Source organism: Pipistrellus kuhlii, unplaced genomic scaffold, assembly GCF_014108245.1.
Source record: "Pipistrellus kuhlii isolate mPipKuh1 unplaced genomic scaffold, mPipKuh1.p scaffold_m20_p_1, whole genome shotgun sequence".
Taxonomy (NCBI): domain Eukaryota; kingdom Metazoa; phylum Chordata; class Mammalia; order Chiroptera; family Vespertilionidae; genus Pipistrellus; species Pipistrellus kuhlii.
In genome coordinates this window covers 39,753,384-39,897,562 of record NW_023425404.1, presented here as the reverse complement: position 1 = coordinate 39,897,562, position 144,179 = coordinate 39,753,384, and positions in this window count along the sequence as shown.

Genomic DNA, 144,179 nt, shown 5'->3' with positions numbered 1-144,179 from the left:
GGTGCCACCAAAGCTTTGCACCAAAGTTTGGCCCTCCCCTTTGGTCCTGACCAAAATGTTATGACAGGTTGTACCTTTCATAGATACTTTCTTTAATTTGATAAGAGACAACAGAGGGAAACTGAAGGCAAAAGCATGAAAACAGCCCAAGTTACAACCCTTCTCTAGCTGGCTCCCTTCAGGGCTGAAAGCACTCAGGCCCCAGCCTGACCAGCAGCTCAGATCACCACGTACTCCAAGGTAACATTGATTAAGTTACCCCACGCTCCAAGCCTCCTCATCGGAAAAGTGGGAACAAGAGTAGTCTCCCATCCCAGGCTTGTGGGGATGAGGTGGTCCCAAGTTTGACAACTGCCAGCTGCCATTCTTCCTGCTTCCTCCTGGCTCCCTGAGGAGGGTTCCATTCAGGACCTGCCTGCCCTGCACCCTCGGAATCACTGGTAGAAGGGAACGGAAGGGTCGGATTGCCCACTGCAGCCCTTCCATGGGCATGGCTTTGCCCTTCAGCCCCAGAGGGACCTAACTTTCCGTCACAGAAATAGAAGCATTCAGAGTGAGAACCGTACCCTCCTTTAGGAATGGGGCCTGTTCTGTCACATTGCGATGCCTAAGTTGAGGAGCCAGGGTGGGAAGGATTGGGTTATAAAAAGCAGTCAGGTTTAAGATGTGACAACATATGCATTAGGTTTGGACTTGGACCTGTGGGGCCCTGCAGGAGATCTTGCAGGCATGTGGACTGGGCCGCTGGAAAGGCAAGCCTGACCCTTGGGAGGAGGTGGTTGAAGCCCCTGGGTTAGATGCCCTGGGAGAACAGTGCAGGAAGAGAAAGGACCGGGTCAGAACCATTGGAAGTATAAGAGGGCATGGCAGGTGCAGGCCTGACATGCAGCAGTCTCACACTGGATCCAGACCTGATAGAGCTGCCACATGCATAATGCATTCTCATTTAAAGTGGACAGAGTGAGGTGATTGAGACCACGGACCTCATTCCCAGGCATAGAGGCAAGGAAGACTCCACGAAGGAGTGCATTTGAACGAGGCTTTGAATTTTGAGGGGGATGTGGACTGGCAGGATTGGGAGATGATTGGACACAGCATCAGCAAAGGCAAGGAGGCAAGAAGACTCGGGACTCCTGGTTAATATCTGGCCAGAGGTTCTCATAGAGTAATGTAGAATTTGATTTGAATTCAAAAGCATTTAAAAAAAAAATATATATATATCTATTAGGGAGAGTTCCTCAAAGAAACACCTGTGGAACGGAAGAGGAGGAGGCAGGATCAGGCCTCACTGAAGACCTCATAGGGAGCTCAGGAGCTTGGATGGCCCTGCAGAGCGGTTTCCTCATGGGAGGTCCCGTGGGTTGGTCAGTGGCCCCCAAAAGATGTGTCTGAGCCATAATGCTTAGTACCTGTGAATAGGACCTTATTTGCAAATGTAATTAAGTTAAAGATCTTGAGATGAGATCATCCTGCACTTAGGGTGAGCCAATGACCAGTGTCCTTCTGAGAGAGAGGGGGATGTGACCCTCAGGCACACAGGGAGGAAGCCATGCGAAGACAGAGGTGGAGACTGGAGTGATGCATCCACAAGCTAAGGAATGCCAAGGATGGCCTGCAGCACCAGGAACTAAGGCTGGAATGAAATCTCTCTCAGGAACCAACCTGCTGCTCTCAGGCTTCCCACCTGCAGAACTGTGAGAGAATGAATTTCTGTTGCTGTAAGCTTTTTGTTAATTTGTGGTGATCAGTTATGGCAGCCCTAGAAACGAATACAGGAGGCCAGGCATTTTCACCACGTGCGATCAGTCATGGGATGTGGACTGTCCCTGAAGGGAAGCGCGGCCTTGGGTGAGCTAATCTGCAGAGGCCTGACAGCTGAGGGCCCTTGTCTGGCAGCCCTCCCAGCAGCCTGGGGAGTGTGTTCTTCATTTCTAAAGGGGATCTGGACAATGCGTCACAGTAGTCACTTCTCTGCCCTCAGTTTCCCCACCTTCAGAATAGGAATAATAATAAGACCCCATCTCATAAGTTTGCTAAGGAGACAAAACTAGATGATAATAACAATAGCTAGCATTTATTGAGCGCTTACTGTATATAAGCCAGGCAGGCTAGTACATGAGTTCATACTTGTGTGTAAGCACCCAGTAAACAGTAGCTATTTCCATGCAGAGTGTACCCAAGCCGCCACACAGCCGCCAGAGACGGGATCAGAACCCAGATTTCCTCTCAGACAAAAGGCCCCTGGTCTGTAATAGGTCCCTTCTCTGCATGTGCCCAATCGGGTCTTTGCATGACACTGATAGTATTTTTATGCATGAAATGAAATGTGTGCTTGCCAAAAGAAATGTTACTTTGCCTTGTTATTTGAAGGGAAGAGCTTTGAGCTGTCTGAAATCCAGTCACACACTCTCACGCTGACTCTGTGTGACCAAAGACATTAATTTGCCAGACAGGCTGGGGCAGGAGGGGCCGCTGGGGCTGGGCACAGGTCCCTGCTGCCTACAGCTAATTGGCTCCGCGGGCCTCACATCCCAGCATCTGCTGACATGGCATTCCTGAGACGCGGGGAGAGGCCAGACACTATCGTTTTAAAGAGGACAAAGTGAAGGACAGCGAGATTAGCCGATTTGCCCTCTTAATTATGTGGTGAGCTAGAGATGGAGCCAAGAATTGAATCCAGATTTCTCAAGTCCCAGATGGGTTTTTTCATCAGGAGGTCTTGCCACATTCCTTGCCTTGGAACTGCCCCCTCTCTGGATCCCAGAAACATACCTGGGTTGAGTTCAGGGGTGTGTGTCTCAGTTACTGGTCCCCTCACATTACTCTGATTCTTGGGGGGAGGAGGGGGCGGGGGATGCTCTTACCCTTAAAAAAGGTCATTTAGTTGAGAATAGCAGAGATGATGTACAGATTTCTTAAATGCTCTTAACCACATCTATTTTTCAGGAATGTTGGCTCTGCACATTCAACGCCCAAGCAGAAGGGCGTTGGCCCATGCATGTCTTTCCAGAAGAATCTGCATACAGAAGCATTGCACACATAATTAATGTTAAAGGAAGTTTTCTCCTCCATTAAAAAATAAATCTGATAAAATTCATGTTGCTACAACCAGAGACTAGGAAGAGAAAGTGGCTATCCAGAAATTGCTATATGCACCCTCCCCACCTAGAGATCACTTTAAGACCACTAGGTGGCTGGATCTGAAGTGTACTCTTAAAAATGTTGTTGGAGTATAGCCAGTACCCATGTCCAGATTTTCAGGCAAAGTTAGTTTTCCAACAAGGTAATTTGCCACAAATGACAGTTACCATTGACTTTAGATTCATTATTCGTATCCCTGTTATATGCCCCTCCCCCAACTAAAGTCCATATTTTGAAAGTATGGACAAAATAAGAATCAAAACCAGCTTGCTAATTTTGATCTAACTGGCTCTGGGGACTCTTGTGAAATCACCAGGGTGAGTGCCATCCTGTGAAGCCGCTTGACGATCATTCTGCCTGGATTCTGTCAGTTCCTCTGTCCCAGGCTGATCTTCCTTGGAAACAGACACAGTTTCCTCTTTCAGTCTTCTTGTTCTGGTGAGTAGAGGGGTGTTCAGTCATTCTTTCCTTCAAAGAGCTATGATGTTCTTTAAGTCAATAAACAGCTGGACAGCTTGTTCCATTGGCCGTTCATTTATTCAGCTGATGTTTACTAACACCTATTGCATAACAGGCACTGAGAGACTGTAGGGCTGACAGTCCAGTGGAGAATACGAGTAATGACAAATGTGGGAAGTGTAATGGAAGGATATTTGTGGGAATAAACCTGAATTCTAATCACCCACCCCCGAGTGTTAGCTGCTCCCTTAACTCTCTTCCACTCAAAGGAGACCACATCTTCCTAAAATTATTACAGAGCATCACCAGGTAATGCTACATTATCTCAAGTATTGGGCTTAAAAGGTCATTCCCTTTGGGCTTCACTGGGAGCAAAAATAAAAGTATTAGTAAAAGAGCAATAAAGGCGCCCTGAAGAAGGGATGGGGAAGGCGGGGAGAGTGGAAGAGTAGAGAGTTTCTGCTTTGCTAGTAACACATTTGAGTGCGTGGCCAAGTCACTTAACTTCGGGGGATTTAAATAGTCTGTTTCCTAAAACGGCGTTGGACCTGGTCAGCATTTTCCCAAATGTGTGTCTTAAAACAGAAATCCTGAGAAAAAATGGAATTTGGAGGTAAAACAAGTTGGGGATATGTGGCATAATCTCTGCTCCCCTTCACTCTTTGTCCCATGGGAATTCAAAATCACTTTAGTATATTAAAGGTTTTGATGGTCCCTAGAGTAAAAAGCCCGTTTAACTTTATTTAGCCTCAGCATTTCCCAGATGTATTTGCCTCGAGATCCAATTTTATGTACTACCTATTAATATAGAAATGCTAGACTAGATGTTCATTGAAAAGCCAATAAACATTTATTGAGCCCCTACTTTGTGCTAGGAAGTTACCTCTTGGGCTGTATTACGTCAGTTTATGAATCCTATGATCTAATCAAATGAACAGTGGAGATGGAGATTTTTTCTGCAGATAACATCTTCTAATTAACCTGTTCCCCATTCCCAGGAGTGCCTTCCTTCCACAGGGCACTGTTTAGGATCATTAGTGGTTTTTCACCATTAGTGCCCATCTCTCCCCTCACGTTGTATTGGAGTTCAAATCAGATTTCATCCTTTTCAATTAATACAGTGAACAGCAGAGGGTAAGTAGTGTTAAGCTGGTGCTGGTCTTAACCGCCCTTCGGATCCCAGCCCAGGGGACTGGACCGGCCATCAGATGCACAAGACTTTAGGGAATGTTCACACACACTTCATTTACTTCTGCCTCCTTCCTTTGGAGCTTTAATAACTTGGGCAAAAACTCGGTTAGTTTTGGAAGGAAGGAACTTTTAGTACAGGTTTCGTTTGTACAGCTGATTCTCAATAAAATCCTCATCTGGCTGGCTCAGATATTTACTCCTTTTGTCTATCGGCACCTTCACACCGGGGAGAGGGCAGGAGCTGTCTTTAAAATGCTCTCCCTGCTGTCTTGTTCTGCAGAAACTTTAGGAAGTGAGTTTTGACAGAGAGCCTGGTTTCCTTTATTTTAAAGCCATCTTACTTTAGATTTTGGGGAGGAGGGCTAGGGAGGGGAAATGAGAGTGAGAGAGAGGAAGGAGTGAACTGGGCTCATAGTGAGAAATTCCATTACTTGTTCTAACTTGGCCTTATCTAACAGAAAAAAAGAATAGGCAGGAAGTTAGAATCTGCAAGTTAGGCATTCTGAAATCTGGATTCTGTGTTCTTTTTTTTTTTAAATTCTCTGAAATTGATTCTGTGCTGCTGATTGCAATGCCTAAGTGATAGCTGCTGATAAATATTATCTTTGTGGAGAGGTAGGGCATCATCATATGTCAAGTCTGCAGACTAATTTTTAATGCAAGCCCAGCAGATTTTTGTGGATATGGGCCAGGAATTTTAATGAAAGAAAACATCAAAGATGCAGAAGAAATGAGAATATTAGTCAAGGAAGATACACAGAGATGCTCTCTGATAACCCCTGTTATTGACATTAGAACTCTGTGGGAGCAACTTAAATAAACATCTGGACACCGAGTTTAGACATTTTCAGTGACAAACCCCAGACAGATCTTTTCGACTTGCAATAATAAATATTTCAGAGGCTATATGAATCAACCGAAAATCCTGTTTTCAATTATTCTCGTTTTATAAATAGAGCATAGTTAATTATTCAAGTATAGAATTTCTTTTGAAGATTAGGTGAATTTTATATTTCCTTTGTCCATGTTATACTTCAGTTTTATTATTCATATCAAATTTATGTCTGTGTGTTCAAAAATAATATAGTTGGCTTGCCAGATACTATTAAATCAGAATCCAGCTGAGCTTGATTTTTTTATTGTTTTATTTTCAGCAAAGACTCTTTTACAGCCCCCAGCACTGCTGTACCCCGAGCTTGTTCAGCATGATCAGCCCCAGTGAAGGACACCAGTGGTAATAAAAGGGGAAGACGGACTCCTAGGTCTTCTTACCAAATTTATTTGATTGTTTGGAGTCATGTGCCCCTTGGTTAGTCAGGAAGGAACCAGAAGGACAGCACGCTGCTCTCACGAAAAGAGCCAGACTTTTTAAAAACTTGACTGAAGTAAAACTAGCTGTGGAGTTGGGTGCAAAACTCCTCCGATGGTCCTGTTGCTTGCTCTTGTACGTTTTATGATAAAAATACAAGTTTTCCCCTAAAAGTTGAAAACAAAAAAGAGAGATGTGATGAATTGCATCTATGACCTCCAGAGAGCCTACACTCTCATGCATTAAAAGTTAGCATGACTATGACCCTCAATGACTATGACTCCCTCTTGGGGGTTGTCTTGGTTAGCAGTTGGCTTAATACCTACTGGGAGCCTGTTACATGGTGCTGTGTGTCTTTTGTGAAATAGTCGGTACAGATTTGTTCCTCCTCACCCTGACCAGACTGCAAACTCATGGACTGGGACTAGCCAGCTCACCAGAGGGTTGGGCACAGAAGATGTCCTTTTAAAATGCTTAGATTAAGAGATCCTAGTTTTCTTCCAGTGATTTTGGAAGGAGGAAACTTTATGCAAACTGCAATGTCTCCATTTGTCCAGTTTTAGACCTAGAATATGATTATTGTAGTCAACATTCATTGAGCTCTTTGTATTCAATACAAAGTGCTGTATCAGGAGCTACATTTAAGAAATACAGCTGAAACCAGTTTGGCTTAGTGGATAGAGCATCAGCCTGTGGACTGAAAGATCCCAGGTTCAATTCTGGTCAAGGGCATGTACCTTGGTTGCATGCACATCCCCAGTAGGGGGTGTACAGGAGGCAGCTGATCAATGTTTCTAACTCTCTATCTCTCTCCCTTCCTCTTTATAAAAAAATCAATAAAATATTTTTTTTAAAAAAGAGAAAGAAATACATGTACATAACATAAAAAGTCGCATAGTACTAAAAGGTTTATAATGAAAAACAGCTATTTCCTCCCCAATCCCACCCTATCTCTAAAGCAGTTACTTTAGTTGTTTCTCAGTTATTTACCTCTAGATTTCTGAATAACATGCTTAGGGTGCATTTGTTCAGTTTTCCAAATAGACATTATCTACTGATTGAGGTGTGAGGTTTAGCCTCAGTCCACACCACCCACCTCTCCCATTTCTGCCCCTCTCAGGCTCCCAATTTTTTATTAATATTCAGTGTCTATATTACAATGACTATAAACAATATTTCCTATTATTTTACATGCCCTTCTCTATATGACTTCAGTTTGCTTTGGGATTTATAATCACATTTGTGCCCAGAAAAGGGAGTCTCAGGTTTTCTGACAGAAGCTTAAAACTCCTCTCCACATTGCTAAACAAATCAAGTAAGCATCAGTTCTCCTTTACCCGGAGTCTTCCTTGCTAGAGGCCTTGCCTGCTCCACTGCTCCCTGGACTCTTGGTCTGACACACACTGTTTTCCCTGAGACTTCCCTTCACTCTCATTCTGGAATTCCTTTTACCTCACGTTTGCATATAATATGTTTGCTGGTTCCTGCAAGTTTTTCTTGATTTCCTCTCAAGTTTCAATTGCACACATCATCCATTAATTATGGAAGTCGCAAAGAGGCAGCATAGAAAATAAATTTTGGGGCCTTTGTCTATCTGATGGTTTTATTTTTACCCCTTCTCTCTCTCTTTTTTTTTCTATTTTAATTTACTTTATTGATTTTTTACAGAGAGGAAGGGAGAGGGATAGAGAGTTAGAAACATCGATGAGAGACATTGATCAGCTGCCTCCTGCACACCCCTTACTGGGGATGTGCTTGCAACCCAGGTACATGCCCTTGATCAGAATTGAACCCGGGACCTTTTAGTCCGCAGGCCAATGCTCTATCCACTGAGCCAAACCGGTTTTGGCATTTACCCCTTCTCTTGATTCATCGTTTGGCTGGGTATAGAATTCTAAATGGGAAATCACTTTCTCTTAGGATTTGAAGGCATTAATGACTCTATCTTTTACCGCTGAGAAATTTAATGGCATTCTGATCCAAAATCCTTTGTGTGTGATCTCTCCCTCTCTCTCTCTCTCTCTCTCTCTCTCTCTCTCTCTCTCTCTCTCTCTCTCTCTTGTCAGCCTTCAGATCTCATTATTATTATTATTATTATTATTATTCATAGGATACTGAAATTTGATGATGATGTATTTTGGTATTTGCCCTTTTATTTGTGTGGAGGTGCAGACTGGGTTGCTGCTGGTTGGATTTGTTCAATCTAGAAAAGTGTTTCTTGATTCCTAGGAAATTTTCTGGTATTAGTTATTTGATAATTTACTCATTTCTGTATTTTTGTATTCTCATGCAGAAACTTTTATTAGTCAGATATTAGATCTTCTGGATGATTATTATTATATAATATATAATTTCTATTCATTATAGTTTTCTTTTAAGTTTTATTCTACTCCTTGAATTATCTGTTTCTTTCAAGTGCCCCCGCCCCCCATTTGCTTTTGGTCTCTTGATCATGTTAGAGGCTTTCTTCTGATCTTTTCTAGCCTTGCTATCTTGTGAGTTACTAAAAAATTGTGGGGAGGATGCATGAGCCTAGAGTGATGGGAACACTCAGCCTTTCTTTGAGAGATCCCCAAATGTCAGCAACTGTCCATCTTTCTCTCATGCTGGCCAGGCTCTTCAGAAAGTCTCCTGCCTTGAGGGTGTGCCCTAGTGTCCGGCACTCAGGGAAGAGTCCCGGGACTTTCCCCACTCAGCCAGCAGTCTTTCACTCCATCCCCTTATTGTTAAGGAATTGCCTCACCCTCACCTTCACTGTGCATCCTTGAGTGTCCTCGCGTCTCTGGTGTCTCTTTGTAGGGAAGCCGTCACCAGATACAGGGGTTGGAGGAGGGTCTGGGGCCTGTCCACTCCCTTTGCACACCACCAGCAAATCCTGCAGTTTTTAGCCCATCTTTTAGGGAAGTCCACTGCCTCCATTTCTGAGCCGTTGTGGGGTTCAGGGTTGTAAACTGGCTCATTCTTTATTGCTTTCTCCCCGCCTGTAGACAGTTACATATCAGCTTTCTCTACTCAAGTACATGGGTTGATATAATTTTTATTCTTCTACTAGGAAGGCTTCAGAACAGGGTAGATTTAAATGCATGCACTCAATCTGCAGTATTTAACTGGAAGTCTCAGGCAATCTCTTCAATGACCTTATAATGTAGGAATTATTATTATCCCGTTTACAGTTGGTGACATAGGCATAGTTTAGGTTACACAGTCAGGGAGTGATAGAGGCTGATCTTAAACCCAGCTCTGCCTGACCCTCTGCCTCAGAGGTCTGGGCTTGGTGGTCTTTAAAGCAGTGGTTCTCAACCCTGTGTGACATGAGAACCACCCAGGGAGCTTTAAAAAATGCTAATACCTAGGCCATGCTGAAACCAATTAAACCAGAGGGTGGACGCAAGCACTTATGGTTTTTAACAGCTCCCACGGGAGATGCTAATGTGCATCCTGGACTGAGAAGCGCTGCTCTGAATCCTCCGTCAGCCCTGGATTCTCTCTCCCACATTCCTTTTAGAGCAGAGGACCACCCTGTCCACCTTGCATCAGTTCCATTCAGGGAGGGTTGCTAGGTTTAGCTAATAAAACTGCAGGACACTCAGTTAAATTGGAATTTCAGATAAACAACAAATACCAATTTTAGCCCAATGTCCCAAATTTATTTGTTGATTCTTTGAAATTCAGATTTAATGGAGTGCCCCACCTTTCATCTGGCAGTTCTATAGTCAGAGCCGCATTTTGCAGAACACTGGGGCTTGCAGAACATTTCATCTGGAAGCAGCCTGCCCCAGGCCCCACATTGCCAACCCCTGTAGTAGAAGCCAGTGGATGGGCAGAACCAAAGCCTCACCTCCCCATGCCACCTTCTCCTCTTATAAATAGCACATTCACACTTCTCAATGCCAGCTTCAATAACATCTCCTCTAAATACATCTTCCTTGTGTTTTTCTCAGTGTCCCTATAGCATTTTGTCTGAGAATAATGAGCAGGTTGGAGTCAATGATTTCATGCAACTGTTGTCAGATGTTGCATGGCTGCCTCCTCGATTTGACTGAAATCCTCTCTAGGGCTGAGACCTTGTCTTGTTTCCCCTCTAGCCCCCTCAGCCTTTGTGTTCAGGGTGTGGGAGTCAGGTCTGGAGGCACTTAGGAACCGGTTGTGGAGAAGTTGTCTTCTTCAAAGTTAGAGACATCCTCCTCTCTTAGGCTGTCCCTTACTTTGGGGATTCCTGGTTTCCCAGGCACTAGATCCTATGATTTAAGGAGGGACTTACTTCCAGTGTCGTGCAAGTACCGACACTGTACTTGTATGACACAGGGAGTTAGGGCTTCCTTAAATTTTACACCCCAGTGCCTCGCTTGCCTCACCCTAGTCTGGCCCTGTCTCCTGGGGAAAGAGCAAAAGAGAACAGGCCTGGAGGGGCTCAAGTCACAGGGTGTGTACCTCACCCCTGTATTTGTTCTGTGTCCCTTGGCCTCAACCAGAGCACGCGGACGCTGAGGTCCCTGCCTATGGTCTGTGGGGCCACCAGCTCTTTGCTACCACATTGAGAGCAGGTGTGTGAAACACACACTCTGTGTACCCAGAAGAGTCTTCTAAACTTCTGAAGTCTGCAGACACATATTTAGGATATATGTAGTAAAAATGAGAGTCAGTTTCTGTCCTCCAGGAGTTTATGGTGTGTGTCTTAAGTTAAAAATATATACCTCTCTGTTAATAAAAATATATTCTACAAAAAAGAAAAAAGAAAAAAAAAAGAATCTCAAAACCTCCTGCATTATCTTTAGCAGAACTAGGATCTTTGATGCCATTAATGGGCTGTGTTATTCTAGAAGTCACTTAACCTCACAGACCTTGGTTTCTTTATTTGTAAGATGATGGGGGATCAGATGAGAAAATCTCTAAGTCCCATCTGTATTTTTAAAAGTTCTCGATTTCTCTTATCTTAGTAAGTCATTGTCTTACTAAACTGGCACTTATCTGCTACCAAGTGACAAAAATATTTCAACTTTGGATAGCTTTCTTGATTTATCCCTTGTTTTAATCTAGTTCCATATCCTGGCATACCGCTTTGTCTAAAACCTGTATTTTAATTTTTTAAATGCAATTTGTCCTTTATAACTCTTTTTCATGTCCCATAAAAATGATGGATAGGGGAAGGTAGATAAAACTACAGATCAATCTTAGATTCTGATAATCTAATAAATGCTTTGAGCACCAATCTTGCAGTTTATGACCTCTTGCCAATTGATTTATGGCCTTGTAGTAAATTTTCTCTCCCACTTATCCAATATTTATTGGAACATCTTGTTCTTAACAGACAAAGTACTGTATAAAACATCTGTCAAAACAAAAGGCAATTCAATTAAATATCTTTTACTTCCAAATCTACTTCTCCGGTTCTCTCCAGCATCCAGATTGCAAAACAACAAGTCATGTTAGGTACAACCGTTGAGCAAGGTTTTAGGAACATAAAATGCACTTGAAAAATAATTAAAACAAAATGTGGAAGCAATGAACAACCCCTATTTTCTCCACATTGATGCTACGTACCCAGGGCCTCCCAGTCTCTTCAGCAGCAATGGCTCTGCTACTCATTCCCTGCAGAGACCCCACAGTTTGAAAGATTTTATTTAAAAACCAGCTTTATGTAAACCTGGTACGAACCAGCTTAGTTATTAACCTGGAGATATATCAACCTCCAACTCCCCTGGTCAGTCTGTGATAACCCACATTCATAGAGTTGATATAATTCCAGCAAAAAAAAAAAAAAAAGGAAATAAATGTATCTATAATTTCTCTAGGCCTTTTGAAAAATTGAAATAATATCAGGGTTTCTCGCTTCTACTCTTTTTTGAATGGCCCACAAAGTAAGTTTAAAATGAGAGATTTTCACTCTGTGGGATCCTCTTTTTCTGCTATTAAGTTTATTGGGTGGGGGTGGGACGGTGAGAGCCTAATTCTCCAAGAATTGCAGTCTGGAGAGGGGACCGGGGCTCTTTGCACAGAGATCCACGCATCTGCACTTGTAGTGTTCCCTCCGTGAAGGACCAGAGGTGCTCTGATCAGTGTTCTGGAGCCTCTTTTGACCTGCCAGGCCCCGAGCTCCACTCTGAGGCCAGTTCCTGGATGGTTTGTGTATGTGGCTTAGTGAGCCCCGAGTAGCAATGTCTCCACCGTTTAAATTTCTCCAGAATTCAAGGTTCCAATTTTGTGGTTGCTGTTGCTAAATGCTCCCCAAATGTAATTGTTGACATATTGAAAGCATATGCATGTTTACCTCGGTATTGTCATTTCCTATAACACCAGGAATCACATGTGAGGTGCAGGGAGGAGGGGTGTGAGTGGCAGGGGATCTGAAGAGCAGCAGCAAAGGCCAAATGCATCCCTGAAGACGACTTCCTAGTGGTTTTGGTGTTAAAGTTGAAACCTGAAATATATTCTCATCTTAAGGGGGGAAAGCATCTGTTGATGTACATCCGTGGTACCTGAGCCATTTCCTTTCCAACCCTAAATCTTAGAAAGTTTTGAAAATGATAGAAACAGTACACTTTCATATCAGCTGTCCTACTACTGGCTGTTTTTCCTTTGTGTTTAACTCTTCAATTATGCGATTCCTATATTCAGAGGAAGGAAGGAAGACTAGACAGAATCACAAACTTGCATCCCAGGTCTCTGACAGAAGGTGCTGACAGTCAAAGGGAAAAGAGGGGGGAGGGGGGCAGGTATGGAAATACAAGTTAAAATAATATAGGAGTGGCCTGGCCACAATGGCTCAGTGGTTGAGTATCGACCTATGAACCAGGAGGTCACGGTTTGATTCCCAGTCAGGGAACATGCCCAATCAATGATTCCCTCTCACCATAGATGCTTCTATATTTCTCTCTTCTTTCCTCTTCCTCTCTGAAATCAATTAAAATATATTAAAAAAAATATAATATAGGAGCAGAATTCTACAAATGGAGGGTTTTTGTCCTCTTTGGCCTGGCTACTCCCAATTCTTTGTGGATAGGATGTATTTTAAGTTCTGCCTTTAAAATTTTGCCACTGAAGGTCAAAAATCGTTGGTTTTTTTCTTTGTTTGTTTGTTTTGTTTTGTTTTATTTTTTAACACTGCAAATTGTCCTTGGGCATCTGACATTTCAAATGTAGCCCAGAGTCTCTCCAGTGCTGAGAACAACTCTAAGAAAATCAGATGGAATTGCAAGTTTTTCTATTTGACCCCTCACAGTTCTTAAACCTTTCTCAGGGGTACCACCTCCAGAGTGGGTTGCCCTGCCTTCTTGGTTAAGCCCAGCTACACCAAAAGCCACCCCCCCCACCCCCGGACTGCCTGTCTGTCTCATCGACCAGAGCCTCTTCCTGACCTGCTCATCGAGGGCCCAGCATCCCTTCCCCAGGAGAGCGTAGACTCCTGAATCAGATGTCCCAGTTCGAATTGCCTGGCTGAATGACCTTGGGCAAGTTACTCAGGGCTTCTGTATCTCAGTCTTCTTACTCATAAAATGGATTTTGTAAAGATCAAATAACATGATGCATGACAAGCATTTAGTACAGTGCTTGACGCTATTAAGGGTGCAGAAAATATTGGTTTTTGTTATTAGTGTGACTAACCGCATTGGAGTGGAAGTGACCATAGAGATTGTAGACATCCTCATGGCTTCATTAGCACCTCTTTGCAGATGAGTGGAAGTGGTAATGCCTCGACACTTTCCCTGCCTTTCCACATCCAATGCCTTAGACCAGAGTCTGGAAGGCCCTGGACCCTGACCTAGTGCGCTGTGTAAGGCTGCTTGAGGCTGGAGTGTGTACAAGTGGAGAACTCACCTGTCCTTAGCAGCCTGAGGCCTCCGGCAGTTTTCTTTCTGTCCCAGGCAGCATGTGCTGCCTTTTCCATGATGCTTGCTCCCTGCCTACCTCCATCCCACTCAACCCCTGAAGTTTGGGCCATTTCTCCCTGGTCTTTTTTGACCCCCCTGCAGGAGGTCCGCACTACACTCAGGTGTCATCTTGAGCACAACTGCTAACTTCCCTAAGCCTGGTTCCCATGCCTGTGGCTGGACAAGCCCGCGTCTGGCCTGTGAAGAGAAGAGACAGCATGTTTGTCCAGCGGATTCTCAGTGAGGGATTTCAGCGTGCAGTCTGCAGGCAGAGCCCAGGGGGGCCGGTCCCCAGCTCTCCCTCTCCCTAATATTCCTACTGACCAGTAGCAGTTTCAGTCATACGGAGAATACTGGGGAATCTTCAGTATGTGAGAAGCATTGTGCTAAACACTGGATAGCCCCTATCTCAGAGTTCTTACGAATCTTTGAAATCAGTGCTATCATTACCCTGGTTTTATAGGCAGGGAACCCAGTGTGCCCAGATTCCAGAGTTTGTCAGTTGCAGAGTTAGGGTCTGAACTGTTCCGTATTGTCTCTTCTCTGTCCCATGATGCTTCTGCGGGGGGCGCAGGAAGCTCTTTCCCAGCTCGAAGCTTGCCATTTCTGATGTCCAGCTTCTATCCCACCCAAAGGCTGTGTCTATCTGACATTCAACATCTTCAACAGCCAGAGACCAGCCAACCCCTGCAGCTACCTCTTAGTCATTGCACACGGCTCTCCACTTCTGCACCACTAGCCAGATGCCCTTGTCTCACTGCAGCCAAAGACCTCTGGAGCCTCCCAAACCGGGGTGAAATAGCACTGCCCCTACCACCGTCTGCAGGGCCTCGGCTCCCCCATTCTCCTGTGACACTTCAAAGGTATCACCTATGTTCACGGCCGGCTCTGCAAGCACTCATCCAGCTCATTGTCCTCCTGTGACTCCCTGTGTTGAGCATTGCTCATCAGAAGGTATTGGGGTGTAGGTGCTTCTTTGTCTCTGGCTGCATTCCCCATCCAGTAGACACGGTGTGAAAGCTTAACCACATGTAAGCTGTTCACCTGGCCACTTTGCACTATTACCACTGGTTTTCTTGAGATTATTGTTGCCATGTTGCCTAGTCAGTAAACAATAAGAAATGGCTGGGAAACTGTGGCATGCTGCCCCTTTGTCTGCTTTGTTGCTTGTCTTACCTCTTCCTATTGTGCCTCCCAGGGACCTGTCTCTCATCCTTGGACACTGTGGCTGGCAGAGCACTCCTTCACCCGAGGCTCAGAGCTCTTCCTGGGAGCTGTGGCCTGTTTTAACTGGAACCAAAATCTTACACTAAAGGAAAGAAGGTTCCATAGAGATTGTAGGCATCCTCAGGCAAAGAAGAGCTTGCTTAGCCTCCTGAAATTCCCACCTAAACTACCCGAGTTCGCTCTTGTTGGACATTTTTGTTCTTCTTTAAGGGATATATATATCCCCCCTCTTTTTTTTTCTTCTTTTTTTTTTTTCATAAAGATCCCAAGGTGAGAAGGCTGGACCCTGATGTCTCTGCCTGGACCAGCTGATAAGAGTGTCTTTCAGCTCCCAAAGAAAGGGGCCCCCTAACCTGACCTTGCTCTTCTCCTCTTACCTCTCAGGCTGCCCCTGCATGGGCGCCTCTCCTTCCTTTCAATGGGCTTCTTTCAGCCCCTGTCCCTTCCCATGGCCGTGCCCCTCACCCCGCGCCCGTCTATTCTCATGGCTTCATTAGCACCTCTTTGCAGATGACGTGCAAGCCGACCTTTGCAGCCATGACCCTTTCCTGTGCCCCAGACTGCATTTCCACCCGCTGACAGGACATCTCCACTCACGTATCCTGGAGCCCTCAGCCCGAGCGTGCCCACGGCGCTGCTCTCCATCCGCTCACCCCTTCCAGACATGCAGGTGCTTCATCCGGGCGTCCTTTTCAGCCGGGGCTCCGCCGGCGTTCAGGAGTTCCTGGCTGGACTCGTTGGAGTCAGTTATGAAAAGCCTACTGAACACCTCTGGGTGCCAGGCAGCATGCTCCGGCTCAGAGTAGGGGGAGGAATGAAAGCCACCAGGAGACCTCAGGGCGCTCAGCCTAGAGAAGGGGGATGTGGGTAAAGAACGCCAGGCACTCCTAGGGGGAGAGGTGCACAGGGAGCTGTGCGCGCAGCATCCAATAAATGCTGGCGAGGAGGACCCCAGTCTCGCTGGTGTTGACTTTCCTTCCCATCCCTACTGCCATCATCTTGGTTCACTCCTATATCACTCACACCTCCATGACTTCCACTGTCTCCTCCCTGGCTCCTTGATTGTGAATTTCTCTCTGTCACCAGCTAATTTTTCTCATGAATTTACTCTAGTTTTCAAGAAAAAAAAAAATTGCCCTGGTCCCCCATCCTTCCTCTGTAGCCTTATTTCAGCACAGAGATCAGTTCATGGTGTCAGGATCAGCATGCTAAAATTTCAGCCCTGCTGCTCCATTGCTGTGTGACGTTTGGCAAGTTACTCACCATCCCTTTGCCTTAGTTATCTCGTCTGTAAAATGGGGATAACAATAATACCTACCTTATAGAGCTGTAAGGCAGAGTTAATATAGATGACGTTACTGTAAGGGCTGAATAAGTGGTGGCTGTTCTTATGATGTTTCTCTATTGCTTCCAAGTAGTAGTGGGCGCCTTAGCTCCTCTGAGGCCTCTTCACAGACCTTAGACTAGAGACTTCTCTCTGTGTGGCCCACAATGACACCCTTCCTTCAAACACCAGGCTTTTTAGGTTCTGTCCCTCCTGCCCATCCATCAGACCCAGCTCAGATCCCCGAGCCTGCATGGACTGTCCCCAGCTTCCTCGGCTCTTCGTGACCTCTCTTTGTCATCTGGGCTTGAACCACAGATATAATAGAGGCCCTTAAAGAAAGCAGACTTCCCCTAAACACACTGCCCTTCCTTCAGACAGGTAAAGACCCTGTCTGGAAGATTACAACCGTAACACTGAACCAGAAAAACACTATCATCTCCCCCCCAGAGTGTGGGGACCACCTCCTGCCTGCCACTGCACCTTCTCTGCTCAGGGGCTGGCAAATCTGTTCCGCATAGAACCAAACAGTAGATTGTTTAGGTGTTGCAGGCCATATGCCTGTAAGTCAACCCTTAACGGCTCAGCCCTGCGGCCATCCCTGGGAAGTAGCCAGAGCCCGAATGTGGCTGTGCTTCTGTAAAACTTTCTTTACGGAAACAGGTGGTGGCTGCAGCTTGCTGGCCTGCTCTAGCTGGAGCTGGAGCCAGTTTGCTGGAGAAGCCCATCTGCTCAGCCAACCTCCTGGGTGTCCCCACAGTACATTTTTCCTTTTTGTTTGGCTTCAGAGGCCTCAGCAAGCGCTTAAATGGACTGGCGGCAGGTGTGTGTGGGGGGGGGGGGGGGGGGGAGTGCAGAGGTGACTGAGTGGGCTCCTCACCTGACAGCTTTGCTCCTGAGATCAGCCAGAGCAGGGGAGGACCAGCCCAGGGGGCGAGGACTGCTAAGCAAAAGGAAACCAGAGGCTTTTCTCCTCCCCTCTTCCTTCCTAACCCGCACTCCACTGCCCTCCGCCCTATTCCCAGAGGTAAATAAATATACATTTTACAACCACCTCAGACAGACTTTTATTATCAAGAAAGGAAATTAAAAGTCTCTTAAGTGTAGATACTACGGAGCTTGCTAGACAAATTGACAATGGCCAGGAAATTTGAAACCGAGGGTCGCAAGCTCCTTCTCGGAGTGTCTGCGGCCATCCTGCCCCCGGCCGGCTGTCCTCAGGGCAGGGCAGCCTGACCTCGCTGTCAGTGCACCCGCACTTCCTCTGGGGACCGGGCTGCTTTGCCCATTATTCATTTGGCATTTTGGGGATCCCTCTGTCGCAGGCCCCCTTCTTCCCTTTGTTCTCTTAGCGGGTTGGAGGGGAAGGCAGTCGACTTCCCAGAGAAAGTCCCAACTCCCACACCCTAGGTTCCCCGTGTTAGTGGACCTTTCCTGTGAGCGAGACAGACACATCTGCCCAGCGAACATTCCCCATCGCCCCTCCGGTTGTCACCAGGGGAGTGATTATAATTTAAATCGATGGGCACTTGAGAGAAGGTGAACTGCTTGCCCTCCCCTAGCACTTGACATTTTGAACATTGGACAATGAGAGGTGACTTTGTTTATTTATTGAGCTATTACAGCTTCACACTGAAAGGGTCCCTGCCAACAACGGAAAGAAAGAAACCTCCTTTTTGGAATTAAATCTTTGAGTAGAAATTGCTTTGTTACTGGTCAGTATTTGGGGGGAAAGTCCAGTGAAAGCTGTATTCAGTTGATATCACATACTTTTTTTTTTTTTTTTAATCTCTCACTAGGTACAAAAGTAAATGCCTCCTCCAGCATTTCCCACATCTGGTCTTAATATTTGAGAGTCTTTGTTTCATGTACTTTGGTAGACAACTTTTTTTGCGTGTGTGGAGCATTTTGTTATTGGAGTCTATGAAATGTTGATCTGAATCCGAGCTGCCCTGGTCTTCATGGAACACAAGGCCAGTCTGAGACCATCCTTGGGTGCGTCTCTGGGAGAGGGGTTTTGAGGATCATGCCACATATTTTGACATCTTTCCCAGGGCATCTGACTGTTTTGTGAAAACACTGTGTGTGCCTCTCCCCGAGAGGACCCCTGGGCAGGGTCGCTGCTCACTTCAAATCTCCCAGCCCGTGTACTGGGTGCTGTGACCAAGATCTGAGGTTGGCAAACTGCAGCTCTCGAGCCACATGCAGTTCTTTGGCTCCTTGAGTGTGGCTCTTCCACAAAATACCATGGCCTGGGCGAGTCTATTTTGAAGAAGTGGCGTTAGAAAAAGTTTAAGTTTAAAAAATCTGTCTCTCAAAAGAAATTTCAATCATTGTACTGTTGATATTTGGCTCTGTTGACTAATGAGTTTGCGGACCACTGACCAAGATCATTGGCAGGTTAAAGGTCAGAGGTCAGGATTTACCTCTTCCACTCGGTCCCGGGTCCATGGGAATGGAGGGCTTTGTGAGCAGAGGAGTGAATTGTATTTTGAAGGGACCTTCAACCTTTCCTGGATCCGAATGGACTTGAAAACTGAGGCCTGTTTTCTGAGACGCTGTTTTCCATCTCAGAGGACAAGCTGCTCTCGGACTTGGCAGGCCCGTCTGCAAACAGGAAAAATGACATGGTGACATGCGGAGTGATGCTACAGTCGCATCAGCTTCTTTAAGGAAGAAAGATGTGCCGATGGAAGTAAAATTTAGCAGGTTTATGGACGACAAGGTGGTGGTGCCATTTGCATGGAAGACCTCAGACTGAGGAAGTAGGTGAGTTGAAGCAAGGTGACTTGGCAGACACCAGCAGCTCAGACCTGGGGTTAGAGCAGGACTGTGGCATGGGCTGAGTGTCCCGCGTACCAATCACCTGGGGACGGGAATGGGACTCCTCTTTCCTGATTGGAAATGCTGATTTCTGTTTGTACATGTTTCACGTGTTTTTCCTCTCCTTTCCAAAACTACCCGCCCCCCCTCCGGTCTTTCTCCGTAGCTCTTGTCTCACCCCAAGAGAATGCTGGTGCATTCATTTTAAAAGCCATACAAAGTTACTTTGAACTAAACTTCAGAACTGGATTGTTGATTCACGGATATTCTCAGGTTCGCTGCAGAAGATAATTAAGTAGAAATGCACACAACACGATAGCAATTAATCATCCCATCTAATATGTGAAGGTAGAATTAGAAACCCTGGATGAGAAAAATCTCAGAGCATCCCCAGCCAGAGGTTAGTTGTGCTGCTAAAGAGAAAAAGATCTTTTAATCCTGGGATGAATGTTCATTTTGGCGAGTGCTTTGAAAGACTTATAAAGTTACAGGGTGCTCTCAGAGTCCTGGTGGGTGGCCTAACTTGTTTAAATTGTACTTAAGGGCTGAAGGATCTTCAAGATGTATTGTCCAGAGAAAGGAGCGGGGGGGGGGGGGGGGGGGGGGGGGACGGGACGGGGGGAGAATGATGTGCAGAGTACGCTATCATAGGTTAAAAAATTAAGAAGCATTTCTGTGTATTAGAATATCTGGAAGGAGATATAAATGCTAGCAAGGCTGCATCCTGAAGATGGGATGGATGGTGAGGGTCCAGAGCAGAGGGACCGGCTTTGCATTGTATAGTCTTTTAAAATCTAGACCATGGACACACATTACCTATTGTTCCCCAAAATAGCTACTTACGGAGCCCTCTGACTACTCCGTGTAGTCTTTTGGAACCCAACTTTCTAGAAAAAAACCAAATTTCCCAACCAAATGTATAGAAAACAAATATTCTTACACCAGTTCTTCCCTATCCCACTGGCAGACCAACCAACAGGAACCCCAATACCATGGTTTTTAACAAAGAAGTAAACATGTTTAAGCCTTTATATTCTCTGCCCTTTAATTTCAGCAGTCATGGCCCAGAAAAACTGTGACCAGGATGTCAGATGTCAAAAAACGGTGTAGGCTGATGGCTTCTGATGTTTACAAACAGGGGCTTGTGAGTGTGGAAAGGAGGCCCCTTTGATTATTGAAACCCACCTGCAGAGGGACACGTTTATTTACAAAGAAGCTTACCCAGAGAGAGGCGGGCTCTGCCCTGAGTCCAGGGTTAAGGCACATGGTTCATGATAAAATACAAGTGACTTTCCAAAAGGGAGAAGGAAATAGGGTGAAGGGGAAACTGGTCTTTATAAATCCCTTAATATTCCAAATATAATTGCCATCTGACTTGGAACTTTGCAAAGGTTATAGTGCATAGATCATTTTTATTGGCATAGCTTTGTCATTAACAAAATGATAACTTAGAGGGAAAGGTTGTATTGATTTCACTGCAGAGTCTAAATTCCTTGCTTACTGTCTTATTTTCCTCCATGGACCCATAGGGATCCCCTAGGAATGAAGAGAACAAATGTGATTCCCGGGGATGGGAGTTTCAGGCGTGGTGCTGTTGGGGACAGTGAGTGCAAACTGGGCCCGGGGATGGAGCCAGGCTTCTCCGTGTCCGTTCCTGGTCTGCTATTTGCCAGCTGTGTAGCTCCAGGCAGGACATGCCTGACTTTTGAACTTTAGTTTTCACATCTGTACGATGAGGCCAATGATACTAAGCTGGGAGGGCTGCTAGGAGGACCAAGTGTGACATTGGTATGGAGCACCTGCGCGCCTTCTACCCTAGGAAACGCTGGCTCCTTTTCCCTGTAGAGAAGCCAGAGTTAGAAACACCCTCCACTGAGGGCGGCAGCCCCCTTCTTTTTTACAAGCTGCCTGGGTAAGCGTTCCAGGCCCCTGACCTCCCTCTGAAACCGATGAGTGCTAGCTCAAAGGTGCGTGACGTGCTACAGATGGCCTTACCTGTGGGAGACACAGCGCTCTCAGGAGGAGCTTGCGTTTCCTCTTTGTGGAGAAATGCTATTTCACAGTCCCTCAGTAGATGTCAGCAGCACAGCAAACATCTCCCGCCACCACGGAAGCAGGTTGGCTGGAAGACAACTTTCCCAATTAAAGAAGTAAAAAAAAAAATCAAAAAAAAATCACTGCTCCTCTTTGCCATTCTCTTCAGAAATCCCAGAGCCCGAATGATGATGAGATCTACTGGCCTCAGAGAAGATTCCCACAGGATCGCCAAGGGTGCCTTTGCGTCGGAAAGGCAAACCTTCCCTTCCCAGTAATGAAATCATCCCAGGAAGAGTTGGGGATTAAAGTGACCTCTTTAGAATTTTCTGCGAGTTTATCTTGCATTTATCCTCCAGGCACGGGTGAAATAATAGAAGATGTCCAATGTTTTGCTTCTTCCTGTGAAGTAAATCAAAACCGTGGGAATGTTTCCCCTAATTTAATTTAGGGCTGTCTCCTGGAATATATCTTTTATTGTATTCAATTAACCCTCTGATTGAGACCACAGACAACTGCAAGGAGGTCAAAAAATAAGACAAAGTTTTCTTGTCAGAAAAAAAGCAGGGATGAATAGAGTTTGTGGCCAAGTAATATTTGGATGTGGGTCTGGACATAGGGTTTTGCTTCTGGCATTTAATGTATAAACAGACTCTCCCTCCACTCTCTTCCCCACTCTTATCTGCCTCTCCCCCAGGTATCGTAGGAGGTAGGTCAGCACACCATTACTTACATACCCTTTTGTCCCGAATCATGCGTAATTTTGCCGCCAAACTTGACTTCACACTAGGTTGGCTTTTGGATTTACTGTTCAATTTGTTTCTGCTCCTCACACCTTTCCATCAAGGATCCCATAATGGTTTATGCTTTGGTCTGAGGCAAGTAAATAATGTCCCAGGTTTGAGAATCTACAGCTGCTGTCTTTAGGTAGTGAGCTCCCCTTCACTAGAAGTATTTATTCACCAGTGTCTCAAACGTGGCTGCACACTGGGATCATGTGAGAAGCAGACAACAACTAGGGTTACCAATCATGTGCGTTTGCCATGGACTATTTCAGTTTTAGAACTGGCCATCCCTTGTCCTGGGGAAGCCTTTGTTTTGGGCAAACCAACATGCTTGGGCACCTTACTGATGCTTCCCATTCCCAGAGATGCTGGTTTAAACCAGCATTGGGAGCTTTTAATCTTCCCAGGTGATTTCAATATGCAGCCAAGGTTTAGAATCATTAGCCTTGAAGCCAAATAATCGTGATCAGAAATGCTATAGAAGGGGCTCTTGGGTAGGCTGCAGGAAGAGTGGCTTCGTGGGTTTTGTGTAGCTGTCAGAGCTTCGACCTGGGGATATGGCAGAGTAGCCAACACAACAAGCCACTTTACTCTGATGCAGAAAGGACTAGGGCTAGGATTAGGGCACTTGCCTCATGCACAAAACTGAAGGGCCACCAAAAACCACAGTAATTAATGTAGACAAAATATTTTAATACTGTATTTAAAAACAATCAAAATTAATAACAAAAAATGTATGCTGAACAAAATAGCCACATTGGAGCCAGAGGCAAAAGGAAAACTGGGAATACTGATTCTGTCTTTAATTAAAATTTTGATCTTTTATTCATCATGATTTTTTTGGCATTAATTTAGATTTCTTGATGTTGCATTTAATATTATACATTGTAAACATAAATACATAAATATTATACATTGGGATGACTGAGGTTTCTGGTGCCCCTTAGATTCTGCATTTAAGGAGGGCTCCTCACTTGTCTTACCGTAGTCTTGGCCCTGGGAAGGCTGTACCCCTAGGTTCAACCAAATCAGAGAGGGGCCCGATGGGCTTCTCAGAGGCCTGATGGGCCCCCAGGTGGTCAGTCCAGTCCACTGCCTTCAGAAGGATGTAGGCTTCCTAGAAGAAGGGGAGTAGCCATACTCCCTACCATGGTAGGTCTGAGTGCAATTCACAAGGGCCTGTGGTTCTCAGCACACAAGCCCTAGCAAGGCAGGCACAGCCCATTCAGATCACCTTTTCATAAGGCAAAGCAAGGGGACTTGTAAGTTTCAGCTGATTTAAACTCCTACAGCCATTTTGGTTAGAAACCAAAAGCAAACTGTGTTTCTCCATTTCCAGGATTAAAATTAAGCAAAAACAGAAACTTTTTTTTTTTTTTTTGAAGTGGAATTCCATTTGAAGTGGAACAGATAATGCAAAAACCTGCAGGCTTTAGGGGAAGAAGGAGTCTGAGGGCTAATCCTGACCAGAGTTGGCCAGTCACCCTGCTGGCGTGCTCCCTGGGCCTGGGCTGGGGCAGGCAGTGCCAACTACAGGAAAGAAAGGCTTTGTTGGCTCATGGTGTTTGGAGCTTCTTCGGGACAAGAAACCCTGCAGTGAAGGCCGCCTCCTTCCCTCCCACTCTCCTGTGGCTTTGGATCAGGAACAGCAAACATTGTACTTGTTGTCGACTTCTTATTGGAAAGGTAAGAGTGGACCAAACTGTTATTATTTGGGCAACATGGTTTAATAAAAATAGGTCAGATTTGGATTTAGAAGATTCCAGTCCTAGCCCCACCTTAGGCCAGCTGTGGTGTCTTGGACAAGCCACTGAGCCTCCTAAAGACTCATTTCCAACCTGTAAACTAGGCAGACTAGAGCTTAACCGCAGGCCTTGAAATAATCATGCGACTGGGCTGGGTTAAATTCACGAAGGCACAGTGTAAGGTAGAAAGGCTTCACAACAGAAAGTGTGATGGTAGTTATTATTATTCACTGCCGTCTCTCAGTCTATGCTCTTGCTATCTAGCTTGCTTACCTCCTTAATTAGTTATTGCAATATATGTCTTAGAGCCTGTGGGGTGCAGACAATACTGTGAGCGGATGAGGCATTTTCCCACTAGGAAATAGCCAGTGGCTGTTTCCAGGACAAGATAGGACAAACACACAGAAAACTATAAGGTGTGATCGCAAGGGACAGTCTGTGAAAGAGGCAAGCAGGGAAGGAGCTATTTCTCTGGCTGCAGGATCTTAGAAACTCTCACGTGGAAGTAATATTGGGGATGGGCAGCAGGAAGGCTGGGCATTTGCAGAGTGGGCTTGGGGCCCAGGAAGGCATCCAGTCGAAGGACAGCGGCTGCGGATCTGCATGGGGTGTGTATGGGGAAAAGGAGGCATTTCTTTGGCTGGACTGTGAAGTTTATGAAGGGAAGAGTGAGCAAAAGGTTGAAAAGCGGTGCAGTGGCTGGGTTGAGGGGAGTGAAGTTATGATCAAGGGGAACAACACGAACTCTGACACTTGAGCAGCTTTGTCCCTTAGGGTGCCTGAGCAGAGGAGCAGTACTATCTCAGGCGCAGAGTCAATAGACTATAAGTAGAACACAAGCCGGCTGCTGGCTTGTCCAGGCCCTGGTACCATGATTCCCATCCCTTCCCTTATGGGACTCACTGGTGGGTGGATGCTGACAGGTGAGCTCCCAGAGAGCGCAGCCAACCAGCTTCAGGTAAGAAGGCTCTTTATCATGCCTCCTCAGGCCTTGGGGACTCAGGTTTTGAACAATTCAGTGCGTTTATGCTGAGCACACTTTCTGTTCCAGGCATTGGGCCAGGGCTCGGGATCCAACTGTGAACTAGATTTACTTGTTCCTGTCCCCAAGTCTAGTGGGAGGAAGAGTTGGGTGTGGGGCTGCAGGACTGTGGTTATCACAGTGTGGGAGCACGGCTGCCCCCTCACTAGGGCTTGGGGATACAGATGGAGGGGGAAGGGTCAGGAAGGATTTGGAGGAAAAGGATGATTAAGCCAAGAACTACAGGCTGAGTAAGGTTATCCAGGTAAGGTAATGGGGAAGGAAAGGGCAGGGCAGCCAAGTAGAAGGACCAGCAGCATAATCCAGGTGTGAGAGGGCAGGACATCTGGGAACCTGGAAGCCGTTGAGTGGAGATGGAGCTTAGTGCCCAGAGATCGATTCTTCGTCCTGCAGCCAGGCCAAAGAATTCCACTTTCTCCTGAGAGCACGGGGCCTGTTGGTGTGTTTAAGCCCCATGGGAGTGATTGATAGTCTTGCCTTTTGGAAAAAGGGCTTTGGGCAGGTGAGGAGAGCTTGGGTTGGAGGAAGTGGCTGGAACCAGTGGCTATTTCCAGGCCAGACACAGTGGTGGGTAGAGCCAGGGCAGGAATGCTGGAGCTGGAGTCCAGGCAGGACCAGCAAGACTTGGTTTGGGACTGAGAGAGAAGCAGAAGAAAAAGCCAGAGATGGACACCTCTGTGCTAACATGTATTCTTTCAGGGTTTTGGATCAATTTAAAATGAATCCTCTGCTCATGCCAAACCTACTGCATCTTCAGAATGCTACCCATGTGATCTGACCCCAAATTGTGATTTTGCTGCTTTGGACACACTCGCCATTACAATACCAGTGCTGTAGAGAGAGAATACCAACCTCGTTCAGTGTTGTGCAGCTATTACTATAATCCATTTCCAGAACTTTTCACCCAAACAGAAATTCCATGCCCATTAGACAATATGGTAATGGGATTTTTAAAAAGCTGTACAGCCAATTCTCAATGCACTCACCTAGACCACTTGCTCACTGCATTTACCATGTCCTACCAAGGGCTGTGAGCCCTTCTAAGGGGAAGCCTGGCTTTGGACTCTGAAAGATCTTTGTTCAAATATATAGACTCTGTGTCCTTGTCTAGTCAACCTCTCCCTGAATAGGCAATCATATGTCCCCCATGGTGATGTGGTAATGACAATCTGAGAACCAAAGTAAGGCATCCTGTCCAGCACCTGACCTATAAAATTCAATGAAGAATCATGATTATTATGCTACTAGAGGCCTGGTGCACAAAATCATGCACTGGTGGGGTCCAACCGGCCCACCCTTGATGGGGGTCATCCGGGGCAGGCCGGCTGGGGTGGAGGGATGATGGGGGCAGGGTCCACCAGGACAATGGGCCACAGTCTATTTGCATATTACCCTTTTGTTACATAGGATGGTACTTTGAGCACAGGCTTTAGAGTCAGAGAAACCTGAAAAATCCTGACTTCACCATTTATGAATTATGTCACCAGGTCAGGTTATTTTACTGCTTTGAGCCTGTGTGTTATTACCTGTAAAATGGAGGTGATGCTGCCTATCTTATAGGATTATTGTGAGAATTAAATGAGATGACACAGGTTTAGGGACTAACACATAGTAGGGCTCAAGAAATGTGGCAATTATTTCCATATGTGAGATGTATCATTCATTCTATATCACATGCCATCCCACAACAAAGTAATTATAGACTTTTAGCACTGAAATAGTTTTTTAAGATGAGAGAAAAATTAGTAAAATATTGAAACTTTGAAATGCAACAGGGGAAGCAGCTGTGGGCTAGTTATCAGAGCCCCCAGAGTTTAATAATCCTGAACTCTTACTATTATAGCTGTGCATTCTTTAAAAAAAAAAATCGAACTCTCAGGGCCTGAGTTTCTTCACCTGAAACAGAATTTAAAAGGGCTATGTGTGCCTCAATAAATGTGTGAATTTGAGCAGAGAACATTTTCCCTGATCTCACCTCTTTCATGGAATTATCAGAGATTCCTTCATTTCACATGCTATTGTTTTGCTAAATCACCAAGTTGCCAGGGGCTAGAATAAGAGAGCTCCCTTCCTCTGCCCCTCCCTTCTCTGCCCTCCCCAATCCAGGACCTCTTTCCCTGCCTGAAGGACCTGCCCTGTGAGTAACACCACTAGCAATCATGTTCTTGTTCCCACAGATATCCATTCAATAAGAAATTCTTTTCAGCACCCTCTCCATTTACTCTGAACTCTCAACCAAGTGAAGAACTTTCCTATACCAGGATCAATTTTGTTTGGGCTAAGATGATTCTGGTAATATATACATAGCCTGAACCTCCAGGAGGAAATGTCAGCATGTTATTAATCTATTCAAAATACATTCTGTCACATATATTTTCCAGTTCATAATAGCACATGTCAGTTTCTAAAATCGCTGTGTGGCACATGGGATTGTATCTGCACTCCTCATGCATGTTTTTACCGTATTGTAGTCAGAATGAATTATCCTTGACGATATATAGATACTTTTTGTTCTTGATGGTCAAGCTTTGATTTACCATCAAACTAAATTTGGTTACACGATTAACCCAAACGTTATCTTTTTTTTTTTTTCATGGATATTTTGGAATGTATAATGTTGATAAATACCAGTGATTTAAGATGGAGCATCGGGCTAATATTTCTATTTTATAGGTAGATATTTCATTTATAAGGCTTCAGCGAGGCATAAAAGACATGGAGTCACATTACTGAAAATAGTTCAAAATTGCTGAATATAGCATATGTGTGTGGGAAAGTGAATGTGAGGGGGTCCACAGGGATGATGAGGTCCTGAAGGGTCTGAAATTCTAGGCCAAATGTTGGTGCTTTATTTCCTGGGCCAGGGGTCACAAACTGGAGAACCTACTGTGGCGAAGCAGTAATGAATGAAGCTACAGAAATGGAAGAGATCCAGTATAAGAATTGTCAGCTTTGATTTGTATTTTTTTTTTTCATACCTGACACAATTTTCTTATAAAACATGTAGGAAAAAATGTCATGTTATGAAGAACTATGTTTTGTCACATTTTTCTCTAAACGTGACCCTCACATCTCTTTATTAGTTCCACTCTTAAATTTTTAAATTGGATTTATTGGGGTGACATCCTATATAATAAAAGGCTAATATGCAAATAGACTGAATGGCAGAAGAACTGGAACAATAGAATAACTGATCACTATATTGTGCGCTGACCACTAGGGGATGCGCTTGGTGGCAGAGAGCAGAACATGGTAGGAGCCACCCATGGTGGGATGGTTGAGCAGGTGAGCAGGTGAGCCGGGGTGTCAGACCAAGGCGGTGCCAGTTGCTGTCATCAGGGCAAGCCTCTGAAAATTATTTTCTCCTGTGCTGCAGTCCCACCTGACACTTGCACCAGCTTCTGGCACCAGCTCTGCTTGTACCCATTGCAGGTGCTGGAGACACCACTTGAACCCACTGCTGGCACCTAGCACTGGCCCCGATTGCCCTTCAGGGCTTCTCCACCTCCCCTTGCTCCTCAGGGGTGAATAGGGCTGGCAGTTGCCTCTTGCACCCGCTGCTGGCACTGAAGCCTCCCCTTGCATCTACTGCCAGAGTCCTGTGCTGGTCCCAATCAGCATGTTGGCATCATCAGCATGTGAGAGCAGCAGCTGCCAGTTCTGATAGCCCCAGAGGGCTTCTCCACCACCCCATGCTCCTGTGGGGTGATGGAGCAGCAGCCGTGGCTGGCACCCACTGACAGTGCCCGCCCTAATCATTCTGCGTCAATGGGTGTGAGTGGAGCCAGTGCCATCAGTGCATGGGAGCAGCAGTAGCGTGGCAGGAGTGGGGCTGCCAGCAGATGGGGGACTAGGGGCCGCAGTGGGTGCGGAGGATGGGCTGAGACCCGCACCTGTTGCCCACCGCAGCCTCGCAGCCCACAGTTCTTTTCCAGGTGCACTAATTTGTGCACTGGCCCCTAGTTCATTAATAACATTATATAGGTGCTTCCCTGGCTTGTGTGGCTCAGTTGGTTGGAGTGTTGTCCCATACGCCAAAGGTGATGGTTTAATTCCTGAGCACACACCCAGGCTTTGGGTTCTATCCCCGGTTGGGGAGTGTGTGGGAGGCAACCAATCAATGTTTTTTTCTCTCTCCCTTCTTCTCTCTAACAATCAATTTTAAAAAGCTGAAAAAATAATTATATAGGTTTCAAGTGTACAATTCTATAGGTCTAGTAATACTTAATGTCGTTTTAAAACATTCGTTTAAAATCTTGCTTGGCGTTGACGTGTATTGACATAACCTTCAAACACGTGGTATCTACAGAACGTGTGAAGTGCAATTAACAAGTTTTGCTTGAAAAAGTTTGTGTTTGGTTTGGTTTTTGTTGCAAAACTAGGGCTAAGAAGATGGCGGATGAAGAGCATATTCGGCACTGCATGCTTTACGAGTTCCAATTAGGAAGAAAAGCAAGTGAGGCTGCAAAAAACATCTGTAGTGCTCTTGGTCAAGATGCAGTTAGCGCCAGAAAATGCCAGCGTTGGTTTGAGAAATTTCGCGAGGGAAATTTTTCGTTAGATGACAAGAGTGGTCGAGGCCGTGTGTCCAATTTTGATCAAGAAGCTCTTCAAGCTCTTTTGGTGCAAAATCCTCAAATTACCCAACAAGAGCTTGCGACAACTTTAAATTGTTTACAAAAAACAATTTCCAATCAATTGCGTGCACTTGGCAAAGTCCAAAAGTTTGGAAAATGGGTTCCTCATGAGTTGACAGACAACAACCGTAATCAAAGAGTCACAATTTGCAGTTCACTCCTCTCTCGTCAAAACCGTTTGCCGTTTTTAGAGCAAATTGTTACCGGGGATGAAGAATGGGTGCTGTATGTTAATTTGAAAAGGCGGCCTCAATGGTTGGACAAAAATGAGGCTCCGCAGCCCACGCCAAAACCTGACTTGCATGCGAAAAAAGTGATGTTGTGTGTTTGGTGGAATTTTAAAGGAATTCTTCATTATGAACTTTTACCATCTACCCAAACCATTACAAGTGCAGTGTATAGTGCCCAATTGGAAAGGTTAGCCCAAGCTTTAAGAGAAAAAGAACCCGCGCTGATTAATCGGAAGGGCGTAATTCTTCACCACGATAACGCACGACCGCATACTGCAAGAATCACTGCTGAAAAACTGTGCCAGTTGGAATGGGAAGTTCTCCTTCAACCTGCATATTCTCCTGATATTGCCCCTTCCGATTACCATTTGTTTCGTTCTTTGCAAAACTTTCTTCTTGGAAAAAAAATTTAATAATGAAGAATGCCTCAAAAATGCATTGACCGAATTTTTTGCATCAAAATCACAAGAATTTTACAACAGAGGAATTAAAATGCTTCCTGAGCATTGGGCACAAGTAGTAGAAAACAACGGCAACTATATTGTTGATTACATTTTGTTGTATTGTTTAAATAAATTCGATTTAAAAAAGTATTAGAAAACGACATTAATTATTACTAGACCTAATATATCATCTGTCCATTGTATTTCATTCACCATCCAAAGTCAAGTCTCCTTTCACCTTATCTCCCCTTTATCCTCCTTCACCTCCCTCTACCCCCTTTCTCTCTTACAGTCATCATATTATTTTCTGTCTATGAGGTGTTTTTTTGTTTGTTTGTTTAACCTCTTTTCCTTTTTTACCCAGCCCCCAACACTCTTCTCTCTGATAGCTATCAATCTGTTTGCTGTATCTATGAGTCTGTTTCTATTTTGCTTGTTAGTTTATTTTGTTCATTAGATTCCACATATGAGTGAAATCATATGGTACTTGTCTTTCTCTAACTGACTTATTTCATTTAGCATAATCCTCTCCAGGTCCATCCATGCTGTTGCAAAAGGCAAGATTTCTTTCTTTTTTTACAGCTGAGTAGTATACCACTATGTAAATGTATCACAACATAATAAGGCCCATATATAATAAACCATAGCCAACATCATGCTCAATAGGAAAAAAATAAGTGTTTCCCCTTAAGATCAGGAACAAGACAGGGATGACTGCCTTCACCATTTTTACTCAATACTAGAGGTCCAGTGCATTGAAATTTGTGCACGGAGGAGGGTGGGGGGAGTGTTCCCTCAGCCCAGCCTACACCCTCTCCAATCTAAGACTGCTGGCTTCTAACTAGTCACCTGCCTGCCTGCCTGATTGTTCCTAACTACTTCTGCCTGCCAGCTTGATCACCCCTAACTGCTCCCCTGCCCACCTGGTCTTCCCCAACTGCCCTCCCCTGGCAGCCTGATTACCCACAACTGTCCTCTCTTCTTAGCCTGATGGCCCCCAATTGCCCTCCCCTGCTGGGGTATGATTGCCCACAACTGCCCTGGTTGCCCCTAACTGCCCCCCCTCCCCCTTCTGCGACCCACCTTTTCAGCCGGGACTGGCCTACTCCATGCAGAGCAGAGCATTGAGACCCCAAGGCCTCACCACGTGGAGTGGTCGCTGGGCCCCGCCTCCCCTGTGCATGTGGTCATCTTGTGAGACAATGTGAAGGCATGACACCACCTGGGCTATTATTAGTATAGATAATACTGGAAGTCAGCAATCAGACAAGAAGAAGAAATTAAAAAAACAACCAAATTGGAAAGGAAAAAGCAAAATTGTCACTATTTACAGATAACATGATACTGTATATAGAGAACTCTAAAGAGTCCACCAAAAACTTCTAGACTTAATAAGTAAATTTTATAAAGTAGCAAGATACAAAATAAATACTCAGAAATTGGCTGCATTTTCATATACTAATAATGAACTATCAGAAAGGGAAACTAAGAAAACAGTTTCATTTACAATTGCATTAAAAAATTGCAATAAGTTTAACCAAGAATGTGAAAGACCTGTACTTGGAAAATTATTTTGTTCTCCTCATGATAGAGCTAAAGAGAAATAATTCTCTTCTATGAGAAAAACAGTGTACACGGGATCATATATGGCAATTCACTCTCACTTCAGTGTAAGGCAGACTATGAGGAGAGGTGGGGGCTGTGGCTGATGCAATATCATGTCCCTGCCTAAAGGGAATTTGTCTCTGCTTAGCTCCTTTTGACATTATTGTTCTGGGGAATGTAAGGTTCATATGGATAAATCTGAATATTAGAGAAATGTCCAAATTCACTTTCCATGACCTCTTTCATTTTACATGTTGGCCCAATAACAAATGAAAAAAATGCACATGCAAAATACACATGAACATAACACACATACATAGACTGAGTTCCCTCCGGAAACTGCTAGTTTTAGAGCACTGCCAACAACCCAAGAGCTTTAACTATGTAAGTGAAGTGACCAATTACATTTTAAGGAAGATTTATATCCAATTGCATATTAATAGCAAGGGTGTTAATTGGGTAAAGTAGTCTCACTGGCCTCTTTATTTTTTAAACATTTAAAAAATATATTCATATAGTGTTAACTATATCCCAGAAGCTGTTTTAAATGCTGTGCAAGCATTACCCCTCCTAACATATATGGTCTACACTATTACTATCCAGTTTCATAAATAAGAACTGAGGCACAAGGTTACAGAGCTAGAAAGGAATAGAACTGTGTTTAGAACTCAGTCTGGTTCCAGAATGTGGCATTTAACTACTATGCATTTTTCAAGAACAACTAAAACTTGTTAATATGCATTCAGAAGTGTGTGTGTAGTTTTGTGTGTGTGTGTGTGTGTGTGTGTGTGTGTGTGTGTGTGTGTGAGAGAGAGAGAGAGAGAGAGAGAGAGAGAGAGAGAGAGAGAGAGGGAGAGAATGGTGAGTATAACTTCCTGACATATAGTAATCATATTCTGATTGTGGTTGGGGAAAACATGATGAAAAGGAATCTTTGTTGATTACACAGAATTCTTAAGGATGAAAAATTTATCTGTGGAAAATCCAAATTATTTGAAGAAGAAGAAAAAAGAGTAAGTAATAATGCAGTTTGTGAGGACTCTAAAAGGAGGGAGAATGAAAATGCTAGGATTTCCCCAGGCCTGGTACATCCATCGAGCCCTCGATAATGTTTCACGGCTGTGTGGTGTGGGAGTGGGAGACAGAGACCATCCCATGGTTTCTGCAGGGGACAGGGTCCTCAGTGCCCATTGCCTATGTAGCCTCTTCCCTTCAGCACTTACCTTCCCCACTGAGAACAGACTCCTCCCTGCTGATGCCCCTGTGGGCAGGATGTCCACTCTCCTTGGGGCCACAGGCTGAGAAACTGACTCCAAGACACTAAGGAAACAGGATAGCTGAATGTGACCTAGCACTGGGTCCTGGACCAGAAAAGACAGTCCGTGGGACAACTGATGAAAAGTGAATGAGCTGTGCCATATATATTCTAAGGGGTGCGACAATGTTAATATTCTGGTTTGATTCTTGTATTGTGATTAAGATGTTCACTTTTAGGGAATCCAGATGAAGGGTATACATGTAGTCTTTGTAAGCTTTTTGTAAGTTTGAAATTATTTTCAATGAAAATTAAAAAAATAAAATAAAAGAATGTAAAACAATGGACTCTTATGAGGAGCGATTGCACAAGCACCGAGTACTGGGTGGCCGCTGGCTGTGCACAGGTAGCTGGCCCCCGGGAGGTCCAGCTGCAGCTGGGCCCTGAGCCTCATTGGCAGAGGCCCGCCTGCTGTGCCTCTGCTCTGTGCAGTGCCCTGATTTTCCCAAAGGCTTTGATTTACATAAAAGCGATTCAGTGAGCTACTTTTACTCTGATTTAGTTTACATGTTGACGAAGGATGTTAGGGCAGGTTCGCCCTTGGGTCCTGTGGTAAGGCAGGGGAGCACAGACATGGAGCATTCTGGAGCTGGGCATGAAATCTCAGGTGATCTGGGTCCCAATCAAAGTGTATCTGGCTTGGTTGGCTAATAAAGTGCACATTCCACGATTTAATAACTGAGTCACCACAGGCAGATTCCAACTCTGCAAAGACTTCAAATGCAAGGAAATGCACTTAACATTAAACAAGTAAACTAGACACAGTCTAAGCATTCTTTAATGATTCGGAAGGCCTTCAGATTTTGCAGGATCAACATAATAGGCACCAGTGGACATCAATAATCCACAGAAGTCTTGGCTCTCACCCTTCTCTCCAAAGAACAGAGTGTCTCAATTCCGTCTGAGCGTGCTGTTCTTTTTCATGTGAAAATATCTCATGAAGTAAAAATTCCATCTGGGGACTTGTAGTATGCTTCTGTTAAGGACCATAATGAAAATCACAAAAGGGATGGTAATGGTAAAAAGAGCAGTAGCCATCAAACCTTATACAGATGCTCCTCGACTTGTGATGAGGTTATGTCCCAACAAGCCCATCTAAGTTGAAAAGATCATAAGTCAGAAACACATTTAATACACCCCTAACCCAATGAACATAGTTTAGCCTCGCCTACCTTATCCATGCTCAGACCACTTGCCTTCACCTATGCCTACAGTTGGGCAAAATCATCTGGCTGCCACTGCCCAGCATCACACGAGAGTATCGCATGGTAAAATCACTAGCCTAGGAAAAGAACAAAATTCAAAGTCATAGTCTGGTGAATGTGTATTGTTTTTGCTTTTATAAAGTTGTAAAATTGAAAGTCGAACCATCAAAGTTGGGGAATGTTTGTGTTTATTTATTGCTTTTTATAGTTCAGAAGAGTTTGTATACTATATTAAATTTTTACAAATTATTAGGAGCATAGAGTGGAGATCAAAAGGGTAGTAGTAGCACCCTAAGCAGGATAGGAGAACAAGATTAAATGCTTAGACTTCTCCCTGAGCTGGGAAAGATCCTGGTTAACCTCATCTGGGTGCAAGAGAAGGATGAGGAACCTCCCCACTCTGTGCCATGAAACCTGGTCCAGGCATATTTGTCCTTCTCTTGCACAAGAGTCAGGAGATTTGGGGAGAAGGACAGAGAAAGTTCCCTCTCTTGCACAATCTCACAACCCCCAATACATACTTTTGCTTTAAGTCCCCTACCAAATGCCTTCTTCTTTATTTGAAAACTAGAGGTCTGGTGCACAAAATTTGTACATGGTGTGTGTATGTGTGTGTGTGTGTGTGTGTGTGTGTGTGTGTGTGTGTGTGTCCCTCAGCCCAGCCTGCACCCTCTTCAATCTGGGATCCCTTGAGGAATATCCAACTGCCCGTTTAGGCCCGATCCCACTGTGGGATCACAATCCAAGACTGGTGGCTCCCAATTGCTTGCTTGCCTGCTTGCCTGCTTGCCTGCGTGATTGCCCCTAACCGCTTCTGCCTGCCAGCCTGATCAACACCTAACTGCTCCCCTACAGGCCCAATTGCCCCCAACTGCCCTCCCCTACAGGCCTGGTCATCCCTAACTGTCCTTCCATGCAGACCTGGTTCCCCACAACTGCCATCCCCTGCTGGCCATCTTGTGTCCACATGGGGGTGGCCATCTTGTGTGTTAGAGTGACAGTCAATTTGCATGTTACTTCTTTATTATATAGGATGGTTGCTTCTGATAATTTTTTCAAGTTAGAACACAGCTCATAGCTTTGGCAGCTCACAGATCAGCTGTCCTAGTGCTAGGTGGGTTGTGTATCTTTGGTCCTATTGGCTATGCCAGGGGCGCAAGATCACATGCATCCTAATTACTTTAGAAAAGCATACACTGTCTATTTCAGTGGATCTCTTGCCAGGAAAAGTGCTCCCAGCTTCTAGCGTTGGAGCCTTTTCTTCGGAGAATCTCCTCTGGAGAATGGATTTTCTCCTGGTTGTTCATTACAGTCCTTTCAAACTGAATTAAATCATCCTGCCTTTGGAATTTTGTTTGTTCAGGGAACTTCAATTTATTTTACCAAACCATTCTCTGGCATTTACAGGGTATTTTTTTCCTCTGAAGCAAAACTGGGGCACCCTTACAGCACACATGTAACACAACCCCTCTCCCAGGCTTTACCAGTCTGACTGCAAATTAAGTCACATTCATGTCAATAACTCTGAGTTCCTGTTCTGGCTCCCTCGTGTGCTCATAAGAGTCCTCCAGCCTCCTACAAAGCCTCTCCAAATATTTTTGTGGCTTTACACAGAGAAGCCCCCTTGGGGCCACAAACCAGCCGGCATCTGTAGTCACCATGTGGCTCCTGCCCTGGTCCTCCCCCTGCTGCTCCTTGCTCAGTCCCATGCCTGGTGGCAAAGCCAGCCTCTGTGTCAGAGCAGATGCCCCTCCCATAGTCGCCCTCAGGCGGTTGGTGTGCCCAAGTGGAGGGAGAAGATCTCTTTCCCCTGCTTGGTGCTACATTTGTCACATGGACCTCAAGTGGCCCTGCCTTTGTTATGTCTCAGATGGTTCCTCCTGACAGCAGCTTCCTTTCTCTTCTGCGTGACTTCTTTGTCCCTCTGGAGTCCCAAGGGACCTGGTAGGAAATGAGCCTCTTGTGCCAACTCTTTCTTACTCTCACCTCGCTCCTTTGTCTTGGGATAACCTGCAATGAAAAACAAAAACCCCTCCTTCCTGCTTCCTCAGCCCTGAACCAGAACTCTCTGCCCCTATCAAGTCATATACACTCACATTTGAGGTCCTCTGGCTCAGCAAACCGTGAAATTCCTGATTCAATGACTTACAAAACTCTTCTGTATAATCAGTGAAGATCCCCTTAAAGGTAGAGAGATTCTTGAATTGAAGTATGAGAAGCAGTTAGCATTTTTACTGATTTAGAAACTAAAGATCTAATAAAATGAAGATTTTCCTTTCTTTTTGGAACTCTCTAAAAATCCTTTCGATTAATTGCATTCTTTTTATTTTTCTCTCTTTTTTTATTTTGGTAAAAAATACATACATAACACCAAACTTACCATTTTAACCATTCTTAGTGTACAGTTCAGTAACATTAGGTACATTCACATTGTTGTACAACCATCACCACCATCCATCTCCGGAACTTTTTAATATTTCCAAACTGAAACATGATTCCTATTAAACAATAGTTTCTCACTCTTTCCTCCAAGTACCTGGCAACCACCATTCTGCTCTGTCTGGCTACTTCATGTAAGTTAAATTGTATGATACTTGTCCTTTTACTATTGGCCTATTTTACCTAGCATAATGTCTTCAAGTGTCAGGATTTCCTTCCTTTTTAAGGCTGTGTAACATTCCATTGTGTCATTTTGTGTGTGTGTGTGTGTGTGTGTGTGTGTGTTTACATTTATTACATTTTGTTTATCCATTCATGCACTGAGGGACATTTTAATTGCTTCCTTCTTTTGGCTCTTGTGAATCACATTTGTAATGTAAAATTTTCTAGTAACAACTAAGAAAGTAAAAAGAAACAAGTGAAATTATTAAAATTATTAAAATATGTTCTATTTAAGCTAATGCAGCTAAAATTTTATCATTTCAACATATAATCAATGTAAAACATTTACTAATGTGTTAAATTATTTTTATATTTAGTCTCTGATGTCTGCTGTGTATTTTACATTTATAGCACAATTCCATTTAGGTTAGCTAATGTGGCCATTGACTAGGCAGCTCCTACTCACCACTATACTTTCTTTCTGTGTCTTTGGGTTGTCTCAAAGAGACTGGTGTCTCAAATGAATCATTGGCAAGGTATGGATTCCTGTCAGTTCTCAGCTGATTTCTCAGACAGATGCTGGGGTCCTGAATTTTTATTGGTCCAAATAAAAATTGACATTTTTTATTTGACATTTTGAAAATGGAGATTGATGAGCATTCTCCCCAGGTGGAAGGGCATGTGCTATCATTCACATACTTTTAGTACATTACATACTCAACACATTCAAGGCACCAAATAAATTTTATTTATCTATATATGACCCAGCCTACTAATTCTATTTCATATAGGTATGTGTATGCATCTGAAAATAATACTGCACCATAACCACTTGTTCATTTATGAATTCAATGACTATTTTTTTGAGCTTCTTTTGTGGGCCAAACCTATGAGGGGCACTGAGTCCATCCACAAGGAGATGTACACAATCCCAGTTCTCAAGGGCTTTGAGCTGCAGCTCATGGTCCTTACCTATCAGAGTACTTAAAACTGGCTGGCATGGAAAAAGGATGATCACCCTTCTCAGTTTGTGCAAAATTCTGTAGCTCTTTTCTCCCTTCTAACCTGAGAGATAATTCCATTCTCTTAACTGCTAACTATAGTGGAAAAGGTAACAGTTACTCTCTGAAATTTCCTGGGTTATTGTATCATAAGAGATGTGGGAACTTGGGGTTTACATTGATAAATATAAGAGTAAATTTCTCCAAAAATTACTAAAATGTGAAGCCCACTCAATGCCAGCCAGGATGGCCAGGGCAGATGCTCTCCACATCATCCAATTCCCCAAATAGGAGGCCTGGGCTTTACTTCACAATCTTCCATTTGCAGCTGGTGAGGGCTCAAGTGGCATATTCTATGTCATGATAAGTGTGGTTCCCACAGAGAGGTGTAATAATCGGTGGTGTAGTTGATTCTGAGCCTGATTTCTTCCCTTTGTTTATACAAAAAACATGGATACGATGCCTGAAAATACCCTCAGTCCTCTCCTTCACACCCCCCCCCCCCCATTTACACTCACAAGAGTGTTAGGGAGCTTGAATACATGGGCCATTCCTGAGCATGGATTTCATGGTGCCTTCTTTGATTAAAGTTGTGGAGCTGGACCCCACATTTCCTTAGTGAAAATTACTTAAAATCCGTGAATTTCTCTAGACACATCACTGTAAGAGAAATAAATGCTCCCATTCAACTGATTTCTGGAATTGTAGGTGAAAACCACGTGGATTTGGATGGGGATTATTGCCCTTCCCCTCAGGGCATGTTCTGGGGATTGCCCGGGAGAATGTAGTAGAGGTTCCAGCCTCTTGGTTGGTTCCTGTTATATCTAGGAGGACAATTCAGACAGAGCACTGATCTGCGAGGTGGCCTGAGAAAAGTCAAATTCATCTCTGCCTTGGCTTCTTCCTACCGCCATCGGCCAATGCACCTCAAGGAACTGGCCTTTCTTCCTAAGCAGCTCCCTCTGTTGCCCCCACACAAAGTTGTCACCTCTGGGCCTTTCCTGTGCAATTTTCTTTGTTGAGCATATTTTCCTCTTTTTGCAAAGCCAGCTCCAGCGTCACCACCTTCTTGAAGCCTCTTCCCCTCATTCCCTCCCATCACACCATCCCCAGACCCTCAGATTCACTTGTGGAATTTGGCTTGTCAAACTTTTTCTTTCGTTTTAGTCTTTCTGCTAGCACCCTAAAAAATAAGGCAGAAAGATGAGAAAGAGAGATTCTATATTGAAACATGTAACTCTTTATCCTAAGCTATGCTTTTCTATGAGCACTCTCCCCTCCCCAGACCTCTCTTTTTCAGATGTGAACCTAGGTCGTTTCTAACATGCAATTCTAACAGGTTGTCACTGATAAAACAGAACACAGTCCGTGGGCATTGAGGGCCTTTCAAAGCATCTTCCTGTCGTAATAAATGTAACAGTGCTTGCGTTGAAACTTTACAGATGTTACATCAGTTCTCCAAAGGTGTTGTTCTTATTATCAACTGAATTTTATAGGGAAGGATCCTAGCTATGGGATGAAGAGGCTTGCTAATGGCTAAGTAATACACAGTCACTGGAACCAGGGCTGGTGAGAGTCAGTGTAGACGCAGTTCTGCAGCTGGGCCAAGGCTGGATTAGAGAGGAACAGGCCCCCATTGGCTCCTCCACTGGGGCACAAGCATCCGCCGTCCTCTGTTCTCATCCCAGGCTTTGGTCTGGGTCCTGTGCTCTTTCTTATTGCAGCAATGTACCTCCACTACCTAAGAAAATTATAGGAGGGAGAGACATGGGGAAGAGCCATTGTTCTCTATAATTAGGGCCAGGCTTCTAGGTAGGCCACAGAGGCTATTGATTTTTTCATGTGATTTGAGGAAAACAGGAAATCTTCTCTACCTGCTTGCCATCAAGTCTGAGATTTGATTGGGGATCCATTTTGGACTTTGGGTTGTGTGCCTTTCAAGCGTGCAGGTCTCTCCATATTCTAGATTTCAGCTTTCTCAGCTAAGAAATCAAAGGGTTGGGATTAAGTCACTGATTTTTTAAAAATTGAGATATAATTCTTCGCATACTATGAAATCCACCCTTCTTTAAAAAATACACTTCACTAGTTTTTGGTATCTTCACAATGTTGTAGAACTGTCACCACTATCTCATTCTGAAACATTTTCATCACCCCCTATAAGAATCTTGTGCCCATCACTGGTCATTCTCAATTGCCCACTTCTCCCAACCCTTCGTAACCACTGATCTGTGCATTTGCCTATTCTAGACATTTCATGTAAATGGAATTATGTGATAACATGGTCCCTTGTGTCTGATATTTTCAAGGTTCAGTTGGGAAGGCTCTGACTGGATCATCTCTCAAGTGCTTTTTTGGTTCTAAGACTTAGTTTCTCTAAGGGATGTGCTTCAAAAATGCAAATCACACTGCCTGTCATTTCACCTGAATTAGTTCACAGCACCCCTCTCTGAGACAATTCAGAGAGAACAGGACACTGAACAAATGCGAGTCCAGTGGGAGAAAAGCACAAGATGGTTTTGCAGCTTTGACACTACCTGGGAGAGGTGGTGGGAGAAATGGGAGCTCTGGATATGCTGGGAGGGGTGGGTGCTCACATAGAAAGGAAGGGACTAAAGATAGCAAAGGAGGGCGCTTAATAATATTGCTGTGACCTGGCCTCCAGTGATGGGCTTTTCTGAGAAGTCTCCTTTTCTTTGAGGCCAAAAAGGATTGTGTGGTCTGCAGCTGACCGGAGCTCTTCTGTCCCTGGGACATGATTGCCTTTCTGGGCAAGGGAAAAAATCCCTGTAAATCTCTGTCCAAAGTCAATTATGTGAGATCTGGAGGGATGAAGTTTGCCAACGGAAACTGCCGGTTATTTGTATGCGGCCTGGTATGTGGGACACCTCAGACAGCTTTTCTGGCTCATCCCTCTGTCCTCATGGGAGACTTCAGCAGCTGCAGCGGCCTCCCCGGCTGTGATTCACCCCAGAGCTGCCCTGAGGGGGGCAATGTCTTCTGACTCCATCAGCCCTCCATGCTGTGCTGTGAAGTTGGCACGGAGCTCACCTCCTCACTCCAGCATGGTGCCTGAGCCCAGCAGGCTCTGGAGGGTGACAGGAGACCTGATATGCTGACCAAGGAGTTACAGGTTTTAACATAGGCTCTGCCATTTTTTTTTTCCCAGAGAGGAAGGAAGAGGGAGAGAGAGATGGAAACATCAATGCTGAGAGAGAATAACCCATTGGCTGCCTCCTGCACACCCCCTTATCCCTACTGGGAATTGATCCCACAATCCAGACATATGGCCTGACAGAATTGAACCAGGAACTCCTGGTTCATAGGTCGATGCTCAACCACTGAGACATGCTGATTTTGGCTTTTTTTTTTTTTTTTTTTTTTTTTAGCAAGTGATAATATGCAAGTCATGTTGCCTCCATGAGCTTAGTTTCTCATCTGTAAAATGATGAATTGGTTTCCCATCTTGTTCCAAAAATGACTTAAGGCAACAGCTCTGTAAAAGTAGACCAGATGACTTCTAAGTACTTTCTTGGTTCTACAGATTCTAAAGCCTCTTTTGTAAAGTGGGTGCCGATATATGACATAGAGCCCTTTAAATATCCCAACAGTTTCCCAGCATATCCTAGCAGCCACCTTGTCACTTGTCATCTTTCAACCCTAGTCACCCAGTGGGACCAGATTCCTAATGATTAATTTAAATCCTGTTAAAATGCCTTCAAGATGGGGAGACTGTTCTAGATGAAAGGAGAAGGAAGGGATGTGAGCATCCAATACAATGTGTGTTTCTTAATGGAATCTTGGATCAGTAAAACAAAACAAAACAAAACAAAACAAGACAAAACAAAACAACAACCAAAGCCAACAACCTATAATGCGTGTTTTGGGAACAACTGAGGTTTAAGGCCGAGAGTTCTCGGCCTTTCCAGAACACCTTCTGTGCTCTCCTCCTTCCTTCCAACTCCCTCTCACCCTCCAGGGCTTCACTTAAACTTCACTGCACTGTCCTTTTCCAAGTGCTCTGCCTACTGACTCCTCCATCCCCTTTGCTACTGCTCCCCACTTCTACCAAACTCTGCCTTCACACTTGCCTGAGCCATAGCATCCCTAATCATGGGAGTTGCTTTATTTGTGCACATGTGTGTAAATGGAAGCTGGTAGAGGCCAGAGGTCCTGGATTCTGGGCTACCCCAGGCAACACATTCAACAAACAGTTTCGCTATTGAACTTGGAAAGGTATTCACATTCAAATGTTACTGTGTATTTTTTGCCACAGGCAGTGTTTCCTACTCTGGGCCTCTTGCTCTTTATTCAGTGGTGAGAGCCACGTGGGCAAGATCAACCTGGACCCTGACAAAGCCCAGCCTCCCCCAAGCTCATAGCCCCGTGTTTATTTTACAACAATTAGAAGCGAACAGGCTCCTTCCCAGACAGGTTAATATATCAGGCCAACTTGAGCGAAGCCCCTGTTCCAATGTACCTTGTGCAAGGACCTCGAGCGTAGCCTAAAAAATTACCTTGGTAACGGGATGTTGAGAGGTACTTTCCTTATTTCTCTAGAAATGGTCACCAGGGCCCCAATCGGGGTGAGGAGGGGTGAGGAGATATGACCACCTCCCATTGGAAGAAAGCCCTTGAAAGCTGGGGTCAAACCTATCACAACCAACCAGCCCCTCCTCTCCTCACCCCCAGGCACAGACTGGAGGAGAAGGGAGAGAACTCTTTGGAGCCCTAACTCACCAGCTTAGTGGGATGCTGTGGTTTGTTCCCCTTCCCTTGCTCTCCGGGCTCCTTTGAGGGACTGCAAAAAGCCATATCTAAAGACTAGCCCTGACTGCAAGGAGAGTGTAGCATCCTGTTATCCACTTGGATGTCTGTTTGGGCAATAGATTTGTCTGGGAGGCATCATTTGTCAATGTCTGAAGACATTTTGACAGAAGTGAGAAGGTGCTGCTGGCATCTAGTAGACAGAGGCCAAGGATGCCGCTCAACATCCTGCCAAAGAAATGCCTGGTCCAAACTGTCCATAGTGCCACTGCTGAAAGACCCGGTGTGAAATCGCTATTGGTTAGAAGGGAAAGGATGTCATTATTCCTGGGGCCACCCTACCAGCTGCATCAGATCCTCATGTCCTTGGTCGGGGCCCAGCATACCTCCTGCCTTCTCACGCCACATAATTGTGCAGTCTTGTGCAAAATGTTCGGGTTCGGCCCATTTCCCTAGGAACCCCTGTGCTCTGCTGGTTGCCCCCGGTGTTGCAGATTATTCACTGTGTGACTCTATCCAGGCACTTTTGAAAGGGAAGCTGCTCTATTAAAAAAAAGTTTTTTAAATTGCTGCACATTAGAATCACCTGGGAGCTTCCAAAGCTCCCAATATAATAGCTGCATCCATGCCAATTAAATCAGAATCTCTGGGGCTGGAATCCGGGCTGCTGACGTTTTTAACTCTCCTAGTCATTCCAACCTGCAGGCGCACTGGAGATCTGCTGCACTACACAAGCTTTACTGACACTACATTTTGTAAAGTTAAGAGGGACAGTGTTTAACTTTGACACATTTCTATATTGCAATATGATTTCCACTGAAGTAATCTTTATCATATTTCATCATTATACTATATTATTGTCTATATTTATTATACTGTGCATTAGATCTCTAAGATCTTATTTTCTACTCATCACAAGTTTGTATCCTTCAGCTCATCAATATTATCTGCCCACCTTCCATGCCCTGGTAACCACAACCATGTGTGTGTTGTTGTTGTTGTTTGTATGTGTGTGTTTTTTAAATGAGTTTGACTTTTTAAAGATTCCACATACGAGTGATATACAATACTTATCTTCTCTCTCTGACTTATCTCACAACATAATATGCCCAAGTTCCATTCATGCTGTCAAAAATGTCAGGATTTTATCCTTTCTCAAGTCTGAATAATATTTCATTGTGTATTCCTCAGCTGATGGACTTTTGGGTTGTTTCCATAGCTTGGCTATTGTGGCTAATGCTGCAAAAAACATGGGTATGCATATACTAGTATATAGTGTTAAAAATCCTGTTTTTGTTTCCTTTAGTTATATACTCAGAAGTAGAATTGCTGGATCATATGGTCAATCTGTTATTAATTTTTTGAGGACCCTCATACTGTTTTCCATAGTGGGTGGACTAATTTACATTCTCACTAGCAGCATACAAGGGTTCCTTTCCCACCACATCCTCACCAGCACTTGTCTTGTGGCTTCTTGTTGATAGACATTCTGACAGATGGGAGGTGATAGCTCATCACTTCCCTGACGATTAATGATGTTGAACATCCTTTCATGTACCAGTTGACCATTTTGGTATCCTTTTTGGAAAATGTCTATTTAGTTCTCCTCCCCATTTTTAAATCAAATTGTTTGCTTTTTTGTAAAGTTGGTTTAGTTCTTTCTACATTCTGGATATTAAACTCTTATCTGATATGTGGTTTGCAGACATTTTATCCCATTTTGTAAGCTGCTATTTTATTTTGTGATTGCTTCTTTTGCTGTTGTTTGTTGTTGTTTTTTTTTGTCTATGAAGAAATCCTTCTTTAATTCAAATAGTTTAGTTAATAGTATTATACCAATACTATTAATTTCTTAGTTTTGAAATTATGGTTACATAAAATGTTAACCTTAAAGGAAGTCAGGTAAAGACTGTAAAGGAACTCTTTGTACCATTTTTGAAACACCTCTGTAAGTCTAAAATTATTTTAAAACATTTTTTCAAAGTCCATTACTGTCCTAAGGTTATAAAGACATTTTCCTATAATGATTCTAAAAGTTTTGCTTTTCACTAGGACCTTGGTTCACCTGGAATGGATTTTGTGTTTGTTGTGAAGTATAGATTTAATTCCAAGTGTCCCTGTATGGATTGTCGATTGTCCCACCATCATTTTTGAGTAGTGTCTTCTTTCTCTAGTGCTCTGCAATGCCATCTAGGCCATGTGCCCAATACACCCAGGGGAGTGGGTCTTTACAGACCTCCAGCTACATAGAAAGCAGAAAATGACTTGTGTGAAGTGTGCTGCAAAAGACTGTACCATACTCTCCCCAAGCCCACACGCCCTTTTCTCTAGGCTGCTTCCTCTCCAGCAGCAAGCTCAGAGGGACCATGCACTCTTAGTTTGCAGCTCATTGGGACTTTCAGTTGAGCCCTGCTTAACTTCATGTTTTTGACCTTTAGACTTGGTCTTTCCCGTGTCCTGTCTTTTGAATATTGCACTGCTCAAGCTAGGAAGAAACCTGGGATGAAAAATTTCATCCTTTTTTTAGTTTATAGTTGAGAAAACTTGAGTTAAGCAATGTGTCCAAAGTCAGACACTTGGTTGATGGAAGAGCTGAGATTAGACTCAATCTTTCAACTCCCAATTGTAAACTCAGGTTTGCCCTCTCCTCTGTTTCTCATTCTAATTCACAGCATCATCACCTACCCATTTTCTACCAAGCTAGAAATTTGGAGGTGCTCCTGCCTGGTCCTTCCTCTCTTCACTTTCTGTCATGACCACAATCTGGTAATTCTGCCTCTGACATCTTTTAGAAATGTGTATTCCTTCTCATTCATTTCCATATCCACAGCCCTGCTTCGTGCCCTTATCAATGCTCCATTGGATTACAAGAGCCCCCTTACTGGCCTTCCTGTTTCCTGTCCTTCCCCGCTACAGTCCACTCACTTGCTAGACTGCTCTTAAAATTCTAAATTTGAAAACACATATCTGGTTGCTTAACTGTCCTGCTGCTTTGCTTAAAGACCTCTGTACCTCCTTGCCGAGGGATGAAGTTATAACTTCCATAATTTGTTCCTAATTTACCTTCTCAGGCTCATCTTTTATCACCTGTCTCCTCCCCTGAAAGTAGCAGTGCTTGTATCCACACTGAACTATTGAATACTCCTAAGAGATGTCACATATATTTGGGCCTCTGATACTTAGCACTACTCTCTCTGCCTGCAGCATCTTTGCACCTTTCTCCACCTATTCAACTTTATTCCCTCTTCAGCATTCAGAAAAAGCTATCTTCTCCATAAGCCCTCCTGAATGCTTAGTTGCAGCTAATCACCCTCACAGCACTTTGTATGACCCTGTAAAAAACCCTGTTATAACAATAGGATTATTTATGCTCTTAAAAAAATTTTTTTTTCTACCATTCTGTGAGCCTTTGAGGTCTGTAACCACATTTTAATCATCTTTGTATCTCAACTATCTGTCCCAGTGTAGACACATAATATGTTATTGTCTATCTATCTATCTATCTATCTATCTATCTATCTACCTACCTACCTACCTATCATCTATCTATCTCTATCTGGAAAATATTTCTGAACATTATTATTTTCTTATTGTGTAAACTCATTCTTGTTGGTATCACTTGTGTATTAGTCAGGATTCTTGTGGTGGCAAGTGCAGAAATTCTGTTTGCATAAACTTAAGTCAAATAGTGTTGGTTCACATTATCTGCTGTAGAAAGGGCAGGGCAAGAGCTGGCTTTCTGGACAGCTGACAGCAGGGATTCAAAGGTGTTCAGCGCCCTCTACTCCAGGTTTGGGTCTTTGGGTTTCTTTGCATAATGGCTCTATTCTCTCCCCGGGAGAAACTCTGGACTCATGGTAATAGCAACATGGCAGAGAGATGATAGTTTCTCTCCTAAGCCCAGAATGAAGCATCGTGGAGAACTCTAATTGGCCCAATTTGGGTCCAGTATCTGCCCCTAAGTATCTTCATCTGGGGAAGTCAAGTCAGCTACAGGGATGAACAAACACCTAAAACATGGTAGAAGCAGCAGCAGATCCCCCCAAAGATGAAAGGAGTAACACCAACAGCTTATGACCAGACAACCAGACAATCTCTCCCCTTAAATTTGTGTTCATGAGAGGCTAGGAGACAGAAAGGATCGTTTTGTTCAGTTACAGAGCTTGGACAAGAAAAGAGAACAGTATTTGCACACTCAGCTAAAAACCTTGATAAAGTGAATATGTCTCCCCAAAATGAAGTTATTCCATCTTTTGGGCAATGTCTTCATGTTTGACAAGTACCAGGGACTTTAATTGAAAATTACTTTGGGAATCTTGCCAGACATTACAAATTAAAAATATGAAAACCCTTCTCCTGGGTCAGGAGTGTTACAAACCCCATGTCAAATGTCATTACCCCACGTGCAGTCTAGGACTGTGCAGGTGGGAAGCTAAGTGTTGATTGCATATTTTAGCCCAAGAATAATTTCCTGAATGGCAATTTGCTCCTTTATTTGATGAAACTGAGGTTTTCAACAGCAGTAAAATGCAATCTTTCCAGAGCGTATTTCCGTGGGTTATGAAGATTGATTATGCTGCTTAGTGAGAGATTCATTATTTGGTTATTTAGACCATGATTTATTAAAAAAAAGTAATAAGCTAATGATTTCCAGTTAGGAAGGTTTGCCCCGTGAACAGTGGTATTTAGCTCAGTGGTATTTGCTTCTAATTGATAGTGTTGGGGTGGGGGTGGGCGGGTAGAGGGGAGCCTGGAGACAAAGCCTGTTTTAAACCAAGCCATTGGCACTTTCTGGGACCAGAAAAGGGGCCCCCTAATTTCTCTGGATCTCAGGACTGCAATCTTCCCCAACCCCCTACTCCACCCCATTGCCCCAAGCTTGATGGAATTGGAATTTTGATTGTGCCCTAGAACAAGGAATGGGGGGGAAGGCAGGGAAAAGGCAAGGCTGGAGGCAAAACTGAACCTCAGAGAGAACATAGAGCCTAAGAAAGACCCAGGGGATGTCAAAGGGGAAAGAGCTATGAGGAAGAAAAGTGGGTAAAGGCTAAGTGAGAAAATAAAGTGTGAGTGAGTGAGTGAGAGGAAGAGGAAGATGGAAAATCATAGGAAAGAGTTCAGACCCAGGTGGAAGCCTGTGAGAAGCTGGGAAAAAGCAGAGATCAAAGAGAGGATCAGGTCCCCTCATCTTTGGAGTGGGCCCCAGTTCTTGTGTGTCTGTGCTCAGCTCCCGTGCCCCAGGCTTCCTGGTAGGGAGAGGGCGGTCCCTGTCCTGGCACTGACTCCTTAGCAGAATGTCCCAGCTCTGCAACTCTAAAGACTGTCTTTTCAGAAAAACAAACAAGCCAACATGTTCTCAGTTCTAAGAAAAAGAGAGAACTCTTGGGGGGAAGGAGGTAGATGGGGAGGGATATGTTCAGATCAGGGAGAAAGGAGAAAGGCATAGGAAGAGCAGACAAATGAATCCCCTGGTTACTCTTCTGTGTCCATAGTGGGTCACTGTGCCTGGTTCATAATCCAGACCCGGCTTTCCAGAAGCCTCCTCTTGGGAGAAACCACAGTGGTGAGAACAAAGTGGGAGACAGGAAGTCCTTTTTTATGTCAGGAACTTGTCCTTGATCCTATAAAAATTATCAGAAAAAAAAATCCCAGAGCAAGAGCTGAGATGATGAGAACCCTAACTACTCATGTTGACCCCGAAGTGGCTGGCACCTAACATCAGGATCACCTTCAAACCTTGTGAGAACTCCACATGGCAGGTGTTGTTACTGCTACTCTTTGTGTTTTAAAGAGAGATGTCAACATTATTCTTCTACTGAGGAGGAGACTTAGGCTCCAGAGAGCTGGCTGTCTTGTCTAAGGACTCTACTCTGGGAGGTGATGAGCAGGTTGGCTCTAAAGCCCCAGCTCTTTTCTTCACACCTCACTGCCCCCAGGCAGCCATGGGCCAATAGGAGCCAGAGACCAACCACTTTGGTGCACGTGTAACACGGCCCTCTACAGAAGAGTGTAGACTTCGTAACCACTTACCAAGAGTATTTGCATCCATCACTTTGATTCACTTCGTGGCCACAAGAGAAGCAGCAGATGAATAGGAGTGACATTGGGTAGAAAGGGCTGGAAACACCTTCTAACTGGGTTTTCTTAAGTTTGGAAACTCAGACCTCTTTGTCTCATGAGAGTTAACCTTTAGTTTAGGGCTTAATCCTGTGCTTCTTCCTTCCCCTGTCCCAGGTCAAACAGCAGGGTGCCATTGAGGAGGGATGTCTTTCTTACCAGACTTTAGGGGAACAAATTACCCCATCTTTGTGGTCAGGGAGGGAGGGAAATGGCACATTCAGGGGAGCCTTGCCAAGGACAACTCCCTGTTTGAACCTCAAAGGAATCCAGACCAGGAGAAGCACAGTCATGGGGGGAACAGAACATCCTTTGTTGTTCCTCTGAGATGGTCCCAACCCAGTTTCCACAAAGTCATGCTTTGAATTCCTTCAGCATTCTTACATCTTCTCATTATTGTGTCTCCAGGGAAAATCCTCTCAACACCCAGGGATCTCATTTCCAAAGATACAACTGCAAAGTCTAGTTAGCGGATTCTTTTATAAAAATTCATTTTTGTAAAGTATTGCACTGCAGCGACAAATTTCACATTTAGTTATTTTGCCACATGTTTCATTTAAGATTTGCATTAACTAATTTCAAGTTACAATAATTGAAATGGACAGATTGTTTTCTTGTGCTTTCTCATATCACAGTTTACTGTGGAGGAAAAGAAAATTTGATGAGTTTTTTTTTTTTTTTTTTAATCTAAGATAAGTGCAGCAAATTTTTATGATGCATTTCCAACTAGCAAAGGCAACTGAATACCGAGGAGAGGCTGGGCAGGAGTAATGAGACTTTGCTGTTCATTCAGTCTTGTTGGGTTTCATTGACTGAGCTATAATGGAGAAAGGCAAGTTTAGAAAAATAATCAGAAAAAAGTACAGAATAGAGAGAATGCATTGACTGTGATATCCAAAAATACGTGGCTCAGTTCTTCATGACCTCTGTTAGCTGAGTGATTATCATCTTCTGAAGGTCAAGACTGTGCCATTTTTGGTCCATTGTGTCTACCCCAGACCTAGTGCCAAGGTATTCCCGTGTGATTGTACAAATTGTGTCCTGCACAAAGCTGCCAGCCCAAGGGCAATGTAGCGGGCTCTCAGCTTGCCAAACCAAGAGGCCTGAGCCTGCCTTCTCTGTCCTAATTCATACAGCCTGGCTTAGTGGAAACTCCGCCTGACTTAGAACAGTGTCTGCCATTTCAATTATAAAAAAATAAAAAATGCAACCTGCCGATCTTGTGGAAACCACAAAAACTCTCCCATTCTCAGTTTCTTCATCCATAAAGAGGTACGGATGCTTAGTTAATGGGGCAAAGGTGAGGTTGAGATAAAATAGAAAGCATTTGTAAAGTCCTGCAGGACTACAGGGTGTTATTCTCCTGGGGCTGCAGAGCGCGCCATGCTTCTGTCATAGCAATACCCCCACGTCAATCGTCTCTACATTCTCAGAGTTTGCAGCCCCACTTTTATGTGGCAAAAGTTTTGGTTCTCAATGAAAAAAAAAAAAAGCATCTTTCTGTCTCATTAAACAAGCCCATAGAACATGGGTTATTATTTTCTCTCCTAAGTGGAAATCTTAAGAGCAGGATCTCAGAAATAATTGCCCTTTTGCAATATTAGAAATATTTCAATAGAGACAGCTTGGAAATGCTTTAACTTTTAAATACTTAAACCAAATAATAAATAAGCCCTTGAGATGAATGTTTCCAGAAGGGACGATTAACATTATCCTTACAGCTGTTCATGATATAATATCAAAATGAAAAACATACATGAGAAAAACAGCAAGCCCGTGCTGGCTTCATGTCGCCTTTTTTTTGTTGTTTATTTATTTATTTATTTATTTGCAAATAGCTCTAATGTGAAGACATCCTCGGTAAGACTTAACCAACGATATTTCATCTGATCATCATTTAGCCAAACCACAACGATACTCCCGAGGCCTCTTCAGTTTCACTGACAGCATCTGTCATTTCAGTTCCTGCAAATGTGATCTCTTGCGACGATGCTGGTGGGGTGCTCTGTGGCCTGAAAGGAACACGATTCTCTCTTGTTCAACGTTTTAGTGCTTTCTTTCTGAGGTAGGACTCAACGGCAGCTCAGAAAGAGGTTTGTGGTCGCTTTTGCTGTTGTTTTGTTTGTTTGTTTGTTGGGGGGCTTTAAGAAAAAGAAAACAAAACATGGACCTGGGCAAACACATATGTTTCTGATTTAACTGTGTACCTGAGCTTCTAAATAGCAAGAATTCCTATTTACATCAAAGGTGGTTTAAAGGAACAGGAGGTTGAACTATAACTTAAAAAAAAAATCTATAATCTTACTAGTCAATAATTTATTGGCAGAATTCCACACTAATATAACTTTATGAGAATAATAATAATTACCATATGCGGCAGGGTTGCTACGGGCTAGACGCTGTGCCAGGTAGCCTTAAATACCTTATCTGACTTAGTCTTCATGACAGCCCTCTGAGGAGGGGAGGGTTCTTCTCATTTTGAAGCGGAGGAAACTGAGGCTCAGGTTGGTTTCTAGAGTGGGCAGGGCTGCCTGACTCCCATGGAATTGTTCTTGCCCACCCTGGAAGTTCATAGGATTATTCAATAGGATTGAACAATCCCATAGGATTGTTCATAGGATTGAATAATCCCATGGGATTGTTCTTGCCCACCACTGGTCTGTTTAGGAATTAGTGAGGAGGGGGGCATCCAGAGCTTTTAGGTTGTTAATAAGAATCTCACTTCTGCTCTGGGTGGTTGTTCAGTGGTTAAAGCGCCATCCCCGGACCAATAGGTCCCGGGATTGATTCTGGGTCAAGGGCACATACCTGAGTTGTGGGTTTGATTCTGGCCCTGGTCAGGGTGCATGTGTGGAAGGCAACCAATCCGTGTGTCTCTCTCACCTTGATGTTTCTCTACTCCCCTCCTCTCCCATTTCTATTCTGTCTAAAAATCAATGGGAAAAAATATCCTCAGGTGAGATTAAAAAGAAAAAGAAAAAAGAAAAAAAAGAATTCCAATTCTCAGCCCCCTATGACCCTTTGCTTTCTTTCAAATGGAACTTTGTGTGGTGCTGGTGAGGGAGAGGTGAAAGTGCTCTCTGGAAGGGTTGGCCGTCATGTCCTATCTTTCCAGGTTTAGCAAAATGGCTCCGGTCCTGGATCAACACACCCTTCCCTGGAGCCTGCCTGTTGCCTTCCGCTGACCAGCTAACAAATTCCCGATAATCTGGGCATGCTCCAAGCAGTGTGAATGAGGGCTTTGGTTTTGGACAAGTGCCCCTGAAGGAGGGACTCTGGCTGACACACTTCCTCACTGGGGCTCTGAAGCGAGAGGGGCAGGAAGACTGGAGGGGCCGGCTCTAGGCGAGAAGGGAAGCCTGGCTGTTAGTGCCAGCCGAGGTCTTTGACAGGGCAGAGAAGGCTCCTCTGACCTACCCTTTCAACAAAGGACATGTGGAGCCCCAGGCCCTTCCTCACATCCAGGCAGAACGGCTCATTCGAGGAGTGTGACAGGAAGTGAGCTTGGGTACCACTACCTGAGCTACAAATCTTCTTGTTCCTAGAAGAGATAATGTTCCCATGTTATTCTCTTCCACACGGATCTCAAAGGTGAGGCTGGGCTGAAGTCAACAGGGAGCCGAAATGAAAGCAGTTGTGGTGAAAAGTCCATGAAATACAGCACCCACGGGCAGCTGGGCTCTGCAGGCTGTAATTTACGCTGTTTTCTGCCTCTAGAATTTATCTCAAACTTTCCATTTTAAGGGAGCTTCCATTTGAATTCTGGACCCTTTAAATTCTCTACACTGCATGGCTCAGTCTAACCTGTATTTTGGACTCAGCTTAAACATCATTCCCTCCAGAAAACCTTTCTTGACACCCCCCACCCCCCCAGTGTGAGCTTCTACAGCAACCTGTGCTTACACTTAGACATCTGAATCAAAAATCTGTTTAATCTCTGCTTCCTCACTTGAGAGAAGGCACCAGGTCTTGTTTGCATTAAAAAAAAAAAAAAAAAAAAAAAAAAAAAAAACAACCCAAAAATATGTTTTTATTGATTTTAGAGATAGAGGAAGGGGGGGGGGGGTGAGAAGAGAGATAGAGATAAAGAGAGAGAATCTGTTGTGTCACATATGCACCCTGATCAAGGATCAAAACCACCATCTAGGCATGTGCCGTGGCCAGAATCAAACTTGTAACCTTTTGGTTCATGGAACGATGCTTCACCACCCACCTGAGCCACCCAGCCAGGGCTCTTGTTTGCATTTTTATGGTATCACCACAATGTAGAAATTGATGAGGGTCATAGCAGAGACCCAGAAAACCACTCAGTTGCTCTGAGGAGAGTAGTTCGTGTTAAGGAAAATTCACACAGCCCTCCCCAAGAAACAGATCCTTCTTAAACTGTTTATAGAGTCACAATAGCATGAACTTTGCATTGATGATTGCTGTTCTTTCCTTAAGTTATCAGTTCTACACTTAAAACTGATTGCTGCCGAAACAGGTTTGGCTCAATGGATAGAGCGTCGGCTTGGGGACTGAAAGGTCCCAGGTTCGATTCCAGTCAAGGGCATGTACCTTGGTTGCAGGCATATCCCCAGTAGGGGGTGTGCAAGAGGCAGCTGATCGATGACACTCTCTCTCATCGATGTTTCTAACTCTCTATCTCTTTCCCTTCCTCTCTGTACAAAATCAATAAAATATATTAAAAAAATAAAATAAAATAAAATTATTAAAAAAAAATAAAAATTGATTGCTCTTCTCATAGCATTACCAGCCGAGTCCCCAGCATCTGGCTTGCAGGGCTTGGTTTTGGTGAAATCATACCCTGGGTCTTTTTAAACAAGAAGGTCATTAAAGAACCATGATGAACATACCTACTTATCATACCATGTGGGTTTTTTTTGAAAGTGGTATTATTTGGTGGGATCCTCACTGCGGTCTTGTCAGGTTGAATGGCTTCCATCGGTTGATTATGAATAAGCTGGGTCTGGGGAGGCACACGTCACCAGGCAGGGCGCAGACCTCATGAATCTCCCTAGTCCCAGTCAGGGTTCCTTTCCATATGGGTAACAGAAGGACCCCTTTGCTCCATAATTCACGTGGGGTATTAGTCACCCCAGGGTGTGGATGGCTGCACGGTGACTGTAACAGCTGGGGATAAAGTGGAGTTGGACCAAAGTCAGAGTCTTTTATATTGAAAGTCAAGGACAGGAGGCTGCCACAGTGAGCAGAAGGGTCCCAGGCTGCCGTGAGAGCCCACCATACCACTCCAGCTCACAGAAAATGCAAGAGTTACGTGGTCCCTGCAGGGTCTTCTAGTGCATATGTCCCACAGTGTAAAGGCTGCAAACTCAGTCTTTAAACACAGTGAAAAGAATGAAGCAAGACTTGGAGTTCTGTCATTCAGCTCTTTTGCTGTCACCCTACTAGTGTGACAGATAAAACAGACTCTTGAGAGGACAGGGCCTGTTTTCTCTCTGTATTTTTTAAAATATATTTTTATTTATTTTAGAGAGGAAGGAAGGAGAGATAGAAACATCAATTATAGAGAGAATCATTGATTGGCTGCACCTGCACGCCCCCTACTGGAGATGGAGCCAGCAACCCAGGCATGTGCCCTGACCAGGAATAGAGCCTCCTGGTTCATAGGTCAATGTTCAAGTACTGAGCTACACTGGCTGGGCTCCCTCTGTATTTATTTACGTGTGTACATTGGAGTACGGGACCTCCCAGTCTTTTTTTTCTTTAACCTCATATAAAACATTTCTTTTTACTTCATACATAGCATTACATATTTTTTTCCGTTACAATTCTGAAATACAAATAATATATTTTTATACTTAAGACAATTCACAAATAAATAAAAGAAACAATAAATACATCTATAAGACAACCAGAGGAAGCTATTATTAACTTCTTACATATACATATATGAGTTAATATGTAGTTGTAAAATACTAAACTAAAAATTAATTTCCTTATTATATTTATATGGTTGTAAAATTTGCTTTCACTTAAATGGAGGTCAAATATCTTTTTATTTCAATGAATGCATATCTATTACATACTTCAAACAACTGAATAGCACCATGATTGAATTATCCAGCCATTTATGTCTAAATGTCCATCAATATTTTGCTACAATAAACAACAGTGTAACAAACATTCTCAATAACTCATCTGGAGGCCTCAGCCTCTGGGCACGCAGAAATGGCTGTGGTGGATGAAGGCAGGGGCAGGAAACAGAAGCAGAGAGCTGTGGCATCCTGGTGACCTCAGATGCCCTCTGTGGACCTTGAGGAAATAGTTCTGAGACCAAAGTAGGAGCTTCCATCAGCACTGGAGAGGCCCTGATTGGTGTTGGAACTGCTCTTCTCTTCAGGGATCTTGAAGAGAGGGATGGCCTAGGGCACACTTCCTGGGACCACAGACACTTTCAAACAATAGACTATTCACCCAGAGAACAGAATGACTGAAGTCGCACTTTCATAATCCCTTACATTGTAGCACATTTGTTTGTCAATGTCTGGAGACCTTGGACTTTTTTTTTTTTTTTTCAGTCTCGAGCCCTCAGGGAGTGGGAGGGATGTGGAGGAGAGAAAGCAAGAGCAGGAGACTCCAGAGGCTTGGCCTCTGGAGGCGAAGGTGCTGTTGGGTAGTGCCTGTACAAACTCAGGAAAGTAAATGGGCATCATTGGAATGTTCTGGCAATTGTAGGACCATTTTCTTATTGAATTCACACATCAGCCTTTGGACTCATTCTACTGTTTACAGATGAGGAAGTAGAAGTGAGAGAAACCAGGTCCCTTTTGCAAGGCCAGTTCACATGACAGGGCTGAGATTAATTGGGACCCTTGCCTTTCTGGTGCTTTCTATCAGCCCAGGCCAGGAAGCTGAGGACAGCCCACAAGAACACTGAAGTGAAAACTAATTAATATCAATTTTGAAAGTGATGAGTTATTAACAACATGTGTAAGGAAGCCGAAAGTAATGACAACAGTGGGAGGCACCATGTCCAGCTCTGTTCCATGTGGCTGGACTTTACTTCCAAGCTGCCACTCTGCCCTTAGAACAGGAGCAGTAGTTGTTGCCATAAGAGTGTGGCCAATGAATGTGGTTGGACGCAGATCTGGCTCCCTCTTCTTTGTGCTCAGTATGTCATAGCCACCAGATCTGCTCTGGGCTGAGCCAGGGAATCAGTGGGAGTGTGGAACAGCTAGAACATGCCTCAGGTTCCCACTGGCCCTTCTCCCCGTGGGGCTCAGGGTCCCTGAGGGTTGGGCTGCCCTATCGGCACAGGCCCTCTGCTGATGTGCCTATTCACTTTTCCTTAATTACCCAAGTCCAAACTATTTTTCATAGAAGGCCAGATAGCAAATAATTTAGGCTTTGCAGGTTATATGTCTCTGTCACAATTACTGAACTTTGTTGTTGCAGAGAGGAAGCAGCCATAGACAACATATCACCAAATAAACATGGCTGTGGTCCCCCGAAACTGAACTTAGCTTGGGCTATGCTTTCCCAAACCCTGCCTTAGTCGAACAAGTTTATCAAAGTCTCCACATTTTCTTTTCCTTCCTCAAGATAAAGCTTCGAAACCTAAGTTTTCACCAGTTTGCTGGCCACTGGGCACAAGAGTGTATGCATGAAGGCCACTAGTTTATTGCCCTCTTGTCAGTAACTAAACGATAAATTACATCAAATCACCATGCAAAAGAACAAGGAGCCAGTTTCCCTGCGGTATCCTTCTTCGGCTGCTGTCCATGTCTAGTGTTCACAGGTGTCCTGAAGATTTACCTACAGAAAAACAAGCCCATCACCTGCTCCTGGCACAGTGGTCTGGACAGGGGACTAGCTTACCCCACCTGGAACGAAACCCTCCAGCCCCAATACTTCATTTTATTTCTGATGTGACACACAGCAAAGCACTTACTCCCAGGGTGTCTATTTCCCAGAAGAGTAAAGATGACTTTGGACTAAGACATAGGAGGCTTGTGTTCTAGCCTTGGCTCTGTCTCTATCCAGCTGCTTCATCTCAGGCAGACTTTCTTCCTGTTAGTCGTTCAGTTTTCATTTCTGTCAAAACCCATCCTTTACCACATGCAAGAAAATGAGGATGAATTCTTACCTTAAACCACATATAAGAATTAATTTGAAATAGATAAAAAAGTTAAATCTAAGAGCTAAAACTACAAAACTCTTAAAAGAAAACAAACATAGGAGAAATGCTGCCAAAGGAGATATGATACCAAAAGTGTAAGCAAGGAAAGAAAAAAATAGATGAATTGAATTTCATAAAAACAAAAACAAAAAACTATGTGCATCAAAGAACAATCAACAGAGTGAAGAAACATCAGAGTGAGGATTGGGAGGAAATATTTATAAACCATATATCCGATAAGAGATAAACATCTAGGATATTTAAAGAACTCCTACAACTCAACAACAACCTCCCAAAACACATTTTTAAATGGGCAAAGGACTTGAATAGATATTTCTCCAAAGAAGATGTAAAAATGACAATAAGCACATGAAAAACTGCTCATCATTAATCATTAAGGTAATGGAAATCAAGACTACAATAAGATACCACCACACATCTATTAGAATGGATATTATAAAAATAATTGAAAATAACAAATGATGAGAATGTGGAGAAACTGGAACTCTGGTGCACTGTTGTAGAAATATGAAATGGTATGGTTGCTTTACATGATCTTACATTAGAATTACCATATGATTCAGCAATTCCACTTGGTTCTCTATCCAGAATTGTTGAAAGCAGGATCTCAAAAAGATGTTTGTACACCATATAAATATTGCTGCTTTTGCTCATAGCAGCAATATTTACACTAGCCAAAAAGTGGAAGCAATTCAAATGTCCATCAATGGATGAATAGGTAAACAAAATGTGATTTATACATACCTTATATAATAAAGAGGTAATATGCAAATTGACCCTCATATCGTTGCACAAGATGGCCACTCACATGTGGTCAAAGATAGCTGGCAGGGGAGAGTAGTTGTGAGTGACCAGGCCTGCACGAGAGGGCAATTGGGGGCAACCAGGCCAGCAGAAGAGGACAGTTAGGGGCAATTGGGCTGGCAGGGGAGCAGTTAGGCCTCAATCAGGTTGACAAAGGAGTGGTTAGGAAGTGATTAGGGTGGCAGGTAGGCAAGTGGTTGGGAGCCAGCATTCCCAGATTGTGAGAAGGATGTCTGACTGCCGGGATCCCGCCTAAACCAGCAATCGGACATCTGAGGGGTCCCAAATTGGAGAGGGTGCAGGCTGGGCTGAGAGACAACCCTCCCTCCTCCGTGCACAAATTTTGTGCACCAGGTCTCTAGTAATAGAATATTATTCAACTAAGAAGGAATAAAATTCTGACACATGATACACCATGGATGAATACTGAGCACATTATGCTAAGTGAAATAAGCCAGTCACAAAAGGACCACTATATGATCCCACTTATATATTCATAGAGGCAGCAAGTAGAATGGTGGATGCCAGGGGTTGGGGATAGGATGGAATGGGGAATTATTGTTTAATGGGAACAGAGTTTCAATTTTGCAAGATGAAAAGAGTTTTGGAGGTAGATAGTGGTGATGGCTGCACAACAACATGAATGTCCTTAATACCAAAAATGGTTGTCCTGGCTGGTGTTAGTCAGTGTTAGACCATTGGCCCATGCATTGAAGGGTCTCAGGTTCGATTTCTGGTCAAGGGCATGTACCTGAGTTACAGGTTCAATCCCTGGTCCAGGTTCAGGTGCCTGCAGGAGGCAACCAATTGATGTGTCTCTCTCATATATCCAGGGACAGAAAGAGATGTGTGAGATCAAAGAGGAAATGGGCCAGGCAGGGGCAGTGCCTGCAGGTGACCTGCACACAGAATTTGGGAGAATTTGAGGAGAGAAGGAGGCCAGTGGGGCCAAACACATGAGCAAAGGGTGTGGGCAGAGAAGCAGTGCCCTGCCCAGGGGAGCCTTGAAGACCATGATCCCAAGTTTGGATTTTATTCTGGGAGGATCTGAATTTGCACAGACCATGTGAGGGAGGGTGGTTCCACCACAGAGGCCCCTGGTACCAGAAAACCTCATGGACATAGCTGAGGGCAGCTCCCCTTAGCTGTCCTGCACATCCACACAACCCAGCCTATCACCTTCACAAACTATTCCTCCCACCCATGTGAAAAAAATCTAGACAACATATTTTAGGGGTTATAGGAGGCATACATTTTTCAATGTTCCTTTTAGGGCCATAAACCTTCCGTTTTATGACGACTTAACCATTTGCCTGCCATACGTTTCTATAGACCAACTTTAAAATCATTTTTCGTGAGAATTTTCAACTGAAAATATTCAAGAACACCCAACTTATGAGTACTATATTTACTTTTATGATATTCATTGCAAATTGCTTTTTTAAAATTACATTCAAAATATCATGGCAAGAGGGGATGGTTTCTGTTTTGGACGCATGGCAGTTAACTGGTTAATGTGGATGTTGAGCCTTAAACAGAGCTGGGCCCATTTGATTGGGAAAGTGGCGACTTTATGCCAAACATGCTTAAATCTAATGCCTGGGGCCAGGGGCTGGCTCTCTGTCAGATCCAGCAGCTCCCATGTGCCCTCTGGAGCCCATCTCCTGATATCAGAGACAGACCCCCACTTTACAGTGGCCTTCCCCCCAGGAAGGCACATCACACTGCAGGAAACAGCCCATTGCAGATGCCTTGCAGTGTCCTGAATGGGGGGAAAAAATTGCAAAACTGCCAGCAGTAATCACCACCCCTTCCCCCACCTCCCTAGCTACTCTCCAGGAACCTAATATTACAGGGGCCCGCAACAGGAAGGCCTGCAGTGCAAGGACTGGGGGAGAAAAAAGATAATGAAAAATAACTTCCAGAAGAAATGAACTCATATTTTGAGTAGAAACAGTGTTTAATGAAAAACAAAGCCCAAATCCCAAACATCCCATCCTACAGGAAATCATTAGTGTTAAGAAATTCCAGGGAAAGCACCCAGGGACAGGTGAAAAATTGGCATGTGCACATCAGCTGGGTGGAGGAGGAGCTTAGGGTGGATGGACCAGTTCCCCACACACCTGGGGGTGTTCTCAGTGTCCTGACACTCCCCCCAACTTGCTGGGAGGGCAGAGATGTCAGTACTGGGGGAGAGAAGCCAGGCAAGGTGGACACCTGCCACTTTTGCTGGCAGCGAGTAGATATTAATCATGCACATCCTCGGTGCCAGCACCCTTCTAGGCACTGAGGATACACAGTGAACGGCTTGCGTTTCTGCCCCTGCGGAGGGCACATCCATTGTTTAAGCGTGTTCTGTTTCCTGGTTGGAGTTTCTTGAGACTATTGATCAGAGGGATCTGCCCTCCCCTAGAACAGGGGCAGGAAAGTGACCTCAGCTAGGTCATCGGATGTGCTTTTCCTGAAATTTGCATCATGAGAGGAGGGACGAAAGCACAGGGGGAAACAGAGACTGGCCCCTGTTCTGCTGGACTATCCTGACGTGGCTGCTACCTGGAGACTCGGAGCTCCTTTCTTTGGCCTCTGCTCGATTCTGGGCGCTGCTGCTTAGCCACCAGAGGAGCGCCAGTTCTGCTTAGGTTAACCGGCATTGGTGTCTGTTGATCCTTAACAATTAGAAGGTAACCATGAGGAAGGGGTTGGAGACAAATGATTGCCCTTGCTATTTAGATCAAAACTCAAAACTACTAGGCCTTTATCTCTATTTATTACCAGCAAAACCTTGTTTTCATTCGTCAGATCCTCTTGCCTAAATTTTTGAAACAGCTCTCTTCTGGCCTCTTTACCTCCCATTTCTTCCAATGTCTCCAGTTACTATCACCAGAATGAGCATTCTAAAATGTCTTCCTACTTTTCCCAGAACTATCAGTTGCCTTATCCTGGTAGGCCAGGCCTGCCAAAATCTGATCCCAGAAACTGCCTTTGTAGCACGCTCCCGACATGCTTACATATCCAAGGTCATGCAGGACGGCTAGTCATTCCCCAGCACTCAATACAACGGCCTCTCTCACTGCCTTTGCTCAAGCTCTTCCCTCAACCAGGAATGTGTGTCCAGGTTCCTGTGCTCTTTATAAGTTCTACTTTATCCTGAAAAACTCAATTGAAATGTTCTTTCTGGTATGAAACTATCCCTGAATACCTAGAAGGAATGAATCACATATCCCTCTGTGTTCCTACTATCCCTACGATACAGATCTATAAATATGTAATACCCTCTTTCTTTGACAAACTGGCCTCTGTATTGACTTCACATTCTGCAGTGGAATGAGCTGGTGCAGGCAAAGCTGGCTCTGGACCTGGCTTCCCACCCACTTCTTCTCGCGCGTCTCTCCCCCCCTTCCCCCCCCCCCCCCCCCCCCCCCCCCGCAGCCGGCCTGCTTCATCTGCCTCATCTCTTGAGAGGCTTTGCATATCCCAGCAGTATCCACACAACTCTGCCCTTGGCCTCCCTTGGACTTCAAGGTGCTTGTATTGCTAGCTTTCCCTGGCCTTGGCAGAAAGATGTAGGGATGGGGCCCATCATGGCCTGGTAGTAGACTAAGAAACTTTGGGGTAGGAAATTCTGGTGTCCTGATCACCAGAGCAGAGTTAAGGGAAAGAGGTGTGGGCTCTAGATGGGTAAGTCCGTAAAGCCCGGATATTCCTCACTTCCTAGGGGAAATGGCCAGGGAATGACCAGGGTGAACCCAGAGGAGGGACCATTATGCTTAGGTCTAAGGAAAGTACTGCTCTGAGTTTATTCTTAGAGGAATGAAGTCAGAAAGACTCCTACTCCATAGATGCTGCTACCCTGGGTTAGCCTTGGGGTCTGCAAATGCATTATCAGCCCAGGCGCACCTGGACATGCCATGGGAAAGTGAAGCCTGGTGCACAATGCAAACCCTCTCAAGGTGGGTGGGAATCCCTTTCAGACCACAAAGGTGCTTGGTCATGGAGGTCTAGACCAGTGGTCGGCAAACTCATTAGTCAACAGAGTCAAATATCAACAGTACAACGATTGAAACTTCTTTTGAGAGCCAAATTTTTTAAACTTAAACTTCTTCTAATGCCACATCTTCAAAATAGATTTGCCCAGGCTGTGGTATTTTGTGGAAGAGCCACATTCAAGGGGCCAAAGAGTCGCATGTGGCTGGCAAGCCACAGTTTGCCGACCACGGGTGTAGAAGCTTCTATTCCTGAAAGTGATTTCTGCCATTTAGTAGGGCTGCTTAGACATGCCCTTGGACAGACCCAGGTAGGCAGGGCAGAGGGCAAGGGTGACGGTGACACTGCAGTTCTGAGCTGAGCAAAACCAGTGCCTGGCACTTTAAAGGAAGGAGATTTTCTGTATGAAGCCTTTCAAATGGGCTCCTGCAGACAGCTGTAGCCAAGCTTTTGAAATATTTCTAACCTCTGTTTTCCTGCTGTGAAGTCTTTGGAGAAACAGCTTAGGAGCGATGAGCTGTTTGCTATTCTGGGCAGTGGGTGTGCAGATGAAAGGGCAGATGGGTTGGGGAGGAATAATTCCCCAAGCGCCCATAAAATATTTGATCTTTGGTCCCTGCTGTAAAGTGATTTGGGGAATGCTGATGAGACAGGATAGCTGAGATCTGTGGACCTGGAGCTTCCTGTGACCTCGGTCGGGGCACATGGGACACAGGCTTTGTCATCCAGGGCACTGAGAGGGGGACTCTCCCGGTTCTTGGAAATCAGAAGGATCTCAGGCCAAATGGAGAACTGGGGAGGTAAAATAGGTGGAGCCCTGTCTAGGAAGTTGATTCACAAAAGTAAATAATCCGCCAAGAAAGAAAAAAATATGCCCATGAATGTGTTTTGGCTGATGGTCCCATTTTCTCAGGCTCAGGTGAGTCAAGGCTGTGTGGCTTACTGAGCAGAGCACTTAGCTGAGAGTCAGCAAATTGGAGTTACCCTGGGATTCGTCACCACGTGGGTGGGGAGCTGGCCACTTTAGGTGCTCTCCCTGCCTTAGTGTTTTTCCCAGGCCAAACATTTGACATTACCTTTTTGGAAGTGATGAAGTTCAGGGGCAGCCTTCGGAATGTCTTTTATTTTATTTATTTATTTATTAAAATATATTTTATTGATTTTTTACAGAGAGGAAGAGAGTGGGATAGAGAGTTAGAAACATCGACGAGAGAGAATCATCGATCAGCTGCCTTCTGCACACCCCCTACTGGGGATGTGCCCGCAACCAAGGTACATGCCCTTGACCAGAATTTGAACTCAGGACCTTTCAGTCCACAGGCCGACACTCTATCCACTGAGCCAAACCGGTTTCAGCAGGAATGTCTTTTACGTATTCTTTACATTTAATGGATTTCCATCTTTCTTCAGGTGATAGTAACATTTAATTTGGATTGAGAGTTTGAATTTTAGAATTAGATTAGATCTAAACCCAGTTCCAGTGTAGTCTCAGATAACTATGTAACTTTGGGTGTGTGTTGGTCATCTCTTTGAGTTTCAACTGTAAAATGGGATGATGTCATTTCTTTCCTAGTTGTTGGGAGTATTAAATGAGATAATGGACTGAGATGTTGGCTCAGGCATATAGTTCTCCACATCTGCAGAGCAGCATTGCTTTTGGGGTTGGCAAGTCTGCAGGCTCACCGAGGGCCCCATAGGAGTGAGATAACTGCTTTCTGGCTGGGCCTTGCAGGGGCAAATCCTGAAGTGGTCATAGGCTTTCTTCACACAGAGTGTTATATTTTTCTGGTGGGAACCTATGGTCAGCCCTGCATAAAGGAAAGACACATGGCCTAAACACAAGGTTTTCTGAAACAGGTCCATCCATTGTGATCCAGGTGGAAGCCCTTGGGTCCAGAAGGTGTGGGGTCAGAGGCAGAGTAACAGAGGTTAAAAAGCTTATCCAGGATGGGGGGATGTTTGGTTCAATGGAAGGGGTGCGGGTTTTGGAGTCAATTGATCTAGGACTCTGTTTAATATGACTTTATTCCCTAGTACTTAGTGACATAATTGTCATTCAGCTGGGGCTTGAAAGATGCGCTTAATGATTAGATAAAGGAAGGAGGAAAAGAAGGGAGAAATAGGGAAGAGGGCAGGGATAAAGGAAGGATGGAGGGAAAGAGGGAATGAAGGAAGGAAGGAAGGTCTAAGCTTGGTTTGTTACTCTGTCACATAAAGCCTGAAGCCTTCCTCATTAGTAAAATGTGGGTAATAATATTTACCATAGAGGTTTGTTATGAGGATCCACTATGACATGAGTATTTTAATCTGTAAGTCCTATCTATCTATCTATCTATCTATCTATCTATCTATCTATCTGACAATAACAATAAAATTAGAGCAGACAATTGTAGGAAATGATAAGAGAAAATAAACATAGATATTGTCAATCAGGCTGAAAAATATGAGAACCACTGCCATTTTCATGACTAACCAGCCAGGAAAAATCTCACAATGGTATTTCTATTTAGCACAAACATCAGTTCTTTGGATGTATTTTCTTGCCCTCAATTTTTTGGGAAAAATGAAGCAAATCATAATAAAATAAATTCACTTAGCAAATATTTCTTTATCATCTGGGTTTTATCTAGAATATAGTAACTCCACCCAATGACTCTCATTTTGTACAATAAACTATTGAGATTCATACTCATTAGCAACATCCTTAATCATGAAGGAAATATTCAAGCTTATTTCACATAATTTATGTCCCAAGGCAAGACATTTAGCAGTTTTTGTTATCCTAAGTGGATAGATGCAACTCTTGTGTTTTTAACAGCACTGCCTTACTTCTTTTTGTCATCCCACTATCCTGCTTAGATATAATGGGCCTACTGTATGCCAGGCTCAGGCACACAGTAGGCCCATTATAACAAGACAAAGGCCTTGCCCTCAAGAAATTTATAGCCTAGTGAGGTAGACAGACAAATACAAAGACAATTAAAATAGTAGTAATTTCTCATTACTAATTGTTTCTTTGCTTTTCAATAATCACTTAAAGGAAATTCTCTGGGCCAGCTATGAAACAACCCTGAAATGCTGTGACACAGGCCACATTCAGAATTAAAGGGAAAAAATAAAATAATACTGAGTTCATATTTTGTGCCTGTGTGAATGTTCTACACAGATCATTTTATCACCCCCTACGCAGAGCTCCTCAACAACTAATGGCATATTCTCATTTTGCAACAGGAGTCATTGAAACACAGAGAAGTCAGGCAGTTAGGTCAGAGATAAACTCAATCTCTCTTATACTCAAATCATGCACTTTCAACTACACCACATCACACTTGTATAATGTGTCCAAGTAAATGAAAACCATTTTTGCACCAACCCCTTAGAGACCTCAGGGGATTCTTGAGGTTTAGAGTAAGCATGTTTTGGGTGAGGCACCTGAGCTGGGTCCAAGTCTGGGGCAGGAACCTGGCAGCCATGCTCAGCTTTTTTCTCCATGAGTCAAGTGTGTGACCTTCAAAGTATCACCCAAGATGAGATGGTTGTTCTGTGTGGGTCTTGGCAGGAGGGAAAGTTGTTAATGGCACATTTGGCTTCAATAGTCTGGGATCTGAGTTCCAAATCTGCCTTTATATCTTTGTGAGTTGGAGCAAATTCCTCAATTGTAAAGAGAGAAAAATAACAATAGTTACTTTATAGGATTGTTGTATTTAATCAGATCATGTCTAAAAAGGGTGTATTAAGCCTGAGTCCTGGCAATGATTATAAGCTATTATTTCCACACACACACACACACACACACACACACACACACACACCCCGCCCCAGACATTTTCAAAGATGGAGTGAGATGCCATAGGATCATTTGGAAAGATTCTGTGCAAACTGAGTTAAACACTAGCTTGGTAAACTGAAGGGCTCAATACACCACATCAACAGGCCTTTGCATGCGTCTTTTGGAAGTTTCAGGACTTTTGCAGGCCATCTCTAGGTGTCTTTGTTTGCAGTGCCTAGCCCGATGGTCAGGTGCTTCTAGTAACTGAATGGTTAACGGCATGTAATACTCACAAACACCTTCTGGAAGTGAAAGCCCATCCCCCTCCAACATCACGGTTTATTAGGAGTCCCATTTCTTTATCACTGGTGACACTGCCAAGAAGGGGGTCTGGCTGGGTACCCAAGGGGATGTCCCTTGAGTGTGAAGTGCATTCTCCACTGTTCCATCTTGTGCTAGACTCTCACCCAGCTGAAGCCAACATCATGACTCCAGAAGGATTCTTGCAGATGTTAACTTTCCTAATTCCTTTAGACAGTTCTCGTCTCTGTGGCTCTTGGGCTATGCATGATTCGAGGAAGGACCTCTATCCACCTCATCCGTTCTGAGACATCTGGGATGCCTCCAGGGAGCCAATTAATTAAAAGCATGGCTCAAATGCAAATATGGACAATCAGTTGTTCCTTCTTTGAAGAAGTAAACAAAGTTGTTGTTGTTTGGTAAAATCAAGTTTTCAGTCTTACTCTCTAATCTTTTTGTTCCTCCAATGACAATATGCTTAATTGTTTTTGGAGGGTAGCATGTTTAAAGTTGTATTCTTTGGAGTGTGTTTGATGAACAGAACACGTTAATGTCATTCTGGCTTAAACAATTTGGAAATGTACTCTGTCATAGAACAAGAAGTTCAGCAATGGGGTGGGCTCTGTGGTTAACCTGGCCACTCGATGATATCATGAGGAGCCCTGTTCTCTGTGCCTCTGCTTCACCAGTCTCTATATCAACTTTGCTCTCAGGCTGGCTCTCCTCATCCAGACAAGACAGTGTTCAGAGGAAGGAAAAGATGTCTCTCTTGTGTCTATATTTTTAGACCTTGGCCACTGGCAGGCTTCCCCTCACATGCTATTGGCCAGAGTTGGGTCCCATGCCTTATTCCCAAGCAAATCCCTAGCAAGGGGAATGGGATGACCACAGGAGCCCAAACGAATCCTTTGGGGTGGAATGGGTGTTGAGTTAAAATTCCATGACCCTCACCATAGCCATAGGCTCTATTTTAAATCTGCAGTTTCAGGTTGGTGCCCACCCCAAGGCCATGGATGCAATAGGCTCTTAGCCCATAGTTGACAGCGATGGCATAAAAGATTTAGGTTTTACCATTCACACTTGTTTAACCCTGCTGCTACTTTGAGGTTTCCTAATACCATAGTCTAGCTAAGCACAACACAGATGAGTTGTCAGGACTCCACACTGCCTGGAAACTCAGTATGTCTATCTGTGCCACATGCACGAGCAGGAACTTAGAAGTGGCCCAAAGCCCCACTCTCAGGTCCATTGAGGCTCCACCCCCAACCTTCCCTGAAGGCAGGACAGGTGATTAGTGCAGACCTGGCTTCCTCTATCAAGCCCATAGAAAGAGAGAGGATGGAATTTCCAAGATGCATTGCTATAAGCAGGCCTTTCTGGTTTCTGTGGCTTCCTTCACTTGGTTCACCGATACTGACTAGCTGTGAGTATCAAATGAGGCCTAGACAATATCACCGTGGCCATTTGAATAATAAAATCAAGTTATTCCATCATTTTACGTTTCCTTTAAGCGGGCGAAGTTTGGAATACAAGGTCCATCAAGACCTTTCCTGTTTCTGATGTCTCTATCACAGACTAGGCTCCAAAGGTTAAATGTTTGCATTACAAAATGTACATTATTTGAGGGTCTTCCTATAAATCAACAAGGCAGGTATGTTAAACACAGAAAAATATCTACAGCTGTTCTCTTACTCATCCTGCTTGTTATTTAACTCAGCCTGGGCCCTAAGGAACATTTTTAGTTGTACTGTCAACAGTTTCAAAACAAAGAAGAAACTGCGACTGGCAAATGAGGAACCCAGCTGGCCCTCTGTTTAGGCTCCCACTGCATATACTTTAATCCTGACACCTGCAAGCTATTTAATCAGGATTTACAATTGAACATGAAGGATGAGGGGTCCGCAGGGCTGTGTTCTTAGTGTTTGGATTGCAAATGATGGAGAAAAACTTTGTTATCGGATGTTGTAGTTATTTGAAGTTGGGTGCCCTCTAACCCATGGGAACCCAGCATCATTTATCACTCCCCAGAACAAACTCAGCTCCAGCAGACGCTGCCCCTCACAGCTCAACATTCTATTTTTGCTTCTCCTGTATTCTAGAGAAAACAAACTTGGAATTTATGAACAATGAGAAAAATAATTTCCAGGGAGCATATGGAAGAGGAGTTCTAAGTGAAATAATGAAAGCACCGTCTTGATTTAGACATAAAGCAAAATGCAGAGAAGCGAATTAGCCTGCAATCTGCCAGGGCTTGTGGTGTACAGAAGGTTGTCTACTTACAAACGTACTGATTTTCATGAAAAAGAACAAAGTCTTGAGCCAGAGCAAAAGTAGGCCATCCCCTCCACCTCCCCCAATACAGTTGGAATTTAAAGTTGCTTATAAATGGGAAAATTTCTCAAATGAAGAAAGAAAATGCACCAACTAATTCTGGTCTTGCAGAAATTGCCTTATGGGTAGACCTATAGCACGGAAACTTTCTGTAAGTTGAGGAGCTCCTATAATAAGGTAACAGGAAAGAGCTAAGAAAATGGCGATTGCTCTTAACTTATTGAAGCCCGAGTGGTTGGGAGTGATGAGGAAGCAGAAAACAGTGCCCCTGCCCTCATCAAGCTTCCAGTCTACTTGAGGGGAGGAAAAGAACCCAGTGGAGACAATAAGAAACAGGATAGAACAATGCACAATGAGAAGAATTTCAGAGAAGGGACAATGACTGCCCACTGGAGTAACCTACTAAGGAAACTTTCTAAAGAACTTGGAGCTTGAGTTGAAAGTGCAAGTTGTTGAGGCAGTGGTTCCCAACATATTTTAGTCCAAAGAGCCCCAAATGATAGTCACTGGACATTTAATTTAGAATCCATTAATTGAGAAATACTTAAGAAAAAAACGGTGATGAATTCATTACCATTGAAAAGTATGTTTGTATTTTTTGCTATAGCAATATTTATACGTATTTGGCAAATGATACAAATATGTGCAATGTATAGTATTCATCTAATCAATGTATAAGATATGATTTCCATATGGCTTCATATCTCTTCCTTGTCATCTGCTATTTCATCCCAGGGCTCTGAAGTCTGTAGGTTAGCAAATGCTGGCTTAGAATAGTATGTTTTAATGCTTATGATACTGCCCTCAGAGCAAATACCTAATAAATTGGGCAGATGGTTTTGTTGATGCCTTCAGAAATACTTCGGGAATAGAGTACTGGGGCATGGTTGTGACTTTAATGGCAATCATCCTTCAACATCTGTACCAGTAATTCAGCATCTTGAGCGATTCCTTCCTTCCCATTCCCCTGTTTTGATGTGCCCAGGACATAAATTTAAAGGAACCTAGAGGGTCAAGGCTAGGAATGATGGACTATATTGTTTATTGCCTTCCATTGGACCTAGACTACACAGAAAATTCCTTGACTCTCCAGAAACTATGTGTCTTTAAAAGACCACAAAATTACTTGATTTAATGGTGTCTCTGAGAAATTCCTTATCCAAATAAATAAATAAGATGCAGTATTTCCCCCCCTGAATAATAATGTAACATATGTTTGCTAATTCTAGAAACATTAAAAATATAGGAAACACAAAAGAAAACTCATCTAGTCTTCTAGTCTGATCATTTGGTGTATATCCTTCTTGTTTTTTTTTTTCCTCTAAGAAAATGCAATTTCAATTTGATCAAATGTCTTGAATTCTATAGTTTAGTCCCAGATTCTGCCATCTCATTTTGGCTTCCTACCAATTTCAGATTCTGTTTGGGATCCTCATTTGACCATTGGTCAAAGTCTATGGAATATATGGCAGTGATGTGGCTTCTTCCCAGATGAGTTGGGAGAGTCAGAGAAATACAAAGCACCCTGCACAGCACTTATGTGGTTAGTGGGAGAGGAATTTAATGTAGAAATTCCCTGCCTGGACAGCAACTCAGTGCCCGACAGAGGAAGCTCAGGGCAGGACACAGTGCCTGACAGCGGAAGCTCAGGCTGGACTCACCTTGGAAGTCTTCATTTCTACCAGTGGTAGTGAGTTTGAATCCCAACGATGGTGATGGTGCTTTTCTCACTTCCATCTCCCGTTTCTATAGCCTTCCTCACTATGGAGCTGACATTTTAGGGTGGACATTGTTAAAAAAAAAATATTACTCATGGCATGTTAAAAACATTAAGGAAGACTTTTGTCGAGGAGTGAGCAGTGACTACAGTGGAGTTTTGCAGTAGTGGAGAGATTGGACTCAACTCCAAATACAATAAGAAAAAGTAGGGATTTATAGGTAGAGAATTATTGGGGGTCCATGAATGATAAATTACTACGAGGTGGGATAATTCTTTGCTCAACTGATCTAATAGGACTTTTGCTGAAGGCAGACCAGGATGATAATATATGGAGGGTGGGGATGAAGAATTTGATCAGATATCCAGAGTGATAGGAATTATTTAGGACCATTCAAAACAAATAAGACTGTGATAGCCTTGATTTGACATAAATGAAATTAAGGAAACTGAACTATTTTTAAGAAGATACCAGCTTCTTATATCTTGGATTTGTAAAAAAGCATCTTCTAAAATATTTATTTTCCTCTTTCAGCTTGACATTTGCATGCTAAAAACTCTCTTTCAAAAAAACCCCTCCTAGTCATACGTAGGAAACCTAATTACATCAAAAACTGTACAAGAAATGGAAATTGATTGCTAAGTAATTACTCCCATAAAATTGGTTTAAAATGATATGGAATCCAACTTTAGAAATCTCTCTCTCTCTCTCTCTCTCTCTCTCTCTCTCTCTCTCACACACACACACACACACACACACCAATAGACATGCAACATCATTCTTAACCATGATGCATTACAGACAATCTAAGAAAGAAATATATATGATAATATCACCTGTATTTTTATATTCACAATATATTAGGAAGGTTCTAGACAATATTACAAGTTTTAAAACAGAAAAAAAGTATCATTCATTTGAAAATGATATGATTACTTATTTAGATCAGGGGTTAGTAAATTTTGGTCCAAAGGCCAAATCTAGTTAGTGCACTGCTTTTATAAATAAAGTTTTATTGGAGGATAGTCATGTCCTTTCATTGACATATTGTGTAATGGCTGCTTTTGAAATGTGACAACAGAATCTAATAATTATGATAGAGATCAAATATGGCTCACAAAGTCTAAAATATTTATTACCTGTTTTTTTCCCCAGAGAAAAGTTGCTAGCCCCTCACCTAGAGTACCCCCCAAATCAATTAATAAACCATTAAGGTGGTCAGATATAAAACATGCCAAAGATAATTATATAACATACCAATAACAACAATTTGTATACAATAAAAATTTCACAAAAATAGCATATTTAAAGAAACAGAATAAGCAGGTTCTCTATGAAGAAAATTACCCATTTTAATGAAGGATATAAAATAATATGTAAATAAAGGTAGAAAACAGCATGTTTTTAAATTACAAGACTGAGCATCACATACATAACAATTCTTTTCATAGCCATATATGTGAAAGGCTAAGTTACTGACCGTCCATCAGTCCGACCATCTGATCAACTGACTGACCGGTACATATGATACACACAGGCAATTTAAAAATAAATGTTGACTCGCGCATGCGCGATACATATACAGCTCTCACTGCTGCCAGTCACGCATGCGAGTGTTTAATCTGTCATTGCCAATTGTGAATTTGGTTGATACTTCTTTTAAAATATTTCTTCTAATTAATTTCCTTTTAATGTGCACAAATCCTGCACCGGGCCACTAGTTATTTTCCAAGTTTAATGCAATTTTAATAAGAATTGCAACTTGGGAGAAAACCAAAATGATTCTTGAATTAATATTTAAGAATTGTAAAAAAGGATTGACTAATAGATAAATGGACTCTTAAATATATAATGCTAAACATAATAGAAGTTTATTTCTCATGCACATAAAGTCCAAAAGTAGGCATTTCAGATGGTGAATCTTCTTCAAAAGAGCCTAGGCTCTTTCCATTTTGTAGAGCTTCCTTCTCCCCACAGGATTACCCAGGTTGTCTTGGGAATCCTACCACACAATTGCAAAGGAAAAAGATAATAGAGAATTGCTTATGTGATATTCTATTTTTATAGGCTCTTTTGGATGTGCCACATATCACTTCCCTCACTCTCCATTGGTCATAGAACTACAACTAACTGCAAGGGAGCCTGGGAAATGTAGTCTAGATGTAGGCCTAGAAGGAATTAAAAAAAAATTGGTGAACAGTTTGCAAGTTTGTTATATCACCTGACACAGACCACAGCATATATAAGAGTTTATAATATAATAAATATGGCATTTCAAATCAGTCAATTATAGTCAATTATTAGAACTAGAACAATTATTGGCTACATCTTTTACCTCCACACTACATAATAAAATAAATTCCAGATGTATTACACTTACATTTAAGTATATATAAAAAATGAAACCCTTAAAAATCTAGACTAAATACTGTTTAATATTTTGCTGGAATACACCTTTCTAAGCATAAAATATGAAGAAGCCGTAGATGAAAATTGATAATGTAGTATCTAAAAATTAATAACTTCAGTATGTTGAAATTAGGAAAAAACTGAAAAAGGCAAATGGCAAAAAAAAGAAAATATTTTCTTCCCTTTCAGGTCAATATCCTGACTATACAAAAATTTCTAATATCGATGTGAATAAGATTAATTTCTCAATTGGAAAACAAGAAATAAAATGAGATAAACATATAAAAAATTAACCTCAGTAACAATCATAGAACCTATTCTTAGAGTTCTACTTAATTAAATGAAACAATCCATATAAAGAATGCAATAAACACTCAACAAATATGAGCTATTGCCATTTTTATTATTTAAAGTGTTTATGGTGTGTTTTAAGTGAAAAAGGAAAGATTAAAAATGTATATTCAATATGATGTCATTTATTAAAACATACACATGCACAGAGGAATGAAAGACGGCAGGATTTTAGGAGGAGTTGTCTCAGTTGTGACCTTAGGAATAATTATAATTTTCTCCTTTATACAGTTCTGAATTTTCCAAAATTTTTACAATAAGCACATACTGTTATATTTATAATTTTTAAAAGTTTTAAGTGCTCATCTTTGAATAATTGTTTCATGACCTCAAATGTTTTGTTAAATTTGTCTGGGACTGATTAGTTTCTGAAACCAGAATCCATTTTTAAAACCACTACCGAGGGCCCTGAGCAAGGAAAAAAAATCACCAAATAAGCTTTGCTTCAGTTTCAGCCCAACTACAGAATTTCTTTTTTGCTTGTCCAAATTAAGTGTGAAGCCATTACCCAGAAAGGATGCAGGATGTTAACTGAAGCACTTTGAAAAAAACTAGGTTGTAACAGACAAACTGCAAGTAGGACAGAATGATACAAATAGGGATATGGCTGTGAAGCCAGGACAGCTGGGGTGGGATGCCCTGCTCACCTCAGTCCTAGTGCTTTTCCTCGGTGCAGTGTCCAGCGTTCCTTGTCTCACATTCTCTTGCGGGCTTCCCCTTGTCCACTGCTCCGAGGACAAGTTTTTCAGGAAAGTTACTTAGCCTGGTCTCAGTTTCCTCATCTGCAAATAGGGTGTATAGTACCTTTCTAAAGGGACTGTTTTATAGAAAGCACTTAGTGTAATGCTGGCACATAGTAGGTGCTCAATAAATAAATGCTATTCTTCTTCCTCAGATGGACATGGTGCTCATTCTTCAAATACCAACATAAAGAATCATATGTCCACTTCTTCTGCCTTGTTTCTGGGATGGGAAGTGGAGAAGGGGCCCTGAGGTTTGGTGCCCACACTTGGGTAGGTCATTTGTAAGTAGCTTCAATTCAACAAGTTTTCATGGCATAATTATTATAGCTTGTCCCTGAAATGAAGCATATCATTAAAAAGTCTACTTGTGGCAGCGTGCCCACTATGGCCCCTCCTAGCTCACAGTCCCATCTGAGAGAGGTCACCTCCCCCAGGCCCTACTGAAGGCACAGGGAGGCATTTTTGTCCCAGGAGAGCGCTTCACACACCGCCCTCACTTGGTTAGATCCCACACAGGCTCCTGACAAGGGCCACCAAATAGCTGACTAATGGCCTAGGAAGATGTTAGGGGGAAACTTTTTTCACTCCATTCCTGCTATTCTAGAAATCCTCTCCGGGCATTCCCTCCCCAGGGAGTGACTAACCTGATCATTCTGGAAAGAGGCTGCCTCCAGGGAACCATGCACTCTGCTACTCCTGTAGGGTGGCCCTTGGGTGGCTGAAGGAGAGGCTGGGAGTGGGGGTTTATGGGATTGGGGGGTGCAGGGAGCCTGTCCCAGTTCTCAGTTGTCTGGGATGGGTGGTGGTCTTTCCAGGCATGAAGTTTCCTTAAAGAACAATGTGACTCTCCCCTGTCCCATCCTCCGACCTGGACTCCATCAGCAATAAAGGTGATCTGTTGGCTTCTATTGGCTCTGTGCTTCATCTTCAGCTTATTTAAAACTTGAGGAGAAAAGGGCCCTCTCTGCGATCCTGGCAGATCTGTTGTGAGAAGGCAGTTGGGCTAATCAGCCCATCTCTCACATATGTAGACTGAACTTGGCAATATCTTTAGTGAAATCCCTGACGGAAAACTCTCCTGTGTGCAGAAGGGGTCACAGATGAGCATATTCGTGGCAGAGTTAAAAAATTGGAAATTGACTACATTGTCATCAATAGGGATGGACAAATGGAATCTGTTTTATTTGCTTTTATTTTACTCAAGAAAAGACTTACTTTGCCATTAAGATCTGCAGGTAATTTTTGTGCAATTTTGTTTTTTTGCCCCCGATTTTTGGTTGACTTTTTTTCGTTTCAAAAGTCATCTTATATGCCGGAAAATATGGTGTGTGTGTGTGTGTGTGTGTGTGTGTGTGTGTGTGTAGTAGTTAGGGATGAACTAGGTTATATGTTTCATATGTATATAGAAAAATATCAGTATTTTGAATGAAAAAGGAAGTTTCATACCATGTGATAATATTCATGTAAATGAAAACACACACACAATGTATTGTTTGTGGATATATGAGTGTGTATAGATAAGAGAAAACTGGAAAAGTTACATAAAAACAGTGATAGTGATTGGTGCAGGAACTCAAAAGAGGGAGGAAATAGAATTTGATTAGCTCAAGAGAATTTTTATAATCTTTTACTTTCTAAAAAACAAAAACAAAAAAAACACAAAACAAAAACAACCCTGAATATACATTGTATAATTTTGAAAAGGCACACACACGGGAAAATTTAGAAAACAAATATTTGCCAATCTACACTAATAAAAGAGAAAGATTCAAATTGACCATACCTCCATGATGCCCACCAGCCAATCAGTAGTGAGTATGCAAATTAACCCAACAAAGATGGCATTTTAATTTGCATATGCAGGCACGGAGCAAAGACTAAAGGCTCTGGCCTGAGTGAAGACTTAAGACTGAAAACTGAAGACTGAAGACTGAAGAGGCTTGGCTTCTCCACTGCGGTTGGAACAGTGAATCCAAGCCTTGCTGTGTGTGGCTGGAGCAGAGATGAGAAGCCAAGCCTTGTTTGTGGTTGGAAAGGAGAAGCCTAGCTTTGAGGCTTGGCTTCTCCACTGCGGCCGGAGAGAAGGCCTGGGTCCCAGGTGTCAGAGGAAAACTGGTGCCGGCAGCCAGGAGAAGGAAGGCCTATTGCACAAATCTTCATGCAATGGGCCTCTAGTAGCAAATATGACAAAATGCCAATTAATCCTTAATGGTGGGAAAATGGATGTGTTATATTATTCACTGTACTTTTCTGAAACTAGAACTTTTCCAAAACAAAAAGAAATAAAATAAAATGAAGGGTCACTCTTAAAGGGATCTGCCAGAACTAGGCAGCACAATTTGTATCCAGGGTGACACTGGGAGGCTGCCTTGAGATGGGGGAGAAGACAGGGCAGATAAGAGTCACATTCAGGCTGATCTAGAGAGAGCAGGGCTGAATGAGCAGAGCAGGCCCAGGCGCATGTGCAGAGGGCACAAAACTGCTGGGCCCAGAGAAAGAGACTTAGCCTTAGCTGGTTTGGCTCAGTGTATAGAGCCTGCAGACTAAAGGGTCCTAGGTTTGATTCCAGTCAAAGGCACATGCCCAGGTTGTGGGCTCTATCCCCAGTAAGGGCATACAGAAGGCAGCTGATCAATGATTCTCTCTCATCATTGATATATATTTCTATCTCTCACCCTCTCCCTTCCTCTCTAAAATCAAATATATATATACTAGAGGCCCAGTGCATAAAATTTGTGCATGGGGGCGGAGTGTCTCTCAGCCAAGCCTGCACCCTCTCCAATCTGGGACCCCTTGGGGGATGTCTGACTGCCAGTTTAGGCCTGATCTCTGAGATTGGGCCTAAACTGGCAGTGAGACACTCCTCTCACAATTAGGACTGCTGGCTCCTAACTGATTGCCTGCTAAACAATCCCCTGCTGGCCTGATTGCCCCCAACTATCCTTCTCTGCTGGCCCAATTGCATCCAACTGCCCTGCCCTGCCTGCCATCTTGTGGTGACCATCTTGTGGTGGCCATCTTATGATGACATGAGGGCGGCCATCTTGTGACAATGTCACAGTGGCCATCTTGTGATGATGTCATGCAATGCCACATAGGCTTTTATTATATAGGATACATACACTGAATGGCCAGATTATTATGATCTCTGAACACATAATAATCTGGCCACTCAGTATATATATTAGAGGCCCAGTGCATGAATTCATGCATGGGCATTTGCCAGCCTGCCTGCTGGTCAAACTCCTGGTGGAGAGGACAATTTCCATTTTGCCTTTTATTATATAGGATATACACTGAGTGGCCAGATTATTATGCATTCAGAGATCATAATAATTTGGCCACTCAGTAAATATATATTATTTAGAGGCCCGGTGCATGAATTCGTGCACGATTCTGGTCCAGCCAGCCTTGCCAGGGGGAGGAGACATGGGCAGTTGTCCAGCCTGCCTGCTGGTCAAACTCCTAGTCAAGGGGACAATTTCCATATTAGCCTTTTATTATGTAAAATACACTATAGATATAGATAGATATAGATATAGATATAGATATAGATATAGATATAGAGAGAGACCTAGTGGCTCACAAGACAGAGATGATGTGGTCAGGCCTGGAGTGTTCTCCATTCTTGACCTAGTTTCCACTTCAGTCCATATTCTTAAGTTAAATCCCTTTTTGTTAGATGATAGCTTAAGTGCAACCAAATGAGCTACCCTGAGCTGCTGTTTCTGAGCTTCAGGTTCTCCCATGAGAACACTTGAGATGCCACACTGCAGAGATCTCTGTGCCCTGACCAGGGCTGAATGAGCAGAGCAAGCCCGCGTGTGTGCTCAGAGGGCACAAAACTGCTGGGCCCAGAGGAGACCTAGCCCTAGCGTTTTTGCTCAGTGGATAGAGCTTTGGCCTGTGGACTGAAGGGTCTCAGGTTTGATTCCAGTATAGAGCACATGCCAACCCCATGCTGAACTGATGTGATGACAAATGCTATCAATACAACATCAATGAGACTTTCCATCTCCTGGTCCATATTTTAAAAATAAACTTTCAATTTAATTTTGTTTTTATTTATTTATGTTCTTTTTCTTTTTCTTTTTTAAAAAATATATTTTATTGATTTTGTACAGAGAGGAAGGGAGAGAGATAGCGAGTTAGAAACACTGACGAGAGAGAGTCATCGATCAGCTGCCTCTTGCACACCCCCTACTGGAGATGTGCCCTCAACCAAGGTACATGCCCTTGACCGGAATCGAACCCGGGACCCTTCAGTCCCCAAGCCGACGCTCTATCCATTGAGCCAAACCGGTTTCGGCAATTTCTGTTCTTTTTCAATTACAGTTGCCCTTCAATATTATACTAATTTCAGGTGTACAGCCTAGTGGTTAGACAATTATATGATTTATGATAAACTTTTAATTTCAGAACAGTTTTAGATTTATAGAAACACTAGAGGCCCGGTGCACGAAAATGCATCCATCTGCTCAACCTGTGCCTTCTCACAGACCGGGACTCCTTGGGGGAAGTCCACTTGCCGGCTTAGGCCCACTTCCTGGGAGATTAGGCCTAAGTTTGCAGTTAGACATTCCAGGAGCCCTTGAGGGATGTCTGACTAATGGCTTAGGCCCATTCCCCACAGGGACATCCTTGGCGCTGCCAGGGATCCCGCTGCACTAGCCAGCCATAGCTGGTTTCTGACTGAGCAGCACTCCCCCTGTGGAAGTGCATTGACCACCAGGGGGCAGCTCCCGCATTAAGCATCTGCCCCCTGGTGGTGAGTGCATGTCAAAGCAACTGTCATTAGGGGCAATTTGGATATTACCCTTTTATTATATAGGTTGACAAAGATTGCATAGAGCACATGTGTCAAACACAAGGCCCACGGGCCAAATCCGTCCCGCCAGGCCTTGCAATGTGGCCCGCACCGCGCTGTCATCACTGCACTCCGCTGCGTTTCCATCACAATGACAGTTTATGACTGTTCAGTAAACCATTCGGCCCGCGATTTAGGCTGGATTTTAGATTTTGGCCCCTTCTCTGATTGAGTTCGACACCCCTAGCATAGAGAGTTCCCCCACATCACACCCAGATCCCTGTTATTCACACTTGCTTATGGTGATACATTGGTTATAATTAATGAACCAATACTGATGCATGAGTAGGACTAAACCCGGTTTATTCAGATTTTCTTTGTCCCTTTTTTTCTTTTGCTGCAGGCTCCCACCCAGGACACCACATTACATTTAGTTGTCATCTCCTCAAGGCCCTCTTGGCTGTGACAGTCTCACTCTCCTTGTTTCTGTTGTCCTTGACAGTTGTGAGGAGCACCAGGTTGGGTATTTTGCAGGATGCTCATCCCCGGGATTTGCCTGCTGTTTTTCTCATGATTAGCCTGAGGTTATATGTCCTTGGGAGGAAGAACACAGAGCTGAAGTGCCCTTCTCCTCCCATCTTATCGAAGGAGCGTCCTATCAACAAAATTTGTCACTGTAGACCTGGGCCTTGATCACCTGGCAGGTTACATTTTAAAAGTTGTTCCTCTCAGCTCTTGGCACTGGGCACTCTCTTGGTACCAGGAAGTGGGGTTCTCTTCAGTGCAGAGCACAGCAGGCAGCCTGCCTGGGTCCCGCTGCAGAAAGGCGGGTTAGATCTGCAGGCTCCTTTTTGCCACTCCCCTCAGACAGGAGCTGGTGGGACCCAGTGCATCCCCTGAGCTCCCAGCTTTCCCCCTTTGGGCTCCCAGAGGGGAATGGGAAGCTTCCCAGGGCTGGAAACAGCCCGGAGCACAGGGAAAGCCCACTAGTGGAAACCACATTCTCCTCTCCCAAGCCAGGGGGAAGGGTGTCTCAAGAGCACTCTCTTTGACATTAATAAATGTTTAAAGAAAAGAACAAACTTCATTTCCTGTGGCTGATAATTCCCCAGGAACTATTTGTGCCCTCGCTAATTTGTAGCCATCCTTTAATGCATCCTAGTTGAGTCCCGATCACAGACCCTGCAGCTGCTATTTCAAAACTTCTTTCATCTACCCCCAACCACACCCGGAGTGATCCTCTTCACCTCAGGTAATTACTTACTTTCTGTCTTTTGGGAGGATGAAAGGCAGGGGTCCTCAGTGGTTCCCATGGCACCTGGACTCCCCCTGTGCTCCCTTGCTTCTCCCTTCTCCCTGTTGCCAGGGATTAAGCCCAACCTCTTCTCTTCCCACCAGCCCTACAGACACATTCATCTCCTTTCATCTACCCCTCCCCACTGCCTCTTCTTGTTCAGCGCACATGCTCTGCCTTAGTCGCTTCTCCCAGAACTGGGTACCCTCTCAAACAGCCACCTCATCCCTGTTTTCTTTAAATGGCCCTCAATGATCTGACCCTTTTGACTTGTCCCTCCCTACCTCTGCATTTCCTACTTCTCAGCTCCAGCCAGACCAAACAAACCATTTGTCAGGCTCTCTTTCTTCTGGGCCTCTGAACCTGTTCTGTCCATGGCCTGAAAGATCATCTCTCCCTTCCCCCCTCAACCCGATGTCATTGCCTGGCCCACTCCCCTGCTGCCAATCTCACATTCTGGCAGGCCCAGCTTTCAGGGCACTTCCTCCAGGAAGTCTTCCCTGACTCCCGGGACCCAAAACAGGGCCTCTCTCTGTGCTCTCAGAGCAACTTGTGTGCTCTGTCTTAGCATTTTTCACATGGTACTAACACTGCCTGTTCATTCAACCCTGCTGGAGAATATAAGCTCCTTGAGGGAAAAGAGCATATTTTGCTCATCATTATGGTCCTCAGATGCTGGACCTGACAAACAGTTGGAGCTCTAAATATCTGTTGAATTAAAAGAGCAGCCTGGTCAGCTGCTTCTACCGTAAACATAAACTCTTGTGTTCCTGCCACTTTCATCACCCACACCTCTAACCCCTTTGTTTGTCTTCTATATCAGTGACCCTGTGGAATGACCTTCCAAATAACTGTGTGAAGGTCCCAGGCAATGGCCCCTTCTCAGTGCTTGGCTCACTCTGCCATGCTGCAGGCGGCAACACCCTTGTCCATTTTTTCCTCTCTTATAATTCTCTCCTTTGATTTCTGGAATATTGCACTCTCCTGCTTCTCCCACACTTCCGTGACTTCTCTTTCTCAGAATTCTTCACTCTCTTCTCTTCCTTCTCCTACCTTAATGGATCCAAGTTGCTTTCGCCATTTTCCCTCCTGGACTTGCTGCTCACCCCTGGTTCCCTGGTTCTGTGAACAGCATCAGCATCCTTTATGCCACGAAAGTGGAAAACCTCACCATCCTTTTCAACTCATCTCTGCCTTTATGAGATTCTCTAATGAGGAATGGCCAAGTCTAACAGATTCTGTTTCCCTAATGCCCCCCCAAAACCTACCACCCTTGCTCTGATTCAGGCCCTCATCGCTTCCTGCTTGGATCACTGCCTGAACTACTAAAGATTATTATCTTGGTCCCATTCCAGTGTCTCCCCATCCAGCCCTCCACTACACTATTCTGGTTATTATATATTATTATTTAGAATGTCCAATTGTTGTCCGCTGACTCTGGAATAAAGTTCAAACTTCTAAGGAAGAATTCAAGACTTTCTTCAAATGGTACAACCAACCTTCCCGACCTTATCTCCCAAGACAGGACCACTTTCTGTACTTGAACTTATATTGGAACTGCCCTTCCCTGACTACTGTCTACCTTCCCCTGCTCACCATTCATTTTTTCGTGTGGAAATCTTACCAAGTTTCTATGCTTTGTATAAGTGGCATTTGCACTCTGTTTCAGTCAGGATAGCATCATGCTCTGCCACCTTAACAAATAGATCTTGAAATCACAGTCTGATGTGTGTCAAGTAGCTCTCCTGGGTGTTCTCTTCCAAAAGCTACTCAGGGACCCAGCTTCTTCCATCTGTCACCTCTGCCATTTCAGAGTTGTCTGCTTCCATGGTGAGGAGGAGAAAGGCAAGGCCTACAGGATGCATACGCACGCTCCATTGTCCCACACTGGAACCAGCCCATCACTTCCACTCACATTCCTGCTCCTGAGAGCTCAATCACAGGGCCCCAAGTGACCTATAGGGGAGGCTGGAAAATACCAGAAGCACATAGACACTTGGTTAGCACAGCATTCCTGTGCAAGGGTGACCACTGAGGTGGCCTGGGACTGTCTGATTTTCAATACTGGACACTCCTGCATCCCAGGAAAACCTTCAAACTGAGAAGGTTGGTCATGCTACCTCCAGCCCTGGGCTTATACCGTGTCATCTCTGCCTATTTCCACTTTTTCTAGATCTAGATTACACACTTTCTGAGAACAGAGTTTGGGTCACATGGATCTTTTTTATCCATGAAGGTCAAGAATATTATCTGTACAGAGTAGAGAACCATCAGAAGTGTAAAATATCATTTTGGTTTTTTGATTATGTGAATAATATATATTTAGTGTAAAAGAAAAAGCCAGGTGAGTTTTAAGAAAGAAAACAATTTAAAAATTACCTTATTACTAGTTCTCCTTAGAAATTACCATTTACCTTTTGGAGCGTGTGTGCGCGCACCCAGAAACACACATACTCTTGAGTGCGTGTGCACATGTGAATTATACAGAAAAACTGGGTCATATTTCACAGGCTGTTCTGTAAGTTCTTTTTCTTATTGAACAATATACTCATAAATGTCTATGGAATTAAATTGAAAATGATATAATTAAATTACTTGCATTTATTTGGCCCAAATTGTAGTGTACCTGGGAATGCTGGTATGATTAGCAGCAGTATCATGTTCTACAACTTGGCATACTAACCATTTTGTATAATTGACTGGTTATATTTCAATTTTTGAAGTAAATGGAAGTAATATAAGTTGTTCCAGAAAGTTGCAAAAGATGGGCAGCTACCCAGTTCATTACATAAAACAAACAACCTTGGTACCCAAAGCCTATCAGGATATCATTTAAAAAAGAAAGAAAAACTGCAGACCAAGCTCACTTAGAAATATGGATCTTAAATTAAATACAAGCAAATAGACTGTAAGAAGATAACAAATATATAATAAATCAATAATAGTAATAATAATAATGTGAGCTAACCCTTATAGAGTTCTTTCTGTGTGCCAGTCACTGCCATTTATGCTTTACTTACACTGGCTTATTAATCCTATAACATCCTATGAGGTACCATTTTACAGATGAAGAAACTGAGGTCCAGAGAGTGTAACTTGTCCACAGTCATGCTTCTGGACACTGTACAGCAGAACCACATGAGGCTTTTAATCCAGCAATGTATGGGTAGATCATGATTTAAACATCTACTGATATAATAAAGTATGGACATTAGTTTAATAAGGAAAACAAGATAATCTTGTTAGGCTAAAAAAAAAAGCTATTCATGGAAAGCTGGTGTCCTTTCAATAAAATAAAAAAAATACCAAAAATAAAGGAGCAGAAGGGCATTTATTTATACTAAAGAGTATATTTCAAACCAATGCATTTCTATTAAAAAGTCAGCTTCAAATGAGAGATTCCTCACTTCTCTTTGTTAGCAACAAAAATGTAAATCACCTAGACACACTTTATTCGACATGTTAAAGTTCTTGCCTTTCTATAAAAAGAATATTTGTTCTTTTTTTGAAAATTTTAAGAAAAAAAAAGCCTAGAAAATTAAAAGAAGAGAATGAAAACTTCCCATAAACCATTATTCTGAGACAAATCTTTTTATGCCCAAGCAATTTCCCCGTACTAATTAGGATCATACAATTACACTATTTTGCAACTTGTTTTCTTTCTTTAGACACATGCTGTGGATAATCCTTTGTCATTAAACACTCTGTTGTCCCTAAATGGTAACGGCTGCAAACTATTCCATCAAAAGGATGCACCATAATTCAACCTGTGAGGTTGAACACTTAGGAGGTTTCCACTTTATGGGGCTATTATTAATGCTAATGCAATTAATATCCTTGTCCCTAAACACTTTTTCACAGTCATGATGACTAAGGTGGGTCAAATTCCTACAAAACAGTTCCAGAGGTTTTGATGTGTCCTGCCAGATTGCTTTCCTAGGATATTTGCACTAATTTGGACTCCTACCAGGAATGTATAAGAGTGCTATTTCCTCCACACTCTCATCTACCAATAATTCAGTGGGATCATTGAATAGGGAAATTCAATAATTAGTCAATTATTATTGCTTAATAATAACAAGTGTATTTATTTATTCTAAACAACCAGTTCTCAGTAAGCTGTTTGTAATGTATTCATATATATATATATATATATATATATATATATATATATATATCACATATGTCATTTGAATTATTGGTGGGTGGGAGTGTGGAGGAAATGGCCTCTCCTACATTACTGGCAGATAAATTAGTGCAGATATTCTAGGCAGGCAATGCATCATGCTCCTGAGGAGGAGGAATGCATGCCATGAAGCTGTCAGTTCTTGCCAAAATAACATGCAAATTTAATGCAATGCCAACAGGCATTTTCTTAGAATTTACCTAAATGACTCTACAAGTTATCTAGAAGAATGAGTATGAGAAAATATCAGCAAATGTTGTAAAAGATAAAAGAGAGAGAGAGAGAGAGAGAGAGAGAGAGAGAGAGAGTGTGTGTGTGTGTGTTGGGGGGCTCTCTTCATCAATTTTTTTAAAAGCAAGCTAGTTCAAGCAATAGTCATACAAACCCAAGCACCTTCCCCTCTTCTTTGTGCCAAACTACTCTTCTACACAGATTAGCTGATGGGGAAAGAGATGTCTTCTCATCGGCTGATAAAACTGTGTGGAAGCCAAGGTTGCAGCCACCACTTCATTCCCTAGTTAAGATGAAATAAGAGCAGAGGCATGGCCAAATGTAAGTTTGTTATTTTTCACAAGGCCTTGCTTTCTGTGGGTAAGGGGCCCCAGAGTAACTGGATATGCCATAATTGGGCCTAATCACCTCTCTCCTATCTCAAAGCTTATTTAATATGATAAAGACAGCTCTGTTTATATTGTACTTTTAACTTTTTAAAACGTTTTTCAGTACATGAACTGAGTGCACAGGCCGGACTAGGAGACACAACTGTATCTTCAGAGGGTAAGCTGTGAAACTGAGAATTCCTGCAGCTGTGGAAGAGTGGGGTGTGTGGCTTCATGGTGGCTGCTCTCGGCTGTGTTAGAATCTGCTGATTTAAAGATGGGAAAATAGAGCTGTTTTTACCCCCAAACCCAGATTTTTTAATTACTAGGGATTAGACTCTTTCCCTGGCTGCTTTTGTTAAAAACGTGGTCTGCCGAGAACACGTGGTCACTCTTTGTATAAACACAAGTTCATTTGCTTAAACCCATCTGTGGGAAACTTTTTCATATAATATTACTCCACAGGCCTTTCCATTTAAAGAAAAATTTAAAAGAAGGACACCAATGACACATAGTGTATTTAGAGAGAAAGACACACCTCCCACCCACCCACACAGATACTCACAGGCAGCAAAGTCAAGGCAGTTGGCATTGACATCCAAGCCCTCTGAGTTCAAAGCAAGGAGCCACCTCAGAGTTCCCACCATCTGAAGAGGACCTTGGCTTTTTCCTTTGAAGTGTTTCTTTTGAAGGTCAAGGTAAAGGGGCCATGCTGACTCAAGAAATTGCTAATCTATAGAAGGATGTGGCCTCTGCTCCATCTCACATTTGTAATGTTCACATGAGGTTAACAAAACAAATGGTTTGACTCATGCATGAGCAGAGGCCAGCCTTGCTCCTCAAATGGTCCCCAGCACAAGAATATTCCTTCAGGAGAAGGAGAGACCCAGGCGAAGAAAGAACCCACCAGGGCCTCAAACCAGTTACTGAATTCATTTAGAGTCTCTTGATTCTCTGTCATTTGGTCAGAGTTGGCGTCCTGCAACTGGCTGCTGTTTGCCAAGATTATGAAGATGGGACCTGGAGTTGGAAGATCCGGATCGAAATCCCGACTCCTCTCTCCCTGAGTGAGCAGTGTTGTCCTTGATGAGTCTCTTCACAGCATTTCTTCTTGATCTGCTAAAGAATTTCTTAGAATAAGCTGAAAATTAAAAAAAAAACAAAAAAAAACACACATAAAAACATGAAAATTTCCAGACATTTTGTGTACAGAATGCAGAAGTAGGTCGGACTCACAAGATGGATTCTAAGAGGCAGATACCTTGGCACACAAGAGGAACTTCACCACTGAGATATGCTGGGCCTGGGCAGGATTTTGCTGGTGATCGGGCAGCAAATAGTGCAGTGTTCAGCAGGCTCCCGATACTCAGAAAACCCCTCTCAACAGTGCAGCAACCATCTCTAGAATATTTGCACCAGATATATCACTTACTTTGGTATCACCATTACCTAGCACAGACATGCTCATATTATTAGTTAAATTCAATTCATCAGGAAAGGTAACATGTTCGCTCCAACTCATCATTTCCTCCTGGACACAAATTTTTTATCTGAACTGTGGTTATATTTAAAAATGATGTGCTTCACAAATTGGGTCTAAAAGCATTTCTCCATCTGGAGAAAATTGGTTGTCTGGCAGAGTCAAAAAACTGGAAATATCGGTAACTGTAAGAAACTTCGATAAAATATATTGTTTTGAGGTTGATGCAGGTAACATACCCGCCCCCTCCCCAGACCCTCACTAATATCACTCAGGGAGTTTGGAATGGATGTTGCATATGCCAGTCACCAAATGGCCTGCCTCAGAGCCCCATGGGTCATATGTTTGGATAAAGTCCCATCAGTCTCTCTGTTGTTGTTTATCTCGAGTCCTAATTCAAGTGACTTTTTCTATCACTCCCTGCTCCCACCCTCAAGGAAATACCACCGGGAGAGTTAGGAGATCAACAACAGAGTGTGTAAGGTGGGTGGGGATGGATTATATTAGTTTAACAAGGTAAAACACAGGCATGCTTAAGGCTAAAAGAGTGATTTTGGCTACTCCAACTAAGGATTTTATATATAAAGATATCAAATCTATCTATCTATCTATCTATCTATCTATCTATCTATCATCTATTATATCCCCAGGTTAGGTGCCCCTACTAGTATATCTGGAACTAGTTGCATAGGGTATATATTACATTTTTATAGCTATGCTAGTGCTGGGGCAAAACTAAGCCAATTTTCTCCAAATTCATAGAATTTTGTCTTTCCAAAAAGCTAGGTTTACTGAATCTTCATTAAAACCCTCTAAGGCAGGAAGGATGAAGATCATTTTTCCTACGTGAAGGTAGGATGTATGATGCAGTCACCCTGAAAGACTGACTCTCCTCACCCAGGAACTCCCCCACCCCCTCGGGGGTCTGCATCATGGAGGAGGGTCAAGAATGTCCTTTGCCCCGTTCCTCCAGATGTTCTCCAAGGTGGGCGTGGGCTTGTCACCCTGCAGCCCTTCGGGCCATTGTGTGAAGGAAGGCCCCTACATGGAGACTCTGAAGAAATCTGTCAGGGGAAGGTGGCTGAAATCCAAGTGTGGACACGGGGTGTGCCAGTGATGTGTCCACCATTTGGTCGCCTCAAAAGATGTTGGTTCAGCTGCTTTGGGAGGGATGGGAATGATATTTGAGGACACAGGGCCAGCAGCCTGATTGTTTCTGAGGCATGGCCTGATGGTTGTGATTAATTGGGGAAATTGAGGAGTAACAGTTTGTAGGAGTTAAAGGGGTTGCTGTCTTAAGAGACCCAGGAAGGCTGAACCATGAATTCTGTTGATAATAGGCAGTTGCCCAAACTTTCAGCTCAAAAAAGAAGTGCTTGCCTCAACTGTTTGATATCCAAGTTCCCTTCAGTCTATTTCCCACATTGCTACCAGAAGCAAAAGGGACATAGCGAGTGTGACCTTGATTAGACTCCTCCAGTGTGATGAAGTATTAACAGGAGTTTTCTTTAGGTGGTAGAAATACTATATATATTGCCTTCTTTTTACTTCTCTATGTATTTTTTAATAATATCTACAAAAAGCACGTATTCCTTCAGTACATTTAAGAAATATTTGTAAAAGAAATCATAGATATGTTCCTTTGCCCTTAAGATAAAGTATATGTTTTTCTTGATGACAAGATTCTCCGTCACAGTTTCCTGCTCTCCCACTGGGTATGTGCCAACCACTGAGCCACACATGCCCTCTACCTGCATCACTGAAACACTCCCTGCTCTCCTGCTCATTCTGCCCTTTGTGTCCTTGCCTATCTCCTTCTGCACGGAGGCCCTAGTGTTCCTTTGTCTCCATTGCTACCTCTTTCTCAACACATCAATCTACTTTAAAAACTAAAAGAGAGACAAAAGGTGCTGAAACTTAAATAGCGATAGTTGATGCCCCCCATTTTAAATTATTTTTAATACAAATATTTGTTTTACAACTGATACATGCTAGTTTTATAGTCAGGCATTAAAAAGGGGAAAAATAAATTATAAAGAAATAAGATCAATGACTAATACTGTGGAAACCCCCTACTTATAAAAGCACTAGGATCAATAGGTAAATGGGAACAGGACACAAAGTTTACATAAAAGGAAGTTCACAATGCACATAATGAAAGTTGTTCCTATTCAACTTTGCTGGTAGTAAAAGAAATGCAAGTTAAACTAAATCAAGGAACCAATTCATGACCGAGTTTGAATTAAAAACAAAATAATTTTCAATGTTGAACAGGTTAGTGAAATGAATTACACTTTTAGAGATGGGGCAGATTAAATGAACCCAATAGTTCTATAAGAGCAATCTGATTCCACATGTCAACAATAGTAATAATGTTCATATTTTTTGAAATTGTGAATTTCTTATAGGGATATGCTTCTGAGGAAATTATTCAAAAGGGAAAGGAAAGATAAAGACATCCCTGTAATTTTACTTAAAATATTAAACCGGAATATATAGTTAAGAACAGACACATCATGGTACTTCAATCTGATGGACTATGAAAATAAAGTGTATGATTACTATCTTGAGTGGGGAATAACTGTAGAAGGAAAAATTATATGCAGATTAGTTATGACATTAAGAATAGTTAGAAACTAGGAAGGAAGGCAAGCATATGTTAGGGTGGCGAAATTATGAGTACATTTTCTTGTTGTAATTTGATTTAATCATGATATAATTTGTTTTTAACAATGCATAAAAATCAGAGGGAAATATTAGGAGAGACAAAGGGGAGAATAATATTTATACACTAGTTATACATTTAAACATTCATTGGTGACAAGGACCTTCTTATACATGCACTTGCAGAGTAAGTAATGAGTAAAACAGCAGCCCTCCAAGGCAAGTAACTTGTTGGAGGTTACACTCTCTTAAATATTGAAGATTTAATCCCTCTTCCAACTCTGCTATGCCACTTGCCTCTAAATGTGTATATGCTATTGGCTAATAACCTTTATGTGTCACAGACTTCTTTGAAGATCATGAAAATTATAAATCATTTTCCCCAGAAAAACTCATGTAAACACACACAAATTTGCATATTCAGCATCTTCTAAGGGTTGGGTAATCAAAAACCATGTTTTATGGCTGTTCTGCAAAAATTTTTAATAGAACCACCTTAAAATATGTTTTTATTGATTTCAGAGAGAGGAAGGGAGAGGGGTAGAGAGATAGAAACATAGATGAGAGAGAAACGTCATCCATCGTCTGCCTCCTGCATACCCTCCCCACCCCCACCCCGGGGGATTGAGCCTGCAGCTCAGGCATGTGCCCTGACCTGGCACCGAACTGTGAACCTCCTGGTTCATGGATCCACGCTCAACCATTGAGGCATGCTGGCTGGGCAATAGAGCCACCTTTCATTTTCAAAATTGTTCTATTTGGGATCATAAATTACATGGGTGTCTTTAATATAGGCCATGCATATTCTTGCCTTTTTTCTCTTTTCCCCAATCTCTGGTTTAGCCTTATGTGCCACCACTGGAGAGACTTTTTTAAGTAAAGCATCTAAAGGGGGACATTTTAAAAGAATTGACAAACATACCTTAAATGCTGAACTCTCTTTTTCAATAAACTTGACAATGGAAGGGGGAGTCTTAGAGACAGAAGTCAGATTCAGATTAAAGTCAGAAGTGTCTGTTATTTTACAAAGCTTCAATAGATGATAGATAGATAGATAGATAGATAGATAGATAGATAGATAAGCTCTTAAACATAATGCAGGCCACCCATTTCAACCAAAACTAAAAACCACTAGGTTTACCTCCTTTCCCACACCCCCTTCAGGCACTTGAGGGTATGCTGGAGGACCTGAGGCTGCCCCCCTCGCCTGGTGCCAGGCTGGGGATCTATGGCTGCATCCCCTTCCCAGCAGAGCTTGATGCGGGACCTAAAGCTGCACACTCGCACCTGGTGCCAAGCCAAGGGACCTGGGGCTTGACAAGGGTGGGGCCAGCTGTGTCTGGGTCTCGCATGATTCTGAGGTGCCTTACTGTGTTTTCACATGGTGGAAAGAGAGCGAGTGAGCTTTCAGGCATCTCCTCTTATAAGGGACAAATCCTATTGGGTCAGGGTTCCACCCTTATGATTTCACCTACTTAACTATTACTCTAAATACAGCCACATTGGTGGGAGGTTAGTGCTTCAACATATGAATTTGGGGTTATTGGAAACACAATTCAGTTCATAGCAAGAGACCACCTTGAATTCTGGTGCAAATAGAACCTTTGAATTTTGGAGTTACCTGACAAAGGTTTTCCTTTGTAGTGTAAAACAAAACCCAAATTAAATATTGAAGTAAAAAAAACACCTGGGAGTAGAGAGAGAGACACAGACTAGTTGCGGGGGGGGGGGGGGGGGGGGAAGGGGGGGGTACAATAGGCTGAGACAATCTCCTTGGCCCACCTTGTCTCTCTGCGCATGAGCTATGGGCAGCAAAAGTAGTGTTGACCATGTCACTGCTCTCTCCACTCAGACACTTACAGAGGCCTCATTAGGATAAGACGTGCTGAACCTGGTTTGGCTCATTGGATAGAGCATCGGTCTGCAGACTGAAAGGTCTTGGGTTCGATTCTGGACAAGGGCATGTACCTTGGTTGCGGGCACATCCCCAATGGGGGTGTGTGCAAGAGGCAGCTGATTCTCTCTCATTGATATTTCTAATTCTCTATCCCTCTCTCTTCCTCTCTGTAAAAAATTAATAAAATACATATATATATTTTTAAAAGATAAGATGTACCAAGAACTATATGGAAATAAAGAACAGCCTGAGCATTCCAGCCCTAGGAAAAGCTTAGTTGGTACCTATTAGGAGTAGGGGGGTGTATACTAAGTTACTCTGCTAAGTAACTCACAGTTTCCCAATGCTATGGAAGCAATCATTTCTGGAAGCAAAGGGACAATGCCAAAAGATGAGGCATTCAAGTTGAGTTAGAAGAATCAGAGTTGGATTTTGACAAGCAGAGATTCAGAAGCGGCAGAGAGGAAAGGGAAAAGGGGAGAGGTTTTCTAGAAGGGGAAAAAAAGTGTTTGCACTAAGGCCAAGGTGGCTACATAATTTGCAGGGTCCAGTGGTAAACAAAAATGCAGGGCCCCTTGTTGAGAAAGAAGGAAGACAAAGTGTCATTGAGGGTTTGGAAATATAAATATTTTTTCTTTCTTCTGCAGTTTCTCTCTTGACTTGGCATGGTGTTTTTTATTTGCTATTTAATGTTGTCCCAAGTTAAGGAAATTATTATTTTAAATTATTAGCATGAATTTTATGGTTCATTTTTATTGTTGTGCTATGCCCATTTCTAGTGCAAATGTAAGAACATTAACTTTTATGCAGGAGCATCAAAACTATAGAATTTTTATTTCATGGTTTGTAGATACATATGTATTTTGTTCTTACCAGAACAATGGAAACACTGCACAAAACTTGCTCAGCTGTTTTTATTTCATTTCTTAAAAATCACTCACTCTACCGGCACTCTACACTTGAGCTTATTGATAAGTAGGAAAGAACAGAATGAAAAAGAATGATGGGTTGCTCTATCTTTCCCTTTTTCTTTTCTGTCATCATTTTCAGCATAAGGAGTTGGGTCATCCAGGGGAGTAACATGAACAAGAAAGAAGATGGTAGGACTCCTCAATCATTTGAGTTTCTTAGAACACTATCGTCTTCTTTCTGTGTTTGAAGCAAGTCCTGGTTCAAATAAAAAGCATGGCTATTGGGATACCTGCTTCTTTAGTCATCAAGGCACTCCGCTTACCTTGAACTGGCTTTGGTCTTTGAACTCCCCTTCCCAACTTACAGGGAGACCATCAGAGTTCTGTACTCCAGGGGCATCACAAACCCTATATGCAATGTTAGGAAATCAACCCATGTTGAATGTATATCCTCTGCCTGTGTGCACTTGACAAACATACCTCAAAAATAAAATATTTAAGAATGTAAACATGGAAACAGTAGATTATGAAACCAAGCTCTAGGTCCTTCTGGGTGGAGAGTTTGCATGACAGCACCAGTCACACACCCAGGATGTTGACCCTGGCAAAGGCACAGAAGTAGAAAAGCAGATTTTTAGTTTAGAGAAAGTTGATAGATCTCATTTATCTTGAACTAAGGCATAAGGTAAAAACAAAACAACACCAAACAAAACAAAACAAAACAAAACAAAACAAAACCACCTTGAACTTGGAGAGCCTTGAGTGCCATAGCTAGCAGTTTGGACTTTCCTTTGGATGCCATGGTGGGGATGGAAGTTCTGAGAGGAAGAGAGGCATTATCTGGAGTAGGTTTTCAGGAAACATCAGCAGCAGTTTACGAAGTGGATCAGAGAAGGCACTAGAGATAAGTGGGCAGAGACTGGCCATGTAGTCATTCTCACAATGCAAGGGAATCCAGAATGAGGGCTGCGGCTGGGAGCGAGGGGAGGGGGCCTCCAGACCCAAAGACACACTTTGAAATTCAATTTAGAACAGTTCTTTCTGCACTCCTTGTCTGGTTTTGTTTTCAAACTTAAAAGTTTATTTTAAAAATAACACTTTCTTTTCCCACTGGAATTCTGAAGTTTCACATGTCTGCGATGAAATTACTGGGGTTTTAGAAATTTACTTTGGAAGCTTAAGGCTGTCAATCAAGTTATAAGCTATGTCTGAAGCCCTTGCAACTCTGAACACTGCCCTCCCAGAAAGCAGTGCTAATAACGCCCCAGTGCCTGGTGATGCCTTAGAAAACCATGCTTTGGGCGAGTAAGGTTTAAGTGTTGCCCACCCTGAGTAAATTCCTCTTGTCTATTTCATACGAAAATGATGTAGTAAGGGTGAAACAAAAAATCTAACTGAAAATATCCTTTTGGGGGAATTAGAAGATTAAGCTCAACTTTCAACTAGTCTTATCAAACCTTTGGAGGTGAGTCTATGAAGAGGGGTCCATGGCAGCCCACAGGGGCAAAGTTATGTTCCCGTGAGCTGTGTCTAAGCTAGTTAGATGACATTTGGCCTGCCTTGATCAATAACTCCTAGTCCTAGATAAGGTAAGGCCACTTTCATCAACGTTCTCTGCACATTTTATTAAATATGTCAAAAAGGCCCATACACGGAGGAGGGAGGCAGGATTTCCTAGTTCACACCTTGTTAGGAATACACTTTGACAATGGCTGGGTGTAAACAAAGGTGGTACCTGGCTGTCAAATGCTTGGTTTGGTTTTGCCCTTTAAACCCACAATGTTTGTGGAGGCCCAAGTGCCAGATACTTTGCAATATGAAAACGATTTATTATTTTGATGGAAGCAAAATTTTGCGTTGGCTTTGAGGAGGAGAAGTTTTTAAATATTTCATCCACCACTTCAAACAAGGGCAACAAGCCTGATGCAGGGTTTCAAAATGCTTCTCACAAGGAATTCTGACTCTAAACACACCCTAAATGTGTCAATGCCTTTGTTTCTCTGAAGACCTTGAATTGCACTGTCACTTCTTTTCTCTTGTGTTCAAGGACGATCTGGGGGTTCTGATTTCTCTGTCCATGAGAACGTGGCTGCATGATGTTGTGGGGCCCACATTTCTCCCATTGGGGGTAAACTTCTTTTTTGTCCTCAGATTGCTTAGTGCTCTATCAGACAGACACCCTGAGCTTAAACAGGGCATGCCAATACTTAGGAATGAGGACTATCTAGAAGGACAAAGTGTAACAAGTTCAAGGCCCATCATTAAAGCATCCAGCAAGACCTTGAAGTCCTCAGGCCTGGCAGTGTATGATAGGACATTTATCTTGGTGAAACAATAATTTTCAACAAGAGCCAATTTTGTCCCCAGGGGACATTTGACAATGCCAGAAGGTTTTTTTGATTGTCAGTTTTGGGGTTGAGAAGGCGGTGCTACGGGCATCTGGTGGGTAGAGGTTGGGAATTCTGCTAACAGTTCTACAATGCACAGAACAGCCCTACAACAAAGAAATACCCAGGGCAAAATGTTACAAGTGCACTGTTGAAAATCCTGTGGTAAAATAGCCATCAATTAAATGGAAAAGATGTCATTATTTCCAGAGGTACTCTAACCATTGAATCCAATCACAAAGGTTGCCTTATCTGAAGAAGCAGATAGTCCAGCTGGTAAGAAGGAAACTAGCATGGGAAGTGGGGTGATGAGTCTCAGGAATTCTTTCTTCCCATTATAGGGGAATGCATCTTTAACTGACAACATGTGTCCCTGAGCAGACATCTGCTATTTTTGCCTGTCCAGCATCCATTTCCTTTCCATCTGGAGAGAGCACCTTGATTTTCCTTCCAGGAGGTACCATTGCTTCAGCCATAGGGCGAACATGGAGCCTCAGCTCAGCCTCACAGCGTTTCTGTCTCAGAAGGAATGACACAAGATGGTAAATGGCTAAACCAATTCATTCCTTATGCTGTGCCTAGACCCCAGGATAGCTCTAGTTTCTTCCTTTTCAAAGTCTGGAAATCAATTTGATTTCCCCCATACATTTCCAATACTTTCTTCTTCTTTTTTGTAAATCCTCACTAAGGATAACTTTTCCATTGATTTTTTTTTTAAGACAGAGAGAGTGGAGGGTAGGAAGGAGGGGATTTAGAGAGAGACATTGATTGGTTGTCTCTCATTCACACCTGGACTGGGGCCAGGGATTGAGCCTGTAACTGAAGTACGTGCCCTTAGCTGGGAACTGAACCCCCAACCTTATGTTTTGAGGGCTGATGCTCTAACTATTGAGCAAAACTGGCCAGGGCTCCAATACTTTCTTTTGATGGTTGTTTCAACAAGCAAGAGTAGGCTGCAAACAAAGAAACAGAATGCCTTCAGCTCACTGTTCTGAGCTCCTGGGTGATGTCATGGATTTGAATGATACCAGATTCACCAGCTGCTCCATGACTGGTATCTGGGTCCCAGAGATTTATAGAGACCAATGGCAAACTCCAGCCCAGTGCCCACCTCTGAATCTGGGCTGTGTAATACCCTGGGAAGAGCAGCAATTACTCTATACACGTCTCAGCCTTGAAGCACCTGGCCCCTGAGCAGTGGATCCACTAAAAATGCTGAGGAGGTCATTGGCTCAGAAAAACAATTCCAACGAAAGCATGGAAGGAAAGAAGGGGTACAGACCACATACCTCGAATCTTTCTACTTGTTCCCTCGGCAACCATTTAACTGAATCTGTGTAATGAACCTTGTAGATAGATGCTGAAGGATAATCCCTGAGTTATGTTTCTGATACTTAGAGATAGTTCATAGAGAATCCCCCCACCTATATAAAAATATCATGAAATCTCTTTCAGTCTTTTTTTTGCTCCATTCTATTTGTCCTCTTTATTTGTTAACTACAAAAGATTACTTCTCAGTGTAAAAAAAACAAACAAAACCAAAAACATAAAAATAGATCTCCTCTTTCCTTCCTTCCTCCCATTTCTTATTAATACTTTAGAAAAATAACCACAGCAAGGAGGTGGGTATATAATACACTGTACATCATTCCAGACATCTTTTTCTGCCTTCCCAAACAGACAGACAGCATTCTGTTGTTTCCTTTGTGAGTCTTAAAACCAGGATCATACTATACATATTTTCCCACACTTTTCTCTTTGCATATATATCTTACACATCTTTCCATGCCATGCATGTAAATCTTACCCCATTATCTTTTTATTCCTATGTTATACAGAGTATCAGCACATTACTGGTTAATTTCTGAATTGCTCATAAAAGCTGATTAAAAAATAATGGCGATTCCAGGATCACCTCTGGCCAACCTGTGTTTATAGGTGCGGGTCTCCTGGCCTGCTGCCATGATATATTGTTGTTGTTATGAAAGAGCAGAAATATGCCTTGAGTAATTGCTTCAACCATCAGACCTTCAGAGTGAGTGGTAGGACCTGAGCGAACTGCCCGGCAGAGAAAGATAGAATGTCCTGGAAATGCATTCCTAGGCCAAGCAGGACCCAATGAAACAGCAGCCAGTTTCTCCCACGCATCCCCTCCCCCAAACCTGCAATCAGCCATAATTTGGGAGAAATAAAGCAAATGGATTGCCACATTCCTACACGTCCATTACACTTGACTATTTTTTGCAGGAGCTGCTCAGGACCAAATGTTTGGAAAGGAAGTTGGCTGGCCAGAGCGTCTTTTCTTTTTTTCTTTCCTTTTCTTTTTCTTTTCTTTTCTTTTTTTTTTTTTTTTTTTTTTTTTTTTTCTTTTTAAACTTGTTCTGCTGCAGCTGCAAAATAGAAAAAGAAGAAGAAAGAAAGAAAAAAAAACCCTAAACCTCCTTCTCCGAAAGACCTTTTGGGGGGGAATACTCCTAGCTTTATTTATTATTTATTTATTTATTTATTTATTTATTTATTTGAAAAGCACTCACACATTACATATTTTCCGCTTACACACACTGAATCTCTTGATAATCCACTAAGGCCTTTTACTTCCTTTCTTCCTTCCTTCCTTCCTTTCTTTCTTTCTTTCTTTCTTTCTTTCTTTCTTTCTTTCTTTTTTAAGTTAAGAATTTAGAGATGAATTTTCTCACAACCAAGTGGGTCCTTTGAGTGAGGATTAACTGTTGGATTCCTTGGCTTTAATGTGGCCCTCACTGAGCTCTCAGGGCAGCTTGTTTTGTTGGGGGTTATTCCCCTGTGGGCCAACAGGCAGCATTAATACTGATTATGGGCCACGGTCTGCCTCAGTGTTTGTGTTTGGCATATGAAACCTGGGCCTTCCCTCCAGTTCGTATCACTGCTTGCCTCTATCCTAGCAAGTACAATAGTAGCAGCAGCAGCAGCAGCATATTACAGGGGAACTTATACTGCTCTCTGCTTAGCATGGCACTGCAACCCCTCCTGCTGCTTCCTGCTCTGACTATCCCCCTCCAGCCTCATCTACTCCCCTCAGAGAATACTGGGCCCACGGGAACTCACTTCCGTTGTCACAGCAGTGGGCCTCCTCTGCCTGCAAGGCCTTTGCCTTCTCTGGCAAAGGTCTTCTCATGCTTCCAGGCCTAGTTCAGGGGCCATCTTCTTTCTGACATTTTTTTTTATCCCCTTTCCCCTCTTGCCCTCCTTAAGCAGAATTAAGCGTCCACAATAGGTGGCGTTTTATTCATATTCTTACCACGTGTACAATGCAATTGTAGTTACCAATAATATTACTGCTAATATAATAAAAACAGCCATCTTCAAGTACTTACTAGTGTCAGACACAGAGCTAAGGGCTTAACTGAAATCATTTCAGTCTCCTTTGATTTTGCCCCAGTTTGCAAAGGAGGAAATTAACATTCGGAGACGTTAAGTTGCCCGAATGCACACACCAAACAAGTGGCAGAGCCAGGCCCCAGCCAGTCTGATTCCAGAGCCTGTGGTCTGTGCCCCTGGGCTATGGGGCTCCCTCTCATCTGGCCCCTTCTGATTGTCAGGGTGGGAGTTTCGGGGGAAAGTTCTCTGTTTCCTCCAAATTTGTGTTCTTTGTTCTAGGGATAGCAGGCACTCAGCAAGGCAGCGCTTTTCTCTTCAAGTGCGTTTTCATCCAGATGTGGAGGGCTGATGAGCAAATGGGATCAGGATGCTTGCTGATCCGGTAGGCTGAGACCTCCGGCATTGCCAGCAGCCCGAGGGACACAATACTGTCAGCCCCACAGATATATATGTGTGTGTGTGTGTGTGTGTGTGTGTGTGTGTGTGTTTGCAATGGGGGAGGGGAGTCTCTGCATTGGGTGGCAGCCCGGTAGGGAGAGAGATTAAGAATAAGGACACACATTAAAGGTGGGATGCTGGGACTCAAAAGCCAATCTAAGCCTAGAACATCTATTTTACCATAAATCAGTCTCTTGAGTTTTGCTTTACACTCCTTCCCATTCAACCTCCCGTTTCCCATGTTCATGGAAAACAGAGACTCAGGAAGGGCTGAGTAACTTGTCCAACGTTATTTGGTTAGCAAGTGGCCAAGATTCCCATTAGGCATGGGGCCAAAGCCCGTACCACTGGGAGGAAGATTGCTCCTGCTAGTCTCAGTCTAACCCCACTGTGCTGGGGCCATGGCTCCGAGTATAATGTGCCACATGGAAAAGGAGCAAGTCAGCTTCACACGGTGAGCGACATTACAGGTACTGCTTAGCAATGGGTGGGGAGGGAATGCCTTGCTCTGGCATGGGGGGATGCCGCTGAATTTGACCTGGCACACTTAACCAGCATGCAAACAAACTGAGCTACACAATGTAGCCAGCTGACTGCACCTAACACGGGGAGCCTGTGGTTGAATCCTGCAGCTAATGCTCCACAAATACCCAGGATGGGGAGTAGACTGTGTAGAGGACAAGCATTCTTTGAAGTGCATCCAGTCCACAGAAGGTTTGATGGGGCATGGGGAAAACTCCAGGGGTGAGAAGAATCGTGATGTCACCCCTCAGCCTCACCTCCCACTGCTTTGAAGGTCCATCCCTCCCCTCACATTTGCAGGGCTCACATACCATGTGTCTAAATATTTAAAAGTTATAAATCAAACCAAGAAACTGTTAAATGAAATATGTTCTATCCTCCTACCTTGACAAATCTAACTCCATAACGATGTGGAAAGCCGGGCTGGATTTAGTTTTCAGGCTTTTGGAGTTCTCTGCTGGAACAAGGTGGTACAGGGAGGGGTGGCTCCTGGACGGAGGCCCACTCACCTTCACTTTCCATCCCCCATCACAGGAGACCTTGAATACACATGTGTGGCTACTCCAGCACACACTTTCATATTCTGTCCATGTGCCCAGAATACAGCTATTTTGCGGCCACTCTGAACTGGAAGTTTCATGATTTGAGCAGGGAATTCTGGGGTGCCAACCACCTGGAATGAGGCCTAGTTAGGGGTTGTGGGCTCCCTGCCCTGTGAACAGGGGCAAGGCTGGAGACAGGCCACCTAAAATAATGAGCCTGGGCAGGAGTCGCTCTTGCCTGCCTCTACTCTAAAGCAATGAAAGCTGATGATAAAGAAGTTGCATTTGTGAATAGAAGCCAAAGGCCTTGTAGATCATCATTGTAGACCTCACACCCAGCACAGGGGCTAGCACAGAGAAGGTGCTCAATAAACCATAATTGAGTTCACTGAAATCATAGAGGCCAGGATGGATTTTAAGTCGCTGGTTGTTGGGATCCCAAAGTCACTATATACTTTGAATGCTTTTGTGAAGTAAAGTGGAACTTGAACGTCAATTGATTTTTACTTCCTGTGTCAGGGTTCAATACCACTTACTTCCCACCTTTTGCAACTCAACATACTAGAAATAAATAATTTTATATTAAAAATGCCTGCATGTTATTGAAAACCTGTATTGGAAACATTGAGGGGAAAAAAGTTGCCTTCTTTTAGGAAAGCTGACAGTTTTATGTTACCTTTAAGCAGGGAAAGCTCCGCATGGTCAGTCCTTCCCCAGCTGGAGAGAGGACGAAGGAGTCATGCTGGACTTCAGGTCTGCACAGCTGTCCTCACCCCGCGGTTTCTTTCAGAGCAGTGTTTCCTGTTAGTGCTAGGTCTTCCATTTCATTCAGGGTTGTTATCTGGTGCCCTGATTTCTGGGATTCCAGTCGCTCATTTCTTCATGTGCCCAAATTGGTTTTATCTCAGTTATGACAGCATTCTTCCTATGTCACATATGGAGCCCAATTTGGTTTTATTGAAGTCACCGTGACCCATCCTGTGGGCCAAGAATTGCATCCCTTAAAGAATTAATTACAAGTTTGATTGGGTGTCAACAAAGCAGATGGCTGAAACTGCATATAAACTTCACTTGAGGGGATAACATACCAATGAATTTAGTTGTCCACATTTTCTATTCTATTTTCAGACCAAACATCGTTAGTCTTTCCATTTCCTTGCCTTTCTTTGCCAAGGTACATGCAAAATAATTAAGGTTTTGGCAAAGGACAGCATGCTAATCCCAACCACATCTTTAAGAGATAGGGAAGGATAGGTCAAATAAGTTTAAATGATGGACGACGGAGACTCCCTTTTTGTTGACATCAATTCTAAATGTGCAAGAAATTTGAACCTTGGAGTGCTCAACTCTTCTTCTATCCCTTGTCTGAAGGATGTTGCTGTCAGGATGAAAGCCTTTGAAATGCTAAATAAGATGCTTGTGGTTTAAAAGGTTTTCTCCTTCTCTAATTGGTCACCCCACAACTGTCTTCACTGCCCCTCATGTTTCTCCTACCCAAGATGTTCTGCCAAACATTTCTCCTATCCAAGATGTTCTGCCAAACTTGACCCGCCTCCAAGTGACTTCTCCTCTCTGACCAAACAGAAATGGCAATGCCACCAAGAAATTAGGGATCTCTTAAGCTCCACAGGACCACTGGGGTTTTAGACTCCTTTGTCCAAGAACCTCAGAACAACCTCCCACATGTTAGGCCATTGCCATGATTAATTCTTTATTCTGAGATAATTAGGAGCCAAGATAAGGAATGTGTTTCTCCAAACTCAGGTTCTGCCTTCAGGGCCATTCCCCTAGGGTGATGTAACCTTGTGGGGCTTTTTTGTTTGTTTGTTTGTTTGTTTGTTTGTTTTTGTGTGTGTGTGTGTGTTGTTGTTTGGTCCAGGGAGATAAATTTTATTGGCATCTAACAGTCAACCCCAGTTTTTGTGTTTGTTTGTGTTTTCTTTTTCAAATTTTCATAATAATTTCTATCCCGGCATCTGTGACAGCTTCTCATATTGCTACAGGTCTGGCATGTATATGTAGTTCAGGATTTTACCTTGAAAAATGATTTAGGTATCTGTAATGTCCTCTGAAGAACAAATATGGTATGCTATGCAAGGTTTTCTTGTTATTAATTGACAGATGAACTGTGTGATTGGTTATAGCTGTCTCTTAGAGCTAAGCAAGGTGCTTATTACATAGGTGTCCAGTAAGCGTTTGTAGAATGAGCCAACTGTGTTTCTATGAAGAGCAACATGTCAAAGGAATACCTGGCACAGATGAGAATCTATTTTCTCAGTAACACTCTAGAGTGGTAATAAAGGAGAAGGATAATAAAGGAGTGGTAATAGTGATGGAAAACAGAAATGAAACCCACCAGAAATTGAATTTCTAGGCAGTAATGAATATGAGATACTATTAATGGCAGGAAAACAACAACAACAATATCCTAAACCATGGAAGGAGAAAGCTCCTGTACATGTAAGGGTGACTTTTCCCAAACACTAAACACACAAATCACATTAATAAGGCAGAGGGCTTCTAGTAACAGAGTCCTCATTCTTTGCCTTCACTCTAACATGCCTCCCACTACACTATTATTTAGAATTGTCAACTGGGCCATTGAAGAAAACAATGATTTAAGCAAGAACATTTGTGTGTGAGTAGGGTGTGGAGAAAAAGTGTGGTTCCTAGTTGAACTTTGAAGCAGAAAATAAATACACACATAATAGCCCAGGGTGAGTTGAGAAGTCTGTGTCTGTGTATTCTATATGCATATGGATATAGGGTGCACAGAATGGGCATTTGTTAAGGAAAAAGAAATTTAGGGGATGTTTGTAAGTGATTTTTAGAAAACTCTGTTGTTCAGTCTGCAATGTAATACCTTCTCTATTTTTTAACAGGACTTTAGGAAATGCTCTTTGTTTTCAGCTGGAATTTATATGTTTTGGGAAGAGAAAGGTGATAATGGTAGCCTTAGCAAGCAATAAGATAAGAGTAGGATAGAGCAAGGAGAACAGAACTGAAAGAGAACTATAACAATTATTTTCAGGATATTTGCAAAGGCACTGTAGCCATAAAACAGAGAGGAACCATCAAATTATTCAGAAATTCTAAAACATTAGCCAAAGTAAATGAAATAAAAAAGCCTAAGGTAGATGTGGCCGAAGAAAGAATTAATCATTTGAAATATACAATCAAAGATGTCTACTGGAACAGAAAACAAAAATTCTGAGATGATGATGCCAGAAATCAAAGGGTTAAGGGGAAAACCCTAAACACTTGCAGAATGAAGATTTTAAAAAAAGTTAAATAAAAAAGAATATGAAAGAGAGACAGAGAGAAAAGAGCAAAACAAGGAAAAAATAAATTTAAAAGACTCAAAATCACGAGTACAAAACCCACAAAACAATGAGGTCATTTTGACCACGATGCAATAAAAACTAGAAATTACTAAAAGAATGAAGACAAAAATAAATATACTTGAATTTTAAAAGTCTAGACAGCTATCAGGTTAAATAAGATAGAAAATAGAAATTAGACTGAGAACAGCAATAAATGCACACCATGCTGGATCTTTGAGCAAAGCAGTGTGAACATCTTCTAGAAGGAGCTGAAGAGCCCCAACAGTAACCCAGACAACTACTGGGCGTCAGTGTGAATGTGAAGGGGTTTGTTGTAAAGCTGTGGTGATTATGTATTATTTTTATTAAAATATTTGAGGTGGTGATTATGTATTATTTTTATTAAAATATTTGAGGTCTGAATAAAATAAATGATTTTCTATGAGAAAAATTTATCAAAACTGGTTTGAGAAGATATTGAAATAGTGTTAAACCGACTCCTATCAGTGTTCACAGATTTAGCCATAAGAGTGATTTGTGTAAAGTCTTTAAAGAACATTTAATTGCCAGGTTATTTAACTGTTCCATGATATTAACACACAGACACACACACACACACACACACACACACACACACACACAGTTTCCAACTCATATTATGCCACTATAGTAATATCAAACAATAAATTTTAAATAAAATTTAACAATTCAACAACCGTTGCCAACTACAAAAAGAAATTAGGCTAGAAACTTGGCTCTAGTTCAACATTTTTATATATAAAAGGAGGGAACTGCAATTTTTCCTATTTGGGAATCATAAGAAAAGTGACTTTCCCCCCCCTCCTTTTTTAAGCTTGTAAGAAGTATTAATTTAGCAAATGTGATTTGTAGGAAAAGAAGTACAAATTTTCATAAGACTGAATTCAAGTCACAGTCTGGCCCCATTTAGAACATGTTCACAGGCGTCGTGGCCTTCAGAAGTGTTAGGTTAATTGAAGAGCCATAGAGTTCTAAACAGATCTCATCAAATGGGAATTTCTAATTAGACTTCGAAAGTACCCAATTTGGTATCCCAGTCAAAATAACATTAGATGAAGCACTCAATGGTTCAAGGTTTACACAGGATTTAAGAGGATATTTCAAGGTCATCTCACTTGTAGACATTATTTCATGGCCTAGCCAATGATTCTATTTTTAATTTAGAGACAGGCAGTTCTCTGTAATTGGTAATTCTGCTTCTTGCTCTCACTGGGCATATAACACCAGTCAACTAATATTATCAGATTTGGAGAGATGCCTTCAGTATTAATGCAGAATCTCTTCCATGCAATACAATCACTGTGTTCTATTTGATAAACCCAGAGGTGATATCACAACTGCTTCACAATCATTGTGACAAGGGCACAGACCAGCCAGAACAGACCCCACAGCTCATTGCACCATCAAGGCCTGCACTTGGAAGGCAACATGTGGAAGCCTCTGGAATCTAGAGGAGCCAAAGAGACAAAAGATAATGAGAGCTACAAGGCATGGGACCAGGCTTCCCCACTTTTTGGACTGATCATTACCTTCAGTGCCAAGTAGCACCTATACTAGTAGATAATGTAACCTCTGTTGTAAGGTAAAGTAATTATATATCAACTAGAGGCCTGGTGCATAAAAATTCATGCACTGGAAGGGGGTCCCTCAGCCTGGCCTGCTCCCTCTCACAGTTTGGAAGCCCTCAGGGACAGGAGGTGACCTGGCAATCAGGGAAAGGCAATGCCCCATCATACCTCTGCTGCTGGCCCTGGTTACCTGAAATTTGGGCGGCCTTGGGTGGCTGTTGCCATACAAAGCTTGCCTGTGCCTTAGATGTCAGCTGGGCAGCCACCATAACAGGCTTGCCTGTGCCTTGGGCCAGCCCTGGGCAGCTGGGGGACTGAAGGGACTGGAGGACTTTGGAGGCAGGTGTGTAGGGTGGCCAACTCGCCTGAAGGTAGGCCCAGCCATGCCATATACCTGCTGCCCCAGCCAGGCTGAGGGGACTGGGTGCTGCCATCTTGTGTCTGTGGGTGCCACCATCTTCGATGGTGTGCAGTCAATTAGCATATTCCCTCCTTATTGGCTGTGGGTACCATCATCTTTGTGCAGGTGTGAAGGTCAATTAGAATATTCCCTCTTTATTAGATAGAATAATTATCCCAAGAGATGTATCCATTCACATTCAGAAGTTTTAGTATGAGCAACTCCAGGTAATGCTAAAGAGGCTGGTGGATTTTGTTGCTCACAGAACTCAATGTTCAGGGATCAATAATATTCACCACAGATGGAGAGAAGGCAGAAAGCGATGGTTAGAAATAGACCCTTACCCAGATGATCATATTTTGTTTCTCTTGTTTCTTGGTCTTGGGGCCAAGACCAGGCCCCAAGACTCAGGGAAGTCATCTGAAGCTTTGAGCGAGCATTGTCATGGGAGGCACTGGACGTGAAAGGTGAACAGGCACTTGGGGAGAAGGCCATTTATTGGAAATGGGAGTAAGGGGTTGAGACAAAGAATAGGCTCCAGTCTGTGGCTCTGAACAGCAGGGATCTTTGCTCCAAAATGCTGCCTAGCTGACATCAAGCTGTACTTTAAGGAATAAACTGTGGACCTGTAGCTCCCTGTGAATATCCCTCATGTTAGAAAGACAGGTCAGTGAGAAATGGTGTGTGGATGGGTAGGGGCTAAATCCTAAGAAGTCAAGGGTCAGTTGTAGAAAGAACACAGGTTTGGGAGCTCTCAGGTCTTTTGACTGTCTCCGTCTCTGCTTAATTCCCACATGCCTGCACACCACCTGGCACTCAGTAGTGCTCCATAAATATGTGTTGAATAAATGAGTGCAGACCTGCATTTAAATCTGAGCTTTGCCACTTACTAACAATGTAAATCTCTCAGAGACGCATTTTTATTTTTACCATTTGGCTCAGTGGATAGAGTATTGGTCTCTGGACTGAAGGGTCCTGGGTTTGATTCTGGTCAAGGGCATATGCCCAGGTTGTGGGCTTGATCCTCAGTGAGGGCTGTGCAGGAGAGAGCCAATTAATTATTCTCTCTCATTGATGTTTCTATCTCTCTCTTCCTTCCCCTTTCTCTCTAAAATCAATAAAAAAATATATTTTATTTTTAATTATTGTTTAAAGCATTACATGTAGTAGTACATATTTTTAATAAAATATTGTATACACAAAATGCATAATAGGTGCTTAGTAAATGATTGTTGGTGGTGTTGTTGATTATGCCCTGTCTCTTTTCCTGACCAGAAGCTCCTTGAAGAGAACATCTTTGTAGACTGTGGATTCAACACAGCAGTTTTCACTTCATAAATACTCAGCAAATAGTTCTTTGCTGAAGAGCTAAGTACATGGTGCTTACATGACGAGCAGCTCAGTGTTATGGTAACAGCAGAGACTTCAAAGCCAGATGCTTATGGCCAGATTCTGCATCCACTACATATGAGATATGTGTTTGAGGACAATTGACTTAATGCTTTTCTTGTCTCAATTTTTTCATCTAAAAAAATGTAGATAATTCAGCACCTTTCTCACATAGTTATGGCAAGGGTTAAATAAGTTAACCTATAACAATAAAAGCATAATATGCTAATTAGACTAGACATCCTTCTGGATGTTCTTCCAGTCAACCAAGACAGAGCTGGGGCTGTGGGGAAGCCCAGGTCCTGGGTACCAGAGGGAAGCTGGTGCTGACAGCTGGGGGAAGGAAGGCCTACTCTTGCATGAATTTCATGCATTGGGCCTCTAGTATGTACATAAAGCACTTAGGACAGTGCCAGGCACACAATTAGTGCTGTTTAAGTATTTTCCAAGTCTTAATTTTAATCCAGTTTTAAACTTTTACTCTTGAAATAAGAGTTCACTTACACCCTTCCTCTAATATCAACATATTATATAACCACAATATAATGATCAAAACAAGGAAATTACTTCTCATTACTAGTTAATCATAGTTAGTTAATAATAGTTACTGTTTACTCAAAACTATTAAATATTATACAGACTTTATTTGAATTTTACCAGTTTTCCCATGAATGTCATTTTTTCCTGATCTAATCCAGGATCTGACATTGCAGTTAGTTGTCATGTCTATTTAATATCCTTCAGCGTGTAATGTAACAGTTCCTCATTCTTTTGTGTCACTTTGAAGAATACTAGCCCATTTTTTCACAATTTCCTTCCATTTGAATTAATCTTATGATTCCTCAGGATTTAGGTTGAGTTTGTATATGTTTGGAAAAAATACCACAGATGTGATGTTGGGTCCTTCTCAGCACATCATTTTGGGAGGTACAGAATAGTGATGTATCTTATGAGTGTTACCTTTGATCACATGGTAAAGGTGGTATCAGATTTCTCCATTACAAAGCTTCAGTTTTTCCCCTTATAATCAACTAGAGGCCCAATGCATTAACTTCATGCAAGAGTAGGCCTTCCTTTCCCTGGCTGCTGGCACCTGCTTCCATCTGGCACCCGTGACCCAGGCTTCCCTCAAAGTCCTGGCTTCATCTGGAAGGTCATCTGGAAGGATGTCAGTCTCATTAGCATATTATGCTTTTATTGTTATAGATTAGTGTCCTATGGGGAGTTACATTGAGACTGTGAAAATATCCTGTTTCTTATTAAACTTTCACCTACTAATTCAGCAATCCTTGATGGTTCTTGATAGCAATAACTATTACTGTGGTATTTGCCCACTGGTGATTTTTCTATTTTCCATGATTCCTTATTCACTTATTAATTGGAATTATACTGTAAGAAGAACTGTTTCTTCTCCCTTATTACTCATTTATTCGGTGATTTATAATATCAGTTAAATTCATGATTATTTTATTTTATTTTATTACCATGAGTATATATTTTGTTGCTCAGATGGTCCCAGCTTAGGCAATTAGGCATTCTTTCAAGTTGATTCTGATGTTCTTTAGACATGTAGTCATAATTTTTTGAAATGCTTCCATTCTCTATGATACCATAAGATGTTCTAAGCTTGTATTTCCCCTGCTCTTGGCCCTGGGATCAATTATTTCTCAAAGGAGACTTGCCTTCTTTTATTGGAGGATGGTATTTAGAAACCAAGATCTGGGTGCTAGGTGTGCTTGTTGATATTTGGGGTGTCATTGCTTCTAGGTCTTCTCAGTTAACAGAATTAAGAGATAAAGTATATACACTTAACTCTTATTTCTGTTAACTGAGAAGACCTAGAAGCAATGACACCCCAAATTGCCTTTAATTTAGTTTTAATTAGTTAAGAAAAGATATTTTCTGTTGTCTTTTGAGATATTTTCCAAAGAGACAAGGACCATAAACCATCAGCTTATTTTTAATTCTGCATACATGCATATTTACTTATTGCTCCAATAGGTAACAATATAAGAGTGCTTTCTAAGGGCTCAACAGAATTAACTCTCTTGAGTTGAGAAAAAGGAAACAAAAAGGCTTTGTGCCCTCTAGCGGTCACACTGAGTAACTGGCGTTTCACAGCCTTGGGACAAGAGTTGAATACAGTGGTGCCTCACACAACGAACTTAATTCGTTCCAGGAGCAAGTTTGTTATGCGAAAAGTTCGTTATGTGAAACGCGTTTTTATATGGATGAGATAATGGAGGAACAAGCAATTTGTTAAGAATGTTGACCAATTGGGGAACATATGTGATCAGATAGAATCAGTATGTGACTATCCTCTAGCATGGATGAATCTAAAGGGAGTAATTTATAGCTAATGCTTGGCTATAATTATACCACCATTTTACAAAAGCCATTCATGAAGATCAATCTCAGTGGATCCTCACAAGAATCTTGTGAGGCAGGGAGAGCAGATTTTTATTATCCCCACTTTTCAAATAAGGAAGCAATTCAAAGAGGTTAAATGGTATGCTTAAATTAATATAACTTGTTTGGGACAGAGTTGGAGATTGTATAGTAAGGAAGAATTGGTCTGTTCATCTCTGCTCTTTCTGCTAAAGGACTTTCAAATGTGTTGAACATTTCATTACAATTGAAAAAAATTACAAAACATGAACCCAAAAATCTGGCCCCATAATTCAGAAATGGACGGAAGGAAGGGAGGGAGGGAGGAAGGAAGGGAAGAAAAACATCTTCCACATTTTGATTCTTGCAAACATTTTTAGCAGTTCATAAAAGTGAGAAAAAGACAATCCTAACTATCAGTGAAGTTCTTTATCAAGTTAACACCCAGTTAAAACAGGTAATGGAAGCTTTATAAATACGAAATCCAGACTCTCAATAAACTTCCTACCACCAGATGTGAACTGAGATATGCGCCAGTCTGGGAAGCTGGCCACTATAAACCCTCTGAGAGCCATCGAGGAGTCATATAACCATCTCGCTCCACGTGACCACTAGTCTTTGAGTGTTACCCGTGCTTTGGCTGAAAAGAGATATCATCATAAATCCATTGCTAAGTAAAAGGATGCATTTTCTCATTTTCAGCTACACAGATTTGAAAACAGGGGAGAGATTGATCAATACATTCATTGTTCTGCAGTCATCTAAGAGGCCAAAATGGTCTTGGGGATGATGTATGACACCCACAATGTGAAGCCCTAAAAGCTCTGGCCTCTGAAGGGTTACTACAGAACCCACCATGGGAAGTAATAAAGCTGTGTCATTTATTTAAAGTGGCAGCCTTCACCTTGTCTCTCTGGTACTTACTCTCCTTTCTCTATGCCAAAAGTACTGACTGGACAATATGAAAGAGAAAAAAAGGTGCTGATTTCAAACCATCAGTATGTCCATTTGGCCAATTGGTTCTAAGAAGGTAAAATCTATCAAATGTTTCACAAATAAAAGTTGGTGTTAGGTTAACTTTCAAATTGATGCCAGATTCAAGCCTTGGGATGTGCCATTTTTATCCAAGAAATAATGCAGGAATGACACAAAAAGACTCCCCTCCCTGTCCACCGGGACTAAGAGAATTCCAAGTAGAGCTGCATTATTTGGACCTGAGAGAGTTGGCTGTTTGTGTGAAGTGCAATAGAGTTGTTTATATCTCTAATGTACTGTGAAATGTAATTGCTAAATCTGGTTTGGCAAATCAAAATGGGCAAAATGTGCTGTGAAATAGAATTTCCAAGTCTAGTTGGAAAAATAAACAAGAAAAAAAAAAACCTGTGAAAACATATGCATCAGATATTCTTTGAAGTCAAGGCTATAAAGGGAACCCACAGGTTCTGTAAAATTCTTCTCATTGTCTTCTTTCCCCTTGTCCTCAGCTAGCCACTGAAGAGACAAAGAGTAGGCTCATGTCAACATCTGGCTAGTGTCTAGCCATAATGCTTTCCTCCCACACACAGGTGCTGCTGTGTGATGTCTGGCTGCCACATGGCACAGACCAAAGAAGGGCATGCTGGGAAGGGAGTGGGTATGCCTTGTGTTCTGGTCCATCAAACCCATGGCACCATCCCCAGAGTGACACATGAAATGCAAAAATCCCCATTTCCAGCCAGTTCTTTGCAGCAGGAACACAAAGATGCTGAGGGAAAGCAGAAGGAAGAAGATGTCTTCAGTACACAGCCATCTGGAGCCTGATGACCAGTCATGGAGAAGTTATCTTCTGGGACTTAGTGGGATGAAGGGAGCCCTTTCCCAGAAATGACTGACCTCATAAGATGCCTGTAAATGTGTGGAGGTGCTACATAGAAGATCAGACCTTGCTCATCCTTCCAGCCACCCCACTCATTACTCCACACAGCACTGAAGCTCCAGCCTCATGGGCTCTCTCTTCCCACTAAGCCCTGTGCATTCTGTTTCCTCAGCCTGGAATCCCTGGGTGAAGTTGCTATTACACTGTGACTCTGCTCAGGTGTCCTTCCTTCAGGAAATCCCTTAATTCCCCCATGCACTTCTTCACCCCCTCCTCATCCACAGAGTAAGCTCTTCCTGGTGCTACTGCTACAGTGGGATAGTGCTCATTACATTGGCATGTGATATCCACCCTTCACAATGGAAGCCCCTGCAATCCAGAGCATTCGGTGTTTGGGATACAGTGAGAATTAAATAAATCTGTGCTGGTTGCACAAAAGAATTAATGAGGAAGCATGAGAAACAGCTATGTTGATCAGGTCATATTCAAGACTGAAATGCAACTGAAGGAAGTTCTAGTCCCACCTGGTGTTTCACAAAGTGAGGTCAGTAGAACATAAGACCCTTGGCTGTGCTCTGCTCCTCCTCCTTTGATCAATCAGGTTTGAGAAATGGTGCATACTATAGGTTCCTTCTAAATAATTATGTGTGCGAGAGCTTTATAAAGGCCCTGGGAAGACCTACAGTTATGGAAGCTCTTAAAAGTTGGTTTCATCTGGTGTTGAACAAACTAATTCTTTATTAGCCAGGTCTGGCAATGATGTGCTGTTTTATGAGCTAACCCTGATCTGTTGATGGTCGATTGGAGGAAAATTTCTAACACAGGGGCTTCCATTACAACAGTGGTTCTCAAAGTGTGGTCTCCAGACCAGCAGCAGCACATCTGGGATCTTGCTAAACATGCAAAGTCCAGGCCCCACCCTAGACATACTGATGCAGAGATTGGGGAGAGGGTTTCAGCAGTCTGTGTTTTAACACACTCTACACACGATAAAGTATAAGAACTGGAGAAACACTGCTGGTTCTTGGGGGTCCCCTTTGCTCATTCAGAGGATAGAAGCTTATCTGAGGTATGAGTCAGAAGGAACTGCATATGTGTCTCAGCCCCTCCTAAGCTCCTGGTTTCAGATCTGCTGTCTGCAATGAGGGTGTGTGCTGGTCTGCTTTATTGGTAGGCTGTAAGCCCAGTGAGCCAGGATCTTCTGTGGGAAAGGCCTGTGTTTTTCCAGTGCTGCCTGTGCCTAGATGGGACACTGTCTAAGCCAGAGATGAAGTGTGAACAGGGCTTTTGCCCATAGTTCAAAAGCCTCACTTACACACGTATCTTTCTTCTTTTAGAAGATAGCATTTTGATTACTGTTTTCCTGTCTCCTGTGTCTTATTTCTTAACATTTCTGAATGCGGGGATTCACAGGAATGCCATGATGTACAGCACAGAAATCTGTGTGGGTAGTGCTCTTGAAGTTGTACAGTGCAGAAGTCCCCATAATATATTATCCCCATAGAACTCCCAGTTTGTTGGCTATTTAGAGTGTAATGACTCTGGGTTTAGTAAGGAGTGCTGAGATCAGCCAATTAAGTCTACATGAGCAGGAGAAGGAAAGTGGAGGCATGTGGACCAAGTACCTGCCATTCCAGGGGTAGTTGTCATCAGAACAAACAGTCCCATAGCTGAGTAAAGAGTATGGAAGCACTACACTTTGCCACTCTTTCCCACCTTCATTAAACAACTTTCTAATCCTTGAGTGGACTAGCCCAGTGGTTGGCAAACTCATAGTCAACAGAGCCAAATATCAACAGTACAACGATTGAAATTTCTTTTTGAGAGCCAAATTTTTTAAACTTAAACTTCTTCTAATGCCACTTCTTCAATATGGACTCGCCCAGGCCGTGGTATTTTATGGAAGAGCCACACTCAAGGGGCCAAAGAGCCACATGTGGCTTGAGAAGCACAGTTTGCCAACCATGGGACTAGCCTATGATGAGGAGTACCTTAAGCCATGGACCAGTTACTGGTACCTAGACCATTCTTTCATAGAAAGTAATAAATTGGCCTTTGGGTTCATCTTGAAGTCTCTCATGTGTTTAGTTAGCATGGGTCCATCTGCCAGAGCCTGACCACCTCCCACACACTGAGAATTCAGAATTCATGTGCTAGGACGCTGAACCAAGATTCTGGCTATTATGAAGCCTCTACGGGATAGCCAGAGGCCTCCACGGCTACTTTTTTTTTTTTTTTTTTTTTTTTTTCATCACAAATGGTGACTGGGCTGATTGGACTTTCTCTCAACTTATGCTTTCCATTTCAAAAGGCAAAGCATTTGGGCAAAGGAAAATGAAGAGGAGGGATTATATAGGGAATTTGATCTTTGTAGTCATTTCTCAAATGTTCCATCCATTCTTTCTTCAAGAGCAGGAATTTGGTACCTGCATTATCTAGATCATTACATTACCGCTTTTGGCATTTGAAAAGATAATTGTTTTGTGTGTCTGAGAAACAGAGATTTAATGTATTTACCTTCCTTTGATGCCTGCTTCCTCTCTGCGTTTCTATTACTATAACCAGTGCTGCCCTTACATGTAGTTTTGTAATGTGAAACCCACACATCGAGTTTTTTGGGGGGTGAAATTACTTTTCTAAAATTACTTAAGAGCTGCCAATCCTGAAAAGTAGCTTTTATTGAATTAATTTTGAACAATCACCATCCCAATCTAGTTAAGGCAGAAGAAAGCCAAGAGGTATAAGCACCATCAGAGTTTTCACATCTAATCTCCTACAGATCTCTACAGCTAGAATTAATCAAGAGACTGTTGCTGCATAAAAGAGTGAATGTTTAGGAGGAAATTAGGAATCCTTTTGTTATAACTTCAAAGTTTTCTCAGGAAGGATAGTAAAAATGTAGACTTTTCCTGCCTTTTTCTATGTCTCCCGGTGAGACCTTAAATGATGGTCTTGTTGTAGGAAAGATTCTTGAAATGACATCTTGAAGATTTCTAGTGACTCCCCAGGTATTATCATGTTTAAGAGCAGGGGCTGCGGAATGAGATTGCCTCCATGTACATGCAGGCACCACTTTTAATAGATGTGTGAGGCTGGGCAAGTCTTTTCACATCTTGGAGCTTTAGTGAGCACAAGTATAAAACAGAGACCATGACAGGGACAGGTCACAGTCCTGTAGAGAGGAATTAGCTAGTTCATTTCAAGGACTTAGTAAAGTCATGGGCACCGTTGAGTGCTCAGTCAATACTAACTGCTATTATCATTTTTGGGGAGCACCTAGACCCTCTTTTTGGAACTGGAACCATTCTAATTGGTTGGTAATTGTCTATTTATTTTTACTGAGGTATAACTAAAAAATAAGATTGCATATATTTAAAGTGTGCAACATGATGTATTGATATACATATACATTGCAAAATGATTATCACAATCAAGTTAATTAATACACTCAGCAGCTCACAGTTAGTTTAGTTATCCCTTTTGAGGGATAAAAATTTTTAAGATATACTCAATTTGCAACTTTCAAGTATACAATACAACATTATTAACTATAATCACCATATTGTGCAAGCTCACTTGCTTGGAAGCCACCAAAGGAAGAAGCTCCCCTGGAAGTAGGAATACCTAGTGTAATTGCTAGAGTAAACATTTAGGGGGCCCCTGCTATGTGACATTTTGTAGAAGAGGAAACCAAGGCACAGGAAGGTCAATTAACTTACCTAAGTCCCCACAACTACACAGTGAGACCAGATTTAAGGGGGACAAATATGTGAGAGTCAAAACTCAAACCCAGGCTGTCTAGCTCAAAAAATTCAAATTCATAATCAGCATACAATCCTGCCTCCCTAATAACTGCTAACTTCACGGGCAATTACTATGTTTGAGTAATTACTATGGACATGTATACTGTGGATGAGATTTTCTTTGACATGCTTTGCATGTATGAACTCAAGATTTGTTGGGTGTTCCAAAGAGGATCCAAGAGAAATCCAAGAATGCTGAACAAAAGAGTATTTTTAGAGAATGCTTCACAAGCATTTAAAAAGATAAATGTTTTCCTTATTAAGATCTAATTTAGAATTCTAAGTTTTCATAAGATGTTTCTGATTAAGTGCATATAAAACAAAACAATGGAATCTGATAATAAAAGTGACTACATAAAGCTCTGAAGAACAGATAGACATGTTTGCTGCTTTCTTTGACAATTTAGAAGTTCTGTAGAAATATGGAAGCCTAATTGCACTAGTAACTTAAAATCCAGCTGAGATCTTCAGAATTTCTGATTTAGAGCTTTCTGGACCTATGCTGTAAAGAGTAATGAAAGAGAAGAATAATATATAATTTCAGAGAGGAAGGAAGAGGGAGGAAAAGAAACAATGGTGAGAGAGAATCATTGATTGCTGCCTCCTGCAAGCTCTCCACTGGGGATTGAGCCTGCAACCTAGGCATGTGCCCTTGACTGGAATCAAACCTGGGACTTCTCAGTTTGCAGACTGATGGTATATCCATTGAGCCAAACCAGCTAGGGCAAGAAGAATAATCTTAATGTTCTGTCTGTGAGCTCTTAATCAAATTGCTTATGCTTTGTAAGACTCAGTTTCTCATGTATACAATGAAGAATTGATCCAACTCACCAGTCTTAGCTTTATCACAGGATTCTCTGGCTAGTGTCTAACTTTGGGAGGAAAATCTGGAACTGCCTGCTGAAATTTGAATATAACTCACAGCCTACCTGGTCTAAGTAGCAGCCTATAAGCCATCTGGACACATCCCATATATCACGCATGCAAATGCCATCCACCCTTGTTGTGTGTTGCTGATGGCATGATGTTGGAACTACTGAACTGGATGATTTCTAGGATTAGTTCTGGAGCTAAGCTTTGCATCCCCAGTGCCTCTTCCCTTGTGTCTGACGGGGCACCTTGCCACAGTCTGCTGCCCCCTCCACCTGGAAAGGGCTCCTTCCTCAAAAATTAGAGCAAAACCCCACTCTTTAATCATTACCTAAGATTACAGAGACAGCACTTCCATTATTTAACAGAGGGCTGTGAATCAGGAGGAAAGTTACATCTTCTGGACAAATCATTCTACACTTTTACAGAGAAATCTGCTAAAAAAAAAAAAAGTAAATAATCGGATTTTATAATTTGATTGTTTCCTTTTTTTGTTTTGTTAATAGATCTTTGGTGTCTAAAAGCATGGTAGGACATATTCATCCTTTCCTCTCTTCTTTCCCTTGCCTTCTGGTCTTCCCTTCATAGAGCCATTATTAAGAGTAGCATCTGAGAAGCAAGGGAAGGGGAGTGTGTATGCCATGAGGTGGTGCCATGACTAGTGGCTAAAGAGGCAGCAGTGTTGGAGGGGGTGCACAGGTGTGGTTGGGAGATTGGTTGTATTGAGCACAAAAATAAATAAACTGAGGAGAATAAGATCCAGATTTTCTCATTGCCAAACCACTAGAACCAGAGCAGAAACCATTGGCAAACTACCTGTCCTTGCTTCACTGTGAGAAGGCAATGCCCACTGGCATGTATACAAGTCCCTGTGGCCCATATTCTGGATATCAGCCTGGAATGAACACAGGGCAGAAGGTACATTTCTTGGGAAGATCAGAACTGTCCCCACCCCCATTTCCCTGTCTTAGATCTTTCTTGCAGGGTAGTGAAATGAGACCTAGGTACATGTGACCTCTATCCTGGGATCCTGAATCATGACTTAATTAATAATAATAAAAAACTCAGAAACATGAAAAAATAGAAGATATCAAAGAAGTTTTAAATAAATGGAGACAACACTGTGGATTGGAAAACTAAATATAGTAAAGATGTCAAATTGATATGCAGGCTTAATACAATTCTCCTCAAAATCTCAGCAAGACTTTTATAAACATAGGTGATATTATTCTAAAATTTATATAAAATGCCAAGGAGTATAGAATTGCTATAGAAATTCAAAAACAGAAATAAAGTGGGAAAAGCAGTCTACTCACATTTAGGATTTATATTAACCTGTTAACCGAGTGGGACATATAAATACGTCAAACGTAAACAATATCAGATACGGGTAGGACATATGAATACGTCCTTGAAATATATGTTGTGCCCTGAAACGGGAGGGACGTATATTTCCGAACAACGAAGGTATTAGTCATCCATACATGTCTCTACATGAATTTAAGACACGGAGGGAATCAGTATAATTTCGCTATTGAGAGTGATGGACGTGTTCTGGGTGAGCAGTGACGGGTACGTACTTACACTTACCTACCTATTTTCGTATTATATATTATTTACTTATATTTTTTATATCTCCAACCTTTATATAATAGAAAAACATATAAAATTGATCCAATCATCAATAATTTGTTAGAAAAGTTTAAAAGTTTTTATGTATGTGAACGAGAAATATGCGTAGATGAATCTCTTTTATTATGGAAAGGGAATTTATCTTGGAAACAATATATATCTACAAAAAGAGCTAGATTTGGAATGAAGTTGTTTATTTTGAGTGAAAGCCAATCTGGATACGTACAAAATATAATTTTATATACAGGCAAGGACACAAATTATGGTTCGAACTACCCACAAGAAAAACAATCAACAAGAATTGTTTTGGAGTTAACACATGACTTACTGAATAAAGGGTATAGGATTTACTTAGATAATTTCTATATGTCAATTCATTTGGCTGAACTCTTGTGTCAAAACAATACAGACATTGTTGGAACAATGAAGATAAACAGAGTCGGAATCCCCAGTGAAATAAAAAACAAAAAAATTACAGAAAAATGAACATATAGTAAGAATCAAAGACAAACTTATTGTTTTAAAATGGAAGGATAAAAAAGACGTATTGATGCTCAGTTCTATTCATAATGATGAAAAGACAATGATTGAAAATAGAGGAAGAAGGCAAGAAAAACCGAATGTTGTCCTGGATTATAACAAGAATATGGGCGGTGTAGATTTGGGAGATGGAGTTATGGTGGCCTACATGGCTGCCCGTAATAGGGTAAAAAAAAATTATAAAAAAAAATTTTCTACGATTAATTGATATGTGCTGCTTCAATGCATATATTATATACAAAAAAGATAAAGGTCATTTGGATCAATTACACTTTTTGATAGAGTGTGTAGAGAAATTGGTAGATAACAACATAGTGAAAATCCACTCAAAGACATCAATAAGCAGCTCTACATTCTAAACCATCACGCTTAGTTGAAAGGCATTTTCCAGAACAAATGAAAAGCGATATAGGAAAAACTAAATCCAGGAAATGCCGAGTTTGCTACAAAAAAGGTGTTAGGAAAGAATCTACATACTGGTGTCCAGATTGTAAGGTAGCACCATGTATCAACAATTGTTTTAAAATATATCACACGGAAGGTGAGTTTTGAATTTTTACATCTATATTTCAATTTTTTAAACTCAATATTTCTATTTTATTTGTGTGCTTTTGTTTATTGTTCTGTAATTGTTAACTTTATATTTTTTATTGTGTATAGAAATAAAAAATATATTTTTTTGTAATCTTTATAATTGTTTGTAAAATTTATAATTTTTTAATTCGATGTTTCCATTTTTTTGTTGGTATTCTTTTCTATTTGTTTGTAATTTTGTATTTTCCTTTGTACTTTATATATAAATAAACAAAAAATATATATTTAATTTATTTTAATTAAGTATAAATTAAAAAAATAATAATATATACGTCCACTGGGTGTGACGTACTGACACATCCTAGTGAAAGAGTATGCACCCGTTGTACTTTGCGTAATTAAAAAGGGAACTCCCCGGTTAACAGGTTAGTTATAAATAGATATATTGGTGGAGGGTTAGATATTTGGATCAATGAAACAAATCAGAGTACCCAGAGACAGACACAAATATGCCCACTAAAGTACAAGAGCAATTCAATAGAAGAAGGTTAATCTTTTCAACAAAAGATATTAGAACAATTGGATATTCATAGGGGGCATAAAAACCCTTAACCAAAACTTCATAACCTATACAAATATTAACTCAAAATTGATCATGAACTTGGACTTAAATATAAATTATATAAACTTTTAGAAAAGAACATAGGAGATTATCTTAGGCATCTAGGACTAAGCAAGGACATTTTAGGCTTGATGCCAAAAGCATTGTCTATGCAAGGAAAAATTGATAAATTAGACTTCATCAAAAGTAAAAACTTTTGCTCTGTGAAGGACCCTATTAAAAAGATGAAACGACAAGTTATCCATTAGGACAAAACATTTGCAAACCACACATCTTGATGAAAAAATGATTTCTAGGATATTTAAAGAACTGAAAACTCAACAGTAGAAAACAAATAATCCAATTAGAAAATGGGCAAAAAAGACATTTCACAGATGATATACAGATGGCAAATAAGTCCATGAAAAGATGGTCAATGTCATTAACCATTTGGGAAATGCAAATTAAGAGATATCACTATGCACCTATCAGAATGGCAAAAATAAAAAATAGTGACAACACCAAAATGCTGAGCAGAATGTGGAGAACCTGGATCACTCATACAGTGCTGGTGGGAAGGTAGAATGGCATAACCACTCTGGAAAAGAGTTTGGCAATTTAATTTTTTTTAAAAATCTAGACATGGCAACTACACTGAGTGACCAGATTATTATGATCTCTGAATGCATAATAATCTGGCCACCCAGTGTGTGTGTGTGTGTGTGTGTGTGTGTGTGTGTGTGTGTGTGTGTGTTGTTAAAGGCCTGGTGCATGAATTTGTGCATGAGTGGGGTCCGACCAGCCTGGCCAGGGGAAGGGGACATGGGTAGTTGACTGGCCTGCCTGCTGGTCGAACTCCTGGCTGAGGGGACAATTTGCACATTAGCCTTTTGTTATATAGGATATACACCGAGTGGCCGGATTATTATGCGTTCAGAGATCATGCACTGTTAGGATTTATCCCTTTTTATGTTTTATCTTTCTAGGAAATAAATCATCTCAGATGCTAATGTGCCCAGATTTTGGCATAAATCAGAACTGACAGTCTTTCATTTTGATTGGTTTATCATAGTGGAATTGTCAGAGTATTAGACTGAGGAAGAAGAAACCATTTTCAACCTTGGGTTTATCACTCCGACATTGGACATGTGATTTTGAACAAATTATGTGTGTGATTTTTATATAAATGACTTCACTCTTCTGGATCTCAGTTCTCTCAAATATAATATGAAAGAATTTCACTATTGGTGGTTTTGACACTGTGGAACCCTTTGCTCAAATGAAATCTTATATAGAAAGACTCAAGGTTGATGTTTGAAATATTTTCCAACTAAGGAGTGCTTGGACCCCTCCCCTCAGAACCCACATTGACCATAGCCCTGTAGGAGTTCCCTACCCCTCCTCACGGTAATTATTTAGGTGTGTACTTACAGGGAGTTGAGGGGTGGGTTGTAGGATGCACTCAGGGAAGTCAGGAGTGAAATGCCTACCAACAATTGTGTTCATAGCAGTCATAGGCACAATAGCCCATAGTGGAAACAAACCAAATACCCATCAAATAATGAGTGGATAAAGAAAATGTGGTTTATACATATGATGGAATATTATGCAACTATAGAGGGGAATGAAATAGTGATAAATGCTACAACATGGGAACCTTGAAAACATTATGGTAAGTAAAAGAAGCCAGACACAAAAGGCCACATAATTGTGCAATCCTATTTATGTGAAATGTCTAGAACAGGAAAATCCATAGAGACAGAAAAATAGATTAATGGTTGCCAGGGGCTGGGGGCTGAGTGGGCAGGAGAGAATGGGGGGATAACTGCTAATGGGAGTGGGATTTCTTTCTGGGATGATGAAAATGTCCTGCAATTAGATAGCAGTAATGGTGGCACGACTCTGTGAAGAGCCACTGAATCATACACTTTAAAAAGGTGCATATTATGGCATGAATTATATCTCAATAAAACTGTTATTTTAAAGGCTATTATAAAAAGCCATGTGTTTTATATGCTTTAAATATATATATATATATATATATATATATATATATATATCCAAGAAAGCACAAAATACCAAAATCTGAACAAGAAAAAAAAATAGAGAATTTGAAGTGACTAATAAGTATTAAATAGAAATTAAACATCTCTTCTTCCCCCCAAATCCAGGCCCAGGTGGCTTTCCAGGTGAATTCTACCAAACTCTCAAGAAACAGAGACTTCTAATCCTAAATAGATTGTACCAGAAAACAGAAACAAAGAAAAATCTGCCACACTCATTCTATGACATCTGGATCCTATTGATTACAAAATCAATCAATGTGAGAATCAAAAGTTTTTAGCTTACTCATCAGATGCTGAAGTTTTAAAAAACTGCATCATGATTAAACAGTTTATCCAAAACCTGTGAGGATGCCTTAACATCTGAAACTTTATCAATGTAATTTTCTTTATTAACAGACTTAGTTACAGAAAACATGTGACATCTCTAGCTACCAGAAAAAGACTTGACTTGTTTGTGATTTAAAAAAAAAAATATTCTATTGATATTTTACAGAGAGGAGGAAGGGAGAGAAATAGAGAGCTAGAAACATCGATGAGAAAGAAACATCAACTAGCTGCCTCTTGCACACCCCCTACTGGGGATGTGCCCTCAACCAATGTACATACCCTTGACTGGAATTGAACCTGGGACCTTTCAGTCCACAGATTGATGCTCTACCACTGAGCCAAACCGGTTTCGGCTGTTTGTGATTTTTTAAAAAATCACTTCAAACCGAGAGTAGGAGAGCCGCCTTAATTTAATAAATGTTATATACAAAAAGTGATAGCACATGTTCTACTGAATGGAGAAACTTTAAATGCACTTCCTAGTTTGGGGGCAGAGAGGAGAGGGGCTGTCTCTATGCAGCTCATAAAGTTGTCCCCACAAGAACCTCAGAGACCAGAGAGCCCCCTTCCAGGTTCCTATGGTGTCAGAAAAGGGCGAACTTTCCTGCCTCCTTGCTCCCCTCTCTCCCACACTTGGATCCTAGCGGGATCAGAATCTGTGATTAATGAAATTGGGAGAAAGGATCAGAGCTCAAGAACTCAAACCCAGCACCATGGTCCCCTGCAGCTGCGCCTGCTCCAGGCCCAAGCTGCAAACGTGCAGAAGCTAAGACTGTGGGTGAAGTGTAAAGTTTAATTTTTCACTGAACTGAAAATATGAATTATTGAGTGGAGACTGCTTTTATTACTTGAAAGGGACCACAAAACTCATGAGACTTGTCCTGAATCTAATCCAGGAGCAGAAGAGGACAAACTTAACGACTAAATTTAAAGAAGTAAAAGGAACAACCAATAAATAAATAAATAAATAAATAAATAAATAAATAAATAAATAAAAATGGCCACTTATGATTACAACCCACATACAGTGATAATTGGAGGGAATTGTTGTGTTATTATTTGTCATCATAAGCCTGTTAGATAGATGTTGTGGAAATAATATAACACTCACAGAGGGGAAACACTTGCTTATGGAAGTTAGGGTATTGGACAAATTCACAGACCAGAGAGGTGGCAGATACAGGGATTAAGCCCCAATTTCTGTCTTTATAAATCTGATTTGCAAACAGAACATTTAAAACTCCAGAATTGCCCTAGCTGGTTTGGCTCAGTGGATAGTGTCGGCCTGCAGGGTCTCAGGTTCCATTCTAGTCAAGGGCACATACCCGGGTTGCAGGCTCAATCTCCAATAGGGGGCATGCAAGAAGCAGCCAATCAATGATTTTCTCTCATCATTGATGTTTCTATCTCTCTTTCTCCATCTCCCTTCCTCTCTGAAATCAAGAAAAAATATATTTTGTAAAAAAATAAAACTTTAGACTTGCATTTGTGGCAGAGTTCCTGACACTCTGTATTAGGATCCCAGGATTCACCCCTTTAGAGCTTTCTATGTAAATTACTCCTCTACTTCTTAGTGGTTCTTTTGGATTGAATCTCTTTTTGAATGACTGGAAACAAATGATTCCTATCCTGATTTTTACCTCTTTGCCCCACCATTCTGTGCCTTGGACCATCCATCAGCCTCTTGTCTGGGGAGCCATCAGACCTGTGCAGACCTGCCAGGGTTCTTGTTCTGGCATTAAGAAGGGTTCAGCAGCCAAAACCGGTTTGGCTCAGTGGTAGAGCGTCGGTCTGTGGACTGAAAGGTCCCAGGTTTGATTCCGGTCAAGGGCATGTACATTGGTTGCTGGCACATCCCTGGTAGGGGGTGTGCAAGAGGCAGCTGATCAATGTTTCTCTCTCATCGACGTTTCTAGCTCTCTATCTCTCTCCCTTCCTCTCTGTAAAAAAATCAATAAAATATATATATTTTTTAAAAAACAAAGAAGGGTTCAGCAATCTAGAGAAAGGCTGTGTGTAACTTAAGTAAGAGTCCAGAGATGAAACATAATTTTGAAAGGCATATTTGGGGAGGCAGAGGGACATGCTTAAAGAAACTAAGTTTTCCTTGTCTCAGGACCCCTTGCTTTTTATTAACACAAATTGTCCTAAGGCAAGGTGGAGATACATTTCAAAGAGTAGGGTTTCCTACAGAAGCATTGTCAGATTGGGGGATTGCCTTCAGCTGTTCAGGTGTTTGGCCAACAGGAGGCAATAACATGTAGGTTAAGATGCCCTGGACTCTCTGGCAGCAAACAATCAATTTAATGCATCCTTCCAGGTTTGCGGAAATGCCTTCAGCCATTCCAGCAGGTGATAACATATGTGACTCAACCCTTATTGAGTCCCCAAGTTCCATCAACCTTTCCATGAAACTCTTGCAATTATGACATTCTAGAACTGGTTTCCTACACAGACCCAGTGTAAACATGCCCCAAAGTTTAGAGGATACAAAGCACATTTTCTAAGGATCACACTGAAGCCCTTGTTGGGTGAGGGATGCAAAGGAGCCAGACTCTTCCTTCACTCCAACTCCTACTAACATGGTGGCAGCAGCTCTCCTAAGAGATCCTCCTACAAGTCCATGCTCCATCTCTACACTTAAGCTTGTTTATATTCTTGTTTTGATCTTTTAGCTGGTCAACTTGTTACTATTATTAACCCTAATAGTTTTACTTCCCTGTTAATGTATTGGTTATCCTAGGAATTTCATAATATTTGCAAATAATGATAATGTTATGTCTCCACAGTCAGTCCTCTTGCCTTCCCCCTCTTCATTTCTTACACATTGACTAGGCCCTTCATTACTATGTAAACTATCAACATTCTTGACTTTTTCCCAACCTTAAGGGAGTATCCATGCGGTGTTGCTGCACCCAAGACCAGCTTCATGGGCTGTCACTACCTCTGTAGTCACATGGGGCCCCACGCTCAGTTTAATGTTTTGCTGTTGCTGTCTTGAGATCATAATAATTTTTTTAAGAAGGGTTTCTGCATTTTCACTTTGCACTGAGCACTGCAAATTATGTAGCTGGCATGGTCTGGAGGACAGCCAGTGATGGTTATGTAAAAAAACTTAACACAGTTGAAATTTCTGTTCAGGGGCCCTGTCTTCTCTGGCTAGCAGTGCCCTCCTGCTGATATGCCAGAGTTCCTTGTCTTCTCTGGCTAGTAGTGCCCTTCTGTTGACATGCCAGAGTTGTATTTTCATTTTTCTTGCTGCTTAGATTCTGTATGAGCAGGTTTTGTCTCTTTTTAAGTGATGTTGTGACCTAAATCAGAGTGAGGCCATGAGAAATCAGTTTTTCTTATTACTTCAGAAATCAAGTCAACCAAGGTTATGAACATGAAAACCATTACAGAAAACTATTGGTCAGATCCCCTTCTCAAGTGGGAAGGCCTCACTGACATTCACTAGGGATTTAATCATGTTCCCTCTTTCTTGGAAGTCAATGGATTTAACCAAGGGTAACTGTTGCCTCTCAGGGCCATCATACTAAACCTTGTGTGCCCTTCCCTGTGCCATGTTCATAATATTTCCATAAGTCACTCCTGGTGCAAGAATTATGTTTACTTCCATGAATGAGAACCTGAGGGTAGGGGACTCAGCCCCTTGCTGGTTTCAATGAGATGAGAGTGAGAGGCCCAGAAGAAGAACCAAAACAGGCCAGAGCTCCTGCCCTGTTGAAATCTTTTCCAGGACCAATCTTGGAGCATGGCTGTGGATGGTGGGCCAGCCCTGCTGGGTCCCCACTTTACTCAAAGAGTTGAGATTGCTCTGGGATCCAGGACTTCTTGCCTGATGAAAGCATCCCCACCAAGGGGAGAGCTGGAATGCTGCTCCAGTGAGAAATGAGGAAATACAAAAACAAATAGAACCCTCCGCCTAGCCAACTGGACCAATGTGAGGCCTCTCCCAGAAAGGAGAGTCCTCTCTGCCTCTGGTAGTTCTAGAACAAAAATGCTGTCCCTCATCAAGGGGGCTGAGGAAGGGGATATGCTTAGCCCAGAAACAAATACTTAGGGAGACATGGAGGTAGGAGGGGACACGTCTGTGGCCTGCCCAGGGCAGAACCAAGACAGGGGTTGCAGTGGCAGTGAGTCAGCTTTGAATCAATACAGGGAGTCACTTTCTACCTGGAGCCCACCTGAAGCCCAGCTATTCACATAGCACAACTGCAGAGGGGCTTGGGGGCCTTAAAGCTTTTTAAAAATTGAAATATATCAAATATTCAGAACAATGCATGTATCAGTGAATAGCTTTTTTATATTTTACACCTGTGTAAGAGCACCCTGATTGCTGCCGGCTCTCCAGAGAATCCTTCCAGTCAATATTCCTTCCCAGGGGTAACCATTATTCCAAATTCTAACAGCTTCCTCTAGTTTCACCTGTTCTGAAATTTATATGTGTGGAATCAGAAATTCAGATCTATGCTTTGTGCCTGGTTCTCTAGCTCATCATTGCATTCGTGAGATTCAGCTGTATTGCTGCTGGTGGTTGTAGATGACTCATTCTCATTATGCAAATATAGTATTATTTACATACCAGTGTACTTGTTGATGGACATTTGAGTAGTTTCCAGTTTGCAACTGCTCTGAACATCTGGGTATGTGTCTTTTAGCAAGCATATGCATGCTTACTCCTCTTTGGCAAGAGTGAATTGCTGGGTTGGAGGGCATGTGTTTTAGTAGATACAGCCAACAAAGTCCAAAGTGTTTATACCAACTTACACTCCCACCAGAAGTGTAGGAGAGTTTCAAGGCGTGGTCACTCCAAAAATGCTTCCCCTGTTTCTGGTTTACTTTGTCAAAGGTGTCTGAAATGTCGCTATTAGTGGTATATCCATCAGACAAAGCCCTGCTCTTCTGATTGATCACTTATATTGACTGGAAAGTGTCCCTCGCTAGAAAACGGAGAGATTTTGACAAGAGACAAGATCAGGGCAGGAGAATGTCATGCACTGAATGGAAGGGAATGGAGACTGGGGAAAGCAGAAAGACCAACGTGTCTGCCTCCTGATCCTGCCCAGCAGGTTGTTTCTCTGCCATGGAGTCTGCATCTGGCCTCAGCTGCCACCCTGTGAGAACCTCAGGTTTGGCACTTGACCCTCAGGTTTTGTTCAGCCATTGAGAAGAGACCTGGGTTCCAACATTGGTGTCCCCATGCCCCTGGGAGGCAGCTGTGCAGACTTTCAGCTCCCTCTGCTTCTCCAACCTGGTCCACACCCCATTGACCATACCACCGTCATGCTTCCTGCCCAACACCATCCTTCTCTTCTTTTCTCCAAAACAGGAATTATTTTGCTCATTTTCCTTCCAAGTCCAAAAATAGGAAAGAGAAGGGAACAGCTAATCTGGTCCAGCTGCTGGTTTTGCTACTTAATAAAGTTATTTTACAGTAATTCTCTCTTTGGTTTTCCCTCACATCTGCATCCCTCCCAACCCCCCAAACACATACACACCCTTTACAAAACCACCCTCTCTGGAATTCGGAGAATGTTTCTTCCTCAGCTTGCCTATAACTGGTATCCACCCAACTGAAGAGGCTCCTCCTTAGTAGCGCCAAGTCCCACGCTGGGATTTTTCACTTCTTGCCTTGTGCACATGCATTCTGGCTTAATCACTGCTGCTTTCTGTAAGTTTCAGCATGTCTTAACCCAGGCGATGTGCTGGTACTTGTTACAATGCTTAGAGTGAGGAAATTCATGCTAAAAGCTATTAAGGGCACTTTAGGACTTACCACAAACTGGAACTCTTCTGACAATGAAACGTGCCATTGATAATTATGTCAGCACAGTAAGCACGAACTAGAATGATCCTGGGCAAATTGGGACAAATTTGCACCATGTCTACAGGGAAAAGCAATTTGCCTGTACCTTAGGACACTGGCTTCAACCAATCATTTCCATCTAGGTTGCCATGGGAAGGGAGGTGCTATCCCCCAGGATTCCTAGGGATCCCTTTTCAATTTCCTACCTATAAGCAAATTCATGACCACAAAGGAGCAGGTTTCTGGTTCTAGCAATATTTCACCCCAACTTCTCCAGCAGTCAGTGCAGACTGGCCTTCCATCCCTCTCATCATGCAACCAATTTTATCTAAAAATGTAGACCCCTTTTGGTGCAATTTCTGAAATTTCTTTTGGGAGGCAGTTGTAAAAGTCACACTTGGCTAAGTATTCCTGAGGAGAAATCGTTACATCAGGATCCAGGTTCCATTTCCCTGGAAAGCGTATGGGAAGGGATTTTCATTAAGAGCACAGAAACAGATTATCTCATTTTTTGCTGAAGAGAACCCAATGACATGATTTTTCACATTCTCATCATAAAAACCACCTATGACGTTTTCATTTTATCCCCCACCCTGGATTTCTGCTCTAGGGGAGGAGAGAGGAACTCAGAAATAAAAAGAAATTGCATCAATTATTCAAAGAGGGTAGTAAGCCTTGTCTCTCTAGGTATCTCCAACTGTCAGCATCAAAAGGTCTCAGTATTAGTGCTTTTCAAATGAATAAATAAATGAATGAGTGAATGAATGAATGAAAAATGTTAGATTATTGTGCATGAATTAGAGATAAATGATAAAAGGTAAAATATATCTTTGATCAGGATGAGGTTGTGTATCCACTCAAAGGTTCGTATCATGAGCCAGGCTTGCTCAGTTGGTCCAGGGGGTTGGAAGTCAGAGGGCAAGAACAATCAGTCTCTGTGATGAACATGCTGAAGTCAAGGGTGTCTTGAGACAGGAAGCACACACATCTTCTCACCCTCTTCTTACTAATCCACCTCCTTGGGTTAGTACCAATATGATTATGGGTGGCTCTGATTCAGGTTCAAAATGAAGATAGTGTTCATGGTTAGAGGGGCATAAACCCTGGGGGCCAGTTCTATGAGGAAGTTCCACTACTGAATGGTGGGCCAATCCTCCTGGTCTAAAACACCTAAAATCTGAGTACTTGTTTAAGATTCTCTGAGCAGGGGAGAAGAATGGATATTAAAAAAAAAAAAAAAAAAAAAAAAAAAAAGGCCAAAACCGGTTTGACTCAATGGATAGAGCGTCAGCTTGGGGACTGAAAGGTCCCAGGTTCGATTCCAGTCAAGGGCATGTACCTTGGTTGCGGGCATATCCCCAGTGGGGGGGGGGGTGCAGTAGGCAGCTGATCGATGACTCTCTCTCATCGATGTTTCTATCTCTCTCCCTTCCTCTCTGTACAAAATCAATAAAATATGCTGAAACTGGTTTGGCTCAGTGGATAGAGCATCGGCCTGTGGATTGAAAGGTCCCGGGTTCGATTCCGGTCAAGGGCACGTACCTTGGTTGCGGGCACATCCCCATTGGGGGATGCAAGAGGCAGCTGGTCGATGTTTCTCTCTCTTCGACGTTTCTAACTCTCTATCCCTCTCAATTCCTCTCTGGGTAAAAATCAATAAAATATATATTTAAAAAAAATCAATATATATATATATATATATATATATATATATATATATAGTCTTTTTAATGGTTTCTGAAATGAGTTTTTAATGATCTTGAGGTCCTAAATTAACTAAACCTTAGATTATTGAGTTAAATTCAATATACATTTTCTCTCTGGGGAACTCTCTTCCTCCTAAAAGCTGACTATGTATAATTTGGAAGTTCTAATGATTTCAATTTTCTGGAATATGTTCTGATTACTCAGGACAAACCCAGTTTACATCTATTATCCTTGCATAATTATTGAGTGCCCCCTTTTAATCAAAAGGGTCCCAGTTTGATTGTATGGCCAACCCATCCATGCAGATTTTTTCAAATTAGTAAATTGTAAATCAACCAATATAAGTTTTGTAATTTTAAAGAAAAGTTTGCATTTAATGAAGTGAGGAAGCTGGGTTAGAAAATGGAAGTTGAAGAAATGTTTGTTTAAAAATAACTATTGCAACATTTGCAAAGTTTTCTAAGATGAATACAGTAAGAATCCAAACATAATTTTAAAAAAATCTCTCAGGCATTAGAAACTTTTTGATGGAAACTGTTGACTCTTCTCTGCCTCAATGCCCTTTCACTTGAGGAATTTACACTTGCTGAAGGGCATCAGATAAAAATGGATTAAAAAAAACAAACCAGAATTGCTTTTGAATCTTACAATGAGCATCTACTACATTAGCTAAGACAAAAAAGAATCAAGTCCCTTGTTCCAGGGAGGAGCTCAGGAAATGAGGAGATATAAACAAAGTGTTCTTCCATGAAACTATTGTCCCTTGACCAGTGCCTGAGTAAAAATAAATAAATAAATAAAAAATTTTAAAAAAATGCATGTCTCATGAGTGGATCTGGAACAGAGTTGCTAGCCCTGCAATCCAACTTTTTTCATCTTTCTGGGTGATCACTGGGCTTAATTTTTAGCTCATTACTTCCCTCCTCTAGTGTTCCAGGTGCCCCTGAGAGCTATGGACATGTGGCTGGTCAATCACACTTTATCTGAGTTTTCACCATATGCCAAGAACTACTTCAAACACTCTACATGAAGCAACTTATTCTTTACAACCTTATGAAGAGGTACTATTATAATCTTCATGTGAAAGATGAAGAAACTGAGGCACAGATGGGCTAAATGACTTGCCCAAGTTCACACAGGTAGTAGTAAGAAGCTAAGAGTTGAAATGAGGAAATTTGATTCCAGAGCCTATACTCCTAACCTCTTTCTCTACTGCCATTCTAGCATAAATGACAATCTGGATGGCAAATAGCTATTTCTCCTGACACCATTTTCTTCTCTCCTTCACTTTCCCAGCAAAATTTCTCAGATTCCTCAAATAACGTGCCTATATTTGCTATTTCTAATTTCTCTCCTCCTCTTGCTTCTTGAATTCCCTCTAGTAAGGCATTTACCCCATCACTCCACTAAAATTGTTCTATCAAAGTGATCAGTGGCCTTTGTGTTTATAGATCCAGTGGGAATTGTCAAGTTCTCATCTTCCTTGATGAGTCAACAGCTAATAAGTTGATGACTCCCAACTTCTTGAAGAGCTCTCTTCATTGAGTACCAGACTCCATCCCCATTCAAGCCTTCAGATGACTGTAGCCCAGGTGACATCTTAAATGCAATCTCATGAAACACTCCAACACAGAACTACCCAGCTAAGTTTCTCATGAATTCATGACCCAAAGAAATTGTGAAATAACAAATGTTTATTTTTTACAGTACAAAATTCTGGGGCAATTTTTTACTCAGAAAATGGTAACTAATACACATGACTACATATTTAACAATGCAATTCCTCTCTTCCCAACATTCACTATCACCCTTTTCTGGTGTATTTTTCTCTACTGGACTTATTACCAACTAATATATACTTTGCTTTTTATCTTAATTACTGACTCTTCTTCTACATCTTAATGCAAGCTCTATGGGGATAGGAATTTTTGCTTATTTTAGTCATTTTAAATCTCCAGTACCAGGCATATAAATAGCACTCTATAAACATGTATTAAAATGGATAAACATCACATGCTACTCTGATTGGTTGGTTGTGGCTACCTTAAATGTCGTGTTAATAACAAAGATTTCCTTAGCTTAGCAGAAAGAGTGCTACAATCAATTAGTGATGCCTACAATTGGCTCTTGATTATCATCTGAGGAGGCAAAGAAAAACTGGTTACTATCAGTGAACTAATTCTACATAAAACACAGAAAATAAACATTAAGAAATGAAAGCTATAAGGCTTACAGTGGGAAAATTTTAGCCTTGAAAACTGTCCAACAATAGAATTCAGTTTATGTATGAGTTTGAAAGTAATTTGAAAAATGGGTAAAATATTTGTGCAGCCCATAAGAATACCACAGCCTTTTTATAAATTTCAGGATGGAATGTGATATTATAAAAATAAAATTTGCAACATTACTCATGGACTAGTAGTCCTGTTTGAAAACATGACCCTCCTTCATTATTTCAAAATATTTTCTGACCGCCTACTATGTTCTTGTCATTGCTTTACATATGAGAAGTTCAGTAGGAAATTCAACAGACAGAGTCCTTGCCTCAAATATCTTACATTCTCTTCCTCAGACAGCATGATTCTTTTGCCTGGCTATGCTCACCCCAGTTAGACAGTCAGAACTCAAATGTGTAAGAGTCTTATTTGTTCAACACCAGTTCTTTGTTCCTTATTGCATGGAATGCAGGATATTAGAGAGGGAGAACCATGCAGTTCTACTCAGCCTGTCAGTTTTAAATTTATTATCCTCAAATCCAGAACTTTTTTTCTTTCATGAAACAAGAATCAGAATTGCAGTTTCATCTCCCAAGCCCAAATATGACTATTGGAGGATTGTGGGTATTTTTAAAGTAATAATTGTCCAGGTTCACCTGGGAAGTCTGGAGAAGTCTGGGGTGGGAAAGACACTCAGAAGCACAATGGATCCCATTCAAGATTCATTGGTCAGACTGAACTTTAGATACATCACAGCCTTGCAAAGCAGGTCTGGGTAGGGGTATCAGTGGTATAATGGGTTTGGTTTTTAATTTATTTGCCATAAGATAACACTGGAAATCCAAAAAGATACACCTAATAGATAGTGGGAAATAAAGCCAATGTCATTTACAGTATCATTGTATTGATGACAGTTGAAATGCAGGGACTATAGATCAAGAAATTGTGGGTTGAGGATGGGGATCTAGGGCACAACTTTTCACATACGTTATCTCATTTGGCCATCATCATAACCACTGGGGTAGGTAGAATAGAAATTATTTTTTATCTCATTTCATAGATGAGAGATAAGAAGCTATGAGAGATTGGGGTTTGCTGAAAGTCTCACGGAACAAAGTCAAGAATAGGCCTTGTGGGGCTCCCTTCAGCAACGTCGTTATTCTGTGGCATGACTCTAGAGAGAAATAAAATATTACTACTATCCAACTTCTGTTCTTTCTTCATTTTTGATGGCCTCTTTAGCAGCTTCCTTCTAATTGTAAACTAAGGAAGAAAAGGTTGCCACAGCTGGATTTCTTTCACATGCTGCAGATGGAACACAAGACTAGAGTCTAAGCATCTTGGTTGACTCCTGTCACCCTGCCTGCAGCTGAAAGCTCTTCATCTCCAAACACGTCTGCTTTTCCCCCATGAAAATCTGAACCAAGGAAATGTAGCTGAAACTGATAATTTTTCTATTTTGCAGCACAGTGATCTGGACAAAGACGAACAGACTTAAGCAAAAACATTTTGTGCTTAATAAAACAAGCTAAAAGTAATGTCTTCTTTGCAAATGCCAAGCTTCACCTTTGTGTGCCTTGAAATTCCTTGGCAATACACTTAATTTGGGGGGATCTGAGTTTATGAAAGGAATGTTGGGAGGAAGCAAGCTACCTGCCCTCTCAGTTCAGTGTTATATTTAGGGTGTCTGCATGGGTTTGCTTGAGGTGTTAGAACTATGAGACAGTGATGGTTTGAGTCTCTCCCTTGTCTACTTGGAGTAAGGAGTAGGGTGTTTGTTTGACTCTGTATTAGAGCAATAACCAGGTGGTGGACAAGCAGGTTCTGAATTACAGAGATTTTTCAGATGAATAGTATAAGCTTATCCCATCCTCCCTACACCTGCTAATAAATCTTCAGGAACTTTGAGGGAACAGATTAGCCTACAACACCCCTTGAAATGTGCAGTGGTGTGTATGAGAGCTGTTTTTCTTGATGAGGTATTACCCATGGGAATTTGACTTATCAAGAAGTGTACCTCTTAAACACAGTAATGAGAACTATCCCTACCATTTTATTAAGCCATTTATCTGGGCACTGGGCTAGAAATGTTATTCTATCGTTTCATTTAATATTTGCCAAGCACCAGTGAGATCTCTCATTTTCTCCATTTTACAGATGAAAACAAAAACCAACAAGCACCGAGATTCAGAGCTATCACACAACTTGCCAAGGATCACAAAGCTGGAAGGAGGTGGGCCAAAGAGAGTCTGACTCAAATAGTCAAAGTATGGGACTTTGTTGCCCAGGTGGGACTCTGTCCCTGGGCCTGCAGCCCTTCGGTAGGGAGTTCATTTCAAAGTCAGCTGACTACTTTCAGGTCATCCTCCTCTCCTGGATGGGGCTCATGCAGCCCCAGATCAGGCTGTGGTACAGTGGGGGCAGAGAACTAGCAAGGAATGAAAGCAGAGTTGCCAGATTTGACAAGTAAAAAATTTCAGTTTCAATGTACATCCACCTGAAACTAATAGAATGATGTTTGTCAACTGTGTTTGAAAAAAAAAATATTTTTAAAAGTACATTTCATATAAATAAATAATTTCTTAGTATAAGTTTGCTTCGAATAATGCTCTGTGTATATGTGTATGTGTGTGTGTGTGTGGCTTATCTGAAATTCAAGTTCAACTGGGTAAACTATATTGGGTCTGGCAATGTGAATGGGAGGGGAGAGTCATTCCAGCCTTCACCAATGCAGTGCTGGGCTCTGCTCTCCTTCTCAGCATGGTTATTCAAGCATTCTTTTCCTCTCCCAAATTTCCCAAATATCCAGAGACTCAGCCAGCTTTCTGCTCTCCTTTCACTGATGCCAATTCCCAATCCCAAAGAAAAGTCACCTCCTGTCTTCATAGTACCCACCTTCCATTTGCTGGTCTTCAAAATAAACATGCATACTCACTTACTTCTTTCTAGGGGTGTTTCATCAACTCATTGTAAGAATATGCACGGAGTGGTCACAGGAGTAATAAGCATGGTGAAATCACAAAGCTTCCAAAACGATTACAAAGTTCCGTTGGTATTTATTTCCTGCTTTCTCTGCAGCGGCTCCCTCCCCCTCTCCCCCTACTCTTCCTTAGCTGGTTCTAGCAGTCTCCCCTGGGTGGTACCAGACTCCCTCCTCCCACAGCCTTCAGTCTGTGTCTTTTCATTTCCAGAGTGAGGCTTATTCGGTATTCACTTCTCTCCACCCCTTAACTGAAGAAAGGCCATTCTGCCTGTGCCCCAGCCGCTGCATTGAATGAAGCAATAACCAGAGGAGAGATACATTGACCCACTTTCAAGCCAGAGTATCAGCTGTCTTGGAAAATAAACTCCCTCTCTCTCTACCATGTTGAGTCTTTCTCTTTAAATTGTAAGTCTGGGGCAACTACAAATATGTCCCTGTCTTTAAACTCCTTGTTCTCTACGCACTGTCTCATGATCCTGATACTCCCCACATGGCCAGTACCACAGCTGCTCCATTTCTGTTGATTCCTACTGAATCTGGCTCTCGCATGGCTGGGCACTTAAGAATGAGCCATCACCACCTGGCCATCCACTGGCTGATTATGGGCCACAGATTTTGGGCGAGATTGCACAGTGTATTAAATAATTAGCTGACATTAATATTTTTCATTATATCGATAGAATTTTTTTTCTCAATATAACTCATGCTTCTGGATTCTCTTTAAAAATCGGAAGACCCAATGCCGCCAGGCCCTCACTCCTGCACATTCCATGGTGCCTGCACTCCCTGGTTCCCCACCTCCCTCCCCAGTTTCCTTCCAGGCTCCTGTCAAGACTGACAGGCCAGCCCTTCACTGGAGAATTAGAGGCCTTCCCAGCACAGATGGCAGACAGCGAATGAACTCCCCATAGAATAAACACACTATATAGCTGCCTAAGATCCAGGCAAATTATGGCATTTTTGTAGTTGAAGCAGTTCTATAAGAAACCATTTATTTGCACTTATGACTGGATATGTTAACTTAAGGAATATTGAAGTATATGAATATGGTTATTTTAATTGTTCTTTACATATTTAGAATCAATTTAATTTAGTAGTACAAAACATATATATATATATATATGTATGTATATATATATATATATATATATAAAATTATGTTTTATTAAATTTAAAAGAAAAGTTTATAGTTTATTGGTAAATTCGCTCATTTAGTTTACTTGAAAATACTTGTAATGTTATAAATGGAGCTACAATTGACCAAATCTCATGAAATTCAGTAATTTTTCATTTTTGCCAATATATTAGCAGAAAGCTAAAATACACAGATAAGCTAACTGTATATGAAACTTTACTTTCCCTCTGCTAAGACTCAGAAGAAAGGAACAAGTACACCTGCATCTAGATAAAAACACCAGGAGCAGCCCTGCCTGGTGTGGCTCAGTTGGTTGCACCATGCACCAAATGGTCACTGGTTCAATTCCTGTCAGGGTATATGCCCGGATTGCAGGCTCAATCCCCAGTCATGGGGGAGTGCAGGAGGCAGCCGACAGAGGATTCTCTCATCATTGATGTTTATCTCTCTCTCTCTCTCTCTCTCTCTCTCTCTCTCTCTCTCTCTCTCTCTCTCTCTCTCTCCCCCCCCCTTAAAATCAATAAAAACATATTAAACACACATATACACTCCAGAAGCAAAGGCAATAATGGATCTCTTTAATGCTTCTAAAAACAGAAAAACATCTTGTGCTGACTTTTAAGAACAGTATTTGCTTTTTCTCAGAGTTCAGGAGCTGGCATCATTTGTTTGGTTGATCATGTTACCTAAAAAATAATCCTATTGAATAACTTAAGAAATATCTCTTCTTTCAAGCATTTGACAATCATTTTGGGGAAATAGAGCTTTCTTAGTTTACTTATCAAATAAACATATGCAAAATGTTAACATGTCCATAATATAATTATGATATTCATCACATTATAAAGTACATCTTAATGCAGAAATGTTCTCCTTTAAAAAAAATAATAATTCTTTATTGTTGAAAGTATTACATATATTTCCCCTCTGCCCCCATTGAGAATTTCCCCCACTAATGCAAATTTGGCCCATATTATTAGAAGATCATGAACGATGGAGTCACAGATTTTAAAACTTCAAGGTACCTTGGTGCCTTGGGGGATGCATTTTAATGTTTCCATCATCAGAGTTAATTGGAGGAAATGCAGGACAGTATTGGCTCACAGAAAGGAATGTGGAAGAGGACCCCACCTGGGCAGAGCATATGTCCAAATTTTGTGTCTGAAGAAGCTGAGACCAAAAGGGGGAAGGAAAAGTCCTAAGACTATGGCTGGTCAGGAGAAGGTGCAGGAATCCAAGGGCAGGGCCTCTTCATTTTCTATCCTTCCCAGCATGGCCTTCTTAGACAATGCAAAATGACACTGGGCGTCCTCTCTATAAAAACTCAGGAGGGTTCATTGTGCACTTTAAAATATTTTCATTAAAATGATGAAATACACAAGGATTATACTTAAAGACAGAAAAGGATACCTCTATGTATAACTGGAAGAATATATAACCCATTGTTAACTGTGGTCAGTGTTAATCCCAGAATATAAGCTCCACCAGAGCAGAGGTGTTTGTCTTTTTGCTCACTGCTGTCTCCACAGAACTAACCATAATTTTGGGACATGGTAGCTGTTTGATGAATAGGGTGGCCTTGTGTGCTGGCTTGTCTGGGACAGCCCCACTTGTCCTGCGGCCCAGTCCTTTAGTGCTCCCTGTCTCAAACATGTCTCCATAAATATTAGAATATTTTAAAAATATGTTTTATTTATCTTTTACAGAAAGAAAAGGAGAGGGATAGAGAGTTAGAAACATCGATGAGAGAGAAACATCGATCAGCTGCCTTCTGCACACTCCCTACTGGGGATGTGCCCGCAACCAAGGTACATGCCCTTGACTAGAATGGAACCTGGGACCCTAGAGTCCGCAGGTCAATGCTCTATCCACTGAGCCAAACAGGTTAGGGCATTAGGATATTTTTTGAATGACTTACTTATGAAGGATGGGATTATAGATCTGGTTTTATTTTCTTCTTTTGATTTACATACATTTTCTGATTTTTGTATAATGATCATAAATGTTTGTGTAATGGGGGAAATATTTTTTATTTTAAAAATATAAATTTGACTTCTGAATAAATCTGTGTCAATTGTTCAAAATATTCAGTTATAGGAATCATTTCATTTCCTGATAATAATCTAAATATTGTGATAAACCTTCAAGACACAGAATTTAAAAAAATATATACAACTTGCCGAAACCGAAAATTATATATAATGTTAAAAAATTCTAGAATACTAGAGCAAAATTGAAAATCATAATTTAAAAAAATTCAGGTACAACAAAGTGTGGTTTTCAAACCAAGACATTTCTATTTTAAACAAGTTGACAATTGAGCTTCTATAATTAATAAATAAAGAGGTTTTTAAAATGTGTTAATATTTTTAGGTTTTAAAATGGATTTAATTTTTTATTAATTTCTCTTTAGGAGTCTTTTGTCTCTACATTATGTTAAGAGTGCCCATCTGTCTCCATTTTCATGGAAGATGGGCACTGATAAAAAGTCAATGAAGATTTATCTGCCTGTCCATAGCCACATTTAAATATGACTTTTCTTACTCTATTCAGCTGAGGAAACAAAGATTTTTTTTTTTTAAAGTGAACTTACTGCATAAATACACTTCAAAATTTGGGGGATGGAGCAAGAGAGAAAGGGACAGTGAATGCTGAGGAAAATAAAAGGAAGAATGGAAATCCTACCCCACCCCCTTCCAACCGAGAAACTGGATGTAGTGGGAGAGTGATTGCTGCAGGACCTCTGAGAGCAAGAGAGACACTGTGGAGCATTGTTGCACAGAACACCTTTCCCTTCCTGACACTCCCATCTGCTGGTTCCCAAGACACTCCATCTCTTCAGACTTGGAGTCTGGGGCTCAGTCCTGAGCACCTGTGGTAGTCCCCCTCAAAGAATCCTTCTTCACCGCCGTGTTTGCTTTCCCACTAATGGCTCGTTCCAACATCAAGAAATTCCCATCTCACCCAGCATCACTCTAAGAGCACACGTGTCAAGTGGCTTTCAGATTGCTTTCCTTGAGATGCCCTGTCATCACTGGAATATAAATAAATGAATTTCAATGAGCACCCTACTATGTGCAAGCCCCTGGGATGGATGCATGTTCATCTTTTTCCATCATCAGAGTTAATTGGAGGAAATGCAGAACAGTATTGGCTCACAGAGAGGGAGCTGGAAGTGGACCCCACCTGGGCAGAGCATATGTGCATGGGACCCATTTACTGCTTTCATCACTTGCCTTTGTGGGACGGAGCCACATCTGGTTCCCATTACAATTATAAAAGGTGCAGGCTTCATGCTTGCTCCAAAGCCCAGCTCTGATTTCACAACCAGCCTGGAGAAGCAGGAGGCGAGTAAATACTTCCTGTTCCATTTGTAATCAACATGCACTTGACATCAATAAACTGGGATAATTACATTATCATTATCATTACCATCATTATTATTGGACACAATCGAGGAGACGTTAATAGAGGTTTCTGCAGACTCTTCCTGGGACAGATGGGACTAACATTAGAGTAGAGGGTGGAAGAGGTGTCATTTGTCGATTTCCTTAGCCAAGTAGATGAGACCACCCTTTAAATGCTCTGAAAAGATATGAAGATTTGACCAGTAAGCTACCTCAATTGCTTCTATTTGTAGCTTCCATGCAAAAATGACATGATCTCTAGACCTTGAACATTTTTTGGAACCCTAGAACATTAGATGAGGAGGTAGCTTAGAGATAGTAACCTCATTTTATTTTATTATTAGAGAACCGGTGCACAAAATTACTGCACAGGTAGATTCCCTGGGCCTGGCTGGCAATCAGGGCCAATCAGAGCTTTCTGACTGCCAGCCAGGGCCTTCCTTCCTTCCATGCCACCCTCTGGTGGTCAGCACATGTCATAGCAAGTGGTCGATCTCCCATGGGGACAATTTGCATATTAGGCTTTTATATAGAGAGATTTCATTTGTTGCTGTTGAGGACATGGAGGCCAAGTGATTTACCAACATATTAGTTTTGTAGAACTCAAATAGAACTCTAGCCCTGGCCTCCTTACTTCCTCTACTGGTTCAGAAGAGTTTAACCAGTTCACCTTCACTCTTTAAGGGCAGTTCCTTAATCAGGAATCAAACTTTCTGATGGCATAAGACTCTTCAGTTTTGCTCTTAGGCCTTTTATAGTTCATTATCTGAAGTAATGTATGTATTTGGAAAACAGCTCCTTGGCCTCTATGCTGAAGACAGAAATAGGTTGGGTGAACTTTATAGGAGATCAATTCTGCTCAAAAATTTCTGGGTAGTTAGACACTGGCAAGAATTTCTGAGAGTTTGTTCCTTTCCAAAAATAGCTCTATATTGGAGATATATATATATATATATATATATATATATATATATATATATATATATATTCTATTTTTTCTTGGACAGCTTCCTTGTCATCAGATGAAGCCTGAGGGAGTAAGGATGGTGGTGGAAACAAACAGACGATATTGTTCTCCACTATTTTGTATGATATAATCCCTACAATACTATTGTGTTGTTTTGTGTGTGGGGTTGTTTTCAGTGAAGATTTTTTTTATTTCTTAATTGTCAAAGTGATGTTTGCAAAAAGATCCTGCTGTATTTTTAGAATTGTTCATATGAGCAGTGATTAAGTCACCTAGTCAATGAAACTATTTGGTATATCCAAATTCACAAACATGCATGAGTACACACACACACACACACACACACACACACACACTACCTCTTTTATTTTCCATCTTCATACTTTTCACCTTATCATCAAAAATGTGCAAAGAGAAAGAAAACCACCCAGGATCTGTATCTTACAGCAGTCTCTGGTGTCCCAGTACACAGGTGAAAATCACCAAATGGGATCACCTTTGAATGTATCTCTAGCCCTGTGAATCATTGATTAATAAACAGATACTGTTGATTCTAAAATTATTTTAATTATGATTAAAACACAAAATATTATTAATAAGTAGGTATTTACCTACAGGTACCCCCAAGTCACTTCTTGGGTAAGCATGTAAAAAAATTATAGAACATCTCTTAGCTACAATGATCACTCATGTCTGAACAATGCTTTTCAAAGACAGCTTTTCTGTTTAGAAAAAGGGACAAAGAAGCCAGTGCAGAGTGAGCACTCCAAAGAGATGGCTGTGCAGATGCAGTGAAGTGTCACCCTCCAAATCTGGGCCTTGGGCTCATCCCATTCAATTTGCTCACCTTTCTTGTATGAAATGACCTTCTGATTTTCCACAACATCTTGATAATTTATTGTAACTAAGGGTTATTTATAAGAAATTGTCTTGGAGGAATAGAAGAATTACGTAATGGCTTCCCAAGAGGCCAGCTGAGCACTGTAACTCCCCTTCCTCCAATTCAGGGAAGAAACAAGAAAATAAAACCTCATTTAACTGTTTATTCAACCCAAATAAATTTGGTTTCAGGGCCTGCCAAGATTTTATGGTGCCAGAGGCAAGGGGTTGAGAAGCCAGAAAAGTAAAGGAGGAAAGAGATTTGTAAAATTCGGGCAAATGAGGGAAGAAAACAGCTCACACGGCATGAGCTTCCTGCCTCCTCAGACCCTGTTTATGAAACCTGAGCTCCTGCACCCCCAGCACATGGAGCCAGGATACATAAGGGATGGAAAATGAGAAAACTTCAAGCCATTTCCTGACTTCTCCTGTGTGTTCTCACCTTTTACCAATTGGGCCCCAGACTGGATAGTGCAAACTTTTCCTTCACACTGGGTCCCTGCTTCCCAAGCCTTGTTTTTTGGCATTTGTGGGTCTTTTTAAGAGTCACTCAGAAGGTCATCTGTTTTAGGGTTGAACCACTCCATTTCCAAAATGTTTCTTACTTTTAGAAGCAAGAGATAGTGAGAGCGTTATAAAAAAAAACTCTTGCTTCTATTCCTCCCACATGCTCTTCTGTCTATTCTGCTCTGTGATAGGCAGAGCAAGAAGGTTATCTTTATCACACTAGGATTGGGGCATTAAATACTTGGTCAGTTCACTTGGACTGAACCTCTTGGCTTAGATCTCATAGATCATTGATGACTTAGCACAGGTCCTCCTCATTTCATTATATCCACTGACCTCTAGACGTTCTTAGGAGAGAATGGGATTCCCTGTTTTGCTGAGAAGAGAGAAGAGCTGAGAGGGACAAGAGCTCTGAGAACAATGCTGCAAAAAAGGTGTTTGTCACATGTTAAGAGAAACATTTTGTCATCTTGAAGAACTTGTTTCCAGAATTCAGAGGTCTTTTTTAAGAGTCACTATTCCAATTTTTAGTGGTTGAAGTTAAAAAAAAAAATTAGTGTGGCCATTTCGGAGAAAGGTTAGAACTAGGTGAATTATTCAACCTCTATATGCTTCAGAATAAGATGAAAATAAAAACAGTGCCTTCCTTTGCCAAAACCAGTTTGGCTCAGTGGATAGAGTGTCAGTCTGCAGACTGAGGGGTCCCAGGTTGGATTCTGGTCAAGGACATGTTGTGGGCACATCCCTACTAGGGAGTGTGCAGGAGGCAGCTGGTCTATGTTCCTCTCTCATCGATGTTTCTAGCTCTCTATCCCATTTCCTTCCTCTCTGTAAAAAATCAATAAAATATATATTTTTAAAAAAACACACACAAAAAACAATGCCTTCTGATTTTTTCTAAGATTGGGGAAGATGGCTGCCAATGGGAAGGCAGGCTGCAAGATAGTGTGTGAGTGTGTGGACTTGCAGGGTGTGTCTATTTGTGAGTGACGGACAGCTATATTCCAAGGGACTATTGGGGACTGCTGAACCAGGCTCCCCTGACTGGGCAGCCTCCTCTGCTGCCAGAATCTCTCCCAGAGTGGCCAGCTCTGTCACAGAGACTGTGACATCTTGAAGGAGAGAGTGACTGTGATCGGAAGCCTAACCTTATCTTCACCAGGAAGAAGTTGGATACCTCCAGGGACCCTACAACCACAACACCCAGGGACCAGCTGAGAACCCAGGAACACCAGGTCTCAAGCAGCATGAATACGTGGATGCAGACAAACCCTGCACCTTCTCATGGAAAGGTCAAATATCGCCTAGAGAAAGATGAGGTCTGTGATTCCGGTTGGAGGGAGAAACATGTGCAGAGGAATCTATAGTTTCAAAGGAAGTCTGCACCCCACAACATCTGCGGCAGTTGGAATCAGTGTAGCACACAAATGTGGAAGGGGGTCCACTGGGCTGTTGGCAGAAGGGAAATCTAGAAATCAACCCACAGCTGGGCTGGACACAGAAATGATGCCTGATGTTCTACCAGTATACTGGCTGCACAGTGCCAGAGGGAAAAGACATGCACAGAGATGTGCACAGAGTCACTCACAGTGCCAGGGGTAAAAGTCATGAGTTCACTCACTTACTCTGGCTTTTTTTCTCTTTTAATTCTTGTTTTTGATTATTAAGCCCAGCACATAGGATCTCCCAATTAAAAACACTCTCAGAGATTGCAGGAGAAAGTTGTTTTTGTGGAACTTGGGGATCAGAGTGGGGAGAAACGACAAGAAAACCAGCTCTAGGCAGTCCATTCCCCCAACCCAGTATTAAGTGTGCAGGGAAAACAAAACCTAAATACTGGGTAGAGAGGACTTATAGCCCCGGCTGTCAATACAGAAACACTCCCACCCACGGGTGGACTCACAAATCGACTTTTGTGTAAATACAACTAAAGGCAGGCTGAAAAACAAAAAAAATACTGCCTGCTTGAAAACAGGGTTGTGGCTTATGACACAGAGGAGTGGTAGAATGCAGGGAACTTCAATACTGTCCTGACTGCCTGACAGGAAACAAGCGTGCTAAACAGAACAGTAGAGGAAGTGAATGACCTTCACTACTGCACACTTTTATTTATTATCTTTTACTTAAGAAACTAATTTTGTTCTATTTTTCCCCCACTTGATTTTATCTTTTTAATTATTATATTTTTATTTTTAATTAGTATTGTTACTACTATTATTTTATTTTTTTCAAAGTTTCATTTTATTTTTTCTTTATTTTATTTTGGGATTAATGTTCTACATTCTATCTTCATTTTTCCTTTAGCATCATTTTACTCTATTTCAACTTTACCTTTATGCCAATATTCTCTTCTTTACTTTCCCCCTTTTGTGTGCCGTTTCTCTTACCCTATTCCTGCTTTATATTTTCCCTTTTCCTCCTTTTTAGCCCCTGTTAAAAATTTATCCCACTTATGTATCCAATTTCTGTTCACCTGCTCCAAGTCCATACACACTTCTTTCTTCCCTTCTTCACTATCCAATTTTTTCTCTCTTCCTTTTTTCTTTTTCTTAGTGTTTTGTTTTGCCCTTCTTTCTCTCTGTCCTATTGTTGTTATTTGATTGTTGATTAGTTTGGTTGGTTGGTTTATTCGTGTGATTGTTTCTCTTGTTTTTGCTCCTGTTTTTCCTCTTCTCACTTGTTATTAGTTGTTTGTAGTTTGCATTCATCTCTGGGTGTTTGTTGTTGGCATTTTTTTTTTTTAGATTAGTTGTTGTTCTATTAGAGTTTTCTCCCCATATAAATAGTTTTCCCCTCTTCTTTTTTTAATTCTCTTTCTTTTCTCTCTTACTTTTTTTCTTCTTCTCAATATCATTTTTGTACTCTTTTTTTTTAATCCCCTAATTTTCTTTTCTCTGGTGGCCACCTGTATTTGGGGTTATTAGTATCATGAATACATTTGTGTTCAGTGTCTTGTGTGTTGTGCCTTGTTATGATGTATTTTGTACCTTTAAGTCAATGAAGGAGAGAGAGAGAGCTACATAACCAGACACCCAGAAAGGAGAGATCATGGGGATACAAAGAAACAATCTGCATATGGGGGGGGGGAAGAAAAGAAGAAGAAAGAAAGAAAGAAAGAAAGAAAGAAAGAAAGAAAGAAAGAAAGAGAAAGAAGAAAAGAAAAAGGAAGGAAGGAAGGAAGGAAGGAAGGAAGGAAGGAAGGAAGGAAGGAAGGAAGGAAGAGAAAGAAAGAAAGAAAGAAAGAAAGAAAGAAAGAAAGAAAGAAAGAAAGAAAGAAAGAAGGCATTACCAGAAAAGTGAGTAAATGAAATGGAAGCAAGCAATATGTCAGAGAAAGAATTGAGATAAATAGTCATAAGGTCGCTACAAATGTTGGAAGACAAATTCAACAATATGTGTAAGAACCAAGAGGAAATGAAGAAGAACCAAGAAGAAATAAAAAATGATCACTGCAATAAAGAACTCAATAGAAAGCATCAACAGTAGACTAGAAGCAGCAGAGGACCACAACAGTGAGCTAGAAGACAAAGTAGAAAAAAATACCCAAGCAGAGCAACATCTAGAAAAAAAACAAAAACCCTTAAAGAACAGGAGGAGAGCCTAAGGGAACTTTGGGACAACATGAAATGAAACAACATCTGCATAATAAGGGTGCCAGAAGGAGAGGAAACTGAGCAAGGAATAGAAAATCTGTTTGAAGAAATATGTCAGAAAACTTCCCTGATGTAGGTGGAGGGAGGGAAGGGGACTCATATTAAGTCCAAGAAGCTCACAGAGTCCCAAACAAAATGAACCCCAAAAGACTAACACTAAGGTACATTATAATAAAATTGGCAAACACCAACAACAAAGTAAGAATCTTAAAAGCAGCTAGAGAGGAACAGAAAGTTACCTACAAAGGACCCCTCATCAGATTACTGATTGATTTCTCAACAGAAACACATAAGGCCAGAAGGGAATGGAATAAAATATACAAAGTCATGCAAAGGGTCTGAATCAAGAATACTGTACCCAGCAATGCTATCAATCAAAACTGAGGGTGAAATCAGGAGCTTCACAGACAAAAAAGATCTAAGGCAGTTTATTATCACCAATGAGCAATGCAAGAAATGCTAAAGGGTCTGCTATAAAAGCAAAAAATAGAAAGTGAAGAAAGAACACAGTCATACAGAATAAAAGGGGTGACAAACAAGTACCTATCAATAATAACTGTAAATATAAAAGGATTAAATGCCTCAATCAAAAGACATGGAGTAGCTGAGTGGATAAGAAAACATGACCCATATATTTGCTGTCTACAGGAAACCTGCCTTTGAAAAAAGGACTCACACAGACTGATGGTAAAGGAAAAAAACAAAACAAAACAAAACAAAACAAAACAAAACGTTTTCCAGGTGAATGGAAATGAAAAAAAAAAAAAATTCCAGGGTAGCAATACTTAGATCTGACAAATTAGACCTCAAAGTGAAGGCCATAACAAGAGATAATAGAGGCTACTTTATAGTACTAAAAGGAGCAATTCAACAGGAAGATATAACTCTGGTAAACAAATATGCACCCAATATAGGAGCACCCAAATACATAAAAAATCTTCTGAAGGATATCAAGGGAGAGATTGACAGCAATACAGTCATAGTAGGGGTCTTTAATATCCCACTAACACCACTGGACAAATCATCTAAACAAAAAAATGAGCAAAGAAACTTCA